At 53.8% G+C, this 144,179-nt stretch overlaps 1 protein-coding gene across 1 annotated transcript; it reads right to left on the reverse strand.

The window, feature by feature from the left end:
• Positions 1 to 7,164: 7,164 nt before the first annotated feature.
• On the reverse strand, positions 7,165 to 64,591 carry LOC132836225 (WD repeat-containing protein 26-like). The gene is made up of 14 exons (XM_060855554.1): positions 63,994 to 64,591; positions 45,881 to 45,980; positions 44,759 to 44,815; positions 43,522 to 43,658; positions 34,130 to 34,227; positions 25,842 to 25,998; positions 23,300 to 23,438; positions 22,027 to 22,167; positions 19,665 to 19,784; positions 18,737 to 18,882; positions 14,200 to 14,278; positions 13,198 to 13,327; positions 12,436 to 12,621; positions 7,165 to 9,744 (listed from the first exon to the last, which is right to left on the reverse strand). Exons 1-14 carry the CDS (start codon positions 64,569 to 64,571, stop codon positions 9,713 to 9,715), a joined length of 2,100 nt encoding a protein of 699 aa, XP_060711537.1. The 5' UTR covers positions 64,572 to 64,591; the 3' UTR covers positions 7,165 to 9,712.
• Between the last annotated feature and the right edge of the window lie 79,588 nt (positions 64,592 to 144,179).

Below are 144,179 nucleotides of genomic sequence, written 5' to 3' on the forward strand. Positions count from 1 at the left end.
AGAGAGAGAGAGAGAGAGAGAGAGAGAGAGAGAGAGATAGATAGAGGGAAGATGTATGGGATGGTGGGGGGGGGGGGGGGGGGAAAGAGAGAGAAAATGAGAGATGAGAGAGGGAGAGATAAAATGAAAAATGAGGCGGGGGGGGAAGAGAAAGATCAAATGGGGAGAGAGAGAGAGAGACAGAGAGAGAGAGAGAGAGAACCTGCACAGTTACTGCCTATGCTGTTCCGAATTCATGTATCACTGGTCATCGGAGTGCGTCTGGGAAAATTAGGCATCTGGATGGGTATATGAATAGGAAGGGTTTGGAGGGATATGGGCCGGGTGCTGGCAGGTGGGACTAGATTGGGTTGGGATATCTGGTCAGTATGGAGGGGTTGGGCCGAAGGGTCTGTTTCCGTGCTGTACATCTCTATGACTGGATGACGACATAACCTTGTTGACGGAGCAGCATTGTCACACGACACCGCCAAAGGTAAAGGCAGTAAATCAGATGGCTTGGCCGATCAGCACGGCCCTCTCGCTGTGTCCCCTCAATGTGTTACTGAGTCTCCTCCGTGTTGTCACAGAACTCTCTGCGAGTCCTCTCACTCGATAGACCACCTCCCGCTGTAGCTCCCTCCACACCTTCTCCCCATTGGAGCGGGACTTCCTTGCTTTGGACAGAGCGGCCCCACACTGCCTTCTCCTAAGACCGGGAAGAAAGTTATTCCCCCCTCCCATGCCCTCCCCTCCCAGCATTCCCACACTCTGCCACCTTCCGGCCTCCCATTCCTCAGGGAACGGGAACTGGGTTCCGACTGGGATGTGGATTTGGAGTGGCCGTACTGCTCGGGGAGTCAAGGGGCAGAGGCCAGAGATCTGCTTCTCTGCAAAGCATCTTCTTTTTTAAAAACATATAGATTCCCTTCAGCCCAGCAAGTCCACACTGACCCATTCCCCCTATACTGTTATGCTAGATTTACTTCTGACCAATCCACCCTAACCTGCACATCCCTGGGCACTATGGGACAATATAGCACGGCCAATCCACCCTAACCTGCACATCCCTGGGCACTATGGGACAATATAGCACGGCCAATCCACCCTAACCTGCACATCCCTGGGCACTATGGGACAATATAGCATGGCCAATCCATCTATGGATTGTGGGAGGAAACCCCACGCAGACACAGGGGGGAATATGCAAGGCTCACCCAGACAGTCTCCTGAGGGTAGAATCAAACCCGGGTCCCTGGTGCTGTGAGGCAGTAGTGCTAACCACTGAGCCACCATGCTGCCCCAGGAGGGCAGGAAACCAGAACCCACCCCCCCCCCCCCGGCTCTGGTGGGGGGGGCGTATTTAGAAATCCCAAAAGTCAATTTGGTGTCTCTAATGCGGCACAGTGAGAGATGAACCTGTGTGAGAGGGTGTGGGAAAGTCCCGGAGTGTAAACTGGGCCCACACGCGCTCTCGGCTTTGAAAGAACGAGAGGCGATAACGTTGAGAAGCACACGGGGCTGGAAGGGCTTTTTAAAATTACTAAACGCTCTCGCCCCCTGAATTGTCCAACCCCAAGTGCCTATCATCAACCACCTTGCTGTGGGGTCTGGAGTCACATGTAGGCCCAGACCAGACAAGGACAGCAGCTTCCCTTCCCGACGGACGTTAGTGAAGCAGATGGGTATTTCCTGACTCAACAATGGATTCACGGTCATCCATTAGATCCCGGATTTTTGTTTTCAACTGAATTCCAACGGCACTGGCTGTGGTAGTGGGATTCTAACCCTGGCCCCCATGACATTACTGGGTCTCTGTGGATCAGCCTGCCTCATGGCACTCAGCTGTCTTGGTGTCTCTCTCTCACACACCCACACACAGTTGCCTCGTCTCCATGGGCAGGGCATCGAGAACATACAGACACATTCAGAATTGAGGGGAGGAAAACCATCTTCACTCAAAGTCATGGAGATGTCCAGCATGGAAACAGACCCTGGGGTCCAACTCGTCCATGCTGACCAGGGATGTGCAGGTTAGGGTGGATTGGCCGTGCTAAATTGCTCCATAGTGCCCAGGGATGTGCAGGTTAGGGTGGATTGGCCGTGCTAAATTGTCCCATAGTGCCCAGAGATGTGCAGGTTAGGGTGGATTGGCCGTGCTAAATTGTCCCATAGTGCCCAGGGATGTGCAGGTTAGGGTGGATTAGTCCAGGGTAGATGTAGAATAATAAATTACCAAAAGGGATCTGGGGGGGGTTACTCTGTAGAGGGTTGGTATGGACTCGTTGGGCTGAATGGCCTGTTTCCACAGTGTCGGGATTTTATGAACCGGTGGAATTGAAAACAAAACACCACTTTGTGAAGCTCATCAAAAAAAAATCCATTTCCTAAACAGAAGTAAAGCCTTTATTTTTGCCTGCTTTTTCTCTGACATTGTGCCCCAACCTGAGAACTAGACTAAAGCCAGGATTGCTGTGTGGATTGACAGCCAGTAAGCCGATACTCATTGTGAGCACTGTTTGCACAGCTGCAGTGCTCGCAGACAAACTGGAACCACAGGACCGTGTGCAAACGGAGCTTTGGCTGGTGAAGGAGCGGATCAGGTCCGGCGGGAAGGGAGGACTGCAGATGCTGGAGATTAGAGTCGAGTGTGTGGTGCTGGATACGCACAAGCAGCATCTGAAAGGTGCAGCGCAGTTCATGGACTAGTGACTAGTTACCAATGACAAAGTCACCCGCTTGCCTGCAACTGTGTGCGTGATTCTTACATAGCTGAGCAAGATGCAGAGAAACCTTCAGACCATCACCTGCTCAGGAACACTCCCTCCCTGTCCTCTGCAGTAAGCCACTTTAATCAGAAGAAAATTGGTTAATCTTACCTTCAGCAAGTTAGCAGTGAACTGGGGTAAGCAATAGACAGAGCGAGTGAGAGACCGCAAGGAAGACTGGGGGAGAGATCGCGCAAGAGAGAGCGCGCGAGAGAGAGCGCGAGAGAGAGCGAAACTGCGAGGGGTTGAATGAGAGCGAAAGGTGGGGAAACTGAAAAAGGGCAAGTAAAAAAAAAAATCAGACAAGACCGAAACGGAGAGAGAAACAATGAGGTGAACAAGACAGTATTAGTGAGAGTGGGTGTGAGAGAGAGAGAGAGAGAAAGGGTGTGGAGTCTAAGAGATTGTGAGGGAGGCAGACTGGGAGAGAGAGACAAAGTTAGGGAGTGAGACAATGAGGAAGGGTGCAAGAGAGAGAGTGAGACAGACAGAACAGAAGCACGGAGATACGAGACAGAGTTAGAGAGAGTGAGAGAGAAAGCGGGGGGGGGGGGGGGGACAAAGTCAGAGAAAGAGGATGCCATTGAGGGGGAGAGGGACACAGAGGGCAAGACTGAGCTAGAGAGACAGAGATAGTGAGGGACCAAGAGATAGGCAGAGCAAGAACAACAGTGACAGTGGGGGGGGGGGAAAGAGAGAGAGGGGGAGGGGGAGGGGGATCACGTAGAGTTCAAGAGGGAGACAGCGAGCGACAGCACGAGAGAGAGTGTGAAAGAGTCATAGACATGCAAACATGGAGACAGGCCCGGCGCTCCAACCCGTCCATGCCGGCCAGATATCCTAAATTAATCTAGTACCATTTGCCAGCACCCTGACCATATCCCTCCAAACCCTTCCTATTCATGTCCCCATCCAAATGCCTCTTAAATGTTGTCATTGTACCAGCCTCCACCACTTCCTCTGGCAGCTCATTCCACACACGTACCACCCTCTGTGTGGAAAAAGTTGCCACTGAGGTCTCTTTTATATCTTTCCCCTCTCACCCTAAACCTATGCCCCTCTAGTTCAGGACTCCCCGACCCCAGGGAAAAGACTGTCTATTTATCCTATCCATGCCCTTCATGATCTTATAAACCTCTACAAGGTCACCCCTCAACCTCCGACGCTCCAGGGAAAACAGCCCCAGCCTGTTCAGCCTCTCCCTGTAACTCAAATCTTCCAACCCTGGAAATACCCGTGTCAATCTTTTCTGAACCCTTTCAAGTTTCACAACATCTTTCCGATAGGAAGGAGATCAGAATTGCATGCAATATTCCAACAGTGGCCTAACCAATGACCTTCCAACTCCGGTACTCAGTGCACTGACCAATAAAGGAAAGCATACCAAACACCTCTTTCACTATCCTATCTCTCTGCGACTCCACTTTCAAGGAGCTATGAACCTGCGCTCCAAGGTCTCTTTGTTCAGCAATACCCCCAGGACCTTACCATTAAGTGTATAAATCCTGCTAAGATTTGCTTTCCCAAAGTACAACACCTCGCATTTATCGGAATTAAACTCCATCTGTCACTTCTCAGCCCATTGGCCCATGTGGTCCAGATCCTGTTGTAATCTGAAGTTACCTTCTTTGCTGTCCACTACACCTCCAATTTTGGTGCCATCTGCAAACTTACTAACTGTACCTCTTATGTACACATCCAAATCATTTATGTAAAGTAGTGCGTACATCTACAAGGTGCCCTGCAGAAATTCACCCCCAGGTTCACATCCAAATCATTGATATTTATGACATAAAGCACCAATCCTTGTGGCACTCCACTGGTCACAGGCCTCCAGTCTGAAAAACCACCCTCCACCACCACCCTGTGTCTTCTACCTTTGAGCCAGTTCTGTATCCAAATGGCTAGTTCTCCCTGTATTCCGTGAGATCTAACCTTGCTAATCAGTCTCCCATGGGGAACCTTGTCGAACGCCTTACTGAAGTCCATATAGATCACATCTACTACTCTGCCCTCATTAATCTTCTTTGTTACATCTTCAAAAACTCAATCAAGTTTGTGAGACATGATTTCCCACATACAAAGCCACGTTGACTATCCCTAATCAGTCCTTGCCTTTCCAAATACATGTACATCCTGTCCCTCAGGATTCCCTCCAACAACTTGCCCACCACCGAGGTCAGGCTCACCGGTCTATAGTTCCCTGGCTTGTCTTTACCGCCCTTCTTAAACAGTGGCACCACGTTTGCCAACCTCCAGTCTTCCGGTACCTCACCTGTGACTATCGATGATACAAATATCTCAGCAAGAGGCCCAGCAATCACTTCTCTGGCTTCCCAGAGTTCTAGGGTACACCTGATCAGGTCCTGGGGATTTACCCACCTTTATAGCACCGCTGCCTCTCAGCACCGAGTTCAGTTCCAGCCTTGGGGTGACTGTCTGGGTGGAGTTTACACATTCTCCCCGTGTCTGCGTGGGTTTCCTCCGGGTGCTCTGGTTTCCTCCCACGGTCCAAAGATGTGCGGGTCAGGTGAATGGGCCGTACTAAATTGCCCATAGTGTTAGGTGCATGAGTCAGGGGTGGATATAGGGAAATGGGTCCAGGATGGTTACTCTTCGGAGGGTCGGTGTGCACTTGTTGGGCTGAAGGGCCTGTTTCCACACTGTAGGGAATCTAATCTCAACGTAATTGTAAAAACCCTTTGGATTCTCCTTTATCCTGTGAAAGCGATGTCCCATTTTCACCCAGCTGAGTTCCTTAAGTCCACTCCTGCCTTTACACGCTGCTAGACATTCACCCAAGCTCTGCTCTCTACCCGACAGATGACCAAAACCTCAGTGTGAAACAGAGGGTAGGCATCCTCGTGACTGTTAACCCAGAGAGCCAGGGAAAGTCCTGGGGACCCAGGTTCGAATCCCTCCCCGGCAGATGGATGGAGTTTGATGTCAATAATAATCCAGAATTAAGAGTCTAACGATGACCACAAAACCGATTGTAAGGAAAGGCCATCTGGTTTAGTCATGTCTCTTTAGGGAAGGAAACTGCTTCCTTACGCAGTCTGGGCCTACACGTGACTCCAGGCCCACAGCGATGTGATTAGATTAGATTACTTACGGTGTGGAAACAGGCCCTTCGGCCCAACAAGTCCACACCGACCCGCTGAAGCATAACCCACCCATTCCCCTACATTTACCCCTTACCTAACATTACGGGCAATTTAGCATGGCCAATCCACCCTAACCTGCACATCTTTGGACTGTGGGAGGAAACCGGAGCACCCAGAGGAAACCCACGCAGACACGGGGAGAATGTCCCACACAGTCGCCTGAGGCGGGAATCGAACTCGGGTCTCTGGCGCTGTGAGGCAGCAGTGCTAACCCACTGTGCCACCGTGCCGCCCACCGTGATCGACTCTTAACTGCCCTCTGGGCAATTAAGGACGGGCATTAAGTGCTGGCCTACCCAGTGACACCTTGACTCGTGAATAAGAGAGGGAGAGTGAAAGAGAGTGGGGGGGGGAAAGAGTGAGAGAGAGAAGTGAGTGTGCAAGTGATACACAGGAAAAGACTGCGAGAGTGTGGGCGTGAAATAGTGAGAGACAGAATGAGAAAAAAAAACAGTAAGAGATACCGAATGAGACAGTGTGAAAGAGTGTGGGATGGAGAAAGGAACACAGTACGAGAGAGAGAGACACACACACACACGGGAAAATAACAGGCATAATTGTAAAGGTGAAGCAGGAGGGGCCCGAGGGTGTGCGCGCGGAGATTGAGAGCACAGTCAACAAACCATACACCATCCTGGAACACAGGCAATCAGCAAGGAGGTGATACTAAACTGGTATAAAACCGCAGCTTGGCATCGCTGGAATCGGGCATTCAGTTCTGGGTGCCACATGACTAGGGCGTTGGAGAGGGTCCACGGGGAAGATTGCCTGCAGGGATGAGGAGCTTCAGTGAACATGGACAGTCAGGAGAAGCAGAGACAGTTCTCCTGGGGCGAGGGGTGGGGGGGTGAATGTATTCGGAATCATGAGGGATAGAGTAGAACATCTCCAGGAGAGGTGGCCAAGGGACCATCAATGGACGTCTTGGGGGGGGGGGGGAAAGAGGTGAGAGAAGAGAGGGGGAAACTGCTGTGGCAAACAGCGTCAGCGCATCACAGAGTCGGTGCCCTGCGAACGGAATGCCAATTCGACTGGTCAATCCGGGACAGAGAGGGCGCTCTTTGTGACGGGCGGCAATCAGCATCTTACCATCGTTTAGGAAACCCCCGCTTGGGTTCACTCAACGGCTCCTTTGGAGGGGGGGAACCCACCGCCGTCACCTCCCCATCCCTCCCCGAGATAACCGGGCAAGTTCCCTGGCCGCTGACCGGTGGGAGGCTACCAAAGCAGAGTCCAAGCAAACCATCACATCGGTTGAAATGGTGCCTTTATTACAATATATAGTTACGGATGTGTGGACAGACCACTGGCTGGGTAGCGATCACCTGAAAAGGGTGCAAAGGGGGGTTGGAGGGTCGGGGGGTGGGGTGAGGATACAGAATGGTCATTCCCCACCACCCCACCCTACCCTTTGCTGGTTATCGGGAGGGGAGGGGAGGGGAAGGAGGTGACACACTGACCCAGGAACTGCCCAAGGGGTCACTGAATCCCCCCAGGGACTGGAAGGACATGGCGTGGATTCACCCCTCACCAACCCGCCAGCTCCTTCCATTCACCCACTTTGCTGTCCATCTAAATGTTTTCACTGCATTAACACTTTAAAATGTATGAAATCCTTTAGCTCCAAACAGTCTAACACACAATAGTTCTTAAACGCATAACAATCTTTTTTTAATATATAAACACATAAAATTACTTTGTATAGACATCACTAGATCTCCGTGCTCACTGCACCACCCCCCCCAACCCCTGAATTACTTTAGCACCCAGAGCCTGCAGTCTCTATCCCAACCTCACATTCACACTCAGTCCTCTGCCCCCTGCCCCTCCCACAACGCTCTCAGCTTCCTGCTATGACTGCACCAGGGTCTGGTGTGCAGCCGGGTTACTGCGCACCCCTCCCCACCACCAAATTCAGTGTGCTCCCTTCCCACTGAGACACAGAGAGAGAGACACACAGAGAGAGAGAGACACACAGAGAGAGAGAGACACACAGAGAGAGAGAGACACACAGAGAGACACACAGAGAGAGACACAGAGAGAGACAGACAGACAGAGAGAGACAGACAGACAGAGAGAGAGAGAGAGAGAGAGACACACAGACAGAGAGACACACACACACAGAGAGAGAGAGAGAGAGAGACACACACACAGACAGAGAGAGACAGAGACAGAGAGACACAGACAGAGACAGAGAGACACAGACAGAGACAGAGAGACACAGACAGAGACAGAGAGAGACACAGAGACCAGTCAGAGGAAGCACTCTGCAACTTTCAAGGGCATTCCAGCAACACCTCCATTCTCTGCGCATCCCCCCCCCCCTCCCCACTGGCTCTTCTGCTTGGCAAAGACGGATCCTGTTCTGACCACCATCTCCAGGGTCTCACTTGCTTTGCCAGTCTCTCTCTCTCTAGCTGACCCGCAAAAGGTCAAGTGGGGAAGAGGTCACCCCTCAGTGAGAATCGCCAACATCAATGCTGCCAGTCTGGAGTGTGCGGTCACAACGTAATGGCGGATTTCCTGAACAAGCAGCCCCACCTCCCCCCCTCTCTGTGTGCGAGTGGGCCCTAGCCTTCAGGATATGGGGAACACAACCCCACCTGGAAACAAGGCAGGAGCAACTTCCAAGTGATCCTCCGAGGATCCCGGGTCTGCCCTCCGAGGCTGGCAGTGGGGTCCTCGAGTGGGAACAGCCTGGGGAGATGGCGGTGGGGTGGGAGCAGGCCCTGATTCAGCTGGGTGGGGGGAGAAAGAATGCCAAAAGGCTGCCTGAAGTGGGGGGGGGGGGGGGAGGCAATCACCACGTTGCCCGTCCCAGAAGAGGGGCTGGGCTGAGGGGGAGAAGCCGGGGGTGGGTGGGGGGCGGTGAAGGAGAGATGGCGAAAGGGTTCCCCGAGAGAGCCTGAACTGCGCCTCCCACACCAGCCGGGATTGCAGGTCTTGGGGAGTTGGGGGCAGAGTCTGCCTTGGAGACACACCCCACACCCCGCCACCACCAAAATACCAAAGCACCCTTGTCTGGGTCACCCACCATTGGGGGAGAGAGGACGGGGGACGTGCCATCCCTCTCTGCGCCCAACACTGTGCTCACATCCCATAACCCTCAGATAACCTTCCACCCCATCACCGTCACTGTGGGGGGGGGGGGGGGGGGGCGCGGAGAGAGGGAGAGGCAGCTCCTGGAGAACTCCCCTGATCCAAGCAGGCAGCTGGAGGGTGGGGGGAGGAGAGAGGGGCAGGAGGAACCCCAGAGACTGTCCTCAGACAATCCCACTCTGTTTCTTTCGGGGAGGGGGGAGGTTGGCCGTGACTGAACGGTCTCGGAACGGGGCAGGGCGGTATTTTACAAGCACGAAGCCGTCAGTTGGACTCTGCCCCCTCACCCCCTCCCAGCCCCAGCCCCACGTACACACACACACGCCGAACAGGAAACAGGGGTGTCTCATACTGCCCTTGGGGGGGGGGCAACGAGCTGAATGAATAGCCATGCAGTGCCACTGGTGCCTGTCGATCCCTCCCTCCCCCAACCACATGCACTGGGGCTGCTCCTGGGCACTCGAGGGGTGGGTGGGGTGGGGAGGGGAGCGAAGGAAAGGGTGTGGGGGGGGGGGGGGGGGGGTGGTGCGGGAAGGGAAGACGAGAACGAACCACGACCACCCGCTGCCTTTTCTCCATCCGTCAGGTGGTGGGGCCCGCGCCCAGTGGGTGCTGCCAGCGGAATCCCGGGCGGGGCACACAGCGACAGAGGAGGGGGGAGGGAGGGAGGGAGGGTCAACCTGTGCCCGATGTGAGCTGTCAGCTGTCAGCGGGGCTGTTGCTGCTACATCCTGGTGGGTGGGAGAAAAGAGAAAAAAAGGAGGGAGAGGTCAGGACCAGTCAGAGTCACAGAGATGTACAGCACAGAAACAGACCCTTCAGCCCAACCCCTCCATACTGACCAGATATCCCAACCCAATCTAGTCCCACCTGCCAGCACCCGGCCCATATCCCTCCAAACCCTTCCTGTTCATATACCCATCCAAATGCCTCTTAAATGTTGTCTTTGTACCAGCCTCCACCACTTCCTCTGGCAGCTCATTCCACACACGTACCACCCTCTGGGTGAAAAATGTTGCCCCTTGTGTCTCTTTTATATCTTTCCCCTCTCACCCTAAACCTATGCCCTCTAGTTCCGGACTCCCCCACCCCAGGAAGAAGACTTTGTCTATTTACCCTATCCATGCCCCTCATAATTTTATAAACCTCTATAAGGTCACCCCTCAGCCTCCGACGCTCCAGGGAAAACAGCCCCAGCCTGTTCAGCCTCTCCCTGTAGCTCAAACCCTCCAACCCTGGCAACATCCTTGTAAATCTTTTCTGAACCCTTTCAAGTTTCACAACATCTTTCTGATAGGAAGGAGACCAGAATTGCACGCAATATTCCAATAGAGACCTAACCAATGTCCTGTACAGCCGCAACATGACCTCCCAACTCCTGTACTCAATGCACTGACCAATAAAGGAAAGCATACCAAATGCCTTCTTCACTATCCTATCTACCTGTGACCCCACTTTCAAGGAGCTATGAACCTGCACTCCAAGGTCTCTTTGTTCAGCAACACTCCCTAGGACCTTACCATTAAGTGTATAAGTCCTGCTAAGATTTGCTTTCCTAAAATGCAGCACCTCGCATTTATCTGAATTAAACTCCATCTGCCACTCCTCAGCCCATTGGCCCATCTGGTCCAGATCCTGTTGTAATCTGAGGTAACCCTCTTCGCTGCCCACTACACCTCCAATTTTGGTGTCATCTGCAAACTTACTAACTGTACCTCTTACGCTCATATCCAAATCATTGATATAAATGACGGTGACACCCTGACCCCAACACACTCAGCGGGGCGGGGGAAGGCCGAGAAAGAGGGACACCCCCCCCACCCCTCACTCACTGCTCCTCATCACCCTCCCTGTCCAGCCTGACTCCTTCCCTCCCTCCCTCATCCTCAGCTCAACCCGGGACTCCAAACAGGAAGGGAATCAGGAATGGCACAGGAAGGCTGGGCCACGATATTTGTCTGCGCTGGTGACAGGAGGGGGGGACCCGCGTGTTGACATCAGAGTACAGGCACACTCTCCCTCAGCCTTGACCTGGCAGACCGTGCCCAGGTCTGGAGGACGGCGGCTTTAGGTGCAGGAAGGTGACGAGAGAACGGTTAGAGGACGGAGGGGATTTGCGGGCGATGCTCGATAGGGTTCGGCGGGCACCCGTTGGCAGAAAGGTGGAGACCCAGGGGGCACTGATTTAAGGAGACTGGTGGGAAAGGTCAGGATCCAGAACACGCTGCCCAACAGCGCTTTGGGTGGTGGGGGGGGGGGGGGCGGGGAGGAAGAGAAAGCAGCTCCAAGAAGGAAGCAAACTACAGGGAAGGGAGCAAGGGGGGGGATGAGATGTGACACATCTCTCCTGCCGGGAGCCAGTAGCAACTGGGTGGGCCAAATGGTCTCTGCTACGATTGCACGACTCAATGGCTCCCCGCAGGCAGTCACCACTCACAACGTGTCCTCACGGGGAAGTGCTTCCTCAGAACCCGAAGGTCAGGGAGCAGGAGGAACCAAAGCTCAAAGAGCACAAAGGCGCAGATTAAACCCACTGATGGAAGACTCCGAGCCGATCGCGGAGAGTTATCCGGAAGGGGACAGCTCAACCAGGAACTGGGGGAGCGGGGGACAACTCCAGAAATAAAGTTTGGGGCTCAATGATCTCTTCCTGTCAGATTACCTTTCTGTCAGTCCGCACGACGCATTAGTTGGGGGATCAGCTGAACGACGGTGCAGTTTTGTATTCCACCCCACACACAGACAGAAAGAAAGGTCAAGGGGGAATTCAGCTGAGTTTAAAACTGCAGAGGTTTTCAGTAATTCCTCTGTGTTTGCCCCAGACCCTGAGGCTGTGTAAGCAGTGACAAAGGTCAGCAGGTTACACCCAGTCACTGTGACAGACAGGTGAAAGGTGCCAGGGGTGCTGGTGGGTCGACACCAACTCATCACAGGTTTCAAGGGAAAACAGAATAAATATCTGAAAGGGACGCTCTCAGAGTTACAGTGTGAGCAGGGCAGTGGGATTAGTTTGGGGATCGATACAGGGCTATGGGGAGAGTGTGGGACAGTGGGATCAGTTTGGGGATCGATACAGGGCTATGGGGAGAGAGTGGGGTATTGGGATTAGTTTGGGGATTGACACAGGGCTATAGGGAGAGAGTGAATGAGTGAGGCAGTGGGATTAGTTTGGGGATTGACACAGGGCTATGGGGAGAGAGTGAATGAGTGAGGCAGTGGGATTAGTTTGGGGATTGACACAGGGCTATGGGGAGAGAGTGAATGAGTGAGGCAGTGGGATTAGTTTGGGGATTGACACAGGGCTATGGGGAGAGAGAGTGGGGCAGTGGGATTAACACAGGACTACACTACCAGTAACTAGAATGGGCCATCAAACATCGGGTGAAACGAACAGGGGATCGCGGCAGGGCAATCGGACTCACCTTCCGGATCATCGCCGTCCAGGCTGGGGGCTGGCCCCCATATCCGAACGGTGCCATCGTCGGAGGCACTGGCTAGCATGGAGGGGATCTGTGGGTTCCAGCTGACACAGTTCACGGTGCGGGTGTGGCCCATGAGCTCAGCCACCGGCAGCTCACTCTTCCTGTGCCAGATGTAGACTTTGTGGTCTGTGGGGGGTCCCAGGGCCCGGTTGGGAAAAGAAAACACACAACTCTGGAAACCAGCGGCAAGCGAACGAACAAACGCGCATTGCTGGACCGCCCCTGGCACCATTTCGGAACGCCTCCTCAAAGTCGTTTCGGGAAGCCGAGTGGAAACATGGCGGCCCAGCGCGACGCGCCACCAAAAGCCAAGTAATAATCACCGATTAAAGTCAAAAGATTTGTCCCACCGCGAACATGTGGGAGCACCCGCCGGGTTACGTTCGAAGCCCACCACAGACCCGCAACAGGGTCTCGGTTTCACATCTCATTTGAAAAGCCAACTTCTCCCACAGTGGCAGCGCGCCCCACCCCCCACCCAGGCGTGGGCTGCGCCACACGTGCCTCGACGTCCAGGCGCAAGTCAGAGCGGGCTATTCAACTGAAGCAGGCATCGCGGACAGCGGTGAGCTGTGCCCCTGCACTTCCAGGGAGAGCAAACCCTTGAGTCCCAATCCCCTGACAAAACAAAAAAACATTCCTGGCTGTTTCTTCCGCCTTCACTTCAGTTCCATTCCCCCTTCAACCCCCAGCACCGCTCACCTTCACTCCCGCTGGCGATGAAATCCTCACTCATGCCGCCGAGACACGAGTGAATGGTATAGAAACCCTGGGTGACGCCCTGGTATTTCTGCAGTAAGACCCGGTCCTGTAAGTCCCAGAGATGAACCCCCTGAAAGCAGGAGGAGGAGGAGACACAGGAAGTGGGTGTGTTAGTGGAACGGTGAAGGGGGGAAAAACGTTTAAGGAAGCACATCCACACTCTCCAAACACAGGTAAGAGGTGTAGACCGTTCGGCCCCTCGACCCTGCTTGGCCATATTCAGGACTACCCTCAGAATGGCCTCAGTCTCCCCCTGCCCAAGCCCACCCTGGATGTACTCAATGACTCGGATTCCCACCTGCTCCCAGGTGGGCGTGGATTCCAAAATCTACTGACCCTCCAAAAAGGAAATTCCTCTTCGCTTTCATTTGGAACTCTGTGCCCCGCAGTTTCTTGACTTCCACCCAAAAGATGTGCAGGTTAGGGTGGACTGGCCATGGGAAATTACCCATAGCATCCAGGGATGTGCAGGTTAGGGTGGATTGGCCGTGGGAAATTACCCATAGCATCCAGGGATGTGCAGGTTAGGGTGGATTGGCCGTGGGAAATTACCCATAGCATCCAGGGATGTGCAGGTTAGGGTGGATTGGCCGTGCTACATTGTCCCATAGTGCCCAGGGATGTACAGATTAGGGTGGGATTAGCCACGGGGAAATGCAGAGTTACAGGGCTAGGGCAGGGATGGTGGCTCTGGGCGGGATGCTCTTTGGAGGATCAGTGTGGACCCAACGGAACGAATGGCCTGCTTCCACAGTGCAGGGATTCGTGGATTCTCGATGCAGCAAGACTGCCTCGCTGGGCCATTCCGGGCTCTTTGCGATAAGACCCTCGATTGCAATCACTAAGGGATTGGCTGCTGCATTACAAAGGGGTGGGGGTGTGGGGATATATATGCTGGTGGCCGAACCCCGAACCCGTGCACGCGGACACTCTGAGGCTCACCTGTGTGGCGACGTTGAGCAAGGCTAACCGTCCGTTTCTGGAAACCGTGAAAGACATGACGGGATGGTCCTCTTGGACTCTGTGAGGAAACGCAAGGGGGGAGAGAGTCCAATCAGTTCGAGGCGGAGGGGGTCACACTTTGGGGTAAGTGGCGAGCTAATGGTGTGAAGGGAGTCTCTGGGAGCGGTCAAGGGTCAGTGTACACAGGCACCAAATTCCTCTGCAAGACAGCACTCTGTCTCCTAAACCAATATGCTGTGCAATTTCTAACTCTCATTTGTCACATAAAACTTCCTATGTAAACATGTCACAGTGCAATGGTACAATTCTGACAGTGATGTCAGAACAGTGGGACAGATTTGTTCCATAATAAACAAGGCAGACGCAAGACCCTACTCGGACAGCTTACAGTCAGGCCGAAGGCAGACCGTCATTTTACTAAGTTTTTCCTGCAATGATCCCCTCCCTGGGCTGAGGGGTCAGTGCAGCACCCTGCGTTCCCTAGTCAGGAACACTCCCTACGGACAGACACCCGCCAGAAGATGGAAGCTCACGAAAGGAAAAACAGAGGCGGGGGGGGGGGGGGGGCTCTGGGGAAAAGCTAAATGGGATAACAGCCAATGCAGACATCAAGCCAAACAAAGTGTCTTTGGGCTACACGTTCGCACTGAAGGGTTTAGTTTACACAGGACATATTGCCATGACCCTGCAACGTCAGAGTGAGGTTTGAAGAGCACATGGCGAGATGGTAAATCTGTTCTCATAGTAGCAAATCACCACCGCAATCCTTCAGCTGCTGCTCCGCACCAGACGGTTATTATAACAGCGACACGGATGGAGTTAAACGGTCGAGGGCTGGACCACTACCTGGCCACCTTTTCGCTCACCTCACACCCAGGGTCATTTAAACACTACCCCCTTGTGTCTGGACTGTGCATTAATGGGAGGACCAACAACATCCTCCCAGAGGACAGGGGCTTGCACGGTAGAAACTCCGTGCCGATTCGGCAGATGGGAGCCAGTGGAACGGGAACTTTCAGGAGCTCGGTAGGTGATGATCTTCTCCGGAGAGACAGACTGATCAACATAGAGGAAGCTTCCCAGTGCTGGAACTGTCCTTGGAGTGCTTGATGGGGACAGTGCACTTTCAGTGTGAGAGAGTCCAGTCAGCTTTATTTTCTGTTTAAAACATTAGAGGGAGCTTTACCCTGTATCTAACCCCCATGCTGTACCTGACCCAGGAATGTTCAATAGGGACTGTATAGAGAGAGCTTTACTCTGTATCTAGCCCTGTGCTGTCCCTGTCCTGGGGAGTGTTTGATGGGGACAAAATAGAGGGAGCTTTACTCTATCTAACCACATGTTGTCCTTGTTGTGGGAGTGTTTGATGGGGATGATGTCAAGAAATGTTTTTAAAACTAAAAGTAAAGCTAAGAGGCTACTTTATCTGTAACACCCTGTATACCTACTACTCTAGGAAGGTTTGATGGGGGATAGCGCAGATGGAACTTTACATTGGGCTTAAAAGAGTAGAGAGAGCTTTACTCTGTTTCTAACCTTGTGCTGTCTCTGTCCTGGAGTGTTTGTTTTGGGGGGGGGGGGGGGGGGGGGGGGAAGGAGACAGTGTAGAGAGAGCTTTACTCTGTATCTAACCCTGTGCTGTCCCTGTCCTGGGGAGTGTTTGATGGGGGGACAGTGTAGAGGGAGTTTTACTCTGTATCTAACCCCATACTCACCCTGTCCCGGGAGTGTTTGATGGAGTTGGTAACAAGGGAATTTTATTTTCTGTTTCCTTTCCATTTTTAACAGAGTAGAGGGAATTTTACGCTAACACTGTGCTGGGAAGGGCTCTGGCCCGAAACGTCGAATTTCCTGTTCCTTGGGTGCTGCCTGACCTGCTGTGCTTTAACCAGCAACACATTTCCAGCTCTGGGCCCGCCCTGAGAAGGGTCAATGGGGATAGTGTCGAGAGATCATTACTTTCAGTTCAAAAGCGTTGAGAGTGTTTAACCCTGTATATAAACCCTGGATGTTACTGTATGAATGGGACAGTATGGAGAGATTTTTATTCTGCACTGAGACTATCCTCTCATGGGGAATTGTGCTCAATGTTACAACAAGCTCCACTGCAGTGGGAGGGACAGTGGATCGAGATTTACCTTGTCCCAGAGCCTTCCTCTTCCTTTGGGAAATGACTGCACTTGGGGTGCGATTGGACAGTCACTTGCCAATCTGACCGAAGGCAGGCCTGGGCCTAGTGGTAAACGACACTGGCTATTTGACTGTGAGGTGCATCGGTGTGGAGCTCAACTCTCCTTATTTGGAAAAATACACACACACAGCTGCTGCAGCACTAGGGAGAGATCTTCCCTCTCTACCCTCCAGGGCAGTATAACTGACTGTAACGCACTGAGTTTCAGTCACTGTAAACTGGTCTGGCAAGGAAACGACCTTTCACCACTCAGGATGAATCAAAGCACTGATGGGCCGCTGGAGCATGTGATGATGCTGTGGCTTTGAGACGTGTGTTTATCCCAGCTTCTTTTAGAGAGATTGGGGACAGGTGAGAAGTCAAACAACTCGCGAAGTCTGGGGTGTTGTCTTTTTTTTTTAAAAAAAGAGCTGGAACAATAGAAGCAGCCTGAACGGGTGTGGTCAAGTTCCCAGCCACAGATATTCTTTGTGCTTTTGGTAGTGGTCGCGGTTGGAGACTTGAAGTTGAAGCAATTTTGTTTCCCCCTCTCTCGATTACAGCTTGTTCTACTAGAACGTGACAGGCGCGTTCCTCTGTAACACAGGGCTACAGAAAACGGCACTAAGATCGTTACACCCCTTCAGCAGAAAGTTGGCGCTATCCAAACTCACCAATTGCATTGACAAAATGCACATTACGTCAGAGCGACCAATCCAGCGAAAAGCTGGGGGTTCTCTTCCTGGGATGCCAGATCGCACAGCAGACTAAAATCGGGTTTCCGACTTTGCCTTCTGCCAAGGGTGTGTTGTTGGGAACGTTACTACGCTGGAACAGTTAATTAGTAATAGCTGCTGTATCGATCATTCTGCTAATTTTTCCAATAGAGTTGTTTTTTCTTTTGTTGCATTTTCACTATAGAGTTTGAATAAATTGCGTTTAGCTTAATGTCACATAGTTTGACCAACTGAACGACATCCAGAAGACAGCACCTGGCTGCCTTTCAAATAAGAGAAAGCTACTTTCTGAATAGAGTTTGAGGGGGTCTGGTTTGGACCATAACAAGCACTTTCTGAGGGAAACGCCGTGTGAAGTGAACTCTCACAAACAGCAATGTCTGAGCTTTCAGCACGGACGCCAGTTAGTGGATGGATCTCGGGCGCAGGAGCACAGACAGTGTGGCTCTCCCGCAATCCTGGCTGAGCCCAGACTGTGGGACTGTGTACTGGAGCAGGGCGCGACACCCTGACTTTCAGCCTCACAAGGGAAGGGAAGCAAGGCCACCCTCGGAGCGCGGTGCCAGCGTACAGCGCACCCCAACAACATTCAAGCGTTCATATCCAAGACTGTGTCATCACCGCGAGGGGACGCTGACATCACCGCGAGGGGACGCTGACATCACCGCGAGCACAAGAACATTTTGTCTGACCACTTAAACTGTCAAGCCACAGCTCAAGGTCAGACTGGGACTCTGTACCTGGCAGGAGAGCGGGGAGATGGTGGTCTTCAGAACTCTGAGGCCAACATAGCGGGCTGGGAGGAAGTGGGGTAGGCTGGGTGCAATCACCGCCTTGAAAAGAAATCTGGAAGGTTATACCAACAGCAAGGGAGATGGGGGAAAAGCATTAATTTCAGATATATCTGGTCGGCACGGACTGCTTGGACCAAAGGGTCTGGCTCCACTTCATACAACTCTATGAGCTGCCAGGGGAAGTGGTGGAGGCTGGTACAATGACAACATTTAAAAGGCATCTGGATGGGTATATGAATGGGAAGGGTTTGGAGGGATATGGGCCAAGTGTTGCAAATGGCACTCGATTAAGTTGGACTATCTGGTCAGCATGGATGGGCTGGGCCGAAGGGTCTGCTTCCGTGCTGTACATCTCTGTGGCTCTATGGTCAGTATGGAGGGGTTGGACCGAAGGGTCTGTTTCCGTGCTGGACATCTCCATGACTCTAGCTCTGTCCCCAGCCAGCACCAGCGACAGTCCAGCTCACAACCACACGGTGGGATCGAGCTGTGCACAAGGAATATCTGACATGATCGGGCGTACACCGAAAAACAGCCGAGTGGCTGCAAAGGTAGCGAGGGGGTGTTCTGGTGTTTGGGGGGGGGGGGGGGCTGCGCAGAGGAGAGCGGGGGAGGATGTAAAAGGAGAGGGAGGGGCAGTGGCTGTAAATACATGACGTCTGAGCCTGACCTTCCTGGTCAAAAGCACAGGGCAGGCGCACAGGGGTGGGGTGTGTGTGTGTGTGTGTGTGTGTGTGTGTGTGTGGGGGGGGGGGTTGGTGTGTGGAGGGAGTGTGGGCGACAATTGGAACAGTGGGGCCACAAACCGTACTCACATGTTGCGGTCGGTCAGCTCCTCGAAGTTGTAGCCGCGTATCCGCTGGTGGGTATCAGAGGCGAGAATGGTTTTGCCATCGTTCAGGCACCACAGGCACTGCACCCGTACTCCCTCCCATGAGTCCAGCACGTTACCGTCCAGGTCCTTTGGCCCAGAGAGAGGGGGAGGGGGGGGGGATAAAACCGTGGGTTGGTCAAGGATTGACGATGAACTCGGTTCGCACCAGCCTCCCCTCTCTGCCCACCCACCCCCTCGAGCCAATAGGAAGGGCATCCTGCAGGGATACCGCTGCCCCCAACAACCCCCTCGCTTCCTCAGCTCACAACACAAAGAGGCGACGCAGTTGCACAACCAACCACCGCCCCCGCGCCCAGTCAGCCTCAGTCACCGTCGCTTCCCACTGACCCCTGCATTCACTCCCACTGGATCCAGACCTCTGCCACCCTGTTTCCCCCCCCCCCGCCACTATAAACATGGAGGGGGTGGCAGAGACACCAGGTTGCATGCCCTCCCCTTCTCTGCCCCCGCAGCCTGGACAGCTGGTTGCTATTACAGCACCTGGTGGACCACCCATTCGAGATATGCCCCTCCCAGCTCCCTGAACTTTCCAGGCAGGGACGGGGGTAAGAGGGTTTTGGGGGTGGGGGGGGACTGGTTAGTTCCTGCCCACAGCCCACAATGCCCACCTCTTGCCATCTTTGCTGCTAACCTTCGCGCGTGTGGACCCGGGGGCTGTTTGCAAGGCAGGGTGAGGGGTTGTGTATATGAGGTACGAGCACTCCCCTTCCCTCCCAACGCATTTTCCCAGCTATACCCCTCACTATCTCACCAGGTACCCCCACACACACTCCGGTAAAACTATCCCACCAGGTACACCCCTACACACACACACACACACGGGTAAAACTACCCCACCAGGTACCCACACACTGGTAAAACTGGCCGCGTTGTCCTCCCGTTACGAATCGCTTCCCGTCTGGGTTCCACGCTGCACACGTCAGGCTGTCTTCATGGGACTGGCTCATCTTGGTCCTCAGCTCCCCTGTCTGTGTGGGGGAGGGGGGGGGGTAAGGAGAGGAGGGGGGGGGGGAGAAAGGAGGGGGGAAGAGGAAGGGGAGAGGAGAGGGGAAGAGGAAGGGGAGAGGAGAGGGGAAGAGGAAGGGGAGAGGAGAGGGGAAGAGGAAGGGGAGAGGAGAGGGGAAGAGGAAGGGGAGAGGAGAGGGGAAGAGGAAGGGGAGAGGAGAGGGGAAGAGGAAGGGGAGAGGAGAGGGGAGAGGAGAGGGGAGAGGAGGAAAGGGGAAAGGAGAGGAGGGCAACAGCGTGGGTGGGGACAGACCGGGGGGGGGGGGGGGGGGGGGGGGGGAAGAGAGACAGAGTCATGGGAGAGAGAAAGAGATAAGGGGGGGAGAGAGAAAGAGATAAGGGGGAGAGAGAGAAGGAGAGAAGAGGGGAGAGGGAGACAGAGGGAGGGAGGGAGGTTGAGTGGGGGGGGTGAGTTGGGGGAGAGAGGGAGGGAGGGAGGGAGGAGGGGGGGGGGGGGGGGGAAAAGGATGGTGACTGGTTAGTGATGGGTCTGCAAGCAAGGTAGAGAGAGGTTGGTCAGGGTGACACCACCTCCAGCCCACTGCCCGTTCAGGCCCAGCGATTCTCCCTCCCAACTCCCCCTTCATTAACACTCGGTGTCAACGGCTGGTGCCGACTCCTGCAGTGGGATAGCTCGTCCCCTCTGCAGCAACACTCACTGACCGCTGGGCTTTCGCTGGGGCTCACTAACACAGGCCAGGAGCTGGGGGCAATAAGGTAGCAGTGGGGTGGGACCCTGACTGAACCCCGAGACTCAGGCTTTGGAGAACCTTGGGGACAAAGCCCACCCAAGGCAGCTGGCTGAACTAAAATGCAATCAGAGCTCGTCCCATCTGACCCTGACCAATATGGCCATTTGTTACAGATTCGGGATCACTGAGGTCCCTGGCCTGGTCAAGGGAACTGGCCATCTCTACCCGGTCTGGGCCTGCGAAGGGACACCAGGCCCAGCGGGGAGGAGCGTCACACCAAACCACCCTCTGAAACAATCCAGCGTCCAACTCGGAAAGAGAAACAATTACAGATAGGGGGCAAACGCTGGGCTTGCCCACGCCGCCCGAGACAAATCATATATACCAGGGTACCCGCCCGGGACACCCTCCTCCCCAGTGTACCCGCACCTGCCCCTCTCCCCCCCCCCAGTGTACCCCCACGTGCCCCCCCCAGTGTACCCGCACATGCCCCTCCTCCCCCCCCAGTGTACCCGCACGCGCCCCCGCCCAGGGTACCCGCACCTGCCCCTCTCCCCCCCAGGGTACCCGCATGTGCCCCTCGCCCCTCCCCCAGGGTACCTGTACATGCCCCTCTCCCCCCCAGTGTACCCGCACGTGCCCCCTCTCCCCTCCCCCAGGGTACCCGCACGTGCCCCTCTTCCCTCCCCCAGGGTACCCGCACGTGCCCCCGCCCAGGGTACCCGCACCTGCCCCTCTCCCCCCCAGGGTACCCGCATGTGCCCCTCGCCCCTCCCCCAGGGTACCTGTACATGCCCCTCTCCCCCCCAGTGTACCCGCACGTGCCCCCTCTCCCCTCCCCCAGGGTACCCGCACGTGCCCCCTCTCCCCTCCCCCAGGGTACCCGCACGTGCCCCTCTTCCCTCCCCCAGGGTACCCGCACGTGCCCCTCTTCCCTCCCCCAGGGTACCCGCACGTGCCCCTCTTCCCTCCCCCAGGGTACCCGCACGTGCCCCTCTTCCCTCCCCCAGGGTACCCGCACGTGCCCCTCTTCCCTCCCCCAGGGTACCCGCACGTGCCCCTCTTCCCTCCCCCAGGGTACCCGCACGTGCCCCTCTTCCCTCCCCCAGGGTACCCGCACGTGCCCCTCTTCCCTCCCCACAGGGTACCCGCACGTGCCCCTCTTCCCTCCCCACAGGGTACCCGCACGTGCCCCTCTTCCCTCCCCACAGGGTACCCGCACGTGTCCCTCTTCCCTCCCCCAGGGTACCCGCACGTGCCCCTCTTCCCTCCCCCAGGGTACCCGCACGTGCCCCTCTTCCCTCCCCCAGGGTACCCGCACGTGCCCCTCTTCCCTCCCCCAGGGTACCCGCACGTGCCCCTCTTCCCTCCCCCAGGGTACCCGCACGTGCCCCTCTTCCCTCCCCCAGGGTACCCGCACGTGCCCCTCTTCCCTCCCCCAGGGTACCCGCACGTGCCCCTCTTCCCTCCCCCAGGGTACCCGCACGTGCCCCTCTTCCCTCCCCCAGGGTACCTGTACATGCCAGAGCCAGAGCTCGGAGCAGTCATCGGGACCACAGGCGATGAGGTAAGTGTCATCCGGACTCCAAACCAGATAGGAAACTCCGTACGTGTGACCTTCCAACGTCTTCAGTAACTTCAGCTGATGGGTTTCCTGGAGGGATTGGAAGAGGAGGGAATCAAGAGGGATCAAACAGTGGAACAGAGTGAGCAGACGTGACAGCGAGATGGATGGACAGACAAATGAGGGGGAGATGGGAGAGAGAGACACATACACACACACACACACACACACACACACACACACACAGAAAGGAGGGCGGCCGCGAGGGCGAGACACACAAACAGCATGGGGTTGGATAGAGTAAAGCTCCTCTACACTGTTCCCCCCATCAAACACTCCCCAGGACAGGGACAGCACGGGGTTAGATACAGAGTATAGCTCCCTCTACACTGTCTCCCCCCCCCCCCCCCCCCCCCCCCCCATCAAACACTCCCCAGGACAGGGGAAGCACGGGGTTAGATACAGAGTAAAGCTCCCTCTACACTGCTCCCCCCATCAAACACTCTCCAGGTCAGGGGCAGCACGGGGTTAGATACAGAGTAAAGCTCCCTCTACACTGCTCCCCCCATCAAACACTCCCCAGGACAGGGACAGCACAGGGTTAGATACAGAGTAGAGCTCCCTCTACACTGTTCCCCCCATCAAACACTCTCCAGGTCAGGGGCAGCACGGGGTTAGATACAGAGTAAAGCTCCCTCTACACTGCTCCCCCCATCAAACACTCCCCAGGACAGGGACAGCACAGGGTTAGATACAGAGTAGAGCTCCCTCTACACTGCTCCCCCCATCAAACACTCTCCAGGTCAGGGGCAGCACGGGGTTAGATACAGAGTAAAGCTCCCTCTACACTGCTCCCCCCATCAAACACTCCCCAGGACAGGGACAGCACAGGGTTAGATACAGAGTAGAGCTCCCTCTACACTGTTCCCCCCATCAAACACTCCCCAGGACAGGGACAGCACAGGGTTAGGTACAGAGTAAAGCTCCCATGCTTGTGACAGTGCACAGACGTGAAGATGTGCGGCCCGTCGCTTCTCACTGAGGGACGCGCGGACCCCCCACTGAGATGAGAGAAGCAACGTGCTGGGGCTCCATGTCGTGAAGCCCAGTTGAGGCAGAACGAAGCTACTGTGCAAAGGGGATGGGGTTCAACACCGTCTTTTTTCAGTTTCGCAGTGAGCAGAAAGGGATGGGCTGGGGTCGGTGGATGGGACACACTCACAGGGTCGACCTGCCAGATGATGACCGCGTTGTCCTTTGACCCCGTCGCCAGCTTGGTGCTGTCGTTGGAGAATTTGCAGAACCACACTTCGTTGCAGTGCTCGGTGAGGATCTGCCGGGTGTAACAGGGAAACTGCCTCCTGTGAAGCCAGAATACAACAACGGACACACACGCCATTAAAGACGGATTTCATTCTCCAGCTCCCTGCCCAGCTGGAGGCCCCCGGGCACATTTGTTCGCTGTGCCACACACAAGCACTGAAACTTCCATCTGCTGGGGGCAACACTGATAATACCCAGCCACGAACAACCAAGGGGAACGAGGGGCATTACAACAGGCAAGGGGAGAGCCAGGGAGGAATGAGTCAACATTAACCCAGGCTGAGGTCTGGGCAAAATCGTGTCCTCACAACCCACCTCCTGCTGCCAATCCCCACAGCCATCCCCGTGCAAACAGGCCGCACTGTCATTCCACTGGGCCGGCTAATGCCCTCTGCCCCAAAACAAAGGGACTCTGTCCCCTCAGACTGGCAATAGGACAGGCAGCCATTCCCCCATTCTGTCCGTGCGGACGCTAGGACAGAGCAACTCACCCGAGTGCCAATTAGGTCAGAGCCGGGCTTCCTTCGAGGATAACCATTTAAAATCCCCTGTGAAAACCGAAACTGAACCTGCCACCCACAACCACGGGGTTCTCGGGCAGCACACCCCACTGTGCCACCATCACTTCCTTTCATCATTATGTTAAACCTGCATCCCCTCTATGCGATCCCCCCCAACTCTCTGCCCAGCTCCCTCTTGATTTTGGATACCCCCGTTTGAATCTTTTCTCCAGGGAAAGCTGACTAACCGCGGACATCTCCTACAAACCCACCGACTCCCGCAGCTCACCCGGACTACAGCTCCTCCCACCCTGCCTCCTGTAAAAACCCCACCCCCTTATTCCCAAATACTCCACCGCATCAGCTCCCAGGAGGACCAGTTCCACCTCAAAGTCCCAGATAGCCTCCTTCTTCAAAGAGCACAATCTCCCCTCCCACGTGCCCTCCAGCGCATCTCCTCTACTTCCTGCGCATCCCTCCCAGCGCAACGGGGACAGAACTTCCCAGGTCCTCACCTTCCACCCGACCAACCTCTGGATACATCGCATCTTCCTCTGTCACTGCTGCCACCTACATCATGAGGGATATATTTCCTTCCCCACCCACTAACAGTTCTCCAGAGAAGCAACTCCCTCCGCAACTCGCTGGTCAGATCCAGGCCCACCCCCCCTCCATTAGCCCACCCCCGGCACCTTCCCCTGCCACAGCAGGATTTGCACAACCCACACCCGTACCTATATGAAATCATGAGGGATGTGGGGAAGGCAAATTGCGGGTATGTTCTCCCTACGGTGGGGGATTTCGCGGCTGGGGGAGTATATTCTTAAGGTGAGGGGGAAGGTTTAAAAAGAAACACGGGGGCAATTTTTTGACCTTCCTGAGGAAGTAGTGGACGTGGGTACACAGTTACAACATTTATAAGACATTAGGATAAGGAGATGAATAGGAAAGGTGTGGAGAGGTAGGGGCCGACTGCAGGCTGCTGGGACCAGTTTAGGATTAGGACCAGCAGAAACCAGTTGGATCAAAGTGCTGCAAGGCTCCCTCGGCAGCTCGGGGCAGGGACTGGGGATACAGCAGCTCGGGGCAGGGACGGGGGGATACAGCAGCTCGGGGCAGGGACGGGGGGATACAGCAGCTCGGGGCAGGGACGGGGGGATACAGCAGCTCGGGGCAGGGACGGGGGGATACAGCAGCTCGGGGCAGGGACGGGGGGGGGGGGGGGGGGGGGGGGAGATACGGCAGCTCGGAGCAGGGACGGGGGGAGACGGCAGCTCGGAGCAGGGACGGGGGGAGACGGCAGCTCGGGGCGGGGACAGGGGGGGGATACAGCAGCTCGGGGCAGGGACGGGGGGATACAGCAGCTCGGGGCAGGGACGGGGGGAGACGGCAGCTCGGGGCAGGGACGGGGGGAGACGGCAGCTCGGGGCAGGGACGGGGGGAGACGGCAGCTCGGGGCAGGGACGGGGGGAGACGGCAGCTCGGGGCAGGGACGGGGGGCAGACGGCAGCTCGGGGCAGGGACGGGGGGGGGATACAGCAGCTCGGGGCAGGGACGGGGGGGTGAGGTAAATATGAAATCTCAAAGGTAGTGGGACTGGTTTCTTCATTTTCTGCATTTTTGTGTGCAATCACAATGGCAGTGTGTTGTAGACGTTTCACTGTAGCCCCGTTCTTGACTTGAGTAAATGTGACAATAAAGCTCTTTCTAACTCTCTTCCCCCGTCTCTCAGAATCAGGGATAACTGGAGAGATTAACACCATCCCCCGATAAAGAATCTGGCTCAATCGTTCCCAGCACTGGAGACATCTCTCACGGACACGCTGGCAGACCATCCCACTCCCCCCTCCCCCGAGCGGGCACTCTAACACGCGCAGGGGAGTGCCCACTCGCTGAGCTCCGGTTCCCGGAGGTGGGCAGCTTGCTGCCTGTTCCTGTTACCTGCTGCAGGCGTGGTCCATCAGCAGGGAGACGGAGTCCAGGTTGGTGTCAGCCTTGGTGTTATGGTACAGGCACCGGTCCCTCTGGAGCTCCACCGCTTGTCTGAGCAGGGTCTGCAGACGCCGGGGAGGCAGCATCACCGACGGCGGCAGGTACGCTGCGGGAAGAGGGGCGGAATTGGTTGGTCAGATCGCTCACCAGCGGCACGCTGTCTCTCGCTGTCCCTGCTCCCAGAATCCTCCCCAACACGGCCTCCCAACCACCAAACCGTGATGGATCACCACGGGAGTCCCGGCAGATCATTTGGCACATCGTTCAATGCTCCACCAATCAGATCAGGGCTGATGTGACCACTCCCACCTCCACACTCCTGCCTTTTCACCATAACCCTTGAGCGATTGGAAATCTGTCGGTCTCCAATCTTCTTCTTGACCCAACTTCGACAGCCCTCTGAGGCAACGAATTCCACAGATTCGGAAGGAATTCCTTCCGGTCTCGGTTTTAAAAGGGAGACTTCCTTGTTGTGAGCTTACACCCCCTGTGCCCAGTCTGGGTGGGGATATGAATAAGAAGGGTTTGGAGGGATATGGGCCGGGTGCTGGCAGATGGGACTAGATTGGGTTGGGATATCTGGTCGGCATGGACGGGTTGGACCGAAGGGTCTGTTTCTGTGCTGCACATCTCTCTGACTCTCCAACAAAGGGAAACAATCTCTCCACAGAGGCATAGAGCTGTGCCGCATGGGACCAGCTGGTCCATGCCAACCAAATATCCAAAATCAATCTAGTCCCACCTGCCAGCACCCGGCCCATATCCCTCCAAACCCTTCCTATTCATATACCCATCCAGATGCCTCTTAAATGTTGTCATTGTACCAGCCTCCACCACTTCCTCTGGCAGCTCATTCCATACACGCACCACCCTCTGTGTGAAAAAGCTGCTTTTAAATTGTTCCCCTCTCACCTTAAACCTACACCTTCTAGCTCTGGACTCCCTTACCTTTGGGAAAATGCCTTGACTATTCACTCTAACCATGTATCTCATGATTGTTTAAACCTTTAAGTTCACTTCAGCCTCCAGGGGAAAACAGCCCCAGCCTGCTCAGCCCCTCCCTGTAGCTCAAACCCTCCAACCCCGCAACACCCTAGTAAATCTTTACAGAACACTTTCACGCGTAACATCATCCCTACAGCACGGAGACCAGAACTGAACGCAGTATTTCTAAAGTGGCGTAACCAATGTCCTGCACTGCTGCAACATGACCTCCCGACTGCTATAATTCGATGCATTGACCAATAAAGGAAAGCATACCAAATGTCTTCACTATCCCACAGTTCCTTTCAAAGGTACTATGAAGCTGTACCCCAAGGTCTCCGCAGGACCGTACCATTAGGTGGGAGAGAGCGAGGACTGCAGATGCTGGAGATCAGAGTTGAAAGGTGCGGCTGGCCTGCTGTGCTTTTCCAGGACCACTCTAAATCTTGCTAACCAGTCTACCATGAGGAATTTTGTTGAACACCTTACTGAAGTCAATACAGATCACGTCCACCCCTCTGCCCTCACCAATCTTTGTTACTGCGTCAAAAAACTCCATCAAGCTTGTGAGACATGATTTCCCACCCACAAAGCCATGCTGGCTATCCCTAATCAGACCCTGCCTTTCCAAATGTATATAAATCCTGACCCTCAGGATCCCCTTCAACACCCTGCCCACACAGACTCACTGGGCTACAGTCCCCTGGCTTTTCCTTACCACTTTTCTGAAGTAGTGGCCCCATATTATGCGACCTCCAATTCTTCCAGCACCTCACCTGTGACTATCGATGATACAAATATCTCAACAAGAGGCCCAGCAATCACTTCCCTAGTTCCCCACAGAGTTCTAGGGTACACCTGATCAGGTCCCCGGGAGCTATCCACCTTTCTGCATTTTACGATGTCCAGTGTGTCCTCCTTTATATAGATATTTTTCCCGATGTCGTTCCTGATTTCCCCAGGTTCTCCAGCCTCCATATCCTTTGCTGCAGTAAGCACTGATGCAAAATACTCCTTTAGAATCTCCCCCATCTCCTGTAGTTCCACAAAGGTGGCCTTGCTGATTTTGGAGGGGTCCTACTCTCCCCCTAGTTACCCTTTTGTCCTTAATGTATTTGTAAACACCCTATGGATTGTGCTTCACCTTATTTCCCAAAGCCATGTCCCCGTTTTGCCCTCCTGATTTCCCTCTTAAGTATACTCCTACTGTCTTTATACTCTAAGGATTCACTCAATTCTTTGCTCTTTATACCCGAGATATGCTTTGTTTTTTTGATCTTGACTGAAACCTCAATTTCTCTCGCCATCCAGCATTCCCTACACCTACCAGCCTTACCCTTCACCCTAACAGGAAGGTACTGTCTCCGGGTGCGCTCTCTTTCTCATTTTTGAAGGGATCCCTTGACCTGCGGTCATCAACTTTTGAAAGTTCTTCCCTAATACCGTCAAGATTGGCCTTCCTCCAATTCAGAACTTCAACTTAAGATCTGGTCTATCCTTTTCTATCACGATTTTGAAACTAATAGAATTATGGTCACTGGCCCCAAAGTGCTCTCCCACTGACACCTCAGTCACCTGTCCTGCTTTATTTCCCAAAAGGATGGCATGTTTGACACTGTCTCTCGTAGATACATCCACATACTGAATCAGAACATTTTCATGTCCACATTTAACAAATTCCTCTCCATCCAAGTCATGGCAGTCCCAATCTAAGTTAAAATCCCCTCCCATTACAACCCTATTATTATTTTTACAGATATCAGATCTCCTGACAAATTTGCTTCTCAATTTCCTGCAGATATATAGTACAACCGTAATATTACCCCTTTCTTATTTCAGTTCCGCCCAATTAACTTTTCTGAACCTGCTCTCAGGAATATTTTAAGTATAACGTTGTCCCTAATCAAAAAATGGCATCCCCCCCCCCCATCTCTCTTGCCCCCTTTCTGCCCCTTCTCATAGAATCTATACCCTGGAACATTAAGCCTCCAGTCCTGAACCACATCTCTAACTGCTATATGTCAGTCCCATACTCCAAATCATGCTGAGTTCATCTGCCTTCCCTAGGAGGCCTCCTGAATGGAAATAAATGCAGTTTTATCTATCAGTCCTACCTCATTCTCTGCTTTGTCCCCGACTGCTTGACTTGTTCCTTTCCCCAACTGTAAAAGTCGCAGACTCATCTCTTCTCTCACTACCTCCCTGGAGATCCACCACACCCCCCAGCCTTTTTTTTAAAAAAACTACTGGAAACCCTTCTAAGCAGCTTTAGCAAATCTCCCCACCAGAATATTAGCCCCTTTCCCATTCTGGTGCAATCCTTCTTATGCAAGTCAGTTCGACCCCAGAGGAGATTCCAATGACACAAAGATGTCAGCCCTTCTCCCCTGCACCAGCTCCTCAGCCACACATTCGTCTGCTCTATCCTCCGATTCCTACCCTCACAAGCTCGTAGCACTTGCAGTCATTCACATATTACTCTCCTCGAAGACCTAGTTTTTAAACTTCCTGCCTAATTTCCAACCTTGCCCTTCTCCCTTCTGCTGTCACGAGTTCCAACGTGCTCAATAACCTCCTGCTGACTCTGCTCCCCTTTGAGAATATTCTGCATCTTCTCAGAGATATCTTTGGCCTCGAGAGGCAACACCCCACTCTGGTTTCTTGCTGTTGGCTGCAGAAACATCTGTCTGTGCCTCTGACGAGAGAATCAGACTACTGCGACCCTTAGGACTCATAACAGCACACAAGCCAACTTCCACACTCAGACAACAACTCACTAGAACAAAGGACCCAATGGCCAGCACGAGCCAAACTAACGTAGTTTACAAAATACCATGCAAGGACTGCACAAAACACTATATAGGACAAACAGGAAGACAGCTAACAATACGCATCCATGAACATCAGCTAGCCACAAAACGACACGACCAGCTATCCCTAGTAGCCATACACTCAGACAATCAGGAACATGAATTTGACTGGGAAAACACTACCATCATAGGACAAGCCAGACAGAGAACAGCCAGGGAATTCCTAGAGGCATGGCATTCATCCACAAACTCCATTAACAGACACATGGACCTGGACTTTATATACAAACCACTACAGCTGAAACTGACACCCGGAAATGGCAAGAACATCCATCAACAGACACATCGACCTGGACCCCACATACAAACTACTACAGCTGAAACTGACACCCGGAAGCGGCAAGAACAAACCACTATAAATACCGGAAGAATAATCAAAGCAGCGCTTCACAGGAGGCTCCAATAGCACTGATGATGTTCCCTAGCCAGGGAACGAAACGTTTGCAGCAAAAACTTCCAGCTCGACGAACAGAACCACAACAACGGACACCCGAGCTACAAATCTTCAACCAGACTTTAGAGGGGGGGTGTGGGATGCAGGGAAATATAGTGAGAAGAGAGATCAGCCACAGACTGGGACAGTTGGGAAGAGGAGCCAGTGGAACAAAGCAGAAAATGAAGTAAGGCTGATAAACTGAACTGCATTTATTTCAAAGCAAGAGGCCTAACAGGGAAGGCAGATGAACTCAGGGCATGGTTAGGAACAGGGGATTGATATATCATAGTAATTACAGAAACATGGCTCAGGGAGGGACAGGAGTAGCAGCTTAATGTTCCAGGATACAAATACTTTAGGAACGATGGAGGGTGGGGAAAAGAGAGTGGGGGGGGGGGGGGGGGGGGCGGGGAGAAGAGTGGGGTTTTTGATGAGGGATAACATTGCAGCTGTACTGATAGAGGTTAGTCCCAGAAATGCATCCAGGGAGGTTATGTGGGTGGAACTGAGAACGGAGGGGATGATCACCTTATTGGGATTGTATTATAGACTATGCCTCCCTGCTCCTCCCCGCCCAGATAGTCAGCAGGAAACTGAGAAACAAATTTGTAAGGAGATCTCGGTTATCTGCAAAGAATAAGAGGGTGGTTATGGGAGGGGAGTTTAACTTTCCAAACATAGACTAGGACTGCCACAGTGTTAAGGGTTTAGATGGAGAGGACTTTGTTAAAGGTGTGCAAGAAAATGTTCTCATTCAGTATGTGGGTGTACCTACTACAGAAGGTGCAAAACCTGACCTACTGCTGGGAAATAAGGCAGGGCAGGTGACTGAGGTGTCAGTGGGGGAGCACTTTCAGGCCAGTGACCATAATTCTATTAGCTCTAAAAGAGTGACAGAAAAGGATAGACCAGATCTAAAAGTTAAAGTTCTAAACTGGAAGGCAGACAATTTGTGGTGGTGTTCGGGAAGAACTTTCAAAAGTTGACTGCGGGCAGATGTTCACAGGTGAAGGGACGGCTGGAAAACGGGAAGCCTTCAGAGATTAGGTAATGGGAGTCCAGAGACAGTATATTCCTGTTAGGGTGAAAGGCAAGGCTGGTAGGCGTAGGGAATGCTGGATGACTAGAGCTTTCGTTCAAGAAAAAGGAGGAAGCATATGTCAGGTCTCGACAGGAGAGGTCGAGTGAATCCTTAGAAGAGTACAAAGGCAGTACGAGTACACAAGAGGGAAATGAGGAGGGTAAAAAGGGGACATGAGTTAACTTTGGTAAATAGGATTAAGGAGAATCCAAAGGGACTACATAAATACATTTAAGGACAAAAAGGGTAACAAGGGAGAGAATAGGGCCCCTCAAAGATCAGCAAGGCAGCCTGTGGGTGGAACCGCAAGAGGTGGGGGAGATACTAAACGAGTATTTTGCAATGTTTACTGTGGAGAAGGACATGGGAGGTAAAGAATGTGGGGGAATAGATAGCGACATCTTTAAATATGTCCATAACACAGAGGTGGTGGTGCTACCTGTCTCAAAACGCACAAATCCCCAGGAGCTGATCAGGTGTACCCCAGAACTGTGTGGGAAGCTAGGGAAGTGATTGCTGGGCCTCTTGTTGAGATATTTGTATCATCGATAGTCACAGGTGAGGTGCCGGAAGACTGGAGGTTGGCAAATGTGGTGCCACTGTTTAAGAAGGGCGGTAAGGACAAACCAGGGAACTATAGACCGGTGAGCCTGACCTCGGTGGTGGGAATCCTGAGGGACAGGATGTACATGTATTTGGAAAGGCAAGGACTGATGAGGGATAGTCAACGTGGCTTTGTGCGTGGGAAATCATTATATTTGGATTACATCCTTAGGTAAGGGGACTTTCCTTAGAAAACATAACATAGAACATTACAGAGCAATACAGGCCCTTCAGCCCTCGACGTTGCACTAACCTGTGAAACCAATCTGAAGCCCATCCACCTAAACCATTCCATTTTCATCCAGACGTTTATCCAATAACCATTTCAATGCCCTTCAATTTGGCGAGCTGTCACAAGCAGGATATTCCAGGCCCTGATTACTCGGAGTAAAGAAACTGCCTCTGGCATCTGTCCTCTAATCTATCACCGCTCAATTTAAAGCCCTTGTGCTAGCCATCACCATCTAAGGAAAAAGGCTCCCACTGTCCACCCGATCTAACCCTCTAAAAAAGGGGACCAAAACTGTACGCGGCACTCCAGATGTGGTCTGACTCATGCCTTGTACAGGTTTACCAAAGCCTCCTAACTTTTGTACTCCAATACGGCACAGTGGCTCAATGGTTAGCCACTGCTGCCTCACAGCACCAGGGACCTGGGTTCGATTCCAACCTCGGGTGACTGCCAGTGTAGAGCTTGCACATTCTCCCCTGTGTTTCCGCCGGTATCCTCCCACAGTCACAAAGATGTGCAGGTCAGGTGAATTGACCCTGCTAAGTTGTCAACAGTGTTAGGTGCATTAGGCAGCAGGAAATGGGGCTGGGTGGGTTACCCTTCAGAGTTGTAGCGGTGGACTTGTTGGGCCGAATCATAAAGGGCAGCAGGTCAGGAATGAAGAATGGCTTATGCCCGAAGCGTCGAATCTCCTGTTCCTTGGATGCTGCCTGACCTGCTGCGCTTTTCCAGCAACACATTTTCAGCTCGGATCTCCAGCATCTGCAGTGCTCACTTTCTCCCTGAATCATAAAGGCCAATTTTTCCTATTGCCCGCTGAACTTGGGACGCTAACGTGATGATTGGTGCACGAGGACCCTCGACCCCCATTGTCCTGCAGCTTTCTGCAGTCTTGCTCCATTTCAATAAAGCGCAATTCTGCAGTGGACGCCACCAATCCCTCGGCTGACCACCTAGAGGGTGCACAATGAAACCCAAACGGAAACTGCAGGGGGTAAAAACCCAAAGGGGAGTCACGCGATCTGCAACGTTAACTCTGCTTTCTCTCCACTAAAGCTGCCAGACCCGTTGAGATTTTCCAGCCCTTTCTGCCTTTCGCTTCTGACTTTCAGCGTCCGTGTCTCTCAGTTTGTTTTCGTTTGGCGCACAGTGAACGTTCTATTGGGTGGAGAGGGAGAGAGGCTGAGGCAGTGGGGGCAGGAGCAGGAGAGAAGGTGGGCCAGGGAGGAGAGGGGACAGGAGCACGTGAAAGCGAAGGAAGTGTTTGAGATGAGGAGGAGCAAACACAGGGGAGGGTGAGGATTAGACGTGGTTGGGATGCTTGCTGGGTGGAAGCCAAGAAACTTGGAAACTTCATCAGCTGGAGACAAAGGCTTCAGGGTAAGAACACAAAGCAAAGATGTTGTGCAATGCAGGCATTCATCAGGCCAAGTGCCAGAAAACGGGACACACACCCCCACCCCACCCCCAGGACAGACATAGATATAGAATAAAGCTCTCCGTACAATGTAAACATTCAAGCTCTCTGTACTGATAAAACCAGAAGTAAAGCTCCCTCTACACTGTCCTCCATCAAACACTCCCCAGGACAGGGATAGCACGGGGTTAGATACAGAGTAAAGCTCCCTTTACACTGTCCCCTCATCAGACACTCCCCAGGACAGGGACTGCACAGGGTTAGATACAGAGTGAAGCTCCCTCTACACTGTCCCCCATCAAACACTCCCCAGGACAGGGACAGTATGGGGTTACATAGAGAGTAAAGTACCCTTTACACTTTGGAAGTAAATGTCCCTCTACTCTTTTGGACTAAAAGCATTTGTGCTTCAGTCTTGACTTGGAAAAGGTTATAGCCTTGTCAGCAGATACATGACTGCATTCCCAGCCCAGTGGGAGTGTGACCAACACTCCATGGATAACATGGGGGACGTTTCACAGCTCCTGCTCATGGTCACTGAGCACCGGGAGAGCAGGAGCAGCAGCAGCAGCAGCAGGGACGATGGCAAAGTAAAGCAAACTTGCAGGACTCACTGTGAAGTTTATCGAGGAGCTTGGTCCGTGACAAGCTGCCCTTTCCCTCCCATTCTGCCTTCGCCCGGAGATCTTCTGCGTCACTACACATCAGGTACCTGATAAGGAAGACAAAAAAATACCCATGGATTATTTGAAGGGGCTCATAAGTACGACGTAGGCCCCATTACTTCCGGCCTAGCGTGCTTTCCTGACAATCCTTCAATTCCAGTTGCCTTCCCAATTCCATTTTTCTACGTCAACCGTCACAGCAGGATTGGCTGAAACTCTGAGACCAGCCTTCACCACCCCCCGTCACCACCCTGCGTACGGAGTATCCGGTATCTCCATCAAGTTACCCTGGGTGATACCACAGGGAGTACATTTCTGGGACTCAAAAGGTTAAACATTTAACAGCAAGGTGGCTCAGTGTATTGGTACATTTCCACCTAACAACCTCTCTGACCTGGTCGTACCCAGAAGCATCCAGGGACCTGCTGGACATCCCACGTCTGACCACAACAAGAGTCGAGAGAGAGACTTGTGTTTTCTACGGCAATGTTTTCACTTCCAGGATGACCACCCCCCCAGGCTAATGAAGTACTGTCCTACTGGTAACAAGGTGGTGGGTTCGGCTCCACACCCAATCCCAATACGCAGGCTGAGTAGCACTCCCTCAGTACTGCTCAGAGTGTCAGCCTGCACCAAGGGTCCAAGTTTTCGATGCTTCATTGCCCAACCAGGCAGTCTTAGCTCCTAACCCCCCCCATGCCTTTGTTTTGTTCAGACTGAATAACCCTGCCTTATCTCCCACATTCTACCCCTCGACAAACTCAAGGTCATTCAGAATTCCACTGTCCGTAGGCTCAGCTTATATCAAGTCCTCATTTTCATGGTCTCTCCCACTCCTGGGTCTCACGCTCTGCAATTCTCTCCCAGAGTCATACAGCATTGAAACAGACCCTTCAGTCCAACACACCCGAGCTGACCAGATATCCCAATCTGATCCAGTCCCACCTGCCAGCACCCGGCCCCTATCCCTCCAAACCCTTCCTATTTATGTCCCCATCTAGATGCCTTTTAAATGTTGTCATTGTACCAGCCTCCACCACTTCCTCTGGCAGCTCATTCCATACACGTACCACCCTCTGAGAGAAAAAGTTGCCCCTCAGGTAATTTGTTTTTAAGACCTTTCCCCCCCTCTCACCTTAAACCTATGCCCTCAAGTTTTCAACTCTCCCCACCCATGTCCCTCACGATTTTATATACTTCTATGTGGTCACCTCTCAGCCTCTATCACTCCCAGCCCATTCAGCCTCTCCCTGTAGCTCAAACCCACCAACCCTGGAAACACCCTTGTCAATCGACTCTGCACCCTTTTTGAGTTTAACAATATCGTTTCTATAGCAGGAAGACCAGAATTGAATACCGTATTCCAAAAGGGGCCTCACCAATATCCTATATAGCCGCAGTCTGACCTCCTAATTCCTACAATTAACGCATTGACCAATAAAGCTCTTCCTGTAAACTCTTTAAGCCCTCAGCCGGCTGTCCAAATCCTTCCCGATGGATCGGTGTGTACGAAATTAAACATCACAATACCAGGTTATAATCCAACAGGTTTTATTGGAAGCACTAGGAGCAGGGCTCCGTGAGTGAGTGTGCTTCCAATTAAACCTGTCAAAGGGTCAAATGTGGCCTGATGATGCTGCATGGTAAGGTGTGGGAAATCTTGGCAAGTTGAAGACGCCATGCAAATGCATGTTGTTGCTGGGGGAGGGGTCTCCCTTCTTTATGTTCCTGACCTCCAGCAAAAGGAATAGAATTTAGACCAAGATTTCCAAGTAACACCTCGGTTGTGGCTCCCGACTTCCGGCCGAGTTGGAATACAAGAGGAGGCGGCATTTCCGGCCCTCCAGCCTACTCGGCTATTCATTTACGTTAGGGCTGCTGGGGGGCCTTCACTCCACGTGTTCAGCTCGACTCCCGTAACAAGCATGGGAACTGCCCACCGAGGGTCTGCCTGAACCACAGCAGGGGGGCCAAGCAGCAGCTGTGGGTGTTCTAGGTACCACTGCCATTTACTACACTTCCCTTTGAAGGCAGCAGTGGGGAGCTGCCTTCCTCAGCTGCTGCAGTCCACGTGCTGCCGGGATTGTCACACTGAAGGAATGGTGGTGCGTGTCCAAGTCAAGGTGATGAGCAGGAGGGGAACCTGCAGGGGGTGGTGTTCCCATGTACCTGCTGCCCTTGTCCCTCTGTATGGAAGTGGGTCTTGGGTTTGATTAGATTAGATTCCCTACAGCGTGGAAACAGGCCCTTCAGCCCAACAAGTCCACACTGACCCTCCGAAGAGTAACCCACCCAGCCCCATTTCCCTCTGACACACTACGGGCAATTTAGCCCGGCCAATTCACCCTAACCTGCACACCTTTGGACTGTGGGAGGAAAGCCATGCAGACATGGGGAGAACGTGCAAACTCCACACAGACAGCCCGAGACTGGAATTGAACCTGGGACCCTGATGCTGTGAGGCAGCAGTGCTAACCCACTGAGCCACCATGCCGCCTGTATGCCCTGTGTCAGAGGAAGCGTGGTGTACTGCTGCAGCACGTTTTGGAGACGGGACATACTACTGCTCCTGAACTTCAGTGCTGAAGGGGCTGTACGTCAAATGTGGAGGATGCGGTGTCAGTCAGATAGGCTGCTTTGTCCGAGGATCGATTTGGAGATGGTGTTGGACTGGGGTGTACAAAATTATAAATCACACAACACCAGGTTATATTGGAAGCACTAGGAGCGGGGCTCCGAAAGCCGAGTGTGCTTCCAATTAAACCTGGTGTTGTGAGATTTTTAATTTTGTCCTCGGATGGTGTCATTTTTTTTGTGTGTGCGTTGAGACGCAAGTTTCTGGCTTCTTGCAATTCCCTCCAATTTGCTGGAATTGTCCATTTGGACGCAGTGAGATTCTATGGTTCCCGAAGGGCTGGTGAACTGTTGAAGGCGGTGGGGCCAGGCAAATAGACAGCACAATACTCTGTACGTTCAATAGGAGAAGTTTGAAGGTTGCATATGCTGCTCGAGGAAGTCGTGACAGCTGAATAAAGGGTAATGAGGAGTTATGCAAATTATGCCATTGCAAGACTTGGTTAAGACTTGTGGAGGGTTTCTAAGCATGGTTGATGACTTCCCACATGGGACATCGTTTGTCCTGTTTCAAGTCACTTATATAAAAGTGATGTAGTTACGAATATATGGTTAGTAACTGTGCAGCTGACACCAAAACAGGACCTTGGTCAGATCGACTGAGGAATCACAGTTTAATTTAGATTAATGGGAGATGCTGCATTTTCTTGAGGCTAATCAGAGCAGGACTTATACACTTTATGGTAAGGTTGGTGAACAAAGAGACCTTGCAGTGCAGGTTCATCGTTTCTTGAAAGTGTAGTCGCAGGTCGATAGGCTAGTGATTATTGGTCAGTGTATTGGGTATGGGGGTTGGGAGGTCATGCTGTGGCCATTGGTTTGGCCACACTCGGAACACTGCTTTCCAATTCCGGAACACTGCTTTCCACTGCGTCAGGAAATTGTCGGTTAAACTTGAAAGGGTTCAGAAAAGGACGTTGGTGAAGGTTGGAGGGTTTCAGCGATAGGAAGAGGCCGAATGGGCTGGGGCTTCTTTCCCTGGAGTGTCGGAGGCTGATGTATGACCTTATCGATGTTTATAAGGTCATGAGGGGAATGGATAGAGTGCATAGCCAACGTCTGATTCCCAGGGCAAGGGGAATCCAAAGCTAGAGGGCATAGGTTTAAGGTGAGAGGGGAAACATTTAAAAGGGACCTAAAGGGCAACATTTTCATGCAGAGGGTGGTGCGTGTATGGAATGAGTTGCCAGAGGAAGTAGTGGAAGCTGGTACAATGATATTTAAAAGCTATCTGGATGGGTACATGGATTGGAAGGGCTTAGAGAGATATGGGCCAAGTGCTGGCAAACGGGACTAGATTAGTTTAGGATATCTGGTCGGCATGGACAAGTTGGACTGGAGGGTCTGATTCCATGCTGTACATCTCTATAATACTTTATCTGTGCTGAGCCGTAGTCTCACATGTGGGTGGGGAGAAGATGATAATTCGCTTTCAAAGATGTGAGAAGGGGAGATAAACAGACAAGGGCCGTCTTTTTAATGTGCAAGGCTGGGGCAGCAAATCTGCACAAACTGGGGGCCTGCGTGACCAAACGGTTGTCGTCATTCACAGGCAACAATTTCTGTAATGTCCCCCATCCTCTCACATTCCAATGTGCCTGTGGTGTGCGCTCTCTCTCTCTCACTCTCACACAAAGATCTGTGCCTGTGGTGTTTTTTTTTCTCTCTCTCTCTCTCTCTGACAAAGATCTGTGCCTGTGGTGTGCTCTCTCTCTCTCTCACTCACAGACAAAGATCTGTGCCTGTGGTGTGCGCTCTCTCTCTCTCTCTCTCTGACAAAGATCTGTGCCTGTGGTGTGCTCTCTCTCTCTCTCACACACAGACAAAGATCTGTGCCTGTGGTGTGCTCTCTCTCTCTCACTCACAGACAAAGATCTGTGCCTGTGGTGTGCTCTCTCTCTCTCTCTCACTCACAGACAAAGATCTGTGCCTGTGGTGTGCTCTCTCTCTCTCTCTCACTCACAGACAAAGATCTGTGCCTGTGGTGTGCTCTCTCTCTCTCTCTCACTCACAGACAAAGATCTGTGCCTGTGGTGTGCTCTCTCTCTCTCTCTCACTCACAGACAAAGATCTGTGCCTGTGGTGTGCTCTCTCTCTCTCTCTCACTCACAGACAAAGATCTGTGCCTGTGGTGTGCTCTCTCTCTCTCTCTCACTCACAGACAAAGATCTGTGCCTGTGGTGTGCTCTCTCTCTCTCTCTCACTCACAGACAAAGATCTGTGCCTGTGGTGTGCTCTCTCTCTCTCTCTCACTCACAGACAAAGATCTGTGCCTGTGGTGTGCTCTCTCTCTCTCTCTCACTCACAGACAAAGATCTGTGCCTGTGGTGTGCTCTCTCTCTCTCTCTCACTCACAGACAAAGATCTGTGCCTGTGGTGTGCTCTCTCTCTCTCTCTCACTCACAGACAAAGATCTGTGCCTGTGGTGTGCTCTCTCTCTCTCTCTCACTCACAGACAAAGATCTGTGCCTGTGGTGTGCTCTCTCTCTCTCTCTCACTCACAGACAAAGATCTGTGCCTGTGGTGTGCTCTCTCTCTCTCTCACTCACAAAGATCTGTGCCTGTGGTGTGCTCTCTCTCTCTCTCTCTCTCTCACTCACAGACAAAGATCTGTGCCTGTGGTGTGCTCTCTCTCTCTCTCACTCACAGACAAAGATCTGTGCCTGTGGTGTGCTCTCTCTCTCTCTCTCACTCACAGACAAAGATCTGTGCCTGTGGTGTGCTCTCTCTCTCTCACTCACAGACAAAGATCTGTGCCTGTGGTGTGCTCTCTCTCTCACTCACAGACAAAGATCTGTGCCTGTGGTGTGCTCTCTCTCTCTCTCTCACTCACAAAGATCTGTGCCTGTGGTGTGCTCTCTCTCTCTCTCTCTCACTCACAGACAAAGATCTGTGCCTGTGGTGTGCTCTCTCTCTCTCTCACTCACAAAGATCTGTGCCTGTGGTGTGCTCTCTCTCTCTCTCTCACTCACAGACAAAGATCTGTGCCTGTGGTGTGCTCTCTCTCTCTCTCTCACTCACAGACAAAGATCTGTGCCTGTGGTGTGCTCTCTCTCTCTCTCTCACAGACAAAGATCTGTGCCTGTGGTGTGCTCTCTCTCTCTCACTCACTCACAGACAAAGATCTGTGCCTCTGGTGTGCTCTCTCTCTCTCTCACTCACAGACAAAGATCTGTGCCTGTGGTGTGCGCTCTCTCTCTCTCTCTCACAAAGATCTGTGCCTGTGGTGTGCTCTCTCTCTCTCTCTCTCTCTCTCACTCACAGACAAAGATCTGTGCCTGTGGTGTGCTCTCTCTCTCTCTCACTCACAGACAAAGATCTGTGCCTGTGGTGTGCTCTCTCTCTCTCTCACTCACAGACAAAGATCTGTGCCTGTGGTGTGCGCTCTCTCTCTCTCTCTCACAGACAAAGATCTGTGCCTGTGGTGTGCTCTCTCTCTCACTCACAGACAAAGATCTGTGCCTGTGGTGTGCGCTCTCTCTCTCTCTCTCTCTCTCACTCACAGACAAAGATCTGTGCCTGTGGTGTGCGCTCTCTCTCTCTCTCTCACAGACAAAGATCTGTGCCTGTGGTGTGCGCTCTCACTCTCAGACAAAGATCTGTGCCTGTGGTGTGCGCTCTCGCTCTCTCTCTCACTCACAGACAAAGATCTGTGCCTGTGGTGTGCTCTCTCTCTCTCACTCAGACAGACTAAGATGGAGGTCCAAACACAACCCTAACGGTCTACCCTCAGTTTCACTCAGCTCCCGAACTCATTATAGCCTCGGTTCTAGTATTGACACAGATGAAAAATACTAGAGCAGAGGTAAATGTGACTCTCCTTATCATCAAGGCTGCATTTGATCAAGTGGGATTTCACAGAGCCTGAGCAAAGTTTGGATGTAGGTTAGCTCACTGAGCTGGAAGGTTCATTTCCAGACGTTTCATCACCATGCTCGGTCACATCTTCAGTAGGCCTCGGGCTGAAAAATTCCTGCTTTCTACTTATAGGTTTGTGTTTCTTTCGGTCGGTGATGTCACTTCCTGTGGTGAGGTCACGTCCGACTCCGGTTCTCAGGGGGTGGCAGGTGGGGGTCGAACTCGATGCGTTTGTTGAGAGAGTTCTGGTTGGACCCCGTCTGCCACCCCCTGAGAAAAGGCAGCATTGCTGTGCCTTCTTAAATGTTACATCCTGGAAACTGTCGACAGAAGGGTACGAATCCTATCGCAGAGGTCGGCTGGAGTGGGAGTTCGAGGCGACGAGGAGTTTACAAGAATAAGTGGGTGTGACCGATGGCAGTTCCAGGAAGGTGAAGACATTACAGATACACAGTCAGGGAGACGGCTAATCGCGAGAAATGGTAGGAGAGGGAGCCAGATAGTGCAAGTGGGAGCTATCCCCATCTCAAACAGGTAGTGAGGTTTGGATACTGAAGGGTGTGGGAGATGGGGCACTCGGGGGGGTATAGCACTGACAGCCAGGTTTCTGATACCGTGAGTGGCTCTAGTGTAATGAGGCGTATGCCAAGTTCCAAGTGATCGATTGTAATAGGGGCCTAGTCTAGTCTGGGGCACAGGCAGACACCTCTGCGGCCAGTGAACCATCCGGTTGGTGTGTTGCCTCCCTGGTGCCTGGGTCGAGGATATCCCTGAGAGAGTGCAGAAGACTCTCAACAGGGAGAACGGCTTGCAGGAGGGCATTGGGCACATTGATACCAACAACACGGGTACAGAAAGGAATGAGGTCGTGCAGAGAGAATATCCGAAACTAGGCAAAAGGTTTAAAAAAAAAGTAGGTGCTCAAAGAGAGTAATAGCTGGACTACCACCAGTCGGAAGTGGGTACTGCAGATGCTGGAGATTAGAGTCAAGATTCGAGTGGTGCTGGAAAAGCACAGCTCTATTACCAGTGTCATATGTTAGTGAGAGTAGGAATAGGAGGGTAGACCAGATGATTGCGTGGTTGAGGAGCTGGTGCAGGGGACAAGGATTCACATTTCTGGACCAGTGGGATCTCCTCACTGGTTGAAAGGAGCTGTATAACCGGAATTGGAATGGGGCCCAACATCCTCACAGGGAGATTGGTTAGTGTCACTTTGGAGGCTTTAAGCAAGTAAGGGGGGAGGGTGGGAACCAAACAGACAGTGAGAAGAGAGAAATGGCTGAGGCAGGTACAGTAGATAAAGGGAGCAGGTCTAATAATCAAGGCAGGAAACAGCCTTGCAGAGAATGAGGGAAGGCTGATGAATTCAACTGCATTTTCTTCAACGTAAGACATCTTATAGGAAGGCTGATGAACTTCGACTATGTTTGGAACATGGGACTAGGGTATCAGAGCCATGATAGAAACATGGCTCAGGGATGGATAGGTCTGGAAGCTTCATGTTTTAGTGTATGGATGCTATAGGAAGGACACAGCACGGTGGCTCGTGGGCAGCACATGGCTAAGTGGGTTAGCACTGCTGCCTCACAGCACCAGGGACCCAGGTTCGATCCCAGCTTCAGGCAACTGTCAGCGTGGAGTTTGTATATCCTCAACTTTTGTTATATTTCTTGTTTGTATTTCTTGATGTCGAGGAATTAAGGGCTATGGGGAGAATGCGGGTAAGTGGAGTTGAAATGCCCACCAGCCTCAATTGAATGGCGGAGTGGGCCGAATGGCCTTACTTCTACTCCAATGTCTTACGTTCTCCCCGTGGCTGCGTGGGTTTCCTCCGGGTGCTCCGGTTTCCTCCCACAGTCCAAAGATGTGCGGGTTAGGGTGGATTGTCCATAGTGTTCAGGGATGTGTAAGTTAGGTGCATTAGACAGGGGAGATGTAGAGTGATAAGAGTTGGGGAATGGATTACTCTTCGGAGGGTCGGTGTGGACTTGTTGGACCAAATGGCCTGTTTCCTCACGGTAGGGATTCGACAGTGGTGGGTATGTTGCTAGAGTGGATTCTGAGGGACAGGATTTACATGCATTTGGAAGGGCAAGGACTGATTAGGGAGGGCTAGTCTCAGTAACAGTGACCACAAGACTATCGTCCTTTGTTGTGAAAATGCATCTGGCTCACCCATAACCTTCAGGGAAGGAAATCTGCCCTCCTTATCCAGTCTGGCCTGGCCTATACGTGACCCCTGACCCACAGCAATATGGCTGACTCTTAACTACCCTCTGAAGGAGCACGCCACTCTTTCTTGAGGGCAAATAATGATGGCCACGCCAATGATGCTTATATTCCATTACATAACTACCTTTTTAAAAAAAAACTCATTTTTCTTTTGTCTCTCATCCAGAGCACAGTGGCAGGCACTTACCTACAGACAAAAGCTAGCGGAGATATTCTCACAGTCACAGCATCCACAATGAAGCTGAAAAATGCAGAGAGGCAAGACAGAAAAGACCTGGAAAGGCACGGTGAAGAATGCTTATCCTTCTAGCAGCTCACAGAGGAGGTTTAATCTCCATCCAAGGTTGGGTGGGCAAAACAGTTTACTGCCTCAGCCCCAAGATCGCACCTCAAACATTAACGCTCCCTCATGTCCGTGGCAGTGGGAGCATCTGCCTAGAGGATGGGCTGATGTTTCTGACTCAGGAGTGGGACAGCCACACACAGAGACATCTTGGTAGCTGTACGTAAACGGGCCTGCTGCTCTCGAATGTGCCAGAGTGGCGGTCGCACTCCTATAGAGTATCTGCAGGCTGTCTCTCTCTCTCTCTCCCCCTGCCGCGGCCTTCACTCACCCACTCAGAGCGTGGATACGGTCTGTGTTGTACTTCAGCGGGGTCAGCTCAAAGCGCAGCACCTGCAGAGCCTCCAGCACCTTCCCGTCGTCCAGGAATTCCAGGTATTTCTGCTCCAGCAGCAGGAACTTCATGCGCTGCGGGGAGAGCGGGGCATTAAAGAGGATCTCAGTAACGGATGGGACTCAAGGACTGGGAAACAGACAGGGCACCAGCAAGGTGATAGGAGACATCCTCCGATCAACACATCGCAGCAAAGTGGACCTTGGAGTCTATTTGTGTGTCGCACACTCTGCCCATCTCACACTTTCTGCCTGTGGAGACCCCCACCAAGTGGGGCTTATCCCCCCCCCCGTTGCAACGTGACCAACATTCCCACGGCAGGGAGCAAGTGTGGCAAACTGAATCAGCATAAAGAGCAGGAGGGATGCGCAAATGACTTCTCATACGCGCCTGGGGAGACGTTTGGAAACAAATTGGATCTGTCTGCATGCAACAAACGAGTGGACAGCCTCCATCTCCCAGAGTCTTAGCCCACCAGCAACCCTGTAATCTCCCCCCGCTCCCCCCCCCACCAGCAACCCTGTAACCTCCCCCCGCCCGCAACCCTGTAATCTCCCCCCGCCCCCCCCACCAGCAACCCTGTAACCTCCCCCCGCTCCCCCCCCCCCCACCAGCAACCCTGTAACCTCCCCCCCCCCCCCCCTGTAACCTCCCCCCGCCCGCAACCCTGTAACCTCCCCCCGCCCGCAACCCTGTAATCTCCCCCCGCCCCCCCCACCAGCAGCCCTGTAATCCCCCCCCGCCCCCCCACCAGCAGCCCTGTAATCTCCCCCCCGCCCCCCCCCCAGCAGCCCTGTAATCTCCCCCCCGCCCCCCCACCAGCAGCCCTGTAATCTCCCCCCCCCCCCCCACCAGCAGCCCTGTAATCTCCCCCCGCCCCCCCCACCAGCAGCCCTGTAATCTCCCCCCGCCCCCCCACCAGCAACCCTGTAATCTCCCCCCGCCCCCCCACCAGCAGCCCTGTAATCTCCCCCCCGCCCCCCCCCCCCACCAGCAGCCCTGTAATCTCCCCCCCGCCCCCCCCACCAGCAGCCCTGTAATCTCCCCCCCCCCCCCCACCAGCAGCCCTGTAATCTCCCCCCGCCCCCCCCACCAGCAGCCCTGTAATCTCCCCCCGCCCCCCCCCACCAGCAGCCCTGTAATCTCCCCCCCGCCCCGCCCCCCCCCCCCTTACCACAATGGCCTGAGGCAAGTGCACCAAAGACTTGAGTTCAGTGAGGTCAGCTTCAGCCTAAACAGAGAGAGAACACGGCAATAAGAACATACACTCACGGTCACCCTGCTCCCCGCCCAGCAAAGGGGAATGAACATCCCAGCCGACGGTCAGGTACAGACTAAAGCTCCCTCTACACTGTCCCCCCCATCAAACACACCCCAGGACAGGGACAGCACGGGGTTAGACACAGAGTAAAGCTCCCTCTACACTGTCCCATCAAACATTCCCCAGGACAGGGATAGCACGGGGTTAGATACAGGGTAAAGCTCCCTCTACACTGTCCGCCATCAAACACTCCCCAGGAAAGGGACAGCATGGGGTTAGATACAGAGTAAAGCTCCCTCTACACTGTCCCCCCCATCAAACACTCCCCAGGACAGGGACAGCACAGGGTTAGATACAGAGCAGAGCTCCCTCTACACTGCTGCCCCCCCATCAAACACTCCCCAGGACAGTGACAGCACGGGGCTAGATACAGAGCAGAGCTCCCTCTACACTGTCCCCCCCCATCAAACACTCCCCAGGAAAGGGACAGCACGGGGTTAGAAACAGAGCAGAGCTCTCCCTAGTTTTTTTAAACAGAAAACATTATGCCCTCGACAATGCTCCCATCAGACTCTCCAGGAGGGGGACAACATGGGGTCAGATCCGTAAACGCCCTGTACCCTTTTTGACAAAGCAAACCTCCCTGTCTTCTGTAATGTAAAGCTCCCTGCACACTGTTCCTGTAAAACACTCCCAGGACAAATACAGCATGGGCTTACATACAGAGCAAAACCCCCTCCCCACGATCGTATGGAACATGAGCAGAAACCCGCGGATGGTCTGCAGAGTGGGTCAGGCCTCATGAGAGCGCTTCCCAGAGTAAGGTGGCAGGGGTCAGGGTCCCGGGAGCCCAGCTGAGGTGTTACAGTGGATCTCTGAGGCATTTTGCCCAGCTGCCACAGACATTAACCAGGAGGCCTCGGCAATGGGATACTTTGAGGGCGGCGAGACCCCAGCACGTTTCTGAATGAGACAGGACAGCTCTGTCAGAGTGCCGCCTCAATCCAGCAGGGAGCAATCGGGGAGCCCGGTTACCTTTTCCCAGTCACCCTCCGTCACGTGGTTGCGGAACTTGGTGGCGGACGGATGCTCCAGGCTGCATCCCGTCTCCTGCATCAGCTGCTCGACGGTTTGGCTGCGTCGTTGGAGGGAGAGGGAAGGAGAGGTCAGGTGTGGTTTTGCAGGGGGCAGAGAGAGAGAGTGTGAACAAAGCTGAACAGAAACACATCCAAACAAACCACGGACAGGGAGCTCCCCCAGTCACCAAACAGAGCCCGGATAGAGAGAACACCACCCCCACCACCCCCCCAACAGAGAGAACATCACCCCCCACACCCACCCAGCACCGCTACTCCGCACAGAACTAGAGTGGCTGCTCAGTCCTTTAATAAACACATTCTCTTGTAGTACATGGGCATTGCTGATAAGGATTGCATTTCTGGGGGGCCCTCAAGTGAATAATCACAGCAGGTCAGAGTTGTACAGCACAGAAACAGACCCTTCGGCCCAACATGTCCATGCCAAACAGATAATCCTAGTCCCAACTTCCCAATCCGGTCGTTTCTGAGTAGAGTCAAGGGACCTGCTGTGGCCATCCTCTGGCCATACCAGGTAAGGACGGCTGGTTTATCTCCCTGAAGGACGCAAGTGAACCAGAGGAAGGGTTTGGTTTGGCAATAATCGACGACTCTCTCAGTAATGGGTTACCATGAAGCGATCGGATGCAGTCAACGAATTGAACTGGCTCTAGCTGACCCGTTGGGATTGGAGCTTCCACCTTCGGATCACCCATGCGTTCAATTCTGGTTTCCCCGATAGAGGGAAGACCTTGGTACACATGACAGAGTGCAGAAACAGTTTATAAGGGTGAATGCTGGGATGGGAAGGTTTGAGCTATAAGGGAGAGGCTGAACAGGCTGGGGCTAGTTTCCCTGGAGCGTCAGAGGCTGAGGGGTGACCTTGTAGAGGTTTATAAAATCATGAGGGACATGGGTACTGTAAATAGACAAGGTCTTATTCTCAGGGTAGAGATCAAAAGCAGAGGACGTAGGTTTAAGGTGCGAGGGGAACAATTTAAAAAGGGACCCAAGGGACAACTTTTTCATTCAGAGCGTGGTGCGTGTATGGACTCAGCTGCCAGAGGAAGTGGTGGAGGCTGCGACAATTACAACATTTAAAAGACATCTGGATGGGTATGAGTGGGAAGGGTTTAGAGCACCTCTGTGTTGCCGATTGGACCGTGCAGGGAGGCAACAGCAGCTACCCTGATGGGGCAAGGGGCCTGGGACCAGGGGTATCTGCTGCTGATTTCCCTGCAGGCTCCATAGCTCACACCTCTGTGTTGCCGATCGGACCGTGTGGGGAGGCAACATCGCAGCGAGCCACAGGGTACGGAGCAACCCCTGAATTTGTGGATACCACAAACATTCACACTGCTGCTGCTGCTGCCAACCTGCCCACTGAGTAAGGGAGAGGAGGATGGGAGGGCATGGATTCAAAGGGACTTGCAAACAACCCAATGGCAAGGGGGGAGAAGATACCCTTCTCCCACAGCGAGGGAATCATAGAAGAATCATACAATCCCTACAGTGTGGAAACAGGCCATTCAGCCCAACAGATCCACACCGACCCTCCAGAGAGTAACCCGCCCAGACCCCTACCTCTACTACACTACATTTACCCCTGACTCATGCATCTAACCTCCACTGTAGGAGGATTTAGCACGGCCAATCCACCCTAACCTGCACATCCCTGGGCACTATGGGACAATTTAGCACTGCCAATCCACCCTAACCTGCACATCCCTGGGCACTATGGGACAATTTAGCACGGCCAATACACCCTAACCTGCACATCCCTGGGCACTATGGGACAATTTAGCACGGCCAATCCATCCTCACCTGCACATCCCTGGGCACTATGGGGCAATTTAGCACGGCCAATCCACCCTAACCTGCACATCCCTGGACACTATGGGACAATTTAGCACGGCCAATCCATCCTCACCTGCACATCCCTGGGCACTATGGGGCAATTTAGCACGGCCAATCCACCCTAACCTGCACATCCCTGGGCACTATGGGACAATTTAGCACGGCCTATCCACCCTAACCTGCACATCCCTGGACACTATGGGACAATTTAGCACGGCCAATCCATCCTCACCTGCACATCCCTGGGCACTATGGGGCAATTTAGCACGGCCAATCCACCCTAACCTGCACATCCCTGGGCACTATGGGACAATTTAGCACGGCCAATCCACCCTAACCTGCACATCCCTGGACACTATGGGACAATTTAGCACGGCCTATCCACCCTAACCTGCACATCCCTGGGCACTATGGGACAATTTAGCACGGCCAATCCATCCTCACCTGCACATCCCTGGGCACTATGGGGCAATTTAGCACGGCCAATCCACCCTGACCTGCACATCCCTGGGCACTATGGGACAATTTAGCACGGCCAATCCACCCTAACCTGCACATCCCTGGACACTATGGGACAATTTAGCACGGCCTATCCACCCTAACCTGCACATCCCTGGGCACTATGGGACAATTTAGCACGGCCAATCCATCCTCACCTGCACATCCCTGGGCACTATGGGGCAATTTAGCACGGCCAATCCACCCTGACCTGCACATCCCTGGGCACTATGGGACAATTTAGCACGGCCAATCCACCCTCACCCGCACATCCCTGGATACTGCGGGACAATTTAGCACGGCCAATCCACCCTAACCTGCACATCTTTGGACTGTGGGAGGAAGCCCCACACAGACATGGAGAGAATGCAAACTCCACACGGACAGTTGCCCGAGGGGGTATTGAACCCGGGTCCCTGGTGCTGTGGGGCAGCAGTGCTAACCACTGAGCCACCGTGCCACCCTAAAGCACTGCCTGGCAGAATCCAGTAGCATTGAGGGCATCATTGGACGGTGACGTGGCAGGATCGGCTAGCTCAGTTGGCCGGACAGTTGCCCTGCGATGCAGAGTGAGGTGAGCAGCATGGGCCTGTCTCCTGCTTTGGCCCCAATGTCTTGACTTCGCCTGGGGCAGCGTGACCCTCCGGTTAAACTCCCCAGCAGGCAGCTCGCCCTCCCTCCGGACAGAGCAGCCCTACAGCTGTCCCGGCAACCCGACCTTCATCTTACCGGAGGGTAAAGGGTTAGGGGGCAGAACCAGGAGGTGGGAAGTGCACCCAGCGATAAGGATAAACCAGGGCTGCCTGAACAGAGGGACGCCGCTGCACGCTAATACATTCGCACCAACACGCCATCCCTCGGTGTATCCCAGCTCTCCCCTCACTGACAGCAAGGGACAGTGTAGGTCGCGTCAGGTGAAGCATCCGACAACGGACAGGGCAAAAGAACCACTCGGCAAAGGAAACCGAGAGGTGGACAGACGATCCGTGGTTGCAGGACAGAGCGCACAGAAGAGGGGAGTGGGGGAGTGGGTCAAGGACATGACTTTGAGGCATACAGGATAGAAACAGGCACTTCAGCCCTGCCAGTCCGTGCTGACCACCAGCCCAAACTAAACCAATCCCACCCGCCTCCACTAGGCCCCCATTCCCTCCAACCATTCCTTATTCAGATTGTAACCGTTCCCTCATCCACCGCTTCCCTCTGGAAGTTCACTCCTCACACAACCCAACGTCCAAAAGTAACACAAGCCCCAACAGGACGGACCCGACACTGAAAGCAGGCAGGAGGGAACAACATCGCTTCGGGGAAATCGCACTGATGTTACCCAGCAGGGTAAGCAAACATCCACACGCTAACCCAGCAGCTCAGCAAGCTAACCGACCAGCTCATTCCCAACCCCAGGGACAAACCGTCACCAACACCTAGAAATAAATCAATCTAAACCAGAAACGAGGGCCCGGGACTGCTGACCTTGAGCTTCAAGGGCAGTTCCAGTTCTTTAAGACACACATCAGACTCCTGTCTGGAGCTACTGTGCTGAGTTCTCCATAGTGTGCCAGGTTTTAAGGAACTGGCAGTCCCGATACCTTGCCAACCACGATCTGAAGGAATGCCAGAACAGGCCAGAGAGGGGCTGACTCGGCTGCTGCGGTGCTTAGGCGAAGGACGCAAGCTGGCCCACCCATGTTCGACACCCCCCCCCACCCCCCGAAACGAGTCCCAGAGAGGCCGGATATCCTGACATCGCACCAAATGGAGTAATGCGAGGGTGTGCATAGCGTGTGCTTACCCATCGCAGCGGGGGACGGGCAGGGGAACGGACAGCTCCAAGACCCCTCTCCCAGGGATGGGGCCCCCTTTAGGATCAGCGGCCTGAAAACCAATGCTCAATCCAGACCCCCAGGTGGACGGTAACATTTGGAGTAGCAGCATTCGCTCTAGCAGAAGGCCAATCGGTCCAATAAGTCTGTGCTAGCCCCCTTGAGAGCACGATCCAGTTGGCTCTACTCCCCTCAGTATTCATTGCTCAAAGCTCTCCTCCTGCTCCACAATGTTGCTGCATCGATGGGGAGGATCCTGCCTTCCCATCACTGAAACTCTTGGAGCCTGGTCGGCAGTACCTCCACAAACCAGGCACACACCTTGCGTACGAGATCCCACACAGAACACTGAAGGGAATCTGCTCTGGTGATCAACTTGCGCTCCTGGACACAGGTGTTTCGGGCAGCAGTTGTGAGGGGACCGACAGGGTCACGACTCAAAGAACAAAGAAAATCTACAGCCCGGGGACAGGCCCTTCGGCCCTCCAAGATTGTGCCAATCCAAATCCACTGTCTAAGCCCATCACCCAATTCCCAAGGATCTGTATCCCTCTGCTCCCCACCTCCTCATGAATCTACTGTGCCTGCCTCTACCACCTCTGCTGGCAATACGTTCCAAACACCCACCACCCTCTGTGTGAAGTACTTGCCGCGTGTATCCCCCTTAAACGTTTCACCTCTCACCCTGAAACCGTGACCTGTTGTTATTGAATCCTTCACCCTGGGCAAAAGCTTCTCTCTATCCACCCTGTCTATACCCTTCATGACTTTGTAGACCGCAATAATGTCCCCCCCCAACCTCCTTTTTTCTAATGAAAACAATCTTAACCTACTCAACCTCTCTTCAGAGCTAGCCCCTTCCATACCAGGCACCATCCTCGTTAACCTTCTCTGCACCCTCTCCAAAGTGCCCACATCCTTTTGGTAATGTGGTCACCAGAACTGTACACAGTATTCTAAATGCGGCCAAACCAGAGTCTTATACAATTTTAAGATGACCTACCAGCTCTTATCCTCAATACCCTGTCGAGTGAAGGCAAGCACATTAAACACCTTCTTGACCACTCTATCCACCCGTGCAGCGACCTCCAGGGTACAATGGACCTGCACTCCCAGATCTCTCTGCCCATCAACTTTTCCCAAATCTCTTCCGTTTACAGTATAGTTCGCTCTAGAATTAGACTTCCCAAAATGCATCACCTCACATTTGTCTGGATTGAACTCCATCTGCCACATCTCCGCCCAACTCTCCAGTCTATCTATATCCTCCTGTACTCTTTGATAGTCCCTTATGCTTTCTGCTACTCCACCAACTTCATGTCATCTGCAAACTTGCTGACCATACCAACAATGCCCCCTTCCAGATCGTTTATGTATACTACAAATAACACTGGCCCCAACACGGACCCCTGTGGAACACAACTGGTCACCTTTCTCCATTTTAAGAAACTCCCTTCCACTACTATTGTCTCCTGTTGCTCAACCAGTTCTTTATCCACCTCGCTAGAACATCCTGCACACCATGTGACTTCACTTTCTTCATTAGTTTACTGTGGGGAACCTTATCAAACACCTTACTAAAGTCCATGTATATAACATCTACAGCCCTTCCTTCATCTATCAACTTGGTCACTTCCTCAAAGAACTCCAAGTCGGTACGGCACGATCTCCCCCGCAAAAAACCATGTTGGCTATCACTGATAAGCCCATTCTCTTCCAAGTATAAATAACCCCATCCCTCAGTAGCTTCTCCCACCAGTGAAGTCAGGATCACTGGTCTGGAGTTACCCGGAATATCCCTACTAACCTTTTTGAACAGGGGGACAAAGTCAGCAACTCTCTAGTCCTCCAACACATCACCTGTGTTTAAAGATGCTCCAAGGATATCTGTCAGGGCCCCAGCTATTTTGTCTCTCCCCTCCCTCAGTAACCTGGGATAGATCTCATCCAGTCCTGGGGACTTGTCTACCATAGTATCCTTTGGCCCACCCAACACCTCCTCCCTCCTTATGTCAATGCGACCCAGTGTAAACAAACCTTTATCTCTCATCTCGACATTCATCATGTCCCTCTCCTCAGCGAACACTGACGCAAAGTAACCATCGAGAATCTCACCCAGTTTCTCAGGTTCAACATACAACCTTCCTTCCTTACCCTTTAGTGGGTAACCCTCTTGCTTCTTTATATATGAATAAAAGGCCTTGGGATTCTCCTGAATTCTGCTCGCTAAAGTTATTTCATGACCCCTTTCAGCCTGCTTGATTCCTCGTTTAAGATTGGTCCTACTCTCCCAAAATTCCTCCAAAGCCTGTTCTTAGCTGCCTGGACCTTATAAAAGCTTCTCTTTTCCTCTTGGCTAGTTGCACAATTTCTCCTGTCACCCAATGTCTCCCTCAAACGACAGAGCACCTCCTACACGTCAGCCCTTCACCTCACAGTCAAATAATCATACAGCATGGAAACAGGCCCGTTGGTCCAACTCATCCATGCTGACCAGTTATCTTAAATTAATCTAGTCCCACCTGCCAGCACCCGGCCCATATCCCTCCAAACCCTTCCTATTTCATATACCCATCCAGATGCCTTTTAAAATGTTGTCATTGTACCAGCCTCCACCACTTCCTCTGGCAGCTCATTCCATACACGCACCACCCTCTGGGTGAAAATCTTTTCCCCCTCTCACTCTAAACATACACCCTCTAGCTTTGGACTCCTTTACTCTTGGGAAAAGACTGTATAAACCTCCATAAGTTCACTTCTCAGCCTCTGGAGAAAATAGCCCCGGCCTATACAGCCTCTCCCTGTTGCTCAAATCCTCCAACCCTGGCAACATCTGTGTCAATGTTTTCTGAACTCTTTCAAGTTTGACAATATCGTTCCGATAGGAAGGAGGCCAGAACTGAATGCAGTGTTCCAAAAGTGGTCTACCCAATGTACAGTAAAGCTGCAACATGACCCCCCCCCAATTCCTGTACTCAATGCACTGACCAATAAAGGCAAGCATACCAAACTTCACTACTCCTGTCTACTTGCGACTCAACGTTCAAGGAACTATCAGCCTGCACACCAAGGTCTCTTTGTTCAGAAATACTGCCCAGCCTCCGCCTGCCTGATGTGATCCTGTGGGTCAGCAAGTGTAGCGAGAGTACACAAGTGCTTGACTCAAGGACAGAGGGAGAGACAGAGGGAGAGACAGAGGGAGAGACAGAGGGAGAGACAGAGGGAGAGACAGAGGGAGAGACAGAGGGAGAGACAGAGGGAGAGACAGAGGGAGAGACAGAGGGAGAGACAGAGGGAGAGACAGAGGGAGAGACAGAGGGAGAGACAGAGGCAGAGACAGAGGGAGAGACAGAGGGAGAGACAGAGGGAGAGACAGAGGGAGAGACAGAGGGAGAGACAGAGGGAGAGACAGAGGGAGAGACAGAGGGAGAGACAGAGGGAGAGACAGAGGGAGAGACAGAGGGAGAGACAGAGGGAGAGACAGCAATCACGGCTCACAGAGAAGGAGCCCTAACTCACAAAGGGAGACCCCGAACCTTTTTTCCATGGGGGCCAAGTCAGGGAGTGAGTTCGACCTGCCAACTCTCACAGACAGGAGGGAAAAACAGCTGAAGGGAACTGGAGAGGTTAATATTACCTTCAAAAGGGAAGGAATGGACGGGAGGACATGGGTTCAAGCTGATTAGTGATAAACTGATTAACCAATCAGCCATCGACAGTTATAATGCAGAGTGGGCTGGTGAAAATCTCTGAAATTATCCGGTTAGTGGGAGTGCAGCATTATTTCTGTTTTTCCTCAGGAGGATGCGATCAAAGGGGGCCAGGGTCTGCAAAGATCTGACCGGCAGCGCTGGGATAATAGCCAGAATCAAGAACAAGGAGATAGTGAGGAGTGCAGATGCAGGTAATGTGGCGACCAGAACTGGATGCAGTATTCCAAATGCGGCCAGACGTGCCAACTTGTGAATCAGACCAACTAGACCTTCCTCCAGATCATTGATGTATATCACAAATAGCAGTGGTCCCAGCACAGATCCCTGTGGAACAAGTCTCCATTTTGAGAAACTCCGTGAGACTACTACACGGTCTCCTGCTGCCCAGCCTGTTCTCTATGCGTTTAGCTAGTACACCCTGGATCCTATGCAACTTCAGTTTCTCCATCAGCCTCCCATGGGGAACCTTATCAAACGCTTTACTGAAGTCCGTATATGACATCTACAACCCTTCCCTCAATCAATTTTGTCACGTTTTCAAGGAATTCTACGAGATTTGTAAGACATGACCTCCCCTGCACAAAACAATCTGCCTACCACTGATAAGCCCATTTTCTTTCAAATGTAAATCGATCCTATCCCCTCAGTATCTTCTCCAGTAGCTTCCCTCCCACTGCCATCAGGCTCACCAGTTTATAATTACCTGGATTAACCCTGGTTTCCTTCTTTAAGGAGGAGACACCCATAGCAATTCCCCAATCCTCCTGTGTTCAAGGATGCGACAAAGATATCTGTTAAAGCCCCAGCTATTTCCTCTCTCTCTTTTCCCTCAGTAACCTGGGAAAGATCCCATCCGGACCTGGGGACTTGTCCACCTTAATGTCTTTAAGAATACCCAACAATTCCTCTCTCCTTGTGCCGACGTGACCGCGAGTAATCAAACATCTATCCCTAACCTCAACATCCGCCATGTCCCTCACCTCGGGTGAATACCTATGCAAAGTATTCGTTAAAGAATCTCACCCATTCCCTCGGAGTCCTCACATAACTTTCCGCCTTTGTCCTTGAGTGGGCCAACCCTTTCTCGAGTTACCCTCTTGCTCCTTATATATTAATAACAGACTTTGGGGTTTTCCTTAACCCTGTTTGCTAAAGATATCTCATGACCCCTTTTAGCCCTCTTAATTCCTCATTTCAGATTGGTCCTACTTTCCCGATATTCGTCCATAGCTTTGTCTGCCTTCAGTCACCTAGCCCTTATGTATACATCCTTTTTCCTCTTAGCCACTCTCATAGTTTCACCTGTCTTCATTGGTTCCCTAATCTTGCCATTTCTACCTCTCATTTTCACGGGAACATCTTTCTCCTGAACTCTAATCAGCCTCTCTTTAAAAAAGTGTCCCACATACTGAATGTGGAATTCCCTTTAAAGGCCTGCTCCCAATCCACATTCCCCAGCTCCTGACGAATTTTGCTATAATCGGCCTTCCCCCCCCAGTTTAGCCCTCTTCCTTTAGGACCATTCTCGTCTTTGTCCATGAGTATTCTAAAACTTATGGAATTGTGATCACTATTCCCAAAGTAATCCCCCACTGAAACCTCACCCACCTGGCCGGGCCCACTCCCCAACACCGGGTCCTGGATGGCCCCTTCCACAGTTGCAGTACCTACATAATGCTCCAGAAAACCCTCCTGGATGCTCCTTACAAATTCTGCTCCACCCAGACCTCGACCACTCAGTGATCCCAGTCCATGTTGGGAAAATTAAAATCTCCCATCACCGCCACCCTGTTGCTCCTCCATCTTGCTGTGATCTCTCTACATATTTGTGCCTCTATCTCACTCGCTGATGGGAGGCCTGCCCCAACATTGTTACCACACCCTTCCTGTTTCTGAGCTCTGCCCATATTGCCTCACTGCTCGAGTCCTCCATCGTGCCCCCCTTCAGCACAGCTGTGATATCCTCCCTGACTAGTAACGCAACTCCTCCATCACTTGTACCTCCCTCTCTATCCCGTCTGAAGCATCGATAATCTGGGAGGTTTAGTTGCCAGTCATGCCCTCCCCTCTACCAAGTCTCAGTAATAGCAATAACATCGAACTCCCAGGTAAAAGGGACCAGTGGGGCAACTTTTAAATGCAGAGGGTGGTATGTGTATGGAAGGAGCTGCCAGATAAAGTGGTAGATGGTGACACAATGGCAACATGTAAAAGGCACCTGACCTGGAATGTGAATAGGAAGGGTTTACAGGGATATGATTAGATTCCCTACAGTGTGGAAACAGGCCCTTCGGCCCAACTAGTCCACACTGACCCCCCGAAGACAGTCCCCTTTCCCTCTGACTAATGCACCTAACAATATGGGGTAATTTAGCACGGCCAATCCACCCTAACGTGCACATCTTTAGACTGTGGGAGGAAACCGGAGCACCCAGAGGAAACCCCACGCAGACACGGGGAGAATGTGCAAACTCCACACAGAGAGTCTGGAATTGAACCTGGGACCCTGGTGCTGAGAGGCAGCAGGGCTAACCCACTGAGCCACCGTGCTGCCCCTGTTGGGCCAAGTGCCAGCAAATGGGAGGAGATTAATTTAAGATATCTGGTCGACGTGGACAAGTCAGAGTGAAGGGTGTGTACCCACGCTGTACAATCCTGGAACTCTAGGTCTGGCAGTGTCTGTGGGGAGATATCAGAGTTAACATTTCAGGCCCAGCGACCCTTCCTCAGAACTGACAAGACTCTGGTCAGACCAGAGGGACTTAAGGCTTTGAAACCAAGGCAAGTGGGCGCAGTGAAGATACAGATGGTCAGGATCTAACAGAAAGATGTGCAAAGGGGCAGAACGGCCTCCTCCCACAATTGGGCAAACCGTAACAATCTGCCTGGGGTGTGGGAGAAGCTGACATGGACCTAGAGTGAGATCACCTTTCCCTCCACGTGCCTGGGGGACATTCCAATGGAGTCTCAGAAAAGCAGGTATGACTAGTTTCCCATTTTAGCTCCTGAGCAGAATTCGGCAAACAGCAACGTTACTACGGCATGCACCATCTTTGATCAGTCCACCCTCAGAGAAACGGCAAGAAGCCACCCAGGCCCCACGCTCACACAGGGCTGGGGGGTTGCCGTGGGAACTAAGTGGGAGAAAACAGAGAGAGCATGTTGTTTTGTAGACAGCTGGGAGCGAGTCAGGCAGGGATCCAATTACACTGCGGTCACACAGCCGTGACATCAGCCCTCAATTCAATGCTAGCTTAATCTCAGAATTACTGCAGGTCCCAGTCCCAGGCCTGATCACACTGCTACTCAACACACGTGGCTCTGGGCTGGAGGGAGGGCCGCGCCGGAGCAGGGTCAGCGCCAGGGGGAGGGGGCTGTGCCGTCACAGCGTCAGTGCCCGGGGGTGAGGGCCGTGCCGGCGCAGGTTCAGCACCGAGGGGAGGGCTGTGCCATCGCAGGGTCAACGCCAGGGGGGAGTGGGCTGCGCCGTCACAGGGTCACGCCGTCGCAGGGTCAACGCCAGGGGGAGGGTCAGAGTGACTGTGCTAAGTGCGAGATGGTCAATGAGTGACCAAATTCTGAAAGTTTCCAAAAGGTTCGAGGGAGACTGCAGTGTGATCAAGAAGGAGCTGACAGCACTGTGGCACTACTTCAGCAGCGGCAGCACCCTCGAACACCCCGTGATATCATCAGCACAATCTCATTCCTGAAGCTACTGTTGGTGTGGAACGACAAAAACAAAATAACCCATCGCCCTTGCAAATCCCAGAAAAGATCGCTGATGTGTTCCTGCCAGCTACCCACCACTCACAGCCCACGACCACACAACACACGCTCCTATCAATGGAGACCACCCTCAGCATTGACCACGCTGTTACCTGTGAGGGGCACAGCGTGTGAAGGGGGTCTGGCAATCACCACCTCCATCAAAAATGATATCCAAGTGAACCAGAAAGCTGGCACTGTGCCAATGGAGTTGGCTGCTGCCCGGGACACAGTGGGACGCTCTGCGTCTGTTCCAAAATCTGACTAGACAGTGCCTCCAACACAGGCGGCGGGGGAGGGGGGGAGCTCTCGAAACACTCCAGCACAGCAACACATTTTCGCATCCACCTTGGGCCCGAAGAGCAGCCAACAGACTATCATGGTATACAGTGCTCGTCGTAACGTCGCCCCTCCCCAGTATCCTGCCAACAATCATCTCATAGTCATAGATGTACAGCACAGAAACAGACCCTTCGGTCCAACTCATTCATGCCATCCAGATATCCCAACCCAATCCAATCCCACCTACCAGCACTTGGCCCATATCCCCCCAAACCCTTCCTATTCATATCCCCATCCAGATGCCTTTTAAATGTGGTCATTGTACCAGCCTCCACCACTTCCTCTGGCAGCTCATTCCATACTGCGTAAAAAAGTTGCTCCTTAGGTCTCTTTTATATCTTACCCCTCTCACACTAAACCTATGCCCTCGAGTCCTGGACTCCCCCACCCCAGGGAAAAGACTTATTTATCTATTTATTCTATCTATGTTCCTCATGATTTTATAAACCTCTATAAAGCCACCCCTCAGCCTCCGACGCTTCAGGGAAAACAGCCCCAGCCTGTTCAGCCTCTCTCAGTAGCTCAGATCCTCCAACCCTGGCAACATCCTTGTAAATATTTTCTGAACCCTTTCAAGTTTCACAACATCTTTCCGATAGGAAGGAGACCAGAATTGCGTGCATTATTCCAACAGTGGCCTAACCAATGTCCTGTACAGCTGCAACATGACCTCCCAACTCCTGTACTCAATACTCTGACCAATAAAGGAAAGCATACCAAACACCTTCTTCACTATCCTATCTACCTGCGACTCCACTTTCAAGGAGCTATGAACCTGCACTCCAAGGTCTCTTTGTTCAGCAACACTCCCTAGGACCTTACCATTAAGTGTATAAATCCTGCTAAGATTTGCTTTCCCAAAATGCAGCACCTCACATTTATCGGAATTAAACTCCATCTGCCACTTCTCAGCCCATTGGCCCATCTGGTCCAGATCCTGTTGTAATCTGAGGTAACCCTCTTCGCTGTCCACTACATCTCCAATTTTGGTGTCATCTGCAAACTTACTAACTGTACCTCTTATGCTCACATCCAAATCATTTATGCAAATGACAAAAAGTAGAGGGCCCAGCACTGATCCTTGTGGCACTCCACTGGTCACAGGCCTCCAGTCTGAAAAACAACCCTCCACCACCACCCTCTGTCTTCTACCTTTGAGCCAGTTCTGTATCCAAATGGCTAGTTCTCCCTGTATTCCATGAGATCTAACCTTGCTAACCAGTCTCCCACGGAACCTTGTCGAACGCCTTACTGAAGTCCATATAAATCACATCTACTGCTCTGCCCTCATCAATCTTCTTTGTTACTTCTGTAATCTGGACATTTCGTAGGATGTCACCATCTATTTACCTACAATCTATATCTTCCATCTCCTTTTCCACAGTAAATACTGATGCAAAATATTCATTTAGTGTCTCCCCCATTTTCTGTGGCTCCACACAAAGACCGCCTTGCTGATCTTTGAGGGGCCCTGTTCTCTCCCTAGTTACCCTTTTGTCCTTAATATATTTGTAAAAACCCTTTGGATTCTCCTTAATTCTATTTACCAAAGCTATCTCATGTCCCCATTTTGCCCTCCTGATTTCCCTCTTCAGTATACTCCTACTGCCTTTATACTCTTCTAAGGATTCACTCGATCTATCCTGTCTATACCTGACATATGCTTCCTTCTTTTTCTTAACCAAACCCTCAATTTCTTTAGTCATCCAGCATTCCCTATACCTACCAACCTTCCCTTTCACCCTGACAGGAATATACTTTCTCTGGATTCTTGTTATCTCATCTCTGAAGGCTTCCCATTTTCCAGCCGTCCCTTTACCTGTGAACATCTGCCTCCAATCAGCTTTCGAAAGTTCTTGCCTAATACCGTCAAAATTGGCCTTTCTCCTTCAGAGAACTTCAACTTTTAGATCTGCTCTATCCTTTTCCATCATTATTTTAAATCTATTAGAATTATGGTTGCTGGCTCCAAAGTGCTCCCCCACTGACACCTCAGTCACCTGCCCTGCCTTAGTTCCCAAGAGTTGGTCAAGTTTGCACCTTCTCTAGTAGGTACATCCACAAACTGAATCAGAAAATTGTCTTGTACACACTTAAGAAATTCCTCTCCAACTAAACCTTTAACACTGTGGCAGTCCCAGTCTATGTTTGGAAAGTTAAAATCCCCTGCCATAACTATCCTATTATTATCTGATCAAGATCCTGATGTACTCTTCGGGATGTACTGTACTGTACATCCTTCTGTGCTGTAACCTTCTTCGCTGCCCACTACCCCTCCGATTTTAGTGTCATCTGCAAACTTACTAACTATACCACTTAGGTTCACATCCAAATCATTTATATAAATGACAAAAAGTAGAGGGCCCAGCACTGATCCTTGTGGCACTCCACTGGTCACAGGCCTCCAGTCTGAAAAACAACCCTCCACCACCACCCTCTGTCTTCTACCTTTGAGCCAGTTCTGTATCCAAATGGCTAGTTCTCCCTGTGTTCCATGAGATCTAATCTCGCTAACCATGAAGAACCTTGTCGAACGCCTTACTGAAGTCTATATAGATCACATCCACTGCTCTGCCCTCATCAATCTTCTTTGTTACATCTTCAAAAAACTCAGTCAAGTTTGTGAGACATGATTTCCCACGCACAAAGCCATGTTGACTATCCCGAATCATGCACATCCTGTCCCTCAGGATTCCCTCCAACAATTTGTGGGCGGCACGGTGGCACAGTGGTTAGCACTGCTGCCTCACAGCGCCTGAGACCCGGGTTCAATTCCCGACTCAGGCGACTGACCGTGTGGAGTTTGCACGTTCTCCCCGTGTCTGCGTGGGTTTCCTCCGGGTGCTCCAGGTTCCTCCCACAGTCCAAAGATGTGCAGGTTAGGTGAATTGGCCATGCTAAATTCCCCGTAGTGTTAGGTAAGGGGTTAATGTAGGGGTACGGGTGGGTTGTGCTTCGGCGGCTCGGTGAGGACTTGTTGGGCCGAAGGGCCTGTTTCCACACGAAGTAATCTAATCTAATCTAATTTGTCCACCACTGAGGTCAGGTTCACTGGCTTGTCCTTACCACCTTTCTTAAATAGTGGCACATTAGCCAACCTCCCATCTTCTGGCACCTCACCGCTGACTATTCTCAAAAGTTCATCTATCGCGCCATACAAGTGCCATCCTTCCATAATCCACGGCTAGATCCTGAAACAAGGAGTTATGAAGCCGACGACCACCATAACACATAGCATCTCACAGGGATTCTTTCCAAACAGGGCACAACCACAATGCCTGAGCCAAATCAGAAGTACACATCCACAAGGACGACCAGGAGCTAAAGCAAGATACTAATCCAACATGCTGGAAGTGACTTGAGATCTGGCTTCGCCTTTTCTGGAACAAAGCTGAGGCAAGTGACTGGTCTGCACTTGGAAGTGCTGCCCCAATGCTCCACACCTCGCAGTTGCCCCACTACGGTACTGTGCTCCAGCAAGGGCTTCCGCATACACACACCTTCTGGACACTGATTGTAACAATGCGTGTCATTACGGGATGTCTCTGCTTACCAGGTCTCCCGACGCTCCCAACCCTCGCAAGCGTCACTCCCCACAAGCGGGTGGAGGGCTGTGCCTACCCACTCCAATAATATCTGCTCAACTCACCAACTCAGTACTTTCCACCTGGCCATATGGAGCGATCCAATAAAGTCAGAGATGTACAGCACGGAAACAGGCCCCTCCGTCCAACTCATCCATGCCGACCAGATATCCGAAATTATTCGAGTACCATGTGACAGCACTAGGCCCATAGCCCTCTAAACCCTTCCTGTCATTGTACCAGCCCCCACCACATCCTCTGGCAGCTCATTCCATACACACACCACCCTCTCTGTGTGAAAATGTTACCCCTTAGGTCTCTTTTATATCTTCCCCTGCTCACCTTAAAACTATGCCCTCTCATTCTGGACACCACCCCTCCTCCCCCACAAACACCGACCCCCAACACCTCACCCCCCCCCACAAACACCGACCCCCAACACCTCACCCCCCCTCCCCCCACAAACACCGACCCCCAACACCTCACCCCCCCTCCCCCCACAAACACCGACCCCCAACACCTCACCCCCCCTCCCCCCACAAACACCGACCCCCAACACCTCACCCCCCCTCCCCCCACAAACACCGACCCCCAACACCTCACCCCCCCTCCCCCCACAAACACCGACCCCCAACACCTCACCCCCCCTCCCCCCACAAACACCGACCCCCAACACCTCCCCCCCCCCCCCCCACAAACACCGACCCCCAACACCTCACCCCCCTCCCCCCACAAACACCGACCCCCAACACCTCACCCCCCCTCCCCCCACAAACACCGACCCCCAACACCTCACCCCCCCCACAAACACCGACCCCCAACACCTCACCCCCCCTCCCCCACAAACACAGACCCCCAACACCTCACCCCCCCTCCCCCACAAACACCGACCCCCAACACCTCACCCCCCCTCCCCCACAAACACCGACCCCCAACACCTCACCCCCCCTCCCCCACAAACACCGACCCCCAACACCTCACCCCCCCTCCCCCACAAACACCGACCCCCAACACCTCACCCCCCGTCCCCCCACAAACACCGACCCCCAACACCTCACCCCCCCTCCCCCCACAAACACCGACCCCCAACACCTCACCCCCCCTCCCCCCACAAACACCGACCCCCAACACCTCACCCCCCCTCCCCCCACGAGGGGAGACCCCCAGCCCCTGGCCCCATGCTCCGGGGTGACCCCCAGCCCCTGGCCCCATGCTCCGGGGTGACCCCCAGCCCCTGGCCCCATGCTCCGGGGTGACCCCCAGCCCCTGGCCCCATGCTCCGGGGTGACCCCCAGCCCCTGGCCCCATGCTCCGGGGTGACCCCCAGCCCCTGGCCCCATGCTCCGGGGTAGCCCCTGGCCCCATGCTCCGGGGTGACCCCCAGCCCCTGGCCCCATGCTCCGGGGTGACCCCCAGCCCCTGGCCCCATGCTCCGGGGTGACCCCCAGCCCCTGGCCCCATGCTCCGGGGTGACCCCCAGCCCCTGGCCCCATGCTCCGGGGTGACCCCCAGCCCCTGGCCCCATGCTCCGGGGAGACCCCCAGCCCCTGGCCCCATGCTCCGGGGAGACCCCCAGCCCCTGGCCCCATGCTCCGGGGAGACCCCCAGCCCCTGGCCCCATGCTCCGGGGTAGCCCCTGGCCCCATGCTCCGGGGTAGCCCCTGGCCCCATGCTCCGGGGTAGCCCCTGGCCCCATGCTCCGGGGTAGCCCCTGGCCCCATGCTCCGGGGTAGCCCCTGGCCCCATGCTCCGGGGTAGCCCCTGGCCCCTGGCCCCATGCTCCGGGGTAGCCCCTGGCCCCATGCTCCGGGGTGACCCCCAGCCCCTGGCCCCATGCTCCGGGGTAGCCCCTGGCCCCATGCTCCGGGGTGACCCCCAGCCCCTGGCCCCATGCTCCGGGGAGACCCCCAGCCCCTGGCCCCATGCTCCGGGGTGACCCCCAGCCCCTGGCCCCATGCTCCGGGGTGACCCCCAGCCCCTGGCCCCATGCTCCGGGGTGACCCCCAGCCCCTGGCCCCATGCTCCGGGGTGACCCCCAGCCCCTGGCCCCATGCTCCGGGGAGACCCCCAGCCCCTGGCCCCATGCTCCGGGGTGACCCCCAGCCCCTGGCCCCATGCTCCGGGGTGACCCCCAGCCCCTGGCCCCATGCTCCGGGGTGACCCCCAGCCCCTGGCCCCATGCTCCGGGGTAGCCCCTGGCCCCATGCTCCGGGGTGACCCCCAGCCCCTGGCCCCATGCTCCGGGGTGACCCCCAGCCCCTGGCCCCATGCTCCGGGGTAGCCCCTGGCCCCATGCTCCGGGGTGACCCCCAGCCCCTGGCCCCATGCTCCGGGGTGACCCCCAGCCCCTGGCCCCATGCTCCGGGGTGACCCCCAGCCCCTGGCCCCATGCTCCGGGGTGACCCCCAGCCCCTGGCCCCATGCTCCGGGGTGACCCCCAGCCCCTGGCCCCATGCTCCGGGGTGACCCCCCCGGCTGCCCGGTACCTACTTGAAGCCCAGGCCCCGCAGGTGCTGGCCGATTAACCGGATCACGTCCTCGTCCGCCCGCGACAGCCTCTTCTTCTTCCGGCCGCTGCCGGCCGGCGGCTGGCTCTCGGTGTGCGGCCCGAGTGTGCCCGCGTCCAGGCCGAGGCCGAGCCCCAGGCCCAGGCCGAGGCCCAGGCCGGGCCCGGGCCCGGGCCCGCTGTGAGGGAGCTGGCCGTTGGCGGCGCTGAGGTGCCCGGGCTGTGCGCCGTTGGTGCTGGGCAGGCCCTGAGCCGGCGGTGTCTGCTGCTGCTGCTGCTGCATGGAGCTGGAGCCGGCGGTGCCGCTGAGCGGGCCCGCGCTGCTCGGGAGGACGGAGCGGAGGCGGCGCCGGCGGCGGTGAGGACCGGGCCCCGAGCCGCTGGCGGACAGTCGCTGCTTCTTCCTGGGAGGGGGAGGGCCGTGAGGCGGCGGCGGAGACGCTCCACCGGGCTCCGAGTCCGACGATGAGGCCAGAGTGCTGCGTGAGGCGGCGGCGGCGCTGACGAGAGGCCGCGGTCCCGCAGCTCCTGGACTGGGCCCCGGCTCGGCGAGGCGCGTCATCAAAACATGCGCGGTGACGTCACGACGTCGCGCCGTCTCGTCATCCCGCTCGTCCGTTACGTCACAACCCCGAACTAAGCTGACGTCACCACTGCCCGCTTGTCTAGTGACGTCACGGCCTCGTGCGCCTATTTAATGGAGTCACACGCCCCCGTCCCCCCCACCAAAGCTCCGGATGTCACCAGTTGTTGCACCACTGGTTCATGTCAATGGTTATCGCTTGCTTTGTGACATCATCATTTCTAGCCCACATTGTGACATCACCAGTTCTAGCCCACTCCATGACATCACCAGTTCTAGCCCACTTGGTGACATCACTGGTTCTCGCCAGATCCACAACGTCATTCATCCCCCCCACCCAATTCCAAGACATCATCAATTTTCATCCCCTTCTGCCCGACCTTTGACATCACCCATTCTTGTGCACCTCATGTAGAGGCCCCAAGAAGTCACCGATTCATGGTCAGTCCGTGTCATCACTGGTTCGAGCCCGCTCCATGAAGTCACTGGTTCATGACGTCATCAGTTCTTGCCGCCCGGTGATGTCACCGATTCTCGATCACTCCATGACATCACTCATTCTCGCCTGTACCATGACATCACGGGATCTCAGCCGTTGCATGAAGTCACCGGTTTTTGCCTACACCATGACATCACCAGTTCTTGCTGGCCCCGTAAGCTCGCGGGTTCTCGCCCATGCCCTGAATTCACCAGTTCCCGCCGTGATGTCAGAGGGCTCCCATCGTCCCTCCAGGGCCCGAGCCAAGGGCTTTGGTTGACATTTTTGCGGAGAATGCTCCCAGCTTGTTTGGCCAACTTCTCAATCCTTCTCCAGTCCGATGTGCAGAGTGTATGGGCTCTGTCTTCCTACCAGATCCCCCTCCCTAGGAGGCACACAGTCACAAAATTGGGCCTGCAATCTGATAACGTACCATAATTGGGCCCAATTATGTCGTTTTGTGAAGAAAATTCCTCAGGAAATCTCTCTTCATTCCCTGACACAGGACGTCGAGATCCCTGACCCAGATCAGAGGGGACAGAATTCTGCACCTCCCTCATAACGGGTGATGCCAGTCTGGACGACATATGGTGTTAACGATGAAACATTAGCTGAGTCTATTGAGGCTGGAGTGGAGGCCTTTCCAACGTTATCACAATGGTCTTCCATTAGGCAGCTTGCAGGGTATGTCTGATAACACCTTTGAAGAAGAAAACGGGATGGGAAGCTTGTAAATGCCGGAAGGTTCTTCAGCAATTCTGAAACGTGGGAATGATGTTCTACCTGCACACTAGAGCCCAGAAATTTCTTCACCTTTGTCAGGTGTTCTGGATACATCTTGCAGTCCATGCTGAATTGCCTTCCATCCCCTCTTGTCATCAGGAATAATTTGCGGCAACTTCAGACGCAGCCTTTTCCCTCCTGATTCCAAGTCTTCCAGTGGAAGCAGCAACTTCCCAGGAGATTTTCCCTAATTTTTCACAAACGTTATGCGACTTCTTCAAAGAAATGAATCTGTATCTTCCCAAAGATTCACTCCTGTCCTTGCTCTAAACGTGAAAGTATGGTACAAAGATCTGGGGATGTCATACTGTGTATTGACTATGTCTTTAGAATGAATCGAGAAATAATGGTTTTAAAACCAAAGTTTTAAAACGATTGCTGCACGTTTTGTAAAGCAACTAACCTGACACTTATTGCAAGCAGTAATTGAAAATGGTTGCGGATGAACTGGAACTGAGGGGGGTGTATTAAGACGGAGCTTTGGTTCGCAATGAGAAGTTGCTGTTCAATGGACTAGTGACCAATTATCGATGACAAACACCTTTTGATTTGTTCTCAGGCGACTCAACATCTTAAGGATGAGAATAAGGTACTGAGAGAAATTACTCGATCTCCATCAGTTCAGGAGCAGTCGCTCTCTGTTCTCTGCAGTCAAAGCACACTTTAAAGCTGACGAAAACCCATTTATCTTTCCGTCAACAGTTGTTAAATGCTGTAACTTTTAATTGGTAGGTCAGAGACATTTTATTAGTGAACCAGCCACCCTGTGCCTTTTGCAAACCAGTGAAAGAATCTGGAAGAAGACAACTGAAAAGCAAGGTTCCGACCAGCGTGAGAATTACATGGGTTCGTACTTTTAAAGTATTATTTTAACTCATGACATGTGGGAGTCGCAGGTACATAGAACATAGAACAATACAGCACAGAACAGGCCCTTCGGCCCACGATGTTGTGCCGAACATCTATCCTAGATTAAGCACCCATCCATGTACCTATCCAATTGCCGCTTAAAGGTCGCCAATGATTCTGACTCTACCACTCCCACGGGCAGCACGTTCCATGCCCCCACCACTCTCTGGGTAAAGAACCCACCCCTGACATCTCCCCTACACCTTCCACCCTTCACCTTAAATTTATGTCCCCTTGTAACACTCTGTTGTACCCGGGGAAAAAGTTTCTGACTGTCTACTCTATCTATTCCTCTGATCATCTTATAAACCTCTATCAAGTCACCCCTCATCCTTCGCCGTTCCAACGAGAAAAGGCCGAGAACTCTCAACCTATCCTCGTACGACCTATTCTCCATTCCAGGCAACATCCTGGTAAATCTTCTCTGCACCCTCTCCAAAGCTTCCACATCTTTCCTAAAGTGAGGCGACCAGAACTGCACACAGTACTCCAAATGTGGCCTAACCAAAGTCCTATACAGCTGCAACATCACTTCACGACTCATGAATTCAATCCCTCTGCTAATGAACGCTAATACACCATAGGCCTTCTTACAAGCTCTATCCACCTGAGTGGCAACTTTCAAAGATCTATGAACATAGACCCCAAAATCCCTCTGCTCCTCCACCTTACTAAGAACCCTACCATTAACCCTGTATTCCGCATTCTTATTTGTCCTTCCAAAATAGACATCCTCACACTTGACAGGGTTGAACTCCATCTGCCACTCCTCAGCCCAGCTCTGCATCATATCTAAGTCCCTTTGCAGCCGACAACAGCCCTCCTCACTGTCCACAACTCCACCAATCTTCGTATCATCTGCAAATTTACTGACCCACCCTTCGACTCCCTCATCCAAGTCATTAATAAAAATTACAAACAGCAGAGGACCCAGAACTGATCCCTGCGGAACTCCACTTGTAACTGGGCTCCAGGCTGAATATTTACCATCTACCACCACTCTCTGACTTCGACCGGTTAGCCAGTTTTCTATCCAATTGGCCAAATTTCCCACTATCCCATGCCTCCTGACTTTCCGCATAAGCCTACCATGGGGAACCTTATCAAATGCCTTACTAAAATCCATGTACACTACATCCACTGCTCTACCCTCATCCACATGCTTGGTCACCTCCTCAAAGAATTCAATAAGACTTGTAAGGCAAACCTACCCCTCACAAATCCGTGCTGGCTGTCCCTAATCAAGCAGTGTCTTTCCAGATACTCATAAATCCTATCCCTCAGTACCCTTTCCATTACTTTGCCTACCACCGAAGTAAGACTAACTGGCCTGTAATTCCCGGGGTTATTCCTATTCCCTTTTTTGAACAGGGGCACAATATTCGCCACTCTCCACTCCCCTGGTACCACCCCCGTTGACAGTGAAAACGAAAAGATCATTGCCAACGGCTCTGCAATTTCCTCTCTTGCTTCCCACATAATCCTAGGATATATCCCGTCAGGCCCGGGGGACTTGTCTATCCTTAAATGCCAAACACTTCTTCCTTCCTAACAAGTATCTCCTCTAGCTTACCAGTCCGTTTCATACTCTCCTCTTCAACAATACGGTCCCTCTCATTTGTAAATACTGAAGAAAAGTACTCATTCAAGACCTCTCCTATCTCTTCCGACTCAATACACAGTCTCCCACTACTGTCCTTGATCGGACCTACCCTCGTTCTCGTCATTCTCATGTTTCTCACATACGCATAAAATGCCTTGGGGTTATCCTTGATCCTACCCGCCAAGGATTTTTCATGCCCTCTCTTAGCTCTCCTAATCCCTTTCTTCAGGTCCCTCCTGGCTATCCTGTATCCCTCCACTGCTCTGTCCGAACCCTGTTTCCTCAACCTTATGTAAGCCTCCTTCTTCCTCTTTACTAGACATTCAACCTCCCTCGTCAACCAAGGCTCCCTCACACGACCATCTCTTTCCTGCCTGACAGGTACATACATATCAAGGACACGTCGTATCTGCTCCTTGAAAAAGTTCCACATTTCCACCACATCCTTCCCTGACAGCCTATGCTCCCAAATGTATGCTCCTCAAATCCTGTCTTACAGCATCGTAATTTCCCTTCCCCCAATTGTAAAATCTACCCTGTTGTGCGCACCTATCTCTCTCCATAACCAAGGTGAAAGTCACAGAACTGTGGTCCCCAGAATGCAGTCCAATTGTCCAAATACCTGAAGCCCTCCCTCCTACACCATCCTTGCAGCCATGTGTTCAACTGCACTCTCTCCCTATTCCTTGCCTCACTGACACGTGGCACCAGCAACAACCCAGAGATGACGACTCTGTCCGGCCTAGCTTTTAGCTTCCAGCCTAACTCCCTGAGCTCCTGAATGACCTCTCCACCCCTCTTCCTACCTATGTCGTTGGTGCCAATGTGCACCATGACTGCACACCCTCCTCCTTAAGGATTCTGAAGACACTGTCCAAGACGTCTCGGACCCTGGCACCTGGGAGGCAACAAACCATCCGAGAGTCTCGCCCATGTCCACAGAACCGCCTGTCCGTCCCTCTAACTAGAGAGTCTCCTATAACTAGCGCTCTCCTCCTCTCCCCCTTTCCCTTCTGAGTCTCAGAGCCAGACCTCACGCCACAGACCCGGTCACTGCAGCTTACCCCTGCAAGGCTGTCCCCCTCAACAGTTTCCAAAGCGGTATACATATTGTTTACAGGGAGATGAAGAAGGCATTTGGCACACTTGTCTTCATTGGTCAAAACATTGAGTACAGGAATTGGGACGTGATATTGCAGCTGTACTGGCCAATTTTGGAATACTGCATTCAATTCTGGTCTCCCTGCTGTGGGAAACATTGTTAAACTTGAGAGGGTGCAGAAAAGATTAATAAGAATGTTGCCAGGGTTGGAGGGAGAGGCAGAACAGGCTGGGGTTGTTTTTCCTGGAGCATTGGAGGCTGAGGGGTGACTTTCTAGATGTTTATAAAACCATGAGGGGCATGGACAGGGCAAATTGCCAGGATCTTTTTCACAGGGTGGGGGACTCCAAAACTAGAGAGGCATCAGTTTAAGGTGAGAGGGAAAGATTTAAAAAGGACCTGAGGGGTAAATGTTTCTCCCAGAGGGTGGTCCGTGTATGGAATGAGCTGCCAGAGGAAGTGGTGGAGGCTGGTACAATGACAGCGTTTGAAAGGAATCTGGATGAGTATGTGAATAGAAAGGGTTTAGAGGGATACGGGCCGGATGCTGGGAAATGGGACTTGGTCAGATTGGGACGTCTGGTCAGTATGGACGAGGTGCACCGAACGGCCTGTTTCTGTTCTGTATGGTTCTATGAACTGGCATTGGTTTATCGAGAAAATGAAGGATCATCAGGATCATCTCAGCAATACCGGAATAGGAACAACTGAACTGCCTCCCGGTTTTCCTTCGACAAAAACTATTTTTCTGTGTGTGTGTGTGTGTGTGTGTGTGCGCGCATATTTGTATGTGTGTGTGAATGTGCATATCTGTGTGTGTGAGTATGTGTGTGTGAGAGAGTGTGTGAGTGTGTGTGTGTGAGAGAAAGTGTGTGTGTGAGAGAGAGAAAGTGTGTGTGTGAGAGAGAGTGTGTGTGAGACAGTGTGTGTGTGTGTGTGTGTGAGAGAGAGTGTGTATGAGAGTGTGTGTGTGAGAGAGAGTGTGTGAGTGAGTATGTGCCCGTGTGTGAGTGAGAGAGAGAGAGAGAGAATATGTGAGACAGAGTGTTTGTGTATGTGTGTGAGTGTTAGTGTGTGAGAGTGTGTGTGTGTGTGTGTATGTGTGTGTCTGTGTGCGAGAGAGAGAGTATGTGTGTGTGTGTATGTGTGTGTAGAGAGAGTGTGTATGAGAGAGAGAATGTATGTATGTGAGAGAGAGTGTGTGTGTGTGTCTGTGTGTGTATGTGTGAGAGGGAGTGTTCATTTGTGTGTGAGTGTGTGTGTGTCTGTGTGTGAGAGAGTGTGTCTGTGTAGAGAGAGAGAATGTGTGTATGTGAGTGAGTGTGTGCATGCGTGTGTGAGAGAGAGAGTGTTTGTGTATGTGTGTGAGTGTGCGTGCATGTAAGGATTAGTGTGTGAATGTATGTGTGAGAGAGTATGTGTGAGTGTGTGTGTAGAGAGAGTGAGAGTGTGTGTGTGTGTGTGTGTGTGTATGTGTGAGTGTGTGTGTAGAGAGAGAGAGAGAGAGTGTGTGTGTGTGTGTGTGTGTGTGTGTGTGTGAGAGAGAGAGAGAGAGTGTATGAGAGAGGGAGAAAGTGTATGTGTGAGTGTGTCTGTGTGTGTGATGATTTGGAGATGCCGGTGTTGGACTGGGGTGTACAAAGTTAAAAATCACACAACACCAGGTTATAGTCCAACAGGTTTAATTGGAAGCACACTAGCTTTCGGAGTGACGCTCCTTCATCAGGTGATTGTGTGTGTAAGAGAGTGTGTCTGTGTGAGCGAGAGAATGCGTGTGAGGAAGTGTGCCTGTGTGAAAGTGTGTGTGAGTGAGTATGTGCATGTGTGTGTGTCTGTGTGTGTGTGTGAGAAAGAGAGGGAGAGAGAGAGAGAATGTGTGAGAGAGAGTGTGTTTGCGTGTGTGTGAGAGTGTGCGTGTGCGTGTGAGGGTTAGTGTGTGAGTGTGCCAATGTTAGAGAGAGAGTGTGTGCGTGTGTCGGTGTGAGAGAGAGAGAAAGTGAGTGACTGTGAGAAAGAGAGTGTGTGTGTGTGTATTCATTTTTCTGTCTGTCTGTCTTTGTATCGTCTGTGTGTCTGTCCGTTTGTGTGAGTGTGTGTATCTGTCTGTCTGTGTCAGTCTGTGTGCATGTGTGTGTGTGTGTGTTTATATGAGTCTATCTCTATCTCTGTGTGTGTGTGTGTGTCTGTGTGTATGTGTGAGGGTGTGTGTGTATGGGTGCCTGCATGGGTGGAGTTTATAAGAGGATTATAGTTTTAATTTTCAGTGTTAAATGCTGACTGTAAGTGTCTAATTATCAGCGAGAGTCTAATTATCAGTATGAAACAGTCAATCTTGCTCAGAACAGGAGGCTGCTGTGTTTTTCTACCAGCCCAGCTCTGAAAACCAGGTGAAGCAGGAATGTTTGCATCCTAACTGAACACCCTTGAACTTTTGTAATAACTCTGGGGATAGCAGGGATTGATTCTCAGTGTGCTACACTGGGGTGGGGTATTAAATGGCAAGACTCCACAGCCCTTCCTGAGGGGGCCATTTCACCATTCACCCCCTGTCTTTCATTGCTGGATGGTGTCCCTCAACAAAAGGTGGACTAGATTACTTCCAGTGTGGAAACAGGCCCTTCGGCCCAACAAGTCCACACCGACCCGCCGAAGCGCAGCCCACCCATACCCCTACATTTACCCCCTTACCTAACACTATGGGCAATTTAGCATGGCCAATTCACCTGACCTGCACAGGACTGTGGGAGGAAACCGGAGCACCCGGAGGAAACCCACATAGACACGGGGAGAACGTGCAAACTCCACACAGACAGTCGCCTGAAGCGGGAATTGAACCCGGGTCTCTGGCGCTGTGAGGCAGCAGTGCTAACCCACTGTGCCACCGTGCCGCCCACAAATAGAGGTACTGTGAAAGTGCCTTTGAGCTAATGTCCTGCTGCTCCACTTTGTAGGATAGGAACGTGGAAGGATTAGGAAGCCTCGCACTCGAATCTGTGTCCCACTGAGTTTGCTGGGAGATGGTCACCGGGTCAAAGGAGGTCTACAGCACAGAATAAGGCCCTTCAGCCCAGCGAGTCAAAAACAGCCACTGAATTATACTAATCCCATTTCTCCAGCACTTGGCGTTGTAAATCGAAGTTCTTCTTCAATGCGATGACGGGTTCTGCCTGTCCCCACCTTCACAGGCAGTGAGCTCCAGAATCCCACCTGTGGCAGTACGGTGCCTTTAAGAGGGATTTGTTCTGGACTGTTTCTTTTGCAGAGTGGAGTTATTACCCCAAGGCTGGAATGTCTGCTTCCAAAGCAGTGGGGAAACAGCGTTCAGCTGCTTGAGTGTTTTCTTCATATTAGACAGAAGAAGCATGGACGGGTACAGTCAGGCTGCCACACACCCAGGTTTTAGATTTAGCTTACAGTCAGGGGTTGAAGCTGCTGGATATAGCTCACTCTCTGATGCAGCTAAAAGTTTACTTTCTCTCTCTGCTTCTAGATGGTTTAATCTTCCCTTGGACAGGTGAGAGAATTCTGTTTTGCTGTATTTGTCTTTGCCAAGGGTGTTTATGGGATGCTGCTATATTGGAACAGTTGGTGATTGATAGTTAAATAATATATTATTTGATTTCATTTATTAATAGAGTTAAAGTTATACCACTTCCTCATTTGTATTTTAACTGTGCTGCAAGAATAAAGAGTGCTTTACTTAAAGCCTAGTGATGGGCTAATCAATCACCTCTAGAACACAGTTCTTACACTTGCATTTAAGTAAAATAGAAAGTGAGGGTCTAGCCACTTTTGAGAAGATTTGTAGCTCAGGTTGAGGTTCTGGATGTAGGTTTGCTCGCTGAGCTGGAAGGTTCGTTTTCAGACGTTTCGTCACCAAACTAGGTAACATCTTCAGTGAGCCTCCGGATGAAGCACTGCTGATGATTCTTGCTTTCTATTTATATCTTTGGGTTAGTGATGTCATTTCCTGTGGTTTCCAACCCAATCCAAGGAAACCCAAATACATAGATAGCAAGCAGGAATCATCAGCAATGCTTCATCCGGAGGCTCACTGAAGATGTTGCCTAGTAGGGTGACGAAACATCTGAACATGAATCCTCCAGCTGAGCGAACAAACCTACATCCAGTTAGGATCAAGGCTACCTCCTTGATATATTTTGAGGGTGTTTGTTTGTGGGCCCTTGTCCTGATCAAAGTCTCCAGTTTCAGGTTGGGTTTATTTTTCACTGGGGATACATAAAATCCCTACACGGTGGAAACAGACCATTTGGCCCAACAAGTCCACATCAACCCTCTGAAGAGTATCCCACCCAGACCTATTTGCCTAACTTATTACTCTGCATTCCCCCAGACTAATGTACCTAACCCACGCATTCCTGGACACCATGAGGCAATTTAGCACGGCCAATCCACCCTAACCTGCACATCCCTGGGCACTATGGGACAATTTAGCACGGCCAATCCACCCTAACCTGTACATCCCTGGGCACTATGGGACAATTTATCACGGCCAATGCATACTAACCTGCACATCCCTGGGCACTATGGGACAATTTAGCATGGCCAATCCACCCTAACCTGCACATATCTGGGCACTATGGGACAATTTAGCAAGGCCAATCCACCCTAACCTGCATACCTTGGGAACTATGGGGCAATTTAGCACGGCCAATCCACCCTATCCTGCACATCCTTGGGCAGTATGGGACAATTTAGCACGGCCAATCCACCCCTAACCTGTACATCCCTGGGCACTATGGGACAATTTAGTATGGCCAATCCACCCTAACTTGCACATCCCTGGGCACTATGGGACAATTTAGCACGGCCAATCAACCCCTAACCTGCACATCCCTGGCACTATGGGACAATTTAGCACGGCCAATCCACCCTAACCTGCACATCCGTGGGCACTATGGGACAATTTAGCACGGCCAATCAACCCCTAACCTGCACATCCCTGGCACTATGGGACAATTTAGCACAGCCAATCCACCCTAACCTGCACATCCGTGGGCACTATGGGACAATTTAGCACGGCCAATCCACCCCTAACCTGCACATCCCTGGCACTATGGGACAATTTAGCACGGCCAATCCACCCTAACCTGCACATCCCTGGGCACTATGGGACAATTTAGCATGGCCAATCCACCCTAACCTGCACATCCCTGGACACTATGGGACAATTTAACATGGCCAATCCAGCCTAACCTGCACATCCCTGAGGACGATGGGACAATTTAGCACGGCCAATCCACCCTAACCTGCACATCCCTGGGCACTATGGGACAATTTAGCACGGCCAATCCACCCTAACCTGCACATCCCTGGGCACTATGGGACAATTTAGCACGGCCAATCCACCCTAACCTGCACATCTTTGGACTATGGTTGGACTGTGGGAGGAAACTGGAGCACCCGGTGGAAACCTATGCAGACACGGGGAGAACGTGCAAACTCCACACAGACAGCTGCCCGAGGCTGGGATTGAACCCGGGTCCCTGGCGCTGTGAGGCAGCAGTGCTAACCGCTGAGCCACCGTGCTGCCCCCGGTTATTCGACTCAAAGACAGTGGGTGGTGAGTGTTAATTTTCTGTTTTTGGCTGTTATTCAGTTTGTTCGAATCGGGTGTGCCTGGCTCTTTCAGTGGCTAAGAGTTTCCTGGGTGTGAGGAGGTCACTGGGGAAGGAGGTGAGTAAGGTTAAGCTGTGTGAGCTGAGGGACAAGCTGGAGGTGAGGCTGATCTGTCCGTGAGGGAAGAGGGAGACCGCAACAGCGCAGCATTTACAATCGCTGGGAACGCAATCAGAATCACTCGATGCGGCTAAGATTCAACCATGACATGAAACTGCGTGAGTTGGAGAGAAAAGGCCGAAGTCAGGGTGAAGGAGAGAGCTTCTGAACTTGGGAAGTTGGTGCTGAAATTTCGAATGTGGGAGATAAAGAGAAAAGGTGGGAACGCCTCTAGATGGGTAACTCTTCGCAGGTTTGGTATATGGACCTGTAGCGACGGGGACAGCAATGGAGAGCAAACTCATCGTAGCCAAAGGGCGGGTGGGGATCTGTTTCAATATGTCCAGTCGTCCAATGGGAAGTAACCTTTCTCATTTCAGTTCAGAAAGTGGCTAAACAAATGAAATGTCCGGTGACCATGTTGATTCAAACCAAGTTGGTAGGTAGAGCTAAAGAGGTGTTTGTTTCATTATCAGAAGAGGTTTCTGGGAGTATGTGGAGGTGGGAAAAGCCATCTTAAGTACCTATGCCAAAGGCCTACAGACAACACTTTAGGAAGGGACCCTGGTCTAACATGCGTTGAGTTTGAAAGGATCGAACAAAGTAATTTTGATAGGTGGATAAGGGCATTAAAAGCAGATCGACATGTGATGCTCTCAGAGAGACGATTATTTAGGAGGAGTTGAAAAATTCATCTTCTGGAATCATGAAACTCACGGGAAAAAGCAGAGAGTTAAAATGACAAGGTTCACAGCAGAAGGAGCAGGTGATTATGAGTTGGTTCACAAATCAAAGAATCGCCTTCAATCCATGAGGAACAGGAACTGGGGAAAAGAGAGATCCTCAGGTGGTAAAGGAAAAGTAGATCTCAGTGAAGATAGCAAAGCGAGTTTACCACAGGTTAAAAAAGAAACCTGTTTGGTCGTGGGGGGGAGGTGGAGACGTACAAAAAAGATCAGGAGTCCTCGTGGCAACAAAGTAGGCCACATGAAGTGGGCTGAATGGCCTCATTTCTGCTCCTAGGTCTTATGAATGGGATTTGGGGTTATGGGAGGAAGTGGGAGAATGGGGTTGAGCAACCTATTAGCCATGATTGAATGGCAGAGCAGACACGATGGGCTGAATGGCCTCATTTCTGCTCCTATGTCTTCTGGTCTGAAGTGACAGCGTTGGAGGTTTAGGAAGAGCGCCGGGGAGATGAATATGGTGAGCCAGGATAAGACAGTGGCATTTGTTACAGTGGTAAGGGAGACCCCAGGTAAAGCTAGAAAGCTGCCTGCAGACTGGTCAGGGGTCGGTTCAGAAGAAACCACCAGATCCCTTTAAAGAACTTACCTGTGGGGGGTAAAGTTTATTCATGTGTACCAGGATGTGTAGGTAAAGAAACTAAGATCTTTAAAAGATACAAGCATCTTAATTGGTGGCATGGGGCCTCTCGCTAAAATGAAAAGTAAAAATCAATTTTGTTGAGCAGAGTGAATGTGTCTATTAGATTTCCAAAGGCCATTCCGTTATACAATATCACAGAGTTAGATTAGATTCCCTACGGTATGGAAACAGGCCCTTCAGCCCAACAAGTCCATACCAACCCTCTGAAGAGTAACCCACCCAGACCCATTCCCCTCTGAGTAATGCAGCTAACCTATGGGGCAATTTAGCATGGCCAATTCACCTGACCTACGCATCTTTGGACTGTGGGAGGAAACCGGAGCACCCAGACGAAACCCACGCAGACACGGGGAGAATGTGCAAACTCTACACAGACAGTTGCCCGAGACTGGAATCGAACCTGGGAGGTGTTGTGAGGCAGCAGTGCTAACCACTGAGCCACCGTGCCACCCCATGGTATGATGAGATGCTGCATTTTTGGGAAAGCAAATCTTAGCAGGACTTATACACTTAACGGTAAGGTCCTGGGGAGTGTTGCTGATTAAAGAGACCTTGGAGTGCAGGTTCATAGCTCCTTGAAAGTGCAGTCACAGGTAGATAGGATAGTGCAGAAGGCGTTTGGTATGCTTTCCTTTATTGGTCAGAGTATTGAGTACAGGAGTTGGGAGGTCGTGTTGTACACGACACTGGTTAGGCCATTTTTGGAATATTGCATTCAATTCTGGTCTCCTTCCTATCGGAAGGATGTTGTGAAACTTGAAAAGGGTTCAGAAAAAGATTTACAAGGATGTGACCAGAATTTGAGGGTTTGAGCTACAGGGAGAGGCTGAACAGGCTGGGGCTGTTTTCCCTGGAGCGTTGGAGGCTGAGGGGTGACCTTATAGAGGTTTACAAAATCATGAGGGACATGGATAGGGGAAATAGACAAAGTCTTTTCCCTGGGGTGGGGGAGTCCAGAATTAGAGGGCATAGGTTTAGGGTGAGAGGGGAAAGATATAAAAGGGACCCGAGGGGCAACTTTTTCACACAGAGGGTGGTGCGTGTGTGGAATGAGCTGCCAGAGGAAGTGGTGGAGGCTGGTACCAAGACAACATTTAAGAGGCATCTGGATGGGGATATGAATAGGAAGGGTTTGGAGGGATATGGGCCGGGTGCTGGCAGGTGGGACTAGATTGGGTTGGGATATCTGGTCGGCATGGACAGGTTGGACCGAAGGGTCTGTTTCCGTGCTGTACATCTCTATAGCTTTATCATGTCTTCCTGATGAAGGGCTTATGCCCGAAACATCGACACTCCTGCTCCTCAGATGCTACCTGACCGGCTGTGCTTTTCTAGCACCACACTTTTTGTCGCAAAGTCAAGGCTGTTACAAAATCCGGTTTGCTTTCCTATTGCGTGTTTTCAAGAAAAGGTGAGACAAGCAACTTATATTTCTAAGCTGGACTTACTCAGGGAATACTGGCAGTTTATCTGAAAGAGCAAAGGCAACTTCACCTTTCATGGGACCAATGGACGATGAGAACGTGAGGAGTGCAGACGCTGGAGATCAGAGTCGGAGAGTGTAGCGCTGGAAAAGCACAGCAGGTCAGGCAGCATCTGAGGAGCAGGAGAATCGATGTTTCAGTCATAAGCCCTTCATCTTGAAGCCGTTCCGTTTGGTTTGAAGAATTCTCTAGCCGTATTTCAAAGACGAGCCAATGATGTCCTTTTTGGGGATTCCCCAGTTGTGTGGTGCACGTTGATGACCTGGTGATTTTTAGTCACACATAGAAGGAACTTTTGGAGCATCAACTGGTTCGCGTAGAGATGCAAAGCTGGGGGTTCAGTTGCAGTTGTGTTCGTCGAGCTGGGGAGTTGGTTTGCAGACGTTTTGTCCCCTGTCTATGTGACACCCTCAGTGCTGTGGAGCCTCCTATGAAGCGCTAGTGTACTGTGTCGGTTGGAATTTATTTGGCGTCGCTCCCACTGCTCCCGGTTGCCACTCCCACTGCAGTGTCGGAATATTGGGCCCAGGTCAACATGTTTATTGATGGAATCCGTGGATGAGTGCTGTGGAATTGTTCAATTGACTTCCGGAGGTAGGCTTGGAAAGAGGAAGGCTCAGTGGGGATTTGTTAGAGACATACAAGATGATCAGAGGATTAGACAGGGTAGACAGTGAGAGTCTTTTTCCTAGGATGATAACGTCAGCTTGTACAAGGGGGCATAACTACACGTTGTGGGGTGATAGATTTAAGACACTGGAATGTCTGCTTCTGAAGCAGTGAGTAAACAGCTTTGATCCCCTACGTCTTTTTTTAAAATTAGACAAAAGGAGTACAAGTGGGTGGAGTCCGGCTCACACAGAGTTTCAGTTTTGTTTCCAGTTGGGGTTAGCAGTTAGCTGTTGAAGCTGCTGGATGCAGCCCTCTCTCCAATGCAGCAAAACACTTGAGTTCCCTCCCCGCTGCTGGAATGTGCCTTTTTTGGGTGTTCCTTTCTCCTGGACTGGAAGGGAGACACCACGTGAGGAAGTTCTGTTTTGCCGAGTTGGCCTTTGCCAGGGGTGTGATTACGGGGTGCCGCGATAGCAGCACAGTTGGTGATTAGTAGTTAAATAATATTTTATTAAGAATCGCAAGAGAGCTAAAGCTCTGCAATTCTTTTTCTGTTTTTATTTTAACTGTGTTGTTGAATAAAATGCATTTCTTTAAAGCCTAGTGGTGGCCCAATTAAATCACACCTCGAATCCAGGATGTTGCCTGAACTGGAGAGTATTAGTTTAGATTACTTACAGTGTGGAAACAGGCCCTTCGGCCCAACAAGTCCACACCGACCCGCCGAAGTGCAACCTACCCATACCCCTAACCTAATATTAGGTTAATATTAATAGGTTATTAATATTAGGTTAATAACCTAGTATTAGGGGCAATTTAGCATGACCAATTCACCTGACCCGCACATCTCTGGACTGTGGGAGGAAACTGGAGCACCCGGAGGAAACCCACGCAGACACGGGGAGAACGTGCAAACTCCACACAGTCAGTCGCCTGAGGTGGGAATTGAACCCGGGTCTCTGGCGCTGAGAGGCAGCAGTGCTAACCGCTGAGCCACCGTGCCGCCCACCATGAAGAGAGATTGGACAGACCGGAGTTGTTTTCCATGGAGCTGAGGAGTTTGAGAGGGGACGTGACTGAGATGGATAAGATTATGAGGGACACAAAATTATGAGTGCCTTGCACTTGCCTTTCAATGAAGTTGAAGCTGTCTCCTTGAGATATTTTGTGGGGGTTTGGTCTGGTCCATCACAAACTGGGCGTTCTTGTCTGGATCAGGTTGGATTCAGGATTATTGGACTCAAAGACAGTGATTGGTGAGTGTTGGTGTTCTCCTTTCAGATGTTGAGGGGATTTGGTCTGGTCCACCACACTCCATCTTCTGGGTGAAAGCGTTTTCCCTCACATCCCCTGTAAATCTCCCGTCGCTTCCGTTCAATCGATGTCCCCCAGTCAGTGATCCCTCCATCCAGGGGAGAGGTTTCTTCCTGTCTCACACTTTATGCCCCTCATAGTTTTATCCATCTCAGTCATGTCCCCTCTCAATCTCCTTGGCTCGATGGTAAACAACTCCAGCATGTCCAATCTCTCTTCATAACTAATATTCTCCAGTCTAGGGAAATCTCCCTGTGCACCCTCTCCATCCCTCTGACAATGTGGATCCCAGAACTGGGCACAATTCTCTAGTTGTGGCCTAATCAGTGTTTTATACAGTCCTAGCATCACCTCCCTGCTCTTAAACTCTGTGCCTCGATGAATACAGGTAAGTATCACGTCTGCCTTCTGAATCACTTTGTCTACTTCTCCTGATACCTTAAGGAACCCCCTGGTGGACCTGTACACCGAGATACCTCTGATTCCAGATCCGTCACAGGGCAAGCGCTGGAAATTCATTTTGTCAGCAGGGGAATACTAGTGTCTCAGTCAATAATGTTGAAAATACATTTAGTTCATAACTCTGAAAAGTAGGTGCTTGGGGAGAGGAAAGGTGTAGAAGTGAGGTTTAATGAATACATCGAGGAGAAAGTGAGGTCTGCAGATGCTGGAGATCAGAGCTGAAAATGTGTTGCTGGAAAAGCGCAGCAGGTCAGGCAGCATCCAAGGAGCAGGAGACTCGACGGTTCGGGCATTAGCCCTTCTTCAGGAATACATCGACAAATCTCTCAGCTAAGCTGTCTTATAGCTGTGACCTCAGTAGTTGTACGCTACAGACTCTGCTGGGAGGGCAGAACCAGTTGATTCCTGATGAAGGACTTATGCCCGAACGTCGAGTCTCCTGCTCCTTGGGTGCTGCATGACTCGCTGTGCTTTTCCAGCACCACACTCTCTGACTCTCCAGCACCTGCAGTGCTCACTCTCTCCTGTACTCTGTGTGCCTCTCTAAGTCCTTCAACTCTCTTAAAGGTACAGTACCCCTCAGACCTTCATGACAGTATCGATCTTTGTTGTAACATGTGGAGTTCCATTGACCCATCGTACAAGCTTAGACCAGCCTTCCATTTACTGTTGCACAAAATTTATTGGAAGACTTTTCACTGTAGCTGTTTCTGTAGGGCATCAGCAATTTCTGACTGCCTGCTAAAACAGACCAAACAAGAAAACAAAACCTGAACTGGGAGAACTGGGAGAACTGGCCACTCCCCTACCATTGTTTTAAAGTAGCCACCTCCAGACACATCGGGACCTCTGCCTTTACAACCCCTCTTGAACAAAAACAAGGACAACATAACCTTGGTAAAGGGGCAGCATTGTCACAGGGTACAGAAAAAATATTTCATTAAATTGGAAAGGGTGCAGAAAAGGTGTTACCAGGACAGGAGGGGCTGAGTCATAAGGAGAGGCTGGATAGACAATAGCCAATAGGTGCAGGAGTAGGCCATTCAGCCCTTCGAGCCTGCACCGCCATTCAACATGATCTCGGCTGATAGGCTGGGCGTTTTTCCCTGGAGCATTGGTGGCTGAGGGGGTGATCTTATAGAGGTTTTGTAAAATCACAAGGGACACAGATAAAGTGAATAGCCAAGGTCTTTTCCCGAGAGCAGTGGGAATTCAAAACCAAAAGGCAAAGGCTTAAACTGAGACGGGAAAGATTTAGAAGGGACTTGAGGGGGGCAACCGTATCACAGAGGGTGGGGCGTGTATAGATCGAGCTGCCAGGGGAAGTGGTAACTGCTGGCGCAGTTATAACATTTAAAAACAATTTGGATTGGTACATGGATAGGAAAGGTTAAGAGGGATATATGCAAAATGCAGGCAAATGGGACTATTTTAGTTTGGCTAGCATGGACTGATCAGACTGAAGGGTCTGTTTCTGCTGTATGACACGACTCTTTGAATCTATGTTGCGTTTGATGTCACCGGTAAGATCTTTCCTGTAGTTTTGCTTTTGGTACCTCTTGCCAATTTCTTTGCTTTTTCCCCTCTTATTATGTTTTTTGCTGACTTATGGTGGATGATCATATACTTACTCGGGAGGTTGAACAGACATGATAGTAAATGCTGATGACATTCGGTGCGTGAGATACGTTCCCAATAATGGGGGTAGCGGAGACACGGACTAGACTCTGTGGAGGTGAAAGACACTCACTGACAAATCCAATGGGAAATTCAGGAGATGCTTCTCTGTCCAAGGAGGATGAGGAATTCACTCCCACAAGGTCGTCAGGGTCAATACCTTTCAGAATCGATGGAGGCAACCCGAGTGAACATGTGAAGGAGAAACGGAGAAGCTAGGAGTAGGCCGTTCGACCCTTTGAGCCTGTTCTGCCATCCAGTATGGTCGTGGCTGGCCCTCTATCCTGCTCCCTCTCCCATTCTCCTCAATGCCTCCAGTGTCCTCAAGAAAAAATGTATCAATCTCTCCCGTGAATATATTCAGAGACTTGGCCAACTCTGTGAGAGAGAATTCCACCCCCACAAGCAAAACTAATCTCATTTACAAAATACCGTGCAAGGACTGTAACGACATTGGACAAACAGGCAGAAAACTCGCCACCAGGATACATGAACATCAACTGGCCATAAAACAACAGGACTCTCTCTCACGAGTATCCTTACATACAGATCAGGAAGAACACCACTTGGACTGGGACATCACATCCTTCCTAGGATAAGCACGCACGCACGAGAATTCCTAGAAGCATGGCATTCCAACCGGAACTCTATCAACAAACACATTGACTTGGATTCCAATTTACCACCCCCTGAGAAAAAGAACAGGAAATGACATCGCCATAGGAAGTGGCATCACCACAGGAAATGACACCACCAACCCAAGGAAACCCAAACATGTAAATAGAAAGCAGGAAACAACAACAAGTGCTTCATCCGGAGGCTCACTGAACATATTACCCAGTACGGTGACAAAACATCTGAAAATGAACCTTCCAGCTCAGTGAGCAAACCTACATCCATACCCTGGCGTATTTCAGCAAGGGCTTGGGCCTATCAAAGGGGCCAAAGCCACTTTATGTGTTGGCCAGGGGACAATTCCAAGACCCTGTGAGGCCCGCCCAGGGCCATTTATCCTGTGGACAAAAGTAGAGGCAGAACTCAGGAAGGTGGGGAGCGAAGCAATCATCAAACCAGTGGAGTTTGTGGAATGGGCAGCACCACCAGTACCAGTGGTGAAGGCCGAGGGCTCAGTTCACCTTTGTAGGGATTTTAAGCAAACGGTAAACAGCTTCCCACAGCTGGATAAATCCCTGATCCCTCACAGAGAGGACTTGTAGGAAAGGTGAGGGAGGGGGCTATCCTTTACGTCTACCTGCAATTGCAGTTGGATGAGGAGTCCCAGAACTACGCTACAATTAATATCCATAAGGATTGATATCAGCATACAAGACTGCCACTTGGGGTGCCATCAGCCTGTGCTCTTTTCCAATGGACCGTGGCAAATATTTCACGTGGACCATACCAGGTTGCCATTTATCTGGGTGGAGTGTTAATAACAGGGAAGACCAATTTAAAAAAAAACTCTCGGAGAACTTAGAAATAGTGCTTCAATGTTTCTCCCAGGCAGGAGTGCACCTTAGAAGGGAAAAAAATACGTGTTCCAGGTGCCCAAAGTGACCTTGGGTTCCGGAGGCGACAAAATCAGGTTACACCCGTTGGAAGATGAAGTGCAGGTGATCAAAGGAGGCCTGACTCCCATCTCTGTGCCAGAGCTTAGGTCTTTCCCTGGGGTTAGTGAATTCTTCTGGAAAATTCGTACGTAAACATGGCTGCCATCTTGTTACTGAAAAAGGGTCAGCCTTGGAAATGGTTGCGTAGCCAAGAGGCAGCCTTGAGGGAAGTGAAAAAGCAGCTATCCTCACCGAAGGTGTTGGCCCACTGTGATCTGAAGCCAGAGGTGGTGCTGTTGTGTGATGCATCCCCATATGGCTGACCGCTGGCTCAGCGGAGAGGAACGCCTCACCGCGTACGCTTCCGGCACACAGGCTGATGCCAAACGCAAATGTGCCCAGATAGAGAAGGAAGGTTTAGCTGGGGTCATGTTTGGTGTGAGGAAGTTCTACCGGTACCTTTATGGACAGGAATTTGTCATTGCAACAAGTCACAAATTTGGGAGTGGCTTGTGTATGTGCATGTGTGTCTGTTTGTGTGTGTATGCATGTGTGTGTGTGTGTGTGTGTGTGTGTGTGTGTGTGTGTGTGTGTGTGTGTGTGTGTATGATGTGTGTGTGTGCATATATTGTTATGGACCAGGCCAGACTCCCTCAAAACATTTGAAGAAGGTAGCCCAGACCCTAACTTGGCTAGTTGTTTTGAGCAGGTGTAAAGTGGATATCCCAGGAGTGATGAGGCTGGCCCAACCACTTCGTTTTCAACAAAACAGAGTTTATTTACAGCATACCGAATGTAACACGAACAAAAGAGGACCGAATTTAGAATAAATTCACTGATCTGAAAACCCAATCTGCTCTATCGCAACTTAGCGCTGCTGTTCCAAATTCCTGCTACACCCCATAAACACCCCCCTTGGCAAAAAAGCTGAAACACAGATTCTGACAGGAGACAGCTGTCAGAGGGAGAGGGAGGATCAGGATAGAGCTCTTTCTTTGAGCAGCAGCCTCTAACAGACCGCTTGGGCTGAGAGAACTGGCCACTCTTTAATTGTACAAGAGTTTAAATAAAATTAAACAGCCTTTTCAAGTAGATATATCCAGACATATCGGGACCTCTGTCTTTATGACCCCTCTGAAAAAAATATCAAGGATAACATAGCTTTGTCAAAGGAGAAGCATTGTCACATAATGTGCGTATGTTCATGTGTGCATGTACATATGTGTGTGTATCTGTATGTATGTTTTTATCTGTGCTCTTGTGTGTGTGTGTGTGTGTGTTTGTGTGTGTAACTCGCCATCAATGTCGCAGAAATGTTGGAATTTGTGGAGTTTCCCAGCCAAGAATGTTTGGACAGAAATCTTAAAGTTCAGAGAATCCCTATAATATGGAAGCAGGCCATTTGGCCCAGTGGGTCCACACTGACCCCCTGAGGGGCATCCCACCCAGATATACCCCCTATACTCTCACATTCCCCATGGCTAACCCACTTAACCTGCACATCCCTGCGCACTATGGGGCAATTTAGCACGGCCAATCCACCCTAACCTGCACATCCCTGGGCACTATGGGACAATTTAGCACGGCCAATCCACCATAACCTGCACATCCCTGGGCACAATGGGGCAATTTAGCACGGCCAATCCACCCTAACCTGCACATCCCTGGGCACTATGGGACAATTCAGCACGGCCAATCCACCCTAACCTGCACATCCCTGGGCACTGTGGGACAATTTAGCACGGCCAATCCACCCTAACCTGCACATCCCTGGGTACTATGGGGCAATTTAGCACGGCCAATCCACCCTAACCTGCACATCCCTGGGCACTATGGGACAATGTAGCACGGCCAATCCACCCTAACCTGCACATCCCTGGGCACTATGGGACAATTTAGCATGGCCAATCCACCCTAACCTGCACATCCCTGGGCTGTGGGAAGAAACCGGCACACCCAGACGAAACCTACGTAGATATGGGGAGAACATACAAACTCCCCACAGACAGTTGCCCAAGGGTGGAATCACACCCGAGGCCGTTAGGCAGCAGTGCTAACCACTGAGCTGCGTAGTCAGTAGATTCAACAAAAGTTAAGGTCATCGGAATTGATTTCAAAAGTTTAACAGTAGGGAGGTTTTGCTAGGCACTAGTCAGACCACATAGCTGCAATATAGTCAGCAGAGTTGGTCCCCTGAACCAAGGGATTGGGAGTTCAGAGAATGTCCTTGGGCTGATACCAGGTATGGGCAGGCTGTGTTATACGGAGATACTGAGTAGGTTGGGCCTGTACCCACTGGGGATTAAAAGAATGAAAGGTGACCTTATTGAGACATGAAAGATTCTTAGGGGATTTAACAGGAGAGATGAGGAAAGAATGTTCCTATCTTTTGTTTTTTATCTTATGTAAGGGATAAAGTTGGGCTGTAAATTGTTTTTAAATCCGGAATCCTCAAAAGCTACAAAAGGGGTGTGAATGAGGGTATACGAATTCTTAGTTCACAAACAACTCTGAAGAGACACCTCACCCCATGCCTGTGACTGTCTCTGAATAGCTGAAAATGTGTTGCTGGAAAAGCGCAGCAGGTCAGGCAGCATCCAAGGAACAGGAAATTTGACGTTTCGGGCATAAGCCCTTCATCAGGAATCAGGAATCCTGATGAAGGGCTTATGCCTGAAACGTCGAATTTCCTGCTCCTTGGATGCTGCCTGACCTGCTGCGCTTTTCCAGCAACACATTTTCAGCTATGTCCTGTCAGCCAACTCCACCTGTCTCCTGGGTAACTGTCTCGGCCTGACTCAGATGGTTTGCAGCATTTCTGACACCTTCCCACCTGCTGACCTCTCTCTCTCACACAGACCATTACAATTTGGATGTGAGTATAAGAAGTGCAGTTAGTAAGTTTGCAGATGACTACCAAAATTGGAGGTGTAGTGGACAGCGATGAAGGTTACCTCAGAGTTTACAACAGGATCTTGATCAAAATGGACCAAGGAGTGACCCTTGGTGTTTAACTTAGATAAATATGAGGTGCTGCATTTTGGAACGGCAAATCAGGGTAGGACAGGGGGAGTGTTGCTGAGCAAAGAGACCTTGGAGTGCAGGTTCATAGCTCCTTGAAAGTGGAGTCGCAGGTGGGTAGAATAGTGAAGGTGTTTGGTGTGCTTTCCTTTATTGGTCAGAGTATTGAGTACAGGAGTTGGGAGGTCATGTTGCGGCTGTACAGGACATTGGTTAGGCCACTGTTGGAATATTGAGTGCAATTCTGGTCTCCTTCCTATAGGAAGGATTTTGTGAAACTTGAAAGGCCTCAGAAAGGATTTATAGGGATGTTGCCAGGGTTGGAGGGTTTGCACTATATAGATGGGTTGAATAGGTGGAGCTATTTTCCCTGGAGGCTGAGGGGTGACCTTATAGAGGTTTATAAAACCATGAGGGGCATGGTTATGGTAAATAGACAAAGTCTTTTTCCCGGGGTGGGAGATTCCAGAGCTAGAGGGCATAGATTTAAGGTGAGAGGGGCAAGATTTAGAAGGGACCTAAAGGGCAGAGGGGTGGTCCGTGTATGGAATGAGCTGCCAGAGGAAGTGGTGGAGGCTGGGACGATTACAACATTTAAAGGCACCTGGATGGGTATATGACTAGGAAGGGTTTGGAGGGATGTGGGCCAAGTGCTGGCACATGGGACTGGGATATCTGGTCTGCAAGGACAGATTGGACCAATGTGCTGTATATCCCTGTGACTTTATGACTCTGTGAGTGTCACTTCCACCTCAATGACATCACCCAACCCATTGGAGTCCACCCGATGCTGCATCCCTTATCTATATCCAACAAACAGCTAGGCAGCCCCCAGTATGTTATGGACCAGACCAGACTCCCTCAAAATAAATTAAGAAGATAATCCAGGCCCTACCATTTTATTATTTTAAAGGTAAATGTAAGGTGTTGCATTCCAGATGCAATTTGATTGGTTGATGTTAAGCAAAAAAAGTGCATGCAATATAGTTAAAATGCAACAACAGAAAGAAAGGAAAGGAATTAGCTTAACTGTAACTGCATTGGAAATGCTTAACATCCTTAATAGATACAGTAACTATCACTAATTAAGTGTCCCAACATAGTAACATCCCTTAAACATACCCTTGGCAAAGACAAAGTCAATAAAATAGACTGCTTCACGTGCAATTCTAATAGTCAGGAGGATAAACATCAAGAAAAAAAACCCTGAAAGAATTTAAGCAGGCAGAGATGTATTGCAGCAACAAAGCCAGCAACAAGCGCTACTACTGAAAAATTACAAAATCCTGGTTTCTGTGGGAGCCTGACCACGCCCAGCCAGGCTGCTTCTATTGTTCCAATTTTTATAAAACACCCAGAGCCTCACAAGCTGTTTACTTTATGAGTTTTCAATAGACCTCTGACTTAAAATCATTCTTTACAAAAATGGACAAAACATACCTCTTAAAACCACACGTGCAAACTATCTTCCAAAATTCTGCTCCCCCGTCCTAAATCACACCACAGTCACATTTGCCTGTCAATGGTCTGATCGCTCCCAGTTAATAAAAGCCTAGATTTTTAAAGTTCCCACTTTTTGATTCTAAATCTCTCTCACACACACAAACTCCCACATGAACTCACACACACTCACACACGCACAAACACGCACTCTCTCTCACACACACACTCTCTCACACACACACACACACACACACACACTCTGTCTCTCACATACACACTCACACAGACACTCTCTCTCACACATACACAGACTCTCACACACACTCTCTTTTTCTCTCTCTCACACACACACACAAGCACACACACAGATACTCTCTCTCTCACATACACTCTCACACACAGACTTTCTCTCAAACACACGTACACACAAACACACTCTCTCTTTCTCTCTCTCTCTTACACACAGTCTCTCTCTCTCTCTCACACACACATACTCTCTCACACAATCTCTCTCTCACACACACACACTCTCTCACACACAGATTCTCTCTCACACACACAGTCTCTCTCTCACACACACAATCTCTCTCTCACACACACAATCTCTCTCTCACACACACAATCTCTCTCACACACACACACAGTCTCTCTCTCTCTCACACAGACAGACTCTCTCTCTCACACACAGTCTCTCTCTCTCTCTCTCACACACACACACAGACACACACACACACACACAGTCTCTCTCTCTCTCACACACACAGACAGACTCTCTCTCTTACACACACAGACTCTCTCTCACACACAGTCTCTCTCTCTCACACACACACAGACACACACACACACACACACAGTCTCTCTCTCTCCCTCACACACACACACAGTCTCTCTCTCACACACACATACACACACACACACACTCTCTCTCTCTCTCACACACACACACACACACACACACACTCTCTCTCACACACAGTCTCTCTCACACACACACAGTCTCTCTCTCTCTCTCTCACACACACACACACACACACACATATCCCTCTGTGATCTCCTCCAGCCCCATCATGCACCCAGATCTTTGCATTCCTCTCATGTTGGCATCTTGTGCATTCCTGATTTCCATCCTTCCACCACTGGGGGCTGTGTCTTCAGCTGCCTGAGTCCTAGCTTCTGGTATTCCCTCCCTAAACCTCTCCTCCTTTCTCTCTCTCTCTCTCTCTCTCTCCTCTGAGACTGACTTCTCTGGCTGACCTTTCATCCTCCTGCCCCTTCAGGTCATTTCACGCGTCTCTGTCAACCTTCTGTAGGTGGGGCTCCTGCAAAGTGGCTTGGGGTGGGTTCTGATGTTAAAGGTGCTACACAAATGCAAGTTGTTGGGTGCCAGTGATGGGGTGGGGCAGGGTGTAGAGATGCAGAACACACGTCTTTTAAGCATGGGAGGACAATGGTTGGGGCAGCATTTCTTGCCCATTCTGACTTTCCGCTGAGGAGGTGATGATGGGTCAGCTTCTTGACCCACTGCCGTCCGTGTGGCGTAGCGACACTCTCAGCGATCCTCCAAACGATCACTGTCTCTAAACAGAGCCCAGGCCCATGTGAGAGCGTTAGTTCAGTTAGCCACACTCCACAAAACTCTCTCACCCACTGATGACCAGCTCCCGATGTTTATGAATCAATTCAGAAACTCTGGCAGGTTTGAAGGGGGCTGTTGAAGGAGACAGGATGGAATCATAGAATCCCTACAGTCTGAAAGCGGGCCATTTGGCCATTGGGATCCTCTGAAGAAAATCCCGCCCTATCCCTGTGACTCTGCATTTCCCATGGCTAACCCACCCTAGCCTGAACACGATGGCCAATCCACCCTAACCTGCACATCCCTGGGCACTACGGGCAATTTAGCATGGCCAATCCACCCTGACCCGCACATCTTTGGACTGTGGGAGGAAACCGGAGCACCCGGAGGAAACCCACGCAGACACGGGGAGAATGTGCAAACTCCACACAGACAGTCACCTGAGGCGGGAATTGAACCCAGGTCTCTGGCGCTGTGAGGCAGCAGTGCTAACTTTGTGGGCGGCATGGTGGCACAGTGGTTAGCACTGCTGCCTCACAGCGCCAGAGACCCGGGTTCGATCCCACCCTCAGGTGACTGACTGTGTGGAGTTTGCACGTTCTCCCCGTGTCTGTGTGGGTTTCCTCCGGGTGCTCCAGTTTCCTCCCACAGTCCAAAGATGTGCGGGTCAGGTGAATTGGCCATGCTAAATTGCCCGTAGTGTTAGGTAAGGGGTAAATGTAGGGGTATGGGTGGGTTGCGCTTCGGCGGGTCGGTGTGGACTTGTTGGACCGAAGGGCCTGTTTCCACACTGTAAGTAATCTAATCTAATCTAACCACTGAGCCACCCTAAAGCCACCTCACCCCAGATGGGACCTCTGGTCTCCCACTGCACAGGAAGGATGTGGTAGCACTGCAGGGCGTGCAGTGGTGCTTTACCAGGCTGTTACCCGGGCTGGAGCAAAGACTTGGGCATGCTGGGATTGTGCAGGTCGAGAGAGATGTTTAACATTATGAGGGGCATAGAGAGGGTGCATAGGAAAGTACTTTCTCCAGAGATAGGAGAGTTAATAACCAGCGGTAAGGATTTAATGTTAGAGGAGACTGGTGGAGACTTTATTTCCCCCCGGGGGTGGTGGGAGTCTGGTGAGAAAGATGGCTAAGTCAGCTGTATTTTAATATTCACTTGCATTGCCATTGCTTCCAGGTGAACAGGGGGAGAATGGGATTAGCCTCAGAGACCTTTGTTGACTGATATAGACACGATGGGCCAAATGGCCTCCTTCTGTGCTGTAAACATCTACGAGACCCAAGAGACGGTGTACTTTTTGGTGGCTACTTTAATGAATTTGACACTTTCATCGGAAGTACTGATCAAGGTTTTGATGGAAACAGATACAGTGGTTGGACACAGACAGAGACCGTCCCAGGAGCAGGGAGAGACAGGCAGACACAACCAGGAATTACAGACACAGACAGGACTAGCCAGGACCCAGGCAGGATCACACAAATATACATGACACCAGGCAGAGGCAGACAGGGCTCGGCAAGAATGGATAGACAGGGGCAGGCAGGGGGAGACAAGGGCAGGCAGGGGTAGGCAGGGGGTGACAGGGGCAGGCAGGGGGAGACAAGGGCAGGCAGGGGTAGGCAGGGGAGACAGGGGTAGACAAGGGCAGGCAGAGGGAGACAGGGGCAGGTAGGGGTAGGCAGGGGGTGACAGGGGCAGGCAGGAGTAGACAGGAGCAGGCAGGGCTAGACAGGGGGAGACAGGGGCAGGCAGAGGGAGACAGGGGCAGGCAGAGGGAGACAGGGGTAGGCAGGGGGTGATAGGGGCAGGCAGGAGTAGACAGGGGCAGGCAGGGGTAGACAGGGGCAGGCAGGGGTAGACAGGAGCAGGCAGGGCTAGACAGGGGGAGACAGGGGCAGGCAGGGGTAGACAGGAGCAGGCAGGGCTAGACAGGAGCAGGCAGGGCTAGACAGGGGTAGGCAGGGGCAGGCAGGGGGAGACAAGGGCAGGCAGGGGCAGACAGGGGTAGACAGGGGCTGGCAGAGCTTTCAGGAGCAGGCAGAGCTAGACAGGGGCAGGCAGGGGTAGACAAGGGCAGGCAGGGGTGACAGGGGCAGGCGGGGGAGACAAGGGTAGGCAGGTGTAGACAGGCAGGCAAGGGTAGGCAGGGGTAGACAGGGGCAGGCAGGGGTGACAGGAGCTGGCAGCGGTAGGCAGTGGCAGGCAGGGGGAGACAGGGGCAGGCAGGGGTGACAGGGGCAGGCAGTGGTAGGCAGGGGTAGACAAGGGCAGGCAGGGGGAGACAGAGGCAGGCAAGGGTAGACAGGGGCAGGCAGGGGGAGCCAGGGGCAGGCAGGGGAGATGGGGGCAGGCAGGGGGAGACAAGGGCAGGCAGAGGTAGACGGGCAGGCAGGGGTAGATGGGCAGGCAGGAGCAGGCAGGGCTAGACAAGGGCTGGCAGGGCTAGACAGGGGCAGGCAGGGGTAGACAGGGGTAGACTGGGGCAGGCAGGTGGAGATAGGGGCAGACAGGGGGAGACAAGGGCAGGCAGGGGTAGACATGGGCAGGCAGGGCTAGACAGGGGCAGGCAGGGGTAGGCAGGGAGAGGTAGGGGTACACAGGGGAGGCAGGGGAGATGGGGGCAGGCAGGGGGAGGTGGACAGGCTAGGGTAGACGGGGAGGCAAGGGTGGAGAGGGGGAGATGGGGGAGGCAGGGCTAGACAGGGTCAGGCAGGAGGAGATGGGGAGGCAAGGGGAGACACGGCAGGCCGGGGGAGACAGGAGCAGGCAGGGGGAGACAGGAGCAGGCAGGGCTAGACGGGGCAGGCAGGTGGAGACAAGGGCAGGCAAGGGGAGACAAGGGCAGGCAGGGGGAGACAAGGGCAGGCAGGGGTAGGCAGGGGCTGGCAGCGCCTAGACAGGAGCAGGCAGGGCTAGACAGGGGCAGGCAAGGGTAGACAAGGGCAGGCAGGGGTGACGGGCAGGCAGGGGGAAACAAGGGCAGGCAGGGGTAGATGGGCAGGCAGGGCTAGACAAGGGCAGACGGGTAGACAGGGATAGACCGGGGCAGGCAAGGGGAGACAAGGGCAGGCAGGAGTAGACACGGGCAGGCAGGGCTAGTTAGAGGCAGGCAGGCGTAGGCAGGGGGAGATGGGGAGGCAGGGCTAGACAGGGGCAGGCAGGGGTAGACAGGGAGAGGCAGGGGTACACAGGGGAGGCAGGGCAGATGGGGGCAGGCAGGGGGAGATGGGCAGGCACGGGTAGACAGGGGAGGCAAGGGTGGACAGGGGGAGATGGGGGAGGCAGGGCTAGATAGGGGCAGGCAGGGGTGGATGGGAGCAGGCAGGGGTAGAGAGGGGCAGGCAGCGATAGATGGGAAGGCAGGGGTAGACGAGAGCAGGCAGAGGTAGACGGGAGCAGGCAGTGGTATACAGGGGCAGGCAGGATTAGACAGAGGCGGGCAGGTTTACATGGGAGCAGGCAGGGGTAGACGGGGGCAGGCAGGGGTGGACAGGGCCTGGGAGGGCGGGACGGGAGCAGGGAGGGCTAGGTGGGAGCAGGCATGGGTAGACAGGGGCAGGCAGGGGTGGATGGGAGTAGGCAGGGGTAGACAGGGGCAGGCAGGGCTAGAGAGGAGCAGGCAGAGGATAGACGGGGCAGGCAGGGGAGATGGGCAAGCAGGGGGAGACGGGGCAGGCAAGGCAGGATAGAGGCAGGCAGGGGTAGACAGAGCAGGCAGGGGCTAGACAGGAGCAGGCAGGGGGAGACAGGGGTAGGCAGGGGTGGATGGGAGCAGGCACGGTAGACAGGAGCAGGCAGGTGTAGACAGGGACAGGCAGGGTAGACTGGGCAGGCAGGGGAAGACGGGGCAGACAGGGGGAGACAGGGGCTGGCAGGGGTAGATGGGGCAGGCAGGGCTAGACAGGGGCAGGCTGGATTAGCTATGGGCCAGCAGGACTAGACTGGGGCAGGCAGGGGGCGACGGGAGCAGGCAGGGGGCGACAGGGGCAGGCAGGGCAGGATAGAGGCAGGCAGGGGTAGATGGGGCAGGCTGGGGCTAGATAGGAGCAGGCAGGGGGAGACAGGGGCATGCAGGGGGAGACGGGAAGGCAAGGGTACACAGGGGCAGGCAGGGGTAGACAGGGAAGGCAGAGGGAGACAGGCGCAGGTAGGCGGAGACAGGGGCAGGCAGGGGAAGATGCACAGGCAGAGGGAGACAGGGCAGGCAGGACTAGGCGGGGGCAGGCAGGGCTAGACAGGGACAGGCAGGTGTCGACGGGAGCGGGCAGGTGTAGACGGGGCAGGCACAGGGAGCCTGGGGCAGGCAGGGTGTGATGGGGGCAGGCAGGGGGTGACAGGGACAGGCATGGCTAGACGGGGCAGGCAGGGGTAGACGGGGCAGGCAGGGGTAGACAGGGGCAGGCAGGGCTAGACACGGGCAGGCTGGGCTCGACAGAGGCAGGCAGGGGTAGACAGGGGCAGACACGGGTAGACAGGGGCTGGCAGGGGGAGACAGCAGCCGGCAGGGGAAGATGCGCAGGCAGGGGGAGACGGGGCAGGCAGGGCTAGACGGGGGCAGGCAGGGCAGGATAGAGGCAGGCAGGGGTAGACGGGGCAGGCTGGGGCTAGACAGGGGCTGGCAGGGGGAGACAGCAGCCGGCAGGGGAAGATGCACAGGTAGGGGGAGATGGGGCAGGCAGGACTAGGAGGGGGCAGGCAGGGCTACTCAGGGACAGACAGGGACAGGCAGGGGGAGACGGGAGCAGGCAATTGTAGACAGGGGCAGGCAGGGGTGGACGGGGCAAGCAGGGGTAGATGGGAGAAGGCAGGTAGATAGGAGCAGGCAGGGGTATACAGGGTCAGGCAGGGCTACTCAGGGACAGACAGGGACAGGCAGGGGGAGACGGGAGCAGGCAATTGTAGACAGGGGCAGGCAGGGGTGGACAGGGGCAAGCAGGGGTAGATGGGAGAAGGCAGGTAGATAGGAGCAGGCAGGGGTATACAGGGTCAGGCAGGGCTAGACAGGGACACGCAGGGGGAGACAGGGGCTTACAGGGGTAGACAGGGCAAGACAGAGTTAGACAGGAGCAGGCCGGGCTAGACGGGCGCAGGCAGGTGTAGACAGTAGAGGGCAGGGCTAGACAGGAGCAGGCAGAGGTAGACGGGGCAGGCAGGGGTAGACGCAAGCAGGCAGGGGTAGATGGGAGCAGGCAGGGGTAGGCAGGGGTAGACCTGGCAGGCAGGGGCTAGACAGTGGCAGGCGGGGATAGATGGGAGCAGACAGGGGTAGACGAGCAGGCAGGGGTAGATGGGAGCAGGCAGGGGAAGGCAGGGGTAGACCGGGCCGGCAGGGCAAGACGGGGCAGGCAGGGGGTGACAGGGGCAGGCAGGGGGAGACAGGGGCAGGCAGGAGGGACAGGAGCAGGCAGGAGGAGGCGGGCCAGGCAGGGGTAGACTGAGGCAGGCAGGGGTAGACAGGGGCAGACATGACTAGACAGGGGCAGGCAGGGGCTAGACAGGGCAGGCAGTGGTAGACAGAGGTAGGCAGGGGTAGACGGGGGCAGGCAGGGGGATACGGGGTCAGGCAGGGGGATACGGGGTCAGGCAGGGGCTCGACAGGGGAAGGCAGTGGTAGAGGCAGACAGGGAAAAACGAGGGCAGGCAGGGGGAGACAGGAGCAGGCAGGGTTATACGGGGCAGGCAGGGCCAGACGGGGGCAGGCTGGACTAGATATGGGCTGGCAGGACTAGACAGGGGCAGGCAGGGTTAGACAGGGGCAGGCAGGGGGAGATGGGAAGGCAGGGTAGACAGGGCAGGCAGAGCTAGACAGGAGCAAGCAGGGGTAGACGGGGCAGGCAGGGGGAGCATGGGGCAGGCAGGGTGAGATGGGGGCAGGCAGGGGGAGACGGGGCAGGCAGGACTAGACAGGGGCAGGCAGGGCTAGATGGGAATAGGCAATTGTAGACAGGGGCAGGCAGGGGTAGACAGGGACAAGCAGGGGTGGATGGGAGCAGGCAGGTGTAGACAGGGGCAGGCAGGGCTAGACAGGAGCAAGCAGGGGTAGACGGGGAAGGCGGGGCAGGCAGGGGGAGCCTGGGGTAGGCAGGGTGAGATGGGGGTAGGCAGGGGGTGACAGGGACAGGCAGGGCTAGATGGGGGCAGGTAGGGGGAGACAGGGACAGGCAGGGCTAGACATGGGCAGGCATGGCTAGACAGGGGCAGGCAGGTGTAGACAGGGGCAGGCAGGGCTAGACATGGGCAGGCAGGGCTAGACAGGGGCAGGCAGGGAGAGACAGTGGCCGGCAGGGGAAGACGCGCAGGCAGGGGGAGATGGGGCAGGCAGGGGGAGACGGGGCAGGCAGGGCTAGACAGGGGCAGGCAGGGCTAGATGGGAACAGGCAATTGTAGACAGGGGCAGGCAGGGGTAGACAGGGACAAGCAGGGGTGGATGGGAGCAGACAGGTGTAGACAGGGGCAGGCAGGGCTAGACAGGGGCAGGCAGGTGTTGACGGGAGCAGGCAGGGGTAGCTGGGAACAGGCAGGGGTAGACAGGTGCAGGCAGGCATAGACGGGGCAGGCATGGGCTAGACAGGGGCAGGCAGGGCTAGACGGGGGCAGGCAGGAGCTAGACAGGGGCAAACGGGGGAGACAGGAGTGGGCAGGGCTAGACGGGGGCAGTCAGGGCTAGACAGAGGCAGGCAGGGGTAGGCAGGAGCAGGCAGGGCTATACAGGGGCAGGCAGGGTGTGACGGGGCAGGCAGGGCATGACAGGGGCAAGCATCCATAGACAGGGGCATGCAGGGGTAGATAGGAGCAGGCAGGGGTAGACAGGGCAGGCAGGGGTAGCTGGGAACAGGCAGGGGTAGACGGGGGCAGGCAGGGCTCGACAGGGGCAGGCAGGAGGAGATAGAGGCAGGCAGGGGGAGACAGGGGCAGGCAGGGCTAGACAGCGGCAGACAAGCATAGACAGGAACAGACAGGGGCTTACAGGGATAGACAGGGGCAGGCAGGGGTAGATGGGAGCAGGCAGGGGTAGACGGGGCAGGCAGGGCTAGACGGGGGCAGGCAGGGGGAGACATGGGCAGGCAGGGCTAGACAGGAGCAGGCAGGTGTTGACGGGAGCAGGCAGGGGTAGCTGGGAACAGGCAGGGGTAGACGGGTGCAGGCAGGCATAGACGGGGCAGGCATGGGCTAGACAGGGGCAGGCAGGGCTAGACGGGGGCAGGCAGGGGCTAGACAGGGGCAAACTGGGGAGACAGGAGTGGGCAGGGCTAGACGGGGGCAGTCAGGGCTAGACAGAGGCAGGCAAGGGTAGGCAGGAGCAGGCAGGGCTATACAGGGGCAAGCAGGGTGTGACGGGGCAGGCAGGGCATGACAGGGGCAAGCATCCATAGACAGGGGCATGCAGGGGTAGATAGGAGCAGGCAGGGGTAGACAGGGCAGGCAGGGGTAGCTGGGAACAGGCAGGGGTAGACGGGGACAGGCAGGGCTCAACAGGGGCAGGCAGGAGGAGATAGAGGCAGGCAGGGGGAGACAGGGGCAGGCAGGGCTAGACAGCGGCAGACAAGCATAGACAGGAACAGACAGGGGCTTACAGGGATAGACAGGGGCAGGCAGGGGTAGATGGGAGCAGGCAGGGGTAGACGGGGCAGGCAGGGCTAGACGGGGGCAGGCAGGGGGAGACATGGGCAGGCAGGGCTAGACAGGGGCAGGCTGGGCTTGTGGGGGCCAGGCAAGGGGAGACAGGCAGGCAGGGGTAGACAGGGGCAGCAGGGGAGACGGGCAGGCAGAGGTAGACATGGGAAGACGGGTAGACATGGGCAGGCAGGGCTAGACAAGAGCGGGCAGGGAGAGACGGGGCTGGCAGGGCTAGACAAGGGCAGGCAGGGGTAGATGAGCAGGTAGGGGTAGACAGGGGCAGGCAGGGGTAGACAGGGGCAGGCAGAGGTAGACGGGCAGACTGTGGTAGATGTGAGCAGGCAGGGTTAGACAGGGGAAGGCAGGGCTAGACAGGGGCAGATGGGGGTAGATGGCGGCAGGCAGGGGTAGACGGGTCAGACAGGGCTAGACAGGGGAAGGCAGGGCTAGACAGGGGCAGGCAGGGGTAGATGGGGGCAGGCAGGGGTAGATGGGGCAGGCAGGGCTAGACAGGGGCAGGCGGGGGTAGATGGGGGCAGGCAGAGGTAGGCGGGGGCAGGCAGGGCTAGACAGGGGAAGGCAGGGCTGGACAGGGGCAGGCAGGGGTAGATGGGAGCAGGCAGAGGTAGACAGGGGCAGGCAGAGGTAGACGGGAGCAGGCAGGGGCACATGGGAGCAGGCAGTTGTAGACAGGGGCATGCAGGGGTAGACAGGAGCAGGCAGGGCTAAATGGGAGCAGGCAGGGGTAGACAGGAGCAGGCAGGGCTACATGGGAGCAGGCAGGGGTAGACAGGAGCAGGCAGGGCTAAATGGGAGCAGGCAGGGGTAGACAGGAGCAGGCAGGGCTAAATGGGAGCAGGCAGGGGTAGACAGGAGCAGGTAGGGCTAAATGGGAGCAGGCAGGGGTAGACAGGAGCAGGCAGGGCTAAATGGGAGCAGGCAGGGGTAGACAGGAGCAGGCAGGGCTAAATGGGAGCAGGCAGGGGTAGACAGGAGCAGGCAGGGCTAAATGGGAGCAGGCAGGGGTAGACAGGAGCAGGCAGGGCTAAATGGGAGCAGGCAGGGGTAGACAGGAGCCAGCAGGGGGAGTCTGGAGCCAACACTAAATGTATTTGAAACGTGCTGCTATGAAGTGGCCGCCTTCACAACGGTTCATCAGATCAGAGGGGCCAGATTGTTATTATGGAATCTGCCCCTTGGAGTCGGAATATAAATCTCTAACTCCCTTCAATTCGGATCAAATGACGATCGCGTCGCTGCGTTAAACTCGCGGTTCGAGCGAAGTCATCGCAGCCTGGCGGCCATTCGGCCCACTTCCACCCACCCCGAGCCGAGCAAACACTTTCACTGGTCTCACAGAGCAGTCAGTGACTGGGGTGGGGGGTGTGGGTGGGGGGTGAGGGGGCTGTGCGAGGCGGAGCTAGATGGAGATAGAGAGAGAAAACGAGCCGGCTCAAAAAAAAACAAAAGAGGGCAGACAGAGACAGGGGGAAAAATAGAGAGTGTGTGTGTAACCCCCCCCAGGTTGGAACGGGAACAATACATTTCCAACAACCCCCCCTCCTCCCCCCCTCTGGGGGAGGGAAAGCAGAATTAACGATATAATAGAGCCTTCTCTTCCTCACGGCGACTGTCAGAAATTACAGACCCAATCGACAAAGATTTCCCGTTCTCCAGTAGGGAAGGGCTTGGAAGAGGGACGCCAAACCCATTCGATGAGGAATAAAACCCAAAATAAATTTTAACAGGGACGGAAAAGGCGAAATAAATTTAACGGGGATTATACGCAGCGTGAAAATCCTGCGCCGCTGGGCACTTCCCAGGAACGGGATTGATTTGCCATTGTATTTTTGTCGATACCACGTCGAGAGCTGGAACCGAACCACCGTCCCTCCCCTCCGAGAGCTAGAATATTTAGCGAGAGACGGCAGAGCAGTTTCCTCCCCATCCCACCCCCCCCCTTCAAAAACATCCTGCACCTGATAACGCAAAGACTGAGAAACGCAGGGAGACTGAGCAACACTTGCCAGAGAATATTGGGGGGGGGGAGGGAGATGCAAATATTATCGTGGAAACCAGCCTCCAGCTAGACTCTCTGCCACCTTCCCCCCCCCCCCCCCCCCCCCACTCCTCCTTCCCCTCCAGTCACCTGAGCTTGAATAATTGTGTCTGCTTCAACAATTCAAAACAAAAAAGCCAACAGGAATTACAAGTGCGTCAGTGAGAGAGAGAGAGGGAGAGGGAGCACCGAGAGGAGCTGCTACAGACCAGGGCTGAAGTTACCCTGATGTTGTCTGTCGGGAGGCGGGCGATGTAGCAACTGCAGCTGGTCCAACGGGGGAGACAGCCCAGGAACGGTCTTTCACAGAGACAGGGAGAGGAACAGGTTGTGGCTCTCTCTCTCTCTCTCTCTGTGTCAGTGTCTATATCAGACACGGAAATGGCTTTCACCTTCGCTGCTTTCTGCTACATGTTAACCCTGGTCCTCTGCGCCTCTCTGATCTTCTTTGTCATCTGGCACGTGAGTTCACATTGCCCTCCTTTGCATGGGTTCTGGTGGGGGAGCTGGGGATGTTCTGGGGGCTGTCTATCTGTGTGTGTGTGTGTATCTGAGTAACAAAAGGATGTGGATGTGATAGAGACAGGCAAGAGCCGTGAATACAGTATGATGGACACACTAACACATTCTCAGGAACACAGGCACCAACACACACACACACACCGGCATATGCCCAGAGACACAGGCACGCACACAGGTGTGCACACTCCCAATGACAAGTGTGTGCGCACACACGGATGTGCACACGCTGACACTGACGCACTCCCAGAGACACTGGCACACACACACACTCGCTGACGCTCTCCCAGAGACATGGCCACATGTGTACACACACACACTGACGCACTCCTAGAGACATGGCCACATGTGTACACACGCGCGCTGACACACTCCCAGAGACGGGACCACATGTGTACACACGCTCGCTGACGCATTCACAGAGACATGGCCACATGTGTACACGCACACACTGACACACTCCCAGAGACATGGCCTCATGTGTACACACACTCGCTGACGCGCTCCCAGAGACATGGCCACATGTGTACACACACTCGCTGAAGCGCTCCCAGAGACACAGCCACATGGGTACACAAACACGCTGACACTCCCAGAGACATGGCCGCATGTGTACACACACTCGCTGACACACTCCCAGAGACATGGCCACATGTGTACACACACTCGCTGAAGCGCTCACAGAGACACAGCCACATGTGTACACACACACGCTGACACTCCCAGAGACACGGCCACATGTGTACACACGCTCACAGACACACTCCCAGAGACGGGACCACATGTGTACACACGCTTGCTGACGCATTCGCAGAGACATGGCCACATGTGTACACACACTCGCTGAAGCGCTCCCAGAGACACAGCCACATGTGTACACACACTCGCTGCCACACTCCCAGAGACATGGCCGCATGTGTACACACACTCACTGACACTCTCCCAGAGACACGGCCACATGTGTACACACGCTCGCTGACGCGCTCCCCAAGAAATGGCCACATGTGTACACACACACGCTGACACTCTCCCAGAGACGCGGCCACATGTGTCCACACGCTCGGTGACACACTCCCAGGGACACGGCCACATGTGTACACACGCTCGCTGACAGACCCCCAGAGATGTAGCCACAAGTGTACACACGCTCGCTGACGCGCTCCCCGAGAAATGGCCACATGTGTACACACACACGCTGATGCACTCCCAGAGACATGGCCACATGTGTACACACACGCGCTGATGCACTCCCAGAGACACGGCCATGTGTGTACACACACTCGCTGTCCACCCCAGAGACATGGCCACATGTGTACACACACACGCTGACACTCTCCCAGAGACGCGGCCACATGTGTCCACACGCTCGGTGACACACTCCCAGGGACACGGCCACATGTGTACACACGCTCGCTGACAGACCCCCAGAGATATAGCCACATGTGTACACACACTCGCTGACGCTCTCCCAGAGTCATGGTCACATGTGTCCACACGCTCGCTGACGCACTCGCAGAGACATGGCCACATGTGTACACCCGCGCGCTGCCACACTCCCAGATACACGGCCACATGTGCACACACACACGCTGATGCGCTCCCAGAGACATGGCCACCTGTGTACACACACGCGCGTGCTGACACACTTCCAGAGACATGGCCGCATGTATACACACACGCGCTGACACACTCCTAGAAACATGGCCACATGTGTACACACACACGCTGACACTCTTCCAGAGACATGGCCACATGTGTACACACACACACTGACGCACCACTAGAGACATGGCCGCATGTGTACACACGCTCGCTGACACACTCCCAGCGACACAGCCACATGTGTACACACATGTGCATTGACACACTCGCAGAGACATGGCCTCCTGTATACACACACTCACTGAAGCGCTCCCAGAGACACGGCCACGTGTGTACACACGCTCGCTGATCACCCCAGAGACATGGCCATATGTGTACACACGCTCCCTGACGCACTCCCAGAGACACGGCCTATTGTGTACACACATGCGCTGATGCACCCCCAGAGACACCGCCACATGTATACACACATACGCTGATGCACTCCCAGAGTCACGGTCACATGTGTACACACGCTCACTGACACACTCCCAGAGACATGGCCACATGTGTACACATGCTCGCGGACCCCCTTCCAGAGACATAGCCACATGCGTACACACGCTCGCTGACGCGCTCCCAGGGACACGCCCACATGGGTACACATGCTCGCAGACGCAATCCCAGATACATGGCCACATGTGTACACACACACGCTGATGCACTCCCAGAGTCATGGCCACATGTGTCCACACGCTCGCTGACGCACTCGCAGAGACATGGCCACATGTATACACACACACGCTAATGCGCTCCCAGAGACATGGCCACATGTGTACACACACTCGCTGATGTGCTCCCAGAGACGTGGCCACATGTGTACACACGCTCGCTGACACACTCCCAGAGACATGGCCACCTATATACACACGCGCGCTGACACACTCCCAGATACATGGCCACATGTGTACACACACTCGCTGACGCTGTCCCAGAGACATGGCCACATGTGTACACACACACACTGAAGCGCTCCCAGAGACATGGCCACATGTACACATACGCTCGCTGACGCACTCCCAGAGACATGGCCACATGTGTACGCACACTCGCTGACGCGCTCCCAGAGACATGGCCAAATGTGTGCACACACTCGCTGACACGCTCCCAGAGACATGGCCACATGTGTACACACTCGCGCTGGCGCACTCCCAGAGACATGGCCACATGTGTACACACGCACGCTGATGCACTTCCAGAGACACAGCCACGTGTGTACACACGTTCGCTGACACACTCCCAGAGACATGGCCACATGTGTACACACGCACTCTGATGCACCCCCGGAGACACGACCACATGAATACACACGCGCGCTCACGCACTCCCAGAGACACAGCCACGTGTGTACACACGTTCGCTGACACACTCCCAGAGACATGGCCACATGTGTACACACGCACTCTGATGCACCCCCGGAGACACGACCACATGAATACACACGCGCGCTCACGCACTCCCAGAGACACAGCCACATGTGTACACACGCTCGCTGATGCACTCCCAGGGACATGGCCACATGTGTACACATGCTCGCTGACACACTACCAGACATGGCCACATGTACACACACATGCTCTGACACACTCCGAGAGACATGGCCACATGTGTACACACTCACACGCTGACGCACTCCCAGAGACATGGCCACATGTGTACACACACACACACTGATGCACTCCCAGAGACATGGCCACATGTATACACACACTCGCTGACACACTCCCAGAGACATGGCCACATGTGTACACACAAGCGCACTGATGCACTCCCAGAGACATGGCCACATGTGTACACACAAGCACACTGATGCACTCCCAGAGACACGGCCAGATGTACACATACGCTCGCTGATGCACTCCCAGAGACATGGCCACATGTGTACACACACTTGCTGACGCGATCCCCGAGAAATGGCCACATGTACGCACATGCTCGCTGACATACTCCCAGAGACATGGCCACATGTGTACACGCTCACACTGACGCTCTTCCAGACACGCGGCCACATGTGTCCACACGCTCGCTGACGCACTCCCAGAGACATGGCCACATATGTACACACATGCGCTGATGCAGTCCCAGGGACACGGCCACATGTGTACACATGCTCGCTGACGCACACCCAGAGACATGGCCGCATGTATACACACGCATGCTGACACACTTCCAGAGACATGGCCACATGTGTACACACGCTCGCTGACACACACAGAGACACGGCCACTTGTGTACACACACTCGCTGATGCTGTCCCAGAGACATGGCCACATGTGTACACACACTCGCTGACGCTCTCCCAGAGACATGGCCGCATGTATACACACGCGTGCTGACACACTCCCAGAAACATGGCCACATGTGTACACATGCTCGCTGACACACACAGAGACACGGCCACTCGTGTACACACATACACTGACGCTCTTCCAGAGACACGGCCACATGTGTCCACACGCTCGCTGACGCACTCCCAGAGACATGGCCACATATGTACACACATGCGCTGATGCACTCACAGGGACATGGCCACATGTGTACACATGCTCGCTGACGCACTCCCTGAGACATGGCCGCATGTATATACACGCGTGCTGACACACTCCCAGAAACACGGCCACATGTGTACACATACACACTGACGCACCCCCAGAGAAACGGCACATGTGTACACACACTCGCTGACGCACTCCCAGAGACATGGCCACATATGTACACACATGCGCTGATGCACTCACAGGGACATGGCCACATGTGTACACATGCTCGCTGACGCACTCCCTGAGACATGGCCGCATGTATATACACGCGTGCTGACACACTCCCAGAAACATGGCCACATGTGTACACATACACACTGACGCACCCCCAGAGAAACGGCCCATGTGTACACACACCCGCTGACATACTCCCAGAGACATGGCCACATGTGTACACACACTCGCTGACACAGTCCCAGAGACATGGCCACATGTGTACACACACTTGCTGACGCGATCCCCGAGAAATGGCCACATGTACACACATGCTCGCTGACACACACAGAGACACGGCCACTTGTGTACACATACTCGCTGACGCTGTCCCAGAGACACAGCCACATGTGTACACACACTCGCTGACACACACAGAGACACGGCCACATGTGTACACTCACTCGCTGACGCTCTCCCAGAGACATGGCCACATATGTACACACATGCCCTGATGCACTCCCAGGGACACGGCCACATGTGTACACATGCTCGCTGACGCACTCCCAGAGACATGGCCACGTGTTTACACACGTTCGCTGACACACTCCCAGAGACGCGGCCACATGTGTCCACACGCTCGCTGACGCACTCCCAGAGACATGGCCACATATGTACACACATGCGCTGATGCACTCCCAGGGACACGGCCACATGTATACACATGCTCGCTGATGCACTCCCAGAGACATGGCCGCATGTATACACACGTGTGCTGACACACTCCCAGAAACATGGCCACATGTGTACACATACACACTGACGCACCCCCAGAGACACAGCACATGTGTACACACACGCATGCTGACACACTACCAGAGACATGGCCACATGTGTACACACACTCGCTGACATACTCCCAGAGACATGGCCACATGTGTACACACACACACTGACGCACTCCCAGACACATGGCCACATGTGTACACACGCTCGCTGATGCACTCCCAGAGACACAGCCACGTGTGTCCACACGCTCGCTGGTGCACTCCCAGAGACACGGCCATATGAGCACACACACTCGCTGACACACACAGAGACACGGCCACATGTGTACACCCACTCGCTGACGCTGTCCCAGAGACATGGCCACATGTGTACACACGCTCGCTGACACACTCCCAGAGACATGGCCTCATGTGTACACACACGTGCACTGACGCACTCCCAGAGACGCGGCCACATGTGTCCACACGCTCGCTGACGCACTCCCAGAGACGCGGCCACATGTGTCCATACGCTCGCTGACGCACTCCCAGAGACATGGCCACATATGTACACACATGCGCTGATACACTCCCAGGGACACGGCCACATGTGTACACATCCTCGCTGACGCACTCCCAGAGACATGGCCGCATGTATACACATGTGTGCTGACACACTCCCAGAGACATGGCCCCATGTGTACACACACGTGCGCTGACGCACTCCCAGAGAAATGGCCATACGTGCACACACACACGCTGATGCGCCCCCAGAGACACGGCCACTTGTATACACACACACAGACGCACTCCCAGAGATATGGCCGCATGTATACACACGTGTGCTGACACACTCCCAGAAACATGGCCACATGTGTGCACACACTCGCTGATACACTCCCAGAGACATGGCCACATGTGTACACACATGCGCTGATGCACCCCACGCACACGGCCACATGTGTACACACGCACGCTGATGCACTCCCAGAGACAGGACCACATGTGTACACACACGCGCCGATGCACTCCCAGAGACATGGACACATGTGTACACACACTCGCTGATGCACTCCTAGAGACATGGCCACATGTGTACACACGCTCGCTGACGCACTCCCAGAGACATGGCCATATGTGCACACACGCGTGCTGACACATTCCCAGAGACATGGCCACATGTGAACACGCACTCGCTGATGCAATCCCAGGGACATGACCACATGTGTACACATGCTCGCTGACACACTACCAGAGACATGGCCACATGTACACACACGTGTGCTGACGCACTCCCAGAGACATAGCCACATGTGTACACACATGCCCTGACGCACTCCCAGAGACATGGCCACATGTGCACACATGTGCGCTGACACACTCCCAGAGACATGGCCACATGTGTACACACTCGCGCGCTGACGCACTCCCAGAGGCATGGCCACATGTGTACACATGCACGCTGACACGCACAGAGACACGGCCACTTGTGTACACACACTCGCTGACGCTGTCCCAGAGACATGGCCACATGTGTGCACACATACACTGACGCTCTTCCAGAGACGCGGCTACATGTGTCCACACGCTCGCTGACGCACTCCCAGAGACATGTCCACATATGTACACACATGCGCTGATGCACTCCCAGAGACACGACCACATGTGTACACACACACTGCCGCGCTCCCAGAGACATGGCCACATGTGTACACACACTCGCTGACACGCTCCCAGAGACACGGCCACATGTGTACACACACACACTGACGCGCTCCCAGAGACACCGCCACATGTACACATACGCTCGCTGACGCATTCACAGAGACATGGCCACATGTGTATACACACACTGCTGACGCGCTACCAGAGACATGGCCACATGTGTACACACGCTCGCTGATGCACCCCACGAGACACGGCCACATGTGTACACACGCACGCTGATGCACTCCCAGAGAAACGAACACATGTGTACACATGCTCGCTGATGCACTCCCAGAGAAATGGCCACATGTGTACACATGCACGCTGACACGCACAGAGACACGGCCACTTGTGTACACACACTCGCTGACACACTCCCAGAGACATGGCCACATGTGTACACATGTTCGCTGACGCACTCCCAGCGACATGGCCACATGTTACACAAACACACTGACGCACTCCCAGAGACACAGCCACATGTGTACACACACTCGCTGACACACTCCCAGAGACATGGCCACATGTGTACACACAAGCGCACTGACGCACTCCCAGAGACATGGCCACATGTGTACACACAAGCGCACTGACGCACTCCCAGAGACATGGCCACATGTGTACACACGCTCGCTGACGCTGTTCCAGAGACATGGCCACATGTGTACACACATACACTGACGCTCTCCCAGACACATGGCCACATGTGTACACACACCCACTGACACGCTCCCAGAGACTCAGCCACGTGTGTACACACGTTCGCTGACACACTCCCAGAGACATGGCCACATGTGTACACACGCACTCGCTGACGCACTCCCAGAGACATGGCCACATGTGTACACACACTCGCTGACATACTCCCAGGGACACGGCCACATGCGCTGACGCACTCCCAGAGACATGGCCGCATGTATACACACGCGTGCTGACACACTTCCAGAGACATGGCCACATGTGTACACACGCTCACACTGACGCTCTTCCAGAGACATGGCCACATATGTACACACATGCGCTGACGCACTCCCAGAGACATGGCCGCATGTATACACACGCGTGCTGACACACTTCCAGAAACATGGCCACATGTGTACACATACAGACTGACGCACTCCCAGAGACACGGCCACAAGTGTACACACACGTGTGCTGACACACTATCAGAGACATGGCCACATGTGTACACACACTCGCTGACATACTCCCAGAGACATGGCCACATGTGTACACACATGCTCTGATGCACTCCCAGGGACACGGCCACATGTGCACACATGCGTGCTGACGCACTCCCAGAGACATGGCCACATGTATACACACACTCGCTGACACACTCCCAGAGACGTGGCCACATGTGTACACACACGCGCGCTGATGCACTCCCGGAGACATGGCCACAAGTGTACACACACTTGCTGACGCGATCCCCGAGAAATGGCCACATGTACACACATGCTCGCTGACACACACAGAGACACGGCCACTTGTGTACACATACTCGCTGACGCTCTTCCAGAGACGCGGCCACATGTGTCCACACGCTCGCTGACGCACTCCCAGAGACATGGCCACATATGTACACACATGCGCTGATGCACTCCCAGAGACACGGCCACATGTGTACACATGCTCGCTGACGCACTCCCAGAGACATGGCCACATATGTACACACATGCGCTGATGCACTCCCAGCGACATGGCCACATGTATACACACACTCGCTGACGCACTCCCACATGGCCACATGTTTACACACACTCGCTGACGCACTCCCAGAGACATGGCCACATGTGTCCACACACCCGCTGACGCACTCCCAGACACATGGCCACATGTGTACACACATACACTGACGCTCTCCCAGACACATGGCCACATGTGTACACACACTCGCTGATGCACTCCCAGACACATGGCCACATGTGTACACACATACACTGACGCTCTCCCAGACACATGGCCACATGTGTACACACACTCGCTGATGCACTCCCAGACACATGGCCACATGTGTCCACACGCTCGCTAATGCACTCCCAGAGACATGGCCATATGAGTACACACACTCGCTGATGCACTCCCAGAGACACGGCCACATGTGTACACACACGCTCGCTCACACACTCCCAGACACATGGCCTCATGTGTTCACACACGCTCACTCACACACTCCCAGAGACATGGCCTCATGTGTTCATACACACGCGCACTGACGCACTCCCAGAGACATGGCCATACGTGCACACACACACGCTGATGCGCCCCCAGAGACACGGCCACTTGTATACACACACACACTGACGCACTCCCAGAGATATGGCCGCATGTATACACACGTGTGCTGACACACTCCCAGAAACATGGCCACATGTGTACACACACTCGCTGACACACTCCCAGAGACATGGCCACATGTGTACACACATGCGCTGATGCACCCCACGCACACGGCCACATGTGTACACATGCACGCTGATGCACTCCCAGAGACAGGACCACATGTGTACACACATGCGCTGATGCACTCCCAGAGACATAGCCACATGTGTACACACACTCGCTGATACACTCCCAGAGACATGGCCACATATGTACACACGCTCACTGACGCACTCCCAGAGATACGGCCACATGTGTACACACACGCGCAGATGCACTCCCAGAGGCACGGCCACATGTACATAGACACTCACTGACGCACTCCCAGAGATACGGCCACATGTGTACACACGCTTGCTGATACACTCCCAGAGACATGGCCACATGTGTACACATGCGTGCTGACACATTCCCAGAGACATGGCCACATGTGAACACACACTCGCTGATGCAATCCCAGGGACATGGCCACATGTGTACACATGCTCGCTGACACACTACCAGAGACATGGCCACATGTACACACACGTGTGCTGACGCACTCCCAGAGACATGGCCACATGTATACACACATGCTCAGTGACGCTCTCCCAGAGACATGGCCGCATGTGTACACACACTCGCTGACGCTGTCCCAGAGACATGGCCACATGTGTACACACACAATCTGACACACTCCCAGAGACATGGCCACATGTGTCCACACGTACGCTGACATACTCCCAGAGACGCGGCCACATGTGTACACATGCTCGCTGATGCACTCCCAGAGACATGGCCACATGTGTACACACTCGCGCGCTGACGCACTCCCAGAGGCATGGCCACATGTGTACACACACACACTGACGCACTCCCAGAGACATGGCCACATGTATACACACACTCGCTGACACACTCCCAGAGACATGGCCACATGTGTACACATGCACGCTGACACGCACAGAGACACGGCCACTTATGTACACATACTCGCTGACGCTGTCCCAGAGACATGGCCACTTGTGTACACACATACACTGACGCTCTCCCAGAGACATGGCCACATGTGTACACGCTCACACTGACGCTCGTCCAGAGACGCGGCTACATATGTACACACATGCGCTGATGCACTCCCAGGGACACGGCCACATGTGTACATATGCTCGCTAACGCACTCCCAGAGACATGGCCGCATGTGTACACACACTCGCTGACACGCTCCCAGAGACATGGCCACATGTGTACACACAAGCGCGCTGACGCACTCCCAGAGACATGGCCACATGTGTACACACAAGTGTGCTGACACACTCCCAGTAACATGGCCACATGTGTACACACACTCGCTGACACGCTCCCAGAGACATGGCCACATGTGTACACACAAGCGCGCTGACGCACTCCCAGAGACATGGCCACATGTGTACACACACTTGCTGACGCTGTTCCAGAGACATGGCCACATGTGTACACACATACACTGACGCTCTCCCAGACACATGGCCACATGTGTGCACACACTCGCTGACACACTCCCAGAGACACAGCCACATGTGTACACACGTTCGCTGACACACTCCCAGAGACATGGCTACATGTGTACACACACACGCTGATGCACTCCCAGAGACACGGCCATGTGTGTACACACACTCGCTGTCCACCCCAGAGTCATGGCCACATGTGTACACACACACGCTGACACTCTCCCAGAGACGCGGCCACATGTGTCCACACGCACGGTGACGCACTCCCAGAGACGTGGCCACATGTATACACACATGCACTGATGCACTCCCAGGGACACAGCCACATGTGTACACACACTCGCTGACGCTGTCCCAGAGACCTGGCCACATGTGTACACACATACACTGACGCTCTCCCAGACACATGGCCACATGTGTGCACACACTCGCTGACACACTCCCAGAGACACAGCCACATGTGTACACACGTTCGCTGACACACTCCCAGAGACATGGCTACATGTGTACACACACACGCTGATGCACTCCCAGAGACACGGCCATGTGTGTACACACACTCGCTGTCCACCCCAGAGTCATGGCCACATGTGTACACACACACGCTGACACTCTCCCAGAGACGCGGCCACATGTGTCCACACGCACGGTGACGCACTCCCAGAGACGTGGCCACATGTATACACACATGCACTGATGCACTCCCAGGGACACAGCCACATGTGTACACACACTCGCTGACGCTGTCCCAGAGACCTGGCCACATGTGTACACACTCGCTGATGCTCTCCCAGAGTCATGGTCACATGTGTCCACACGCTCGCTGACGCACACGCAGAGACATGGCCACATGTGTACACACGCGCGCTGACACACTCCCAGATACACGGCCACATGTGCACACACACACGCTGACGCGCTGCCAGAGACTTGGCCACATATGTGCACACGCGCACGCTGACGCACTCCTAGAAACATGGCCACATGAGTATACACACACACACTGACGCACCCCTAGAGACATGGCCGCATGTGCACACACGCTCGCTGACACACTCCTAGAAACATGGCCACATGTGTACATATACACACTGATGCACTCACAGAGACATGGCCACATGTATACACACGCTCGCTGACCACCCCAGAGACATGGCCATATGTGTACACACGTTCCCTGACGCACTCCCAGAGACACGGCCTTTTGTGTACACACATGCGCTGATGCACCCCCAGAGACACCGCCATGGTCACATGTGTGCACATATTCGCTGGCGCACTCCCAGAGACATGGCCACATGTGTACACACAAGCGCAGTGACGCACTCCCAGAGACATGGCCACATGTGTACACACTCGCGCGCTGACGCACTCCCAGAGGCATGGCCACATGTGTACACACACACACACTGACGCACTCCCAGAGACATGGCCACATGTATACACACACACTCGCTGACACACTCCCAGAGACACGGCCACATGTGTACACATGCACGCTGACACGCACAGAGACACGGCCACTTGTGTACACACACTTGCTGACGCTGTCCCAGAGTCATGGCCACATGTGTACACACATGCGCTGATGCACTCCCAGTGACACGGCCACATGTGTACACATGCTCGCTGACGCACTCCCAGAGACATGGCCACATATGTACACACATGCGCTGATGCACTCCCAGAGACATGGCCACATGTGTACACACACGTGCACTGACGCACTCCCAGAGAAATGGCCACGTGTTTACACACGTTCGCTGACACACTCCCAGAGACGTGGCCACATGTGTCCATACGCTCGCTGACGCACTCCCAGAGACATGGCCACATATGTACACACATGCGCTGATGCACTCCCAGGGACACGGCCACATGTATACACACATGCTCGCTGACGCACTCCCAGAGACATGGCCACATGTGTACACATACACACTGACGCACTCCCAGAGACACAGCACATGTGTACACACACGCATGCTGACACACTACCAGAGACATGGCCACATGTGTACACACACTCGCTGACGCACTCCCAGAGACATGGCCACATGTGTACACACATACACTGACGCTCTCCCAGAGACATGGCCACATGTGTACACATGCACGCTGACACGCACAGAGACACGGCCACTTGTGTACACACACTTGCTGACGCTGTCCCAGAGTCATGGCCACATGTGTACACACATGCGCTGATGCACTCCCAGTGACACGGCCACATGTGTACACATGCTCGCTGACGCACTCCCAGAGACATGGCCACATATGTACACACATGCGCTGATGCACTCCCAGAGACATGGCCACATGTGTACACACACGTGCACTGACGCACTCCCAGAGAAATGGCCACGTGTTTACACACGTTCGCTGACACACTCCCAGAGACGTGGCCACATGTGTCCATACGCTCGCTGACGCACTCCCAGAGACATGGCCACATATGTACACACATGCGCTGATGCACTCCCAGGGACACGGCCACATGTATACACACATGCTCGCTGACGCACTCCCAGAGACATGGCCACATGTGTACACATACACACTGACGCACTCCCAGAGACACAGCACATGTGTACACACACGCATGCTGACACACTACCAGAGACATGGCCACATGTGTACACACACTCGCTGACGCACTCCCAGAGACATGGCCACATGTGTACACACATACACTGACGCTCTCCCAGACACATGGCCACATGTGTACACACACTCGCTGACGCACTCCCAGACACATGGCCACATGTTTACACACACTCGCTGATGCACTCCCAGAGACACAGCCACATGTGTCCACACGCTCGCTAATGCACTCCCAGAGACATGGCCATATGAGTACACACACACGCTGACGCTGTCCCAGAGACATGGCCACATGTGTACACACACGCGTTGATGCACTCCCAGAGACACGGCCACATGTGTACACATACACACTGACGCACTCCCAGAGACACAGCACATGTGTACACACACGCTCGCTCACACACTCCCAGACACATGGCCTCATGTGTTCACACACGCTCGCTCACACACTCCCAGAGACATGGCCTCATGTGTTCACACACGCGCACTGACGCACTCCCAGAGACATGGCCATACGTGCACACACACACGCTGATGCGCCCCCAGAGACACGGCCACTTGTATACACACACACACTGACGCACTCCTAGAGATATGGCCGCATGTATACACACGTGTGCTGACACCCCCAGAAACATGGCCACATGTGTACACACACTCGCTGACACACTCCCAGAGACATGGCCACATGTGTACACACATGCGCTGATGCACCCCACGCACACGACCACATGTGTACACATGCACGCTGATGCACTCCCAGAGACAGGACCACATGTGTACACACACGCGCCGATGCACTCCCAGAGACATGGACACATGTGTACACACACGCGCTGATGCACTCCCAGAGACATAGCCACATGTGTACACACATGCGCTGATACACTCCCAGAGACATGGCCACATATGTACACACGCTCACTGACGCACTCCCAGAGATACGGCCACATGTGTACACACACGCGCAGATGCACTCCCAGAGGCACGGCCACATGTACATAGACACTCACTGACGCACTCCCAGAGATACGGCCACATGTGTACACACGCTTGCTGATACACTCCCAGAGACATGGCCACATGTGTACACATGCGTGCTGACACATTCCCAGAGACATGGCCACATGTGAACACACACTCGCTGATGCAATCCCAGGGACATGGCCACATGTGTACACATGCTCGCTGACACACTACCAGAGACATGGCCACATGTACACACACGTGTGCTGACGCACTCCCAGAGACATGGCCACATGTATACACACATGCTCAGTGACGCTCTCCCAGAGACATGGCCGCATGTGTACACACACTCGCTGACGCTGTCCCAGAGACATGGCCACATGTGTACACACACACGCTGACACTCTCCCGGAGACATGGCCACATGTGTACACACACACTCTGACACACTCCCAGAGACATGGCCACATGTGTCCACACGCACGCTGACATACTCCCAGAGACGTGACCACATGTGTACACACGCACGCTGATGCACTCCCAGAGACACGGCCACATGTGTACACATGCTCGCTGATGCACTCCCAGAGACATGGCCACATGTGTACACACGCACGCTGACACGCAGAGAGACACGGCCACTCGTGTACACACACTCGCTGACGCTGTCCCAGAGACATGGCCACATGTGTACACACATACACTGACGCTCTCCCAGAGACATGGCCACATGTGTACACGCTCACACTGACGCACTCCCAGAAACATGGCCACATGTGTACACAAACACACTGACGCACTCCCAGAGACACGGCCACATGTGTACACACACTCGCTGACACACTCCCAGAGACATGGCCACATGTGTACACACAAGCGCACTGACGCACTCCCAGAGACATGGCCACATGTGTACACACAAGCGCACTGACGCACTCTCAGAGACATGGCCACATGTGTACACACACTTGCTGACGCGCTCCCCGAGAAATGGCCACATGTACACACATACACTGACGCTCTCCCAGACACATGGCCACATGTGTACACACACTCCCAGAGACTCAGCCACGTGTGTACACACGTTCGCTGACACACTCCCAGAAACATGGCCTCATGTGTACACACATGCACTGATGCACTCCCAGAGACACGACCACATGAATACATACACGCGCTAACGAACTCCCAGAGACACAGCCACATGTGGACACACGCTCACTGATGCAATCCCAGGGACATGGCCACATGTGTACACATGCTCGCTGACACACTACCAGAGACGTGGCCACATGTGTCTATACGCTCGCTGACGCACTCCCAGAGACATGGCCACATATGTACACACATGCGCTGATGCACTCCCAGGGACACGGCCACATGTATACACACATGCTCGCTGACGCACTCCCAGAGACATGGCCACATGTGTACACATACACACTGACGCACTCCCAGAGACACAGCACATGTGTACACACACGCATGCTGACACACTACCAGAGACATGGCCACATGTGTACACACACTCGCTGACGCACTCCCAGAGACATGGCCACATGTGTACACACATACACTGACGCTCTCCCAGAGACATGGCCACATGTGTACACATGCACGCTGACACGCACAGAGACACGGCCACTTGTGTACACACACTTGCTGACGCTGTCCCAGAGTCATGGCCACATGTGTACACACATGCGCTGATGCACTCCCAGTGACACGGCCACATGTGTACACATGCTCGCTGACGCACTCCCAGAGACATGGCCACATATGTACACACATGCGCTGATGCACTCCCAGAGACATGGCCACATGTGTACACACACGTGCACTGACGCACTCCCAGAGAAATGGCCACGTGTTTACACACGTTCGCTGACACACTCCCAGAGACGTGGCCACATGTGTCCATACGCTCGATGACGCACTCCCAGAGACATGGCCACATATGTACACACATGCGCTGATGCACTCCCAGGGACACGGCCACATGTATACACACATGCTCGCTGACGCACTCCCAGAGACATGGCCACATGTGTACACATACACACTGACGCACTCCCAGAGACACAGCACATGTGTACACACACGCATGCTGACACACTACCAGAGACATGGCCACATGTGTACACACACTCGCTGACGCACTCCCAGAGACATGGCCACATGTGTACACACATACACTGACGCTCTCCCAGACACATGGCCACATGTGTACACACACTCGCTGACGCACTCCCAGACACATGGCCACATGTTTACACACACTCGCTGATGCACTCCCAGAGACACAGCCACATGTGTCCACACGCTCGCTAATGCACTCCCAGAGACATGGCCATATGAGTACACACACTCGCTGACGCTGTCCCAGAGACATGGCCACATGTGTACACACACGCGTTGATGCACTCCCAGAGACACGGCCACATGTGTACACATACACACTGACGCACTCCCAGAGACACAGCACATGTGTACACACACGCTCGCTCACACACTCCCAGACACATGGCCTCATGTGTTCACACACGCTCGCTCACACACTCCCAGAGACATGGCCTCATGTGTTCACACACGCGCACTGACGCACTCCCAGAGACATGGCCATACGTGCACACACACACGCTGATGCGCCCCCAGAGACACGGCCACTTGTATACACACACACACTGACGCACTCCCAGAGATATGGCCGCATGTATACACACGTGTGCTGACACCCCCAGAAACATGGCCACATGTGTACACACACTCGCTGACACACTCCCAGAGACATGGCCACATGTGTACACACATGCGCTGATGCACCCCACGCACACGGCCACATGTGTACACATGCACGCTGATGCACTCCCAGAGACAGGACCACATGTGTACACACACGCGCCGATGCACTCCCAGAGACATGGACACATGTGTACACACACGCGCTGATGCACTCCCAGAGACATAGCCACATGTGTACACACACTCGCTGATGCACTCCCAGAGACATGGCCACATGTGTACACACGCTCACTGACGCACTCCCAGAGATACGGCCACATGTGTACACACACGCGCAGATGCACTCCCAGAGGCACGGCCACATGTACATAGACACTCACTGACGCACTCCCAGAGATACGGCCACATGTGTACACACGCTTGCTGATACACTCCCAGAGACATGGCCACATGTGTACACATGCGTGCTGACACATTCCCAGAGACATGGCCACATGTGAACACACACTCGCTGATGCAATCCCAGGGACATGGCCACGTGTACACATGCTCGCTGACACACTACCAGAGACATGGCCACATGTACACACACGTGTGCTGACGCACTCCCAGAGACATGGCCACATGTATACACACATGCTCAGTGACGCTCTCCCAGAGACATGGCCGCATGTGTACACACACTCGCTGACGCTGTCCCAGAGACATGGCCACATGTGTACACACACACGCTGACACTCTCCCGGAGACATGGCCACATGTGTACACACACACTCTGACACACTCCCAGAGACATGGCCACATGTGTCCACACGCACGCTGACATACTCCCAGAGACACGACCACATGTGTACACACGCACGCTGATGCACTCCCAGAGACACGGCCACATGTGTACACATGCTCGCTGATGCACTCCCAGAGACATGGCCACATGTGTACACACGCACGCTGACACGCAGAGAGACACGGCCACTCGTGTACACACACTCGCTGACGCTGTCCCAGAGACATGGCCACATGTGTACACACATACACTGACGCTCTCCCAGAAACATGGCCACATGTGTACACAAACACACTGACGCACTCCCAGAGACACGGCCACATGTGTACACACACTCGCTGACACACTCCCAGAGACATGGCCACATGTGTACACACAAGCGCACTGACGCACTCCCAGAGACATGGCCACATGTGTACACACAAGCGCACTGACGCACTCTCAGAGACATGGCCACATGTGTACACACACTTGCTGACGCGCTCCCCGAGAAATGGCCACATGTACACACCTGCTCGCTGATGCACTCCCAGTGACACGGCCACATGTGTACACACGCTCGCTGACACTGTTCCAGAGACATGGCCACATGTGTACACACATACACTGACGCTCTCCCAGACACATGGCCACATGTGTACACACACTCCCAGAGACTCAGCCACGTGTGTACACACGTTCGCTGACACACTCCCAGAAACATGGCCTCATGTGTACACACATGCACTGATGCACCGCACGAGACATGGCCACATGTGTACACACGCACACTGATGCACTCCCAGAGACACGACCACATGAATACACACGCGCGCTAACGAACTCCCAGAGACACAGCCACATGTGTACAAACGCTCACTGATGCAATCCCAGGGACATGGCCACATGTGTACACATGCTCGCTGACACACTACCAGAGACATGGCCACATGTACACACACGTGTGCTGACGCATTCCCAGAGACATGGCCACATGTGTACACACATGCTCTGACGCACTCCCAGAGACATGGCCACATGTGCACACATGCGCGCTGACACACTCCCAGAGACATGGCCACATGTGTACACATGCTCGCTGATACACTACCAGAGACATGGCCACATGTACACACACGTGTGCTGATGCACTCCCTGGGAAATGGCCATATGAGTACACACACTTGCTGACGCTGTCCCAGAGACATGGCCACATGTGTACACAGGCACACTGATGCACTCCCAGAGACACGACCACATGAATACACACGCGCGCTCACGAACTCCCAGAGACACAGCCACATGTGTACACACGCTCGCTGATGCACTCCCAGGGACATGGCCACATATGTACACATGCTCGCTGACACACTACCAGAGACATGGCCACATGTACACACACGTGTGCTGACGCACTCCCAGAGACATGGCCACATGTGTACACACTCGCGCGCTGACGCACTCCCAGAGGCATGGCCACATGTGTACACACACACACACTGACGCACTCCCAGAGACATGGCCACATGTATACACACACTCGCTGACACACTCCCAGAGACATGGCCACATGTGTACACATGCACCCTGACACGCACAGAGACACGGCCACTTGTGTACACACACTTGCTGACGCTGTCCCAGAGTCATGGCCACATGTGTACACACATGCGCTGATGCACTCCCAGTGACACGGCCACATGTGTACACATGCTCGCTGACGCACTCCCAGAGACATGGCCACATGTGTACACACACACGCTGACACTCTCCCAGAGACGCTGACACGCAGAGAGACACGGCCACTCGTGTACACACACTCGCTGACGCTGTCCCAGAGACATGGCCACATGTGTGCACACATACACTGACACTCTTCCAGAGACGCGGCCACATATGTACACACATGCGCTGATGCACTCCCAGTGACATGGCCACATGTGTACACACAAGTGCACTGACGCGCTCCCCGAGAAATGGCCACATGTACACACCTGCTCGCTGACATACTCCCAGAGACATGGCCACATGTGTACACACGCTCGCTGACGCTGTTCCAGAGACATGGCCACATGTGTACACACATACACTGATGCTCTCCCAGACACATGGCCACATGTGTACACACACCCGCTGACACACTCCCAGAGACTCAGCCACGTGTGTACACACGTTCGCTGACACACTCCCAGAGACATGGCCTCATGTGTACACACATGCACTGATGCACCCCACGAGACATGGCCACATGTGTACACACGCACACTGATGCACTCCCAGAGACACGACCACATGAATACACACACGCACTAACGAACTCCCAGAGACACAGCCACATGTGTACACACATGCTCTGACGCACTCCCAGAGACATGGCCACATGTGCACACATGCTCGCTGATACACTACCAGAGACATGGCCACATGTGTACACATGCTCGCTGATACACTACCAGAGACATGGCCACATGTACACACACGTGTGCTGATGCACTCCCAGAGAAATGTCCATATGAGTACACACACACGCTGACGCTGTCCCAGAGACATGGCCACATGTGTACACACACGCATGCTGACGCACTCCCAGAGGCATGGCCGCATGTGCTCACGCACACGCTGGCGCTCTTCCAGAGAAACAGCCCCATGTGTACACACACTCGCTGACACACTCCCAGAGGCACAGCCACGTGTGTACACACACTCGCTGACACACTCCCAGAGACGTGGCCACATGTGTACACACATGCGCTGATGCACCCCACGAGACACGGACACATGTGTACACAGGCACACTGATGCACTCCCAGAGACATGACCACATGAATACACACGCGCGCTCACGAACTCCCAGAGACACAGCCACATGTGTACACACGCTCGCTGATGCACTCCCAGGGACATGGCCACATATGTACACATGCTCGCTGACACACTACCAGAGACATGGCCACATGTGCACACATGCGCGCTGACACACTCCCAGAGACATGGCCACATGTGTACACACTCGCACGCTGACGCACTCCCAGAGACATGGCCACATGTGTACAACACTCGCTGACGCACTCCCAGAGACATGGCCACATGTGTGCACACATTCGCTGACGCACTCCCAGAGACATGGCCACATGTGTACACACAAGCGCACTGACGCCCTCCCAGAGACATGGCCACATGTGTACACACTCGCGCGCTGACGCACTCCCAGAGGCATGGCCACATGTGTACACACACACACTGACGCACTCCCAGAGACATGGCCACATGTGTACACACTCGCACGCTGACGCACTCCCAGAGACATGGCCACATGTGTACAACACTCGCTGACGCACTCCCAGAGACATGGCCACATGTGTGCACACATTCGCTGACGCACTCCCAGAGATATGGCCGCATGTATACACACGTGTGCTGACACCCCCAGAAACATGGCCACATGTGTACACACACTCGCTGACACACTCCCAGAGACATGGCCACATGTGTACACACATGCGCTGATGCACCCCACGCACACGGCCACATGTGTACACATGCACGCTGATGCACTCCCAGAGACAGGACCACATGTGTACACACACGCGCCGATGCACTCCCAGAGACATGGACACATGTGTACACACACGCGCTGATGCACTCCCAGAGACATAGCCACATGTGTACACACACTCGCTGATGCACTCCCAGAGACATGGCCACATGTGTACACACGCTCACTGACGCACTCCCAGAGATACGGCCACATGTGTACACACACGCGCAGATGCACTCCCAGAGGCACGGCCACATGTACATAGACACTCACTGACGCACTCCCAGAGATACGGCCACATGTGTACACACGCTTGCTGATACACTCCCAGAGACATGGCCACATGTGTACACATGCGTGCTGACACATTCCCAGAGACATGGCCACATGTGAACACACACTCGCTGATGCAATCCCAGGGACATGGCCACGTGTACACATGCTCGCTGACACACTACCAGAGACATGGCCACATGTACACACACGTGTGCTGACGCACTCCCAGAGACATGGCCACATGTATACACACATGCTCAGTGACGCTCTCCCAGAGACATGGCCGCATGTGTACACACACTCGCTGACGCTGTCCCAGAGACATGGCCACATGTGTACACACACACGCTGACACTCTCCCGGAGACATGGCCACATGTGTACACACACACTCTGACACACTCCCAGAGACATGGCCACATGTGTCCACACGCACGCTGACATACTCCCAGAGACACGACCACATGTGTACACACGCACGCTGATGCACTCCCAGAGACACGGCCACATGTGTACACATGCTCGCTGATGCACTCCCAGAGACATGGCCACATGTGTACACACGCACGCTGACACGCAGAGAGACACGGCCACTCGTGTACACACACTCGCTGACGCTGTCCCAGAGACATGGCCACATGTGTACACACATACACTGACGCTCTCCCAGAAACATGGCCACATGTGTACACAAACACACTGACGCACTCCCAGAGACACGGCCACATGTGTACACACACTCGCTGACACACTCCCAGAGACATGGCCACATGTGTACACACAAGCGCACTGACGCACTCCCAGAGACATGGCCACATGTGTACACACAAGCGCACTGACGCACTCTCAGAGACATGGCCACATGTGTACACACACTTGCTGACGCGCTCCCCGAGAAATGGCCACATGTACACACCTGCTCGCTGATGCACTCCCAGTGACACGGCCACATGTGTACACACGCTCGCTGACACTGTTCCAGAGACATGGCCACATGTGTACACACATACACTGACGCTCTCCCAGACACATGGCCACATGTGTACACACACTCCCAGAGACTCAGCCACGTGTGTACACACGTTCGCTGACACACTCCCAAAAACATGGCCTCATGTGTACACACATGCACTGATGCACCGCACGAGACATGGCCACATGTGTACACACGCACACTGATGCACTCCCAGAGACACGACCACATGAATACACACGCGCGCTAACGAACTCCCAGAGACACAGCCACATGTGTACAAACGCTCACTGATGCAATCCCAGGGACATGGCCACATGTGTACACATGCTCGCTGACACACTACCAGAGACATGGCCACATGTACACACACGTGTGCTGACGCATTCCCAGAGACATGGCCACATGTGTACACACATGCTCTGACGCACTCCCAGAGACATGGCCACATGTGCACACATGCGCGCTGACACACTCCCAGAGACATGGCCACATGTGTACACATGCTCGCTGATACACTACCAGAGACATGGCCACATGTACACACACGTGTGCTGATGCACTCCCTGGGAAATGGCCATATGAGTACACACACTTGCTGACGCTGTCCCAGAGACATGGCCACATGTGTACACAGGCACACTGATGCACTCCCAGAGACACGACCACATGAATACACACGCGCGCTCACGAACTCCCAGAGACACAGCCACATGTGTACACACGCTCGCTGATGCACTCCCAGGGACATGGCCACATATGTACACATGCTCGCTGACACACTACCAGAGACATGGCCACATGTACACACACGTGTGCTGACGCACTCCCAGAGACATGGCCACATGTGTACACACTCGCGCGCTGACGCACTCCCAGAGGCATGGCCACATGTGTACACACACACACACTGACGCACTCCCAGAGACATGGCCACATGTATACACACACTCGCTGACACACTCCCAGAGACATGGCCACATGTGTACACATGCACCCTGACACGCACAGAGACACGGCCACTTGTGTACACACACTTGCTGACGCTGTCCCAGAGTCATGGCCACATGTGTACACACATGCGCTGATGCACTCCCAGTGACACGGCCACATGTGTACACATGCTCGCTGACGCACTCCCAGAGACATGGCCACATGTGTACACACACACGCTGACACTCTCCCAGAGACGCTGACACGCAGAGAGACACGGCCACTCGTGTACACACACTCGCTGACGCTGTCCCAGAGACATGGCCACATGTGTGCACACATACACTGACACTCTTCCAGAGACGCGGCCACATATGTACACACATGCGCTGATGCACTCCCAGTGACATGGCCACATGTGTACACACAAGTGCACTGACGCGCTCCCCGAGAAATGGCCACATGTACACACCTGCTCGCTGACATACTCCCAGAGACATGGCCACATGTGTACACACGCTCGCTGACGCTGTTCCAGAGACATGGCCACATGTGTACACACATACACTGATGCTCTCCCAGACACATGGCCACATGTGTACACACACCCGCTGACACACTCCCAGAGACTCAGCCACGTGTGTACACACGTTCGCTGACACACTCCCAGAGACATGGCCTCATGTGTACACACATGCACTGATGCACCCCACGAGACATGGCCACATGTGTACACACGCACACTGATGCACTCCCAGAGACACGACCACATGAATACACACACGCACTAACGAACTCCCAGAGACACAGCCACATGTGTACACACATGCTCTGACGCACTCCCAGAGACATGGCCACATGTGCACACATGCTCGCTGATACACTACCAGAGACATGGCCACATGTGTACACATGCTCGCTGATACACTACCAGAGACATGGCCACATGTACACACACGTGTGCTGATGCACTCCCAGAGAAATGTCCATATGAGTACACACACACGCTGACGCTGTCCCAGAGACATGGCCACATGTGTACACACACGCATGCTGACGCACTCCCAGAGGCATGGCCGCATGTGCTCACGCACACGCTGGCGCTCTTCCAGAGAAACAGCCCCATGTGTACACACACTCGCTGACACACTCCCAGAGGCACAGCCACGTGTGTACACACACTCGCTGACACACTCCCAGAGACGTGGCCACATGTGTACACACATGCGCTGATGCACCCCACGAGACACGGACACATGTGTACACAGGCACACTGATGCACTCCCAGAGACATGACCACATGAATACACACGCGCGCTCACGAACTCCCAGAGACACAGCCACATGTGTACACACGCTCGCTGATGCACTCCCAGGGACATGGCCACATGTGTACACATGCTCGCTGACACACTACCAGAGACATGGCCACATGTGCACACATGCGCGCTGACACACTCCCAGAGACATGGCCACATGTGTACACACTCGCACGCTGACGCACTCCCAGAGACATGGCCACATGTGTACAACACTCGCTGACGCACTCCCAGAGACATGGCCACATGTGTGCACACATTCGCTGACGCACTCCCAGAGACATGGCCACATGTGTACACACAAGCGCACTGACGCCCTCCCAGAGACATGGCCACATGTGTACACACTCGCGCGCTGACGCACTCCCAGAGGCATGGCCACATGTGTACACACACACACTGACGCACTCCCAGAGACATGGCCACATGTGTACACACTCGCACGCTGACGCACTCCCAGAGACATGGCCACATGTGTACAACACTCGCTGACGCACTCCCAGAGACATGGCCACATGTGTGCACACATTCGCTGACGCACTCCCAGAGACATGGCCACATGTGTACACACAAGCGCACTGACGCCCTCCCAGAGACATGGCCACATGTGTACACACTCGCGCGCTGACGCACTCCCAGAGGCATGGCCACATGTGTACACACACACACTGACGCACTCCCAGAGACATGGCCACATGTATACACACACTCGCTGACACACTCCCAGAGACATGGCCACATGTGTACACATACACGCTGACACGCACAGAGACACAGCCACTTGTGTACACACACTTGCTGACGCTGTCCCAGAGACATGGCCACATGTGTACACACATACACTGACGCTCTTCCAGAGACGCGGCCACATGTGTCCACACGCTCGCTGACGCACTCCCAGAGACATGGCCACATATGTACACACATGCGCTGATGCACTCCCAGGGACACGGCCACATGTGTACACATGCTCGCTGACGCACTCCCAGAGACATGGCCACATGTGTACACACACACGCTGACACTCTCCCGGAGACATGGCCACATGTGTACACACACACTCTGACACACTCCCAGAGACATGGCCACATGTGTCCACACGCATGCTGACATACTCCCAGAGACATGGCCACATGTGTACACACGCACGCTGATGCACTCCCAGAGACACGGCCACATGTGTACACATGCTCGCTGATGCACTTCCAGAGATATGGCCACATGTGTACACACGCACGCTGACACGCAGAGAGACACGGCCACTCGTGTACACACACTCGCTGACGCTGTCCCAGAGACATGGCCACATGTGTACACACATGCGCTGATGCACTCCCAGTGACACGGCCACATGTGTACACGTGCTCACTGACGCACTCCCAGAGACATGGCCGCATGCATACACACGCGTGCTGACACACTCCCAGAAACATGGCCACATGTGTACACAAACACACTGACGCACTCCCAGAGACACGGCCACATGTGTACACACACTCGCTGACACACTCCCAGAGACATGGCCACATGTGTACACACAAGTGCACTGACGCACTCCCAGAGACATGGCCACATGTGTACACACAAGCGCACTGACGCACTCCCAGAGACATGGCCACATGTGTACACACACTTGCTGACGCGCTCCCCGAGAAATGGCCACATGTACACACCTGCTCGCTGACATACTCCCAGAGACATGGCCACATGTGTACACACGCTCGCTGACGCTGTTCCAGAGACATGGCCACATGTGTACACACACTCGCTGACACACTCCCAGAGACTCAGCCACGTGTGTACACACGTTCGCTGACACACTCCCAGAGACATGGCCTCATGTGTACACACATGCACTGATGCACTCCCAGAGACACGACCACATGAATACATACACGCGCTAACGAACTCCCAGAGACACAGCCACATGTGGACACACGCTCACTGATGCATTCCCAGGGACATGGCCACATGTGTACACATGCTCGCTGACACACTACCAGAGACACGGCCACATGTGTACACACATGCTCTGACGCACTCCCAGAGACATGGCCACATGTGTGCACATGCGCGCTGATACACTACCAGAGACATGGCCACATGTGTACACACATGCTCTGATGCTCTCCCAGAGTCATGGCCACATGTGTCCACACGCTCGCTGACGCACTCCCAGAGACATGGCCACATGTGTACACATACACACTGATGCACTCCCAGAGACATGGCCACATGTGTACACACAAGCGCACTGACGCACTCCCAGAGACATGGTCACATGTATACACACACTCGCTGACACACTCCCAGAGACATGGCCACATGTGTACACATGCACGCTGACACGTACAGAGACACGGCCACTTATGTACACACACTCGCTGACGCTGTCCCAGAGACATGGCCACATGTGTACACACATAAACTGACGCTCTCCCTGAGACATGGCCACATGTGTACACGCTCACACTGACGCACTCCCAGAGACATGGCCACATATGTACACACATGCGCTGATGCACTCCCAGTGACACGGCCACATGTGTACACACACTCGCTGACGCACTCGCAGAGACATGGCCACATGTGTACACATACACACTGACGCACTCCCAGAGACATGGCCACATGTGTACACATACAGACTGACGCACTCCCAGGGACACAGACACATGTATACACACACACGCTAATGCGCTCCCAGAGACATGGCCACATGTGTACACACACTCGCTGACGCGCTCCCCGAGAAATGGCCACATGTGTACACACACGCGCGCTGACGCACTCCCAGAGACATGGCCACATGTGCACACACACTCTCTGACGCTCGTCCAGAGACATGGCCACATGTGTCCACACGCACACTGACATACTCCCAGAGACGCGGCCACATGTGTACACACACATGCTGATGCACTCCCAGAGGCATGGCCACATGTGTATACACGCGCGCTGACGAACTCCCAGAGACACAGCCACATGAGTACACACGCTCGCGGACATACTCCCAGAGACATGGCCACATGTGTGCACACGCTCGCTGACGCTCTCCCAGAGACATGGCCACATGTGTACACACATGCGCTGATGCACTCCCAGGGACACGCCCACATGGATACACATGCTCGCTGACACACTCCCAGAGACATGGCCTCATGTGTACACACACTCGCTGACGCACTCGCAGAGACATGGCCACATGTGTACACACACACACTGACACACTCCCAGAGACATGGCCACATGTGTACACACGCTCACTGACACTCTCCAAGAGACATTGCCACATGTACACACACGCACGCTGACGCACTCCCAGAGGCATGGCCACATGTGTACACGCACACGCTGGCGCTCTTTCAGAGACACAGCCCCATGTGTACACACACTCGCTGACACACTCCCAGAGACACAGCCACGTGTGTACACACGTTCGCTGGCACACTCCCAGAGACATGGCCACATGTGTACACAAATGTGCTGATGCACCCCACGAGACACGGCCACATGTGTCCACACGCTCGCTGACGCACTCGCAGAGACATGGCCACATGTGTACACACGCTCACTGACACTCTCCAAGAGACATGGCCACATGTGTACACACACTCGCTGACGCTGTCCCAGAGACATGGCCACATGTGAACACACGCACGCTGACGAACTCCCAGAGGCATGGCCACATGTGTACACGCACACGCTGGCGCTCTTTCAGAGACACAGCCCCATGAGTACACACGTTCGCTGGCACACTCCCAGAGACATGGCCACATGTGTACACAAATGTGCTGATGCACCCCACGAGACACGGCCACATGTGTCCACACGCTCGCTGACGCACTCGCAGAGACATGGCCACATGTGTACACACACACACTGACACACTCCCAGAGACATGGCCACATGTGTACACACACTCGCTGACGCTGTCCCAGAGACATGGCCACATGTGTACACACACACGCTGACACACTCCCAGAGACATGGCCACATGTGTACACATGCTCACTGACACTCTCCCAGAGACATGGCCACATGTGTACACTCGCTCACTGACACTCTCCCAGAGACACGGCCACATGTGTACACACACACGCTGATGCTCTCCCAGAGTCATGGCCACGTGTCCACACGCTCGCTGACGCACTCGCAGAGACATGGCCACATGTGTACACATACACACTGACGCACTCCCAGAGACATGGCCACATGTATACACATGCGAGCTGACACACTCCCAGATACACGGCCACATGTATACACACACACGCTGACACACTCCCAGAGACATGGCCACCTATATACACACGCGCGCTGACACACTGCCAGATACACGGCCACATGTGTTCACACACTCGCTGACGCTGTCCCAGAGACATGGCCACATGTGTACACACACTCACTGATGCGCTCCCAGAGACGCGGCCACATGTGTACACACAGACACTGAAGTGCTCCTAGAGACACGGCCACATGTACACATACGCTCGCTGACGCATTCGCAGAGACATGGCACATGTGTACGCACACTCGCTGACGCGCACCCAGAGACATGGCCAAATGTGTGTACACAGCCGCTGACACGCTCCCAGAGACATTGCCACATGTACACACACGCACGCTGACGCACTCCCAGAGACACAGCCCCATGTGTACACACACTCGCTGACACACTCCCAGAGACACAGCCACATGTGTACACACGTTCGCTGGCACACTCCCAGAGACATGGCCACATGTGTACACAAATGTGCTGATGCACCCCACGAGACACGACCACATGTGTACACAGGCACACTGATGCACTCCCAGAGACACGACCACATGAATACACACGCGCGCTCACGAACTCCCAGAGACACAGCCACATGTGTACACACGCTCGCTGATGCACTCCCAGGAACATGGCCACATGTGTACACATGCTCGCTGACACACTCCCAGAGACATGGCCACATGTGTACACACTCGCACGCTGACGCACTCCCAGAGACATGGCCACATGTATACACACACTCGCTGACACACTCCCAGAGACATGGCCACATGCGTACACACTCGCGCGCTGTCGCACTCCCAGAGGCATGGCCACATGTGTACACACACACACTGACACACTCCCAGAGACATGGCCACATGTATACACACACTCGGTGACACACTCCCAGAGACATGGCCACATGTGTACACATGCACGCTGACATGCACAGAGACATGGCCACTAGTGTACACTCACTCGCTGACGCTGTCCCAGAGACATGGCCACATGTGTACACACATGCGCTGATGCACTCCCAGGGACACGGCCACATGTGTACACATGCTCGCTGACGCATCCCAGAGACATGGCCGCATGTATACACACGCGTGCTGACACACTCCCAGAAACATGGCCACATGTGTACACATACACACTGACGCACTCCCAGAGACACGGCCACCTGTGTACACACACGCGTGCTTACGCGCTCCCTGAGAAATGGCCACATGTACACACATGCTCGCTGACATACTCCCAGAGACATGGCCACATGTGTACACACGCTCGCTGACACAAACAGCGACATGGCCACTTGTGTACACATACTCGCTGACGCTGTCCCAGAGACATGGCCACATGTGTACACACATACACTGACGCTCTTCCAGAGAGGCGGCCACATGTGTCCACACGCTCGCTGACGCACTCCCAGAGACATGGCCACATATGTACACACATGGGCTGATGCACTCCCAGTGACACGGCCACATGTGTACACATGCTCGCTGACGCTGTCCCAGAGACATGGCCACATGTGTACACACACACGCTGACACTGTCCCGGAGACATGGCCACATGTGTACACACACACTCTGACACACTCCCAGAGACATGGCCACATGTGTCCACACGCACGCTGACATACTCCCAGAGACATGGCCACATGTGTACACACAAGCGCACTGACGCACTCCCCGAGAAATGGCCACATGTGCACACATGCTCGCTGACACAAACAGCGACATGGCCACTTGTGTACACATACTCGCTGACGCTGTCCCAGAGACATGGCCACATGCGTACACACTCGCGCGCTGTCGCACTCCCAGAGGCATGGCCACATGTATACACACACTCGGTGACACACTCCCAGAGACATGGCCACATGTGTACACACGCACGCTGACATGCACAGAGACACGGCCACTAGTGTACACTCACTCGCTGACGCTGTCCCAGAGACATGGCCACATGTGTACACACATGCGCTGATGCACTCCCAGGGACACGGCCACATGTGTACACATGCTAGCTAACGCATCCCAGAGACATGGCCGCATGTATACACACGCGTGCTGACACACTCCCAGAAACATGGCCACATGTGTACACATACACACTGACGCACTCCCAGAGACACGGCCACCTGTGAACACACACGCGTGCTTACGCGCTCCCCGAGAAATGGCCACATGTACACACATGCTCGCTGACATACTCCCAGAGACATGGCCACATGTGTACACACGCTCGCTGACACAAACAGCGACATGGCCACTTGTGTACACATACTCGCTGACGCTGTCCCAGAGACATGGCCACATGTGTACACACATACACTGACGCTCTTCCAGAGAGGCGGCCACATGTGTCCACACGCTCGCTGACGCACTCCCAGAGACATGGCCACATATATACACACATGCGCTGATGCACTCCCAGTGACACGGCCACATGTGTACACATGCTCGCTGACGCTGTCCCAGAGACATGGCCACATGTGTACACACACACGCTGACACTGTCCCGGAGACATGGCCACATGTGTACACACACACTCTGACACACTCCCAGAGACATGGCCACATGTGTCCACACGCACGCTGACATACTCCCAGAGACATGGCCACATGTGTACACACAAGCGCACTGACGCACTCCCCGAGAAATGGCCACATGTGCACACATGCGCGCTGACACACTCCCAGAGACATGGCCACATGTGTACACACATGCTCTGACGCACTCCCAGAGACATGGCCACATGTGCACACATGCGCGCTGACACACTCCCAGAGACATGGCCACATGTGTACACACTCGCACGCTGACGCACTCCCAGAGACATGGCCACATGTATACACACACTCGCTGACACACTCCCAGAGACATGGCCACATGCGTACACACTCGCGCGCTGTCGCACTCCCAGAGGCATGGCCACATGTGTACACACACACACTGACACACTCCCAGAGACATGGCCACATGTATACACACACTCGGTGACACACTCCCAGAGACATGGCCACATGTGTACACATGCACGCTGACATGCACAGAGACATGGCCACTAGTGTACACTCACTCGCTGACGCTGTCCCAGAGACATGGCCACATGTGTACACACATGCGCTGATGCACTCCCAGGGACACGGCCACATGTGTACACATGCTCGCTGACGCATCCCAGAGACATGGCCGCATGTATACACACGCGTGCTGACACACTCCCAGAAACATGGCCACATGTGTACACATACACACTGACGCACTCCCAGAGACACGGCCACCTGTGAACACACACGCGTGCTTACGCGCTCCCCGAGAAATGGCCACATGTACACACATGCTCGCTGACATACTCCCAGAGACATGGCCACATGTGTACACACGCTCGCTGACACAAACAGCGACATGGCCACTTGTGTACACATACTCGCTGACGCTGTCCCAGAGACATGGCCACATGTGTACACACATACACTGACGCTCTTCCAGAGAGGCGGCCACATGTGTCCACACGCTCGCTGACGCACTCCCAGAGACATGGCCACATATGTACACACATGGGCTGATGCACTCCCAGTGACACGGCCACATGTGTACACATGCTCGCTGACGCTGTCCCAGAGACATGGCCACATGTGTACACACACACGCTGACACTGTCCCGGAGACATGGCCACATGTGTACACACACACTCTGACACACTCCCAGAGACATGGCCACATGTGTCCACACGCACGCTGACATACTCCCAGAGACATGGCCACATGTGTACACACAAGCGCACTGACGCACTCCCCGAGAAATGGCCACATGTGCACACATGCTCGCTGACACAAACAGCGACATGGCCACTTGTGTACACATACTCGCTGATGCTGTCCCAGAGACATGGCCACATGCGTACACACTCGCGCGCTGTCGCACTCCCAGAGGCATGGCCACATGTATACACACACTCGGTGACACACTCCCAGAGACATGGCCACATGTGTACACACGCACGCTGACATGCACAGAGACACGGCCACTAGTGTACACTCACTCGCTGACGCTGTCCCAGAGACATGGCCACATGTGTACACACATGCGCTGATGCACTCCCAGGGACACGGCCACATGTGTACACATGCTAGCTAACGCATCCCAGAGACATGGCCGCATGTATACACACGCGTGCTGACACACTCCCAGAAACATGGCCACATGTGTACACATACACACTGACGCACTCCCAGAGACACGGCCACCTGTGAACACACACGCGTGCTTACGCGCTCCCCGAGAAATGGCCACATGTACACACATGCTCGCTGACATACTCCCAGAGACATGGCCACATGTGTACACACGCTCGCTGACACAAACAGCGACATGGCCACTTGTGTACACATACTCGCTGACGCTGTCCCAGAGACATGGCCACATGTGTACACACATACACTGACGCTCTTCCAGAGAGGCGGCCACATGTGTCCACACGCTCGCTGACGCACTCCCAGAGACATGGCCACATATATACACACATGCGCTGATGCACTCCCAGTGACACGGCCACATGTGTACACATGCTCGCTGACGCTGTCCCAGAGACATGGCCACATGTGTACACACACACGCTGACACTGTCCCGGAGACATGGCCACATGTGTACACACACACTCTGACACACTCCCAGAGACATGGCCACATGTGTCCACACGCACGCTGACATACTCCCAGAGACATGGCCACATGTGTACACACAAGCGCACTGACGCACTCCCCGAGAAATGGCCACATGTGCACACATGCGCGCTGACACACTCCCAGAGACATGGCCACATGCGTACACACTCGCGCGCTGTCGCACTCCCAGAGGCATGGCCGCATGTGTACACACACACACTGACGCACTCCCAGAGACATGGCCACATGTATACACACACTCGGTGACACACTCCCAGAGACATGGCCACATGTGTACACACATACACTGACGCTTTCCCAGAGACATGGCCACATGTGTCCACACGCTCGCTGACGCACTCCCAGAGACATGGCCACATATGTACACACATGCGCTGATGCACTCCCAGTGACACGGCCACATGTGTACACATGCTCGCTGACGCACTCCCAGAGACATGGCCGCATGTGTACACAAACACACTGATGCACTCCCAGAGATACGGCCACATGTGTACACACAAGCGCACTGACGCACTCCCAGAGACATGGCCACATGTGTACACACAAGCGCACTGACATACTCCCAGAGACATGGCCACATGTGTACACACACTTGCTGACGCGCTCCCCGAGAAATGGCCACATGTACACACCTGCTCGCAGACATACTCCCAGAGACATGGCCACATGTGTACACACGCTCGCTGACGCTGTTCCAGAGACATGGCCACATGTGTACACACACTCGCTGACACACTCCCAGAGACTCAGCCACGTGTGTACACACGTTCGCTGACACACTCCCAGAGACATGGCCTCATGTGTACACACATGTGCTGATGCACTCCCAGTGACACGGCCATATGTGTACACATGCTCGCTGACGCACCCCCAGAGACATGGCCGCATGTATACACACGCGTGCTGACACACTCCCAGAAACATGGCCACATGTGTACACAAACACACTGACGCACTCCCAGAGACATGGCCACATGTGTACACACACTCGCTGACACACTCCCAGAGACATGGCCACATGTGTACACACAAGCGCACTGACGCACTCCCAGAGACATGGCCACATGTGTAACACAAGCGCACTGACGCACTCCCAGAGACATGGCCACATGTGTACACACACTTGCTGACGCGCTCCCCGAGAAATGGCCACATGTACACACCTGCTCGCTGACATACTCCCAGAGACATGGCCACATGTGTACACACGCTCGCTGACGCTGTTCCAGAGACATGGCCACATGTGTACACACATACACTGACGCTCTCCCAGACACATGGCCACATGTGTACACACACACGCTGACGCACTCCCAGAGGCATGGCCGCATGTGTACACGCACACGCTGGCGCTCTTCCAGAGACACGGCCATATGTGTACACACACTCGCTGACACACTCCCAGAGACACAGCCACGTGTGTACACACGTTCGCTGACACACTCCCAGAGACATGGCCACATGTGTACACACATGCGCTGATGCACCCCACGAGACATGGCCACATGTGTACACAGGCACACTGATGCACTCCCAGAGACACAACGACATGATTACACACGCGCGCTCACGAACTCCCAGAGACACAGCCACATGTGTACACACGCTCGCTGATGCGCTCCCAGGGACATGGCCACATGTGTACACATGCTCGCTGACACACTACCAGAGACATGGCCACATGTGCACACATGTGCGCTGACACACTCCCAGAGACATGGCCACATGTGTACACACTCGCACGCTGATGCACTCCCAGAGACATGGCCACATGTGTACACACACACGCTGACGCACTCCCAGAGACATGGCCACATGTGTGCACACATTCGCTGGCGCACTCCCAGAGACATGGCCACATGTGTACACACAAGCGCACTGACGCACTCCCAGAGACATGGCCACATGTGTACACACTCGCGCGCTGACACACTCCCAGAGACATGGCCACATGTGTACACACATGCTCTGACGCACTCCCAGAGACATGGCCACATGTGCACACATGCGCGCTGACACACTCCCAGAGACATGGCCACATGTGTACACACTCGCACGCTGACGCACTCCCAGAGACATGGCCACATGTATACACACACTCGCTGACACACTCCCAGAGACATGGCCACATGCGTACACACTCGCGCGCTGTCGCACTCCCAGAGGCATGGCCACATGTGTACACACACACACTGACACACTCCCAGAGACATGGCCACATGTATACACACACTCGGTGACACACTCCCAGAGACATGGCCACATGTGTACACATGCACGCTGACATGCACAGAGACATGGCCACTAGTGTACACTCACTCGCTGACGCTGTCCCAGAGACATGGCCACATGTGTACACACATGCGCTGATGCACTCCCAGGGACACGGCCACATGTGTACACATGCTCGCTGACGCATCCCAGAGACATGGCCGCATGTATACACACGCGTGCTGACACACTCCCAGAAACATGGCCACATGTGTACACATACACACTGACGCACTCCCAGAGACACGGCCACCTGTGTACACACACGCGTGCTTACGCGCTCCCTGAGAAATGGCCACATGTACACACATGCTCGCTGACATACTCCCAGAGACATGGCCACATGTGTACACACGCTCGCTGACACAAACAGCGACATGGCCACTTGTGTACACATACTCGCTGACGCTGTCCCAGAGACATGGCCACATGTGTACACACATACACTGACGCTCTTCCAGAGAGGCGGCCACATGTGTCCACACGCTCGCTGACGCACTCCCAGAGACATGGCCACATATATACACACATGCGCTGATGCACTCCCAGTGACACGGCCACATGTGTACACATGCTCGCTGACGCTGTCCCAGAGACATGGCCACATGTGTACACACACACGCTGACACTGTCCCGGAGACATGGCCACATGTGTACACACACACTCTGACACACTCCCAGAGACATGGCCACATGTGTACACACGCACGCTGACATGCACAGAGACACGGCCACTAGTGTACACTCACTCGCTGACGCTGTCCCAGAGACATGGCCACATGTGTACACACATGCGCTGATGCACTCCCAGGGACACGGCCACATGTGTACACATGCTAGCTAACGCATCCCAGAGACATGGCCGCATGTATACACACGCGTGCTGACACACTCCCAGAAACATGGCCACATGTGTACACATACACACTGACGCACTCCCAGAGACACGGCCACCTGTGAACACACACGCGTGCTTACGCGCTCCCCGAGAAATGGCCACATGTACACACATGCTCGCTGACATACTCCCAGAGACATGGCCACATGTGTACACACGCTCGCTGACACAAACAGCGACATGGCCACTTGTGTACACATACTCGCTGACGCTGTCCCAGAGACATGGCCACATGTGTACACACATACACTGACGCTCTTCCAGAGAGGCGGCCACATGTGTCCACACGCTCGCTGACGCACTCCCAGAGACATGGCCACATATATACACACATGCGCTGATGCACTCCCAGTGACACGGCCACATGTGTACACATGCTCGCTGACACTGTCCCAGAGACATGGCCACATGTGTACACACACACGCTGACACTGTCCCGGAGACATGGCCACATGTGTACACACACACTCTGACACACTCCCAGAGACATGGCCACATGTGTCCACACGCACGCTGACATACTCCCAGAGACATGGCCACATGTGTACACACAAGCGCACTGACGCACTCCCCGAGAAATGGCCACATGTGCACACATGCGCGCTGACACACTCCCAGAGACATGGCCACATGCGTACACACTCGCGCGCTGTCGCACTCCCAGAGGCATGGCCGCATGTGTACACACACACACTGACGCACTCCCAGAGACATGGCCACATGTATACACACACTCGGTGACACACTCCCAGAGACATGGCCACATGTGTACACACATACACTGACGCTTTCCCAGAGACATGGCCACATGTGTCCACACGCTCGCTGACGCACTCCCAGAGACATGGCCACATATGTACACACATGCGCTGATGCACTCCCAGTGACACGGCCACATGTGTACACATGCTCGCTGACGCACTCCCAGAGACATGGCCGCATGTGTACACAAACACACTGATGCACTCCCAGAGATACGGCCACATGTGTACACACAAGCGCACTGACGCACTCCCAGAGACATGGCCACATGTGTACACACAAGCGCACTGACATACTCCCAGAGACATGGCCACATGTGTACACACACTTGCTGACGCGCTCCCCGAGAAATGGCCACATGTACACACCTGCTCGCAGACATACTCCCAGAGACATGGCCACATGTGTACACACGCTCGCTGACGCTGTTCCAGAGACATGGCCACATGTGTACACACACTCGCTGACACACTCCCAGAGACTCAGCCACGTGTGTACACACGTTCGCTGACACACCCCCAGAGACATGGCCTCATGTGTACACACATGTGCTGATGCACTCCCAGTGACACGGCCATATGTGTACACATGCTCGCTGACGCACCCCCAGAGACATGGCCGCATGTATACACACGCGTGCTGACACACTCCCAGAAACATGGCCACATGTGTACACAAACACACTGACGCACTCCCAGAGACATGGCCACATGTGTACACACACTCGCTGACACACTCCCAGAGACATGGCCACATGTGTACACACAAGCGCACTGACGCACTCCCAGAGACATGGCCACATGTGTAACACAAGCGCACTGACGCACTCCCAGAGACATGGCCACATGTGTACACACACTTGCTGACGCGCTCCCCGAGAAATGGCCACATGTACACACCTGCTCGCTGACATACTCCCAGAGACATGGCCACATGTGTACACACGCTCGCTGACGCTGTTCCAGAGACATGGCCACATGTGTACACACATACACTGACGCTCTCCCAGACACATGGCCACATGTGTACACACACACGCTGACGCACTCCCAGAGGCATGGCCGCATGTGTACACGCACACGCTGGCGCTCTTCCAGAGACACGGCCATATGTGTACACACACTCGCTGACACACTCCCAGAGACACAGCCACGTGTGTACACACGTTCGCTGACACACTCCCAGAGACATGGCCACATGTGTACACACATGCGCTGATGCACCCCACGAGACATGGCCACATGTGTACACAGGCACACTGATGCACTCCCAGAGACACAACGACATGATTACACACGCGCGCTCACGAACTCCCAGAGACACAGCCACATGTGTACACACGCTCGCTGATGCGCTCCCAGGGACATGGCCACATGTGTACACATGCTCGCTGACACACTACCAGAGACATGGCCACATGTGCACACATGTGCGCTGACACACTCCCAGAGACATGGCCACATGTGTACACACTCGCACGCTGATGCACTCCCAGAGACATGGCCACATGTGTACACACACACGCTGACGCACTCCCAGAGACATGGCCACATGTGTGCACACATTCGCTGGCGCACTCCCAGAGACATGGCCACATGTGTACACACAAGCGCACTGACGCACTCCCAGAGACATGGCCACATGTGTACACACTCGCGCGCTGACACACTCCCAGAGACATGGCCACATGTGTACACACATGCTCTGACGCACTCCCAGAGACATGGCCACATGTGCACACATGCGCGCTGACACACTCCCAGAGACATGGCCACATGTGTACACACTCGCACGCTGACGCACTCCCAGAGACATGGCCACATGTATACACACACTCGCTGACACACTCCCAGAGACATGGCCACATGCGTACACACTCGCGCGCTGTCGCACTCCCAGAGGCATGGCCACATGTGTACACACACACACTGACACACTCCCAGAGACATGGCCACATGTATACACACACTCGGTGACACACTCCCAGAGACATGGCCACATGTGTACACATGCACGCTGACATGCACAGAGACATGGCCACTAGTGTACACTCACTCGCTGACGCTGTCCCAGAGACATGGCCACATGTGTACACACATGCGCTGATGCACTCCCAGGGACACGGCCACATGTGTACACATGCTCGCTGACGCATCCCAGAGACATGGCCGCATGTATACACACGCGTGCTGACACACTCCCAGAAACATGGCCACATGTGTACACATACACACTGACGCACTCCCAGAGACACGGCCACCTGTGTACACACACGCGTGCTTACGCGCTCCCTGAGAAATGGCCACATGTACACACATGCTCGCTGACATACTCCCAGAGACATGGCCACATGTGTACACACGCTCGCTGACACAAACAGCGACATGGCCACTTGTGTACACATACTCGCTGACGCTGTCCCAGAGACATGGCCACATGTGTACACACATACACTGACGCTCTTCCAGAGAGGCGGCCACATGTGTCCACACGCTCGCTGACGCACTCCCAGAGACATGGCCACATATATACACACATGCGCTGATGCACTCCCAGTGACACGGCCACATGTGTACACATGCTCGCTGACGCTGTCCCAGAGACATGGCCACATGTGTACACACACACGCTGACACTGTCCCGGAGACATGGCCACATGTGTACACACACACTCTGACACACTCCCAGAGACATGGCCACATGTGTCCACACGCACGCTGACATACTCCCAGAGACATGGCCACATGTGTACACACAAGCGCACTGACGCACTCCCCGAGAAATGGCCACATGTGCACACATGCGCGCTGACACACTCCCAGAGACATGGCCACATGCGTACACACTCGCGCGCTGTCGCACTCCCAGAGGCATGGCCACATGTGTACACACACACACTGACGCACTCCCAGAGACATGGCCACATGTATACACACACTCGGTGACACACTCCCAGAGACATGGCCACATGTGTACACACATACACTGACGCTTTCCCAGAGACATGGCCACATGTGTCCACACGCTCGCTGACGCACTCCCAGAGACATGGCCACATATGTACACACATGCGCTGATGCACTCCCAGTGACACGGCCACATGTGTACACATGCTCGCTGACGCACTCCCAGAGACATGGCCGCATGTGTACACAAACACACTGATGCACTCCCAGAGATACGGCCACATGTGTACACACAAGCGCACTGACGCACTCCCAGAGACATGGCCACATGTGTACACACAAGCGCACTGACATACTCCCAGAGACATGGCCACATGTGTACACACACTTGCTGACGCGCTCCCCGAGAAATGGCCACATGTACACACCTGCTCGCAGACATACTCCCAGAGACATGGCCACATGTGTACACACGCTCGCTGACGCTGTTCCAGAGACATGGCCACATGTGTACACACACTCGCTGACACACTCCCAGAGACTCAGCCACGTGTGTACACACGTTCGCTGACACACTCCCAGAGACATGGCCTCATGTGTACACACATGTGCTGATGCACTCCCAGTGACACGGCCATATGTGTACACATGCTCGCTGACGCACTCCCAGAGACATGGCCGCATGTATACACACGCGTGCTGACACACTCCCAGAAACATGGCCACATGTGTACACAAACACACTGACACACTCCCAGAGACATGGCCACATGTGTACACACACTCGCTGACACACTCCCAGAGACATGGCCACATGTGTACACACAAGCGCACTGACGCACTCCCAGAGACATGGCCACATGTGTAACACAAGCGCACTGACGCACTCCCAGAGACATGGCCACATGTGTACACACACTTGCTGACGCGCTCCCCGAGAAATGGCCACATGTACACACCTGCTCGCTGACATACTCCCAGAGACATGGCCACATGTGTACACACGCTCGCTGACGCTGTTCCAGAGACATGGCCACATGTGTACACACATACACTGACGCTCTCCCAGACACATGGCCACATGTGTACACACACACGCTGACGCACTCCCAGAGGCATGGCCGCATGTGTACACGCACACGCTGGCGCTCTTCCAGAGACACAGCCCCATGTGTACACACACTCGCTGACACACTCCCAGAGACACAGCCACGTGTGTACACACGTTCGCTGACACACTCCCAGAGACATGGCCACATGTGTACACACATGCGCTGATGCACCCCACGAGACATGGCCACATGTGTACACAGGCACACTGATGCACTCCCAGAGACACAACGACATGATTACACACGCGCGCTCACGAACTCCCAGAGACACAGCCACATGTGTACACACGCTCACTGATGCGCTCCCAGGGACATGGCCACATGTGTACACATGCTCGCTGACACACTACCAGAGACATGGCCACATGTGCACACATGTGCGCTGACACACTCCCAGAGACATGGCCACATGTGTACACACTCGCACGCTGATGCACTCCCAGAGACATGGCCACATGTGTACACACACACGCTGACGCACTCCCAGAGACATGGCCACATGTGTGCACACATTCGCTGGCGCACTCCCAGAGACATGGCCACATGTGTACACACAAGCGCACTGACGCACTCCCAGAGACATGGCCACATGTGTACACACTCGCGCGCTGACGCACTCCCAGAGGCATGGCCACATGTGTACACACACACACTGACGCACTCCCAGAGACATGGCCACATGTATACACATGCACGCTGACACACACAGAGACACGGCCACTTGTGTACACACACTTGCTGACGCTGTCCCAGAGACATGGCCACATGTGTACACACACACGCTGACACTCTCCCGGAGACATGGCCACATGTGTACACACACACTCTGACACACTCCCAGAGACATGGCCACATGTGTCCACATGCACGCTGACATACTCCCAGAGACGCGGCCACACGTGTACACACGCACGCTGATGCACTCCCAGAGACACGGCCACATGTGTACACATGCTCGCTGATGCACTCCCAGAGACATGGCCACATGTGTACACACGCACGCTGACACGCAGAGAGACATGGCCACTCGTGTACACACACTCGCTGACGCTGTCCCAGAGACATGGCCACATGTGTACACACATACACTGACGCTCTTCCCAGAGACATGGCCACATGTGTACACGCTCACACTGACGCACTCCCAGAAACATAGCCACATGTGTACACAAACACACTGACGCACTCCCAGAGACACGGCCACATGTGTACACACACTCGCTGACACACTCCCAGAGACATGGCCACATGTGTACACACAAGCGCACTGACGCACTCCCAGAGACATGGCCACATGTGTACACACAAGCGCACTGACGCACTCTCAGAGACATGGCCACATGTGTACACACACTTGCTGACGCGCTCCCCGAGAAATGGCCACATGTACACACCTGCTCGCTGATGCACTCCCAGTGACACGGCCACATGTGTACACACGCTCGCTGACACTGTTCCAGAGACATGGCCACATGTGTACACACACACACTGACGCTCTCCCAGACACATGGCCACATGTGTACACACACTCCCAGAGACTCAGCCAACTGTGTACACACGTTCGCTGACACACTACCAGAGACATGGCCACATGTACACACACGTGTGCTGACGCATTCCCAGAGACATGGCCACATGTGTACACACATGCTCTGACGCACTCCCAGAGACATGGCCACATGTGTGCACACATTCGCTGGCGCACTCCCAGAGACATGGCCACATGTGTACACACAAGCGCACTGACGCACTCCCAGAGACATGGCCACATGTGTACACACTCGCGCGCTGACGCACTCCCAGAGGCATGGCCACTTGTGTACACACACACACTGACGCACTCCCAGAGACATGGCCACATGTATACACACACTCGCTGACACTCTCCCGGAGACATGGCCACATGTGTACACACACACTCTGACACACTCCCAGAGACATGGCCACATGTGTCCACACGCACGCTGACATCCTCCCAGAGACGCGGCCACATGTGTACACACGCACGCTGATGCACTCCCAGAGACACGGCCACATGTGTACACATGCTCGCTGATGCACTTCCAGAGACATGGCCACATGTGTACACACGCAAGCTGACACGCAGAGAGACACGGCCACTCGTGTACACACACTCGCTGACGCTGTCCCAGAGACATGGCCACATGTGTACACACATGCGCTGATGCACTCCCAGTGACACGGCCACATGTGTACACATGCTCGCTGACGCACTCCCAGAGACATGGCCGCATGTATACACACGCGTGGTGACACACTCCCAGAAACATGGCCACATGTGTACACATACACACTGACGCACTCCCAGAGACATGGCCACATGTGTACACACACTCGCTGACACACTCCCAGAGACATGGCCACATGTGTACACACAAGTGCACTGACGCACTCCCAGAGACATGGCCACACGTGTACACACAAGCGCACTGACGCACTCCCAGAGACACGGCCACATGTGTACACACACTTGCTGACGCGCTCCCCGAGAAATGGCCACATGTACACACCT

The sequence above is a fragment of the Hemiscyllium ocellatum genome, chromosome 46 (genome assembly GCF_020745735.1).
Source record: "Hemiscyllium ocellatum isolate sHemOce1 chromosome 46, sHemOce1.pat.X.cur, whole genome shotgun sequence".
Taxonomy (NCBI): Eukaryota; Metazoa; Chordata; class Chondrichthyes; order Orectolobiformes; family Hemiscylliidae; genus Hemiscyllium; species Hemiscyllium ocellatum.

Excerpts from the sequence above, each read along its gene's own strand:
- LOC132836225 (XM_060855554.1), bottom strand. The coding sequence starts at position 64,571 with ATGACGCGCCTCGCCGAGCCGGGGCCCAGTCCAGGAGCTGCGGGACCG. Across the intron at positions 25,999-34,129 it reads GCTCCTCGATAAACTTCACA|CGTACCTGCCGCCGTCGGTG; the intron begins GTGAGTCCTGCA and ends CTCTTCCCGCAG. Across the intron at positions 12,622-13,197 it reads CATCGCCAGCGGGAGTGAAG|ACCACAAAGTCTACATCTGG; the intron begins GTGAGCGGTGCT and ends GACCCCCCACAG.